General features: G+C 34.6%; 1 long non-coding RNA gene across 1 annotated transcript; it reads right to left on the reverse strand.

The window, feature by feature from the left end:
* Nucleotides 1-8591: 8591 nt before the first annotated feature.
* Nucleotides 8592-93926, reverse strand: LOC150094491 (uncharacterized). Its single transcript, XR_016550255.1, has 3 exons — nt 93126-93926; nt 51224-51465; nt 8592-9109 (listed from the first exon to the last, which is right to left on the reverse strand). It is a non-coding gene; the product is annotated as an uncharacterized LOC150094491 (long non-coding RNA).
* Between the last annotated feature and the right edge of the window lie 50253 nt (nt 93927-144179).

The following is a 144179-nucleotide window of genomic DNA, read 5'->3' on the forward strand; positions in this document are numbered from 1 at the left end:
GTAGGCATTTATTTTGGTTCATGATCATTTCATTCCATCCCAATCTGCTAATATCATACAAGATTCTCAAATGTAATTCAGTATTTAAAATGAACTAATACCCAACATACAGCCTAAACTCCCACTGCACTCTTTTAATTATAATAAATAATTTAGTTTTTATTCAGTTCATCTAGAATTTTAATTCGGTAGTTAGGGGGAGGAATCTTCCTTTCACTCCATGAAAAACTTCTGAGGCCGAATTTAAAAAATTTTATATTGATATATAAAATTTTTATATTTCAATAGCCCGTAATAATTTATTACTTTCAGGACTATTACCCTTAGAATTTTCAGACCGAATGCTGATTATATGATTATTTAAAGAAATGAATTATAATATAAACATGCATCAACACCATTATTAATACCATGAAGGTGTGTAAAATTATTGATAATATTTATATCCTCTTCTATATTGATTGAAAAGAAGTCATCGGACACCCCATGGGCAAGGTTCATCGTGTCATGTCACGCGTTTATACCCGGTATAAATTGGAAGAAAATGATGCTTTACTTGCAGTCATGTCCGGGTGACATAACTTGCAAGAAGGGAACTGACGCAGTTTGAAAGAGGCGTTGTGATATGATGCCATGTTATAAACCTATTTTTCGGCAAATTGTTGACAAATACTCGGTTCACAATATACATGGAAATGTATATTGTGAACCGAGGCTCACAGTATACATTTCCATGGTGGGAGCGCAACACGTCTTCAGTGATGCTGACAGCGTGTACAGTGGGACGTGGAAGCTTGGAAAACTATGTTATGGAGCGAAGAATCACGCTGATCCTCCACCGAGCATATGGACAGGTGTGGCGGTTGGCCGGTGAATGCCTCTTACCATAGTGTTTAATCCCAACTAGGAAATTCGGACCAGTGCGATGTATGGTGTTTCGTGGTTTGGCTTCGGGCTGCTGTTCGTGGTGATACAAAGATACAAACAATGACCTCCAAGGGGGGGGGGATATCTGAACATTCTGGACAATGCAATGCTTCCTACTTTGTTACGTTTCTACAGAACTGACCATTGCCCCTTTCAGCCAGACAATACCGTGTCATCAGGGTGCTGCTGTAAATGCGTTGTTTGTGAATATGAATGTCACCACACTTGACTGACCTCCACAGATCCCTGATTTCAATCCTATTAAACATCTCTGTGATGAACTGGAGCTTAGGGTGAGGCCAAGGAACGTCCACTCTACACCAGTCCCGGCCTCCTTACATGCTTACAGGAAGAATGGTCCAAAATTCCCTTTGATCGCTATATCACATGTGTGTAAAGTATTCCCCCATAGGATTGCTGCAATCATCGCAGCGAAAGGAGTTCCTACATCTTATTAAAGTGGGCGCCAAGACTGTTTGCTCCTCACCCTATGGTATCCTTTGACGTCTTTCACAACAGTTTAATTCTTAATGTTTCTGCATTAAGGCCTTAGCATCTAAGTCAGTCCCATTTCTAGATGAGAATTATTTCATTCAACAGACTGATCGAATGTAATTTTGCCCTTTTGTTTTTCGCTTAAAACGTCTTAGAGCATATTTTAATGCATATGATTTTGTAATCATTTTGCATAATTAATCGGAGGTCTAAAGTGGCTTGAAAAAAGTCGATGTTTGTTGTCTATAGCAGTGTTTCAGAACTATGTAAAATGTATATAAAATGCAAATAATAAAAATAAGTATATATAATAAATAACGGAAAAACTCACGTAGAAATACGTGATTTATTATTTATTTATTATATATAGTTATGTCTACTCACGGTTTACCTCTTTTAAAACTTAATAAAAATAAGAATAAATAATTAAAAATGCTATTACTCGCCTATGGCACTATGTACAATATGTTTACAACCTTTAATGAGTGGGACACGTACAAATATTGAATTAAAATATATTAGAGTAAATATTCAAATATGACAATAATAAAGATAGACGAATGAAGTTGTGCTTAACAGACTTTGAGTCGACATGCATGTTCTTAGAACAATATTCCTTTGTGGGGGCCTTTTGGAGAGTCTTCATCTGGAGGAGCTGAAATCAAATATTTTTCATGCGGGTAAATTTTCTGCAGTGTATCACAAAATTAGCAAATGCATACAATTTAAAATTATCTCGAACATATTTCACTGCCAAAGCAATCGGAGAAAGCAAATCCATAACTAAAAATACTAAAAAATTAACAGAGCCACATTACAAAAATCTATGCTGACACTTCAAAATATTGTTTAAAAATGACTACCTGACATGAATCTGCAGTCTTGCTACCATCTGGATCTCTGTCAAAGGACAATTTTTGTAAGCCAGACAACCACAGAGAACAGAGGTATTGAATGCGAGACAGTGACGGATAGTGATTGACCGTCACGAAATCGAATCACATAATGATGATAAATATTAGACGGGCCTGCGTGATATACGCGACTTGAAGAATTGCGTTTAGCGCAGTTTGGACCGAGCTTCCTTACGTGTTTTACCATTGTGTTGGGTGATGTATGGGCAGATGGAGAGTAACGTTCGACCCAAATTGTAAAACTAAAAATTAAGGGACGCGATTTTCTTTAGAAATAGTTCCATATACCCCTGAGGAAATGCGAGCCAATAAGTTAAGATGGATACCTAATGTCCTCTCCAGTTTTATGGAAAGATCAGACTGTGCTATCTTTAAAATAGCATCTGCAGATTGAATTGTACCACCTGCTTTTGGTCGAATTTCGAGTAGCCATTATCATTATCTGTTTCTTCCACTACAATATATGTGCGCAATTCTTCCGTAACTTCCACGTCTTGATGAATAACAAACATTATTATAATAAATTATAATATTATATTATTATAATTAAGAATTGTAATAACACTGATGCTACTTTTTTATTCAAAACACCCATTAAAATGAATCTATAGCTTTAAAATACTATTTCACATATGAACTCATCATTCTTTCTCTTCTCGTTTCTATGCTGCAGTTCTTAAGAACAATCTTCGTGTTTATTTCAGAAATATTAGGTACAACGCAAATCAATCTCCCCAACATTGAATCCATCAAGGTACTGAAATATCCCATGCTTATAATGTCTTCATTTACGAGGTTGTTTTAATGGAACTGGACATAATTTGCTGCATACATTCTGAAATCAGTGTCGAAACACTGCCTTCTAAGTACTGGAGTTCTGTATTTTAGATGCTAATTGTTTATTCACCAAGCATATGTTGTAAGTGCTTAATATCAGAAATTATTTAAGAAAGGATAAAAAAATGACGCAGTTTCAGTGATGTAGAAATTCTCAGCAGTTAGTACGAAATAAGCAAAACAAGCAGGTCACTAGCTTTAAAAAATTGCTTCAGAATATTAAATCAGTTCTGTGAGGCGGATTATTATTTTTTCTTCCGGGACACACGCCTCTTTTAGGACGGTTAAGCCGATTATTGTTAGAATACATCAATGCTCTAAAAAAGGCATTTCTCTACTCCTCAGAAGACAACAGTAACTTCGGCGTTTAAGTTCATCCACGTTGAATTATGAAATCGATAAAAAAAAAAAAACGAAATTGTACAGCGTGGTTGCTCTGAGTGAATAATCTGAAGAGATAAATCTTGAAAAAATAGCAGATTATCTTGGCTGAAAATCACGATTAACTGGGTTTGAAGATGATTTGTGAAGGACTGTAATGGGCCTAAGAAAGAAGTAATAATAAGGAAAATAGAATTTTGCATCATACATGACCAGGCCGCTTAAAGTAAGATAAACTGACACCATGCTGTAACATAACCAGCCAAGTTATCTTTTTAATGTAAGTGAAAAATATGAAGAAAAAACTGAAATAAAAAATGTAGTTTGCTTCTCACCATATCAAACCCAAATTAAAGTAGTGAGTTTCAGTTGTTTTATATATACATTGATTTATATATACAGTATTTTAATATATATATATATGTGTATATATATGTAAATTAATTTTTCTTAAAAACGTAGGGTGCTGATGTTGTAAGAATAGAGCAAAGTTGTGCGCACTAGTTTAGAAAAAAGGTGGAGGGGGCACCTCTTGTCTGTAGTGATTGTGGAAACTATACAAAATCAGTGATGTTTAGTGAGAATAACACAAAGCCATACTTTCTATGCATAATAATTTTGGTTGCTGTCTATTGAAAAACGATAATCCTAGAAATGTTCTTTTAACTAATCTCATAAAATAAAATATTGGACATGATCAGATCAATGAAATAGTAATAACAGCTGAGTGACATTGTATATTATCGGAATGAATATTGTGCTGTAATCAGTTATTCGCGAGTCATTACAGCTTTTCCGATGACTATCACATTTTGGACATGTTGCTTGCCAAAGTTCAGTCGATTTCAACAGAGCGAGCCCTTTGATTGGAAAAATCGGATGTGGTCGAAACCCGTGTATGCTCCAAAGAACGTTTATCAGGAATTTCAAAGATAAGAGCGATTTTCGCCCCAGCAAGGAGGATAACAGACACACTTATCTACAGACATAGAATACTATCAGACAAGAAAGGCAGCGGGAAACCACTTTGTTTTAGAATAATTCCCTTTTAATTTAGCATTGCCATCCCACGAAGCATTAGGCTGAAAGACAATACACATATTTTGGTGACATTTTCATGTTTCCTCTTTCGTAGCCTAATTGTCCTCATGTTAATAAGAGCCATTAGTCTACGAAACAGGATTTTTTTTGACAATCCTGCTGATGAAAGGAAAATCATAAACCCTTTACGTGTTTTCTATCACGAGTATGCAAATTATTACATAATCCGCGAAGTCTTGGCCAGAAATTAATACTCTGTCTGTGGTGAGTTTTTTGTTCTTCAGTACACATTCACAACTAGCTATGCTACAGCGGGATCCTTGCCCACATCTGATGGTAGGAGAACGGAGACACAGTCTCCTCATCCACCCAAGTCGGTTGAATTAGATAATAATTTAATAGCACTATTGCGGACATTGTTAATACTAATTATTAACAGAAATCAATTTATTCCTTTATTGATTTCCATTAATTTTAATGATGACCAGTATATATATTGATAAGATTCATTAAAGATTATTAATATGCGCTTATCACTGCTGAACATGTTTTTATTGTTTTGCTACGTGTACTTTTTATATATAAAAGAAAGTGGAATAGGTTTTTAATTAAGAGTATCAGGGGCGCTTATCCACATGTGCATATACTGGACCAAAAAAAGGTTAGGCATTCTTTGATTCGCCTATTGCTAATTGGGTTTTATCTTCAGTTATTGAGTTTGTCCATTTCAAGTTGATTATCATTCACATGCTGTGATGGAAAAATTGGCATCAACCGTTAGATCTAGTGATTACAGAGAAGCACTATGTTCATGAATTAAACACTAGTGTTTGTTTTTACTTCCTTGGATGATTGGTTTTATCTTACCAAAACAGATCTTGCCAATCTACACATCAAACTTCATTTACCTTTTTATTTCTGTAAATTGACTAACTACCAGTTTGCTAGAGCAGCTGCAATTCTCTGTCTTCATACAAAACCAGTTTGTGAGAATTCAATAGAAATGCTACTACAGTAATTGTGTTATATCGACTGCGACAACTTTTAAAGTTTTAATGCTTTACATCGTATTCGCCTCTCTTTACTTATTACATTATGCAGGGCTGGGTATATAAATATATGATGCAAGATTGTTTTTGACAGAATGCAATACATCATTTATAGTGTTTCTTGTTAATGAAAAGATAATACTTTATTCTTTATGTCATCTCCACACATTATCCTTCCTAGTAATAAAGTTGCGGTAAAGGAGGATGCTTTACTTAAAGCGTAATTGTAGTCTGCACAGTATTGAAGTTATTGCTATTTCGGAAGTTTCCTAGACATTATTATGATCTTAGAACAAGTAGATATGTAATTCTTATTTAAAGCATTCTTCATTTAATTATTATTGTTCTGGGAGTAACTGGCGCTTTGGTGACTTCCCAAACAGTCCTCCAGATACACAAGTACAGAATAAGTGATCTATCTCTCTACAGACTATTTTGCTGCATCTGCTCCAGAGTACTTACTCATCGTTGCAGAGCAAAAAATCACAACTTGAATTATCATTCATTGAGAGAGAGAGAGAGAGAGAGAATGAATTTGTTTACAGAATAGCTAATCGAATTCACACACACACACACACACACACACACACACACACACACACACACACACACACACACACCTTTTCTCTGAACATGATAAATGCATTTCTTCTGCGAGAAGAAATCCTTCTTATTTCTTCTCCCCTCCTAAAGTGTCATAAGATAAATGGTAATTAGTAATCAGTTGTGTGCAGAGAAATAAAACTTGAACTCTCAACAAAATGGTCCACTCTCGTGACTGCAAAGGGATAATTTTCTTCGATCGAATACCAAGCATCGCCCGTAGGGTTGTGTGTTTCTTGTAGGCAGCAGCTAATGACAGGCACTTGTACACGTGGAAAGGTTGAACAGCGGTCATTAATAAGCAACATTTGATGACTTGGGGTAGGCAAAATTTATTTGTTCTTTGTCATTTAGTTAAGTTAGGATGATTTAAAAGGATTGGAAAAGGAAAATAAAGAACTGAAATTCCACACAATAGCGTTGAAGTAATTGATAGCTCGGCCTTCCATTACTTGCAGGGGAAAAGTGAATTAATTCTGGTTATTGAAGCACATTTCAGTTTGCCATCTTACTTTACGAATATTAATAACGGAGCAGTGAACCAATCGCTACAAACTCAGTTGTCTCACTAAGAAATTTTAATGATAGGAAGTGTTAATAATAATGAAACTCGATGCGCCGAAGACATTCATGACAAGAAAATACTCGAAATATTTTAATCTGAATCTTTGTTCTTCAGTTTATTTCTATTTCGATTTGTTATCATTAAACCCTAACCAACCATGACGTCTATAGACGTTCAGCAAAATCTGGATACGATTCTGTAACACCTATTTAATAACATAGATAAGAAGTGCAATTTGTTCTCATTATTTCATCCACCATGAACGGTAGAGAGGTTAATATTACTAAGTGATCATCCTCCTTGTACCGCTGATTTTCTTGAAGTTCTGAATGTGCTTTCCAAGACTTGCATAATTATATATTCTCGTTGCTTTTATAAATATAAATTAGTGACTGCACTAATAAGGATCGAATTTCAATTACATTTCTTTCGTGTTTTCTGTTTTGATTCCGGTAAGCAGTTTATAATCTGTCATTTTCTCGCTTGCTTTTAAATTTCTTATCTAAATTGCAAGCAGGAATAACTTATGAGCTGCTACGCTTTCATTTCATTTGCTTTAACGAAGATTGTCAGACTATCTCACGTGAAAATTAATATTGCATATAAGCAGTTGCAATTTGAATTACTAATGCGGTTTCTGCATGCTTTCTTCGTAAACGTGGCCGAGTGGTTTTCGAGTGTCATCTCTTCAACGAGACAGACTGCAGATTCGAATTCCGTCGTAGGAAAGAATACAGGATTGCCTTTAGGTGGGAGATGAATTTCGTAGCCGATGTGAGACTACTGCTCCGCTTACTGGAAGCCTGTGGTTCGAAAAAAAAGTTCCATATGTGAATTCTTTGCGAGCTCTTATTCTTTTTGTTTACTTTTTTATTTTTCAAAAAAAATTTTTTTTTTTTTTGAAACATATTAAGCGACAAACTCGTTCGGTAACCTAACAGACATTAATCTATTCGGCAGTGTGTAGATTATTTGGAATTATTGTTTCAACTTCTCTATAAAGAATGTGCCCAAGTTTGAAAATAAAATAACCGCATGCGCTATCTTTACCCTTCTCCATTCTGGTAGCCAATGGTATAGTAAAACCAGTAGCCAATCAAATGTTTTATAAAAGATTATAAAAGATTTCATTGTTATTATATTTTGGTAGTTAAAAAATGTTTTTCTTATGTAAGATAAATCTCATACTTTTTGATTGGAATTTGTACGCAAGCTGTATTAATAAAAGTTTTTGTGTGAAATACGTTTTTTTTTTATTTTTTTTTTTTATTTATTTTATTTTATTTTATTTTTGCTGGACGATGCGAGCTCTTTGTTAAAATTTCCATAGTTCACCACTGATTATAACCTGCAAGGTACTGATACTAATTTACTACCGGTTTATAAACCTTAAGTGGGTGGGACTCGCATTAGAGACTGTCAAAAAAAAAAAAAAAAGCTTTGACCGTTCGTTTCATTTCCTTTTATCGTGTTTTAGAATATATCGCATAGCATTTTTCTTCGCCTAATAATTGTCGTCATTTATTCAGGAATTGCAATAAACTAGTGGTGTCCATTCGTGTATTAACAAAATTAAATTGCAGTTTAAACAAGCAATAGAAATGCGATACAGAATTCAAAGCAGGCAATATATAAATGATTTTTTTATTTGAAACATAATCAAGAATTTATCACTGTCTAATGATGACTTGTGACTGGACAGCTTTTTAAATTCTTAAATTTCTAAATTTTTAAATCAGCCATTATTCAGAGGTGGCCCTTTACGACAGACGGCGGAAACTTTCCGAACGAAATGTTTGACAGCGCGTTGATAGTGAGTGAGGTTCGAAAGTTGTTCATTTATCACAGTCTACAGGGTTAGCACTATACACATAAGAAAGTTGTCCTGGAAAAAGGCATAGAGTGAAATATGACTGAGACCGGACGATGTCATGACTGGATTTATTCACCAAGTGACGAATCAAATTCAAAATCTGAAAGTTTTTACCGCAGGAGAACGTATACTTGTGAAAAAAAAGCCAAGCCGGCATAAAGCATTATCAGTGAGGTGGTAGGTAACAGACCTGATCGTCCATCTGTCAAATTAGCCACGATACAACTAATAATGCAATAAAGCATTAAAATAATTTTTATCGTAGCAACAGATTAAACATTGATTATTAAAAAGCTAGGGCTTGAAACAAGAAAAAAGGATTCCTCATTATAGATAATTTGTTTCTTTTCCAGTCAGTTCCTAGAGTGGGGCATCCATTCTGTCCATTTCTTCATATCCACTAACATCTTCTCGTCTTCTTGTCCTAAATGAGAAATTAATTATCATTAAATAATCAGAACTCAATGAGGAAAATATTTAATTTTATTTTTCAAGGATTGTCCTTAAGTTTAGCCTGATTAAGTGGTATAAATATTGGCGTTTTATTTATAGAATAGACTGTTCCTGAACTGATGGATAGCAAGGAGGTTTCAATTGCCCAGGAAGATTTTCTTAACGCGCTAGTGAAAGTATTCCATGGAGAGAACAAAGTTTACTTTTGATATTCAACTTTGTTCTCGTTCAACACCTAAGAACTTAATAGTTATTGGGTTTATTATAATCAACCATCCAAAACAACCGGTTTATAACCTGCTGTATTTGTTGAAGACTGAGATTAATTCATGCATCTATTACTATACAACAAATGCTACGATAACTATGTCAATTTGTATAGTAATGGCACAATAAACGATGGTACTGCTGGTTTTTTGAATTATACGATGTCGATTTTGCTTTCGTTTGGCATAATTTAGATACAAATTGCTTAGTTAATGTCTTGCTAAATTTTAGAAATATTTCTTCAAGATTCGTCTGTTAGAAGTTGTTTTGTCATATTGTAAAACAGACTGATAACAAAACGCTAACTGATCACTTTGTATTGTTGCGAAATTGAATTGCATCGCTAGAAAAGCACCGGATAAATATATGGAGTCCGAACAGTTTCTCGAGCAAGATAATATATTTGGTTTAAAGACATTTAAAACAGATCTAGTTGTAAGAATTTTGGAAGTTAATCCGTATGTGTTATAAAAACATTTAGAAAAATAGTTTGGAAAAGTGATTACAGAGTCCACCAATACGCTATCGGTTGGTTCTGCAATAGAATTGGATTCAGTAATAGAAACGTTGATTGTTAACAAGAAGTTTTACTTCCGCTTGTTATGTTAGTTAAACGTTCCTTCTTAAACTGGTTTTTCTAGCTCTGTTTGAGGGAAGAATAATGGATAGTTTTCTACTAAAACTCATCTCTGCCATGAAGTGAAGAATTTATCCACGGAGAAAAAACATTCTTTTCTATCAATAGATTTCGCTTACATCTTCTAAAGTTGAAAGGCTGCATTTTTCGTATCGGCTAGGTCACCTAAGAGTCACGTGTTTTGCAGAGAGATGGTTGCAATGAGAAACGGCGCATATGGTTTTTTCAATCGAATATTTAACCTGCCACCTCCTGGATAACAACATAAATCTTTTTGTCATCGTTTTCGTTACTCGAGAAGCTGACAACAGTAAAAGTTTGATAACCTGCTTAACTCCGAGTAAATATGATAAGTAATTGGTGAAAATCTTTTTTTTTTTTTTTTAAATCGAAATGATTTGTGTCACCTTCTTCTAATCAGGTCAGCCATAATTTCATTGCAGTCGCTATACTTCGAACTTGATCAGATGTAATGCGAAGTTCTCCATATAAACGTTTCTTCGAGTAGGTTCACTGCAGTTTGTAAACCAGATACATAAATCTAGTTCAGTTTCATTTCATATTCGCTAAAATTTCATAATCCTATTTGATATTCTATTGCTCTTTTCTGTAGTTTTACAATGTCGGTATACCAGTTATCCCCAGAGAATGAAGCGTATATGGTAATGCCAGCCAATTCTAAACGAAGGAAGTTTCATCCTGACTACAACTCATCTATAATGTCTTGTTGACAAAAAGTCGAAGCCATCTATGATAGTGGGCTCTTAAAATGTAATTTGCTTGCATTTCCGTTTGTCGTATGATCACAAAATGTTCCTGCATCTCCAGATGGACTCAATGAAATATCAAGTGTAAAAAGTAGAATTTTTTCTTCTTTTGCCAGTCTAGCCTGTTCAAGAGTAAGCGCCGTGTTTTCTTTTTAGTTTACTATTTGATCCTTTCGTCATCATGAATTACTTCTTGTGAATAGCGTGGTATTACGACTGTCTTGGTGAACGATATTTCTAATTCGATGAGAAGCCTTTATTTTCTAGATCGTAACTGAACGAATGAAAGACAAGAAGATCTGTAAACTAAATTTAATTTCCTGAAAATCTCTAGCTTATTTCAAACATGGATTCCAAATATTTTCCTCTAGTTATCTTCACATAAACTGAATGATCTTGATTAAAAGATCCGTTAAAGGATACACAATCCCCGATTGTTTAGGAGAAAGTGAACTGCTATATTTTTCTTATATATTCTCACTCCGAAATGGAAAATAGGTATTGGTGTGTGGCAATGTAAAACCGATATCCGTGCGTCTCCAGCAAATAAAACCATACTCCCATCCCATCACTTATTTTTTTCGTGTTAGGCTCGAAAGGAAGTTTCATGTTCTTCTGGCCGGATTGCCAGGTTGATGAACTAAAACTCGAGTTTCTGGGAGACAAAACCCTTCCACTGCCGTTATGACACAGACTAACTCGCTTTCATTTGAAAAGCCTTGATGAAGGCTCTTCGCGTTCTAGAAGGGACTCGAACCCATGTCTTTCCAACCAAAGGGATTTTTCAATATTGATTTTACAGTGGTAGAATTCTTTCTCTTGCTTTGTTGTGTTCCCTCAAAACCTGACACTAAGTGTTCAAAGCGTTGATTACTTTGATCTGCAAGGTCATCTTTGCTTCGTTCTTTCTTTTTAACCCTGGTTATTAATCATATCTCTGCACTTTTGTTTCTTCTTTACCTATTATTTTTCCTTTTTTGTTTCATCTTTCCCCCTTGATTAGTAATATAATAGTGTTTTAATTTGTACTGTTATTTCCCTTGCGTATTCATATTTTTAAGTGTATTCCGGTCATGGAAGGTTGTGTATCCCATTAGTGTCATGGACTGGTTACGGTTTAAATAATTTAGAAACTCTGTTTTGGAGACCAAACACAGACCTTTTCAGTTCTACACTTTGATCTTAGCCAAAAGTTCTTAGTCACTGATAAGCAAACTGATGGCCTCATACTAAGCGATGAAGTCCATTTATCACTTAAAGACATTGACAAGCGTCTATGCCCTAAGTGAGATTCAAACTCGCCGCCTATTGGTTGGAAAGTACGGAAGCACCACCACTGAAATAACTTAATTGCCCTCGTTTCTCACACACAATTAACCTTTAAGTTTATAACCAACTCGAAGTGGCGATAAAGGGCAGTGATCTGAAACAATGTAAGAACGTGCCGTTCTTACGTTGCTTTCTAGCAAAACCAAGCTTGACACTATTATTAGCAGGGATAAATAAGGAACGGAATAAACTTTCTTTAGGATCAGTTATCTATATCTATATACACCGGTGTCCAAACCATAAGGAAAGAAGAACATTTTACCTCTAAATAAAAATTAGAAAAAACTTCATGACTATAGCCAAATGTGGAAACAAATTTATTGCCAGCATCATAACAATCTATATTACATAAAATGTGTTATCAATTTCTTAAAAATTAAATTGCAATATGTTTTTGGCAAAAGTTACAAATTTCCTAAGGACTAATTAAGGAATTTATATACGAGGTGGATAATTTAATTCCCGGAATGCACCTGTAAAACATTTACATTCGGAACTATACATTAGTGGCTACTGTCGCCATCGAAGTAGTGCAATTATACACGAGTTTAGACGGTGTCCCCATTTTTGGAAACGCCCTGAAACTCTTTTTCCTGAACTCTCGAGTTCCTTTATCACATAATGCTGGATGTCAGCGATGTCAGAAAATCTTCGTCCTTTTAACGGGGTCTTTAATTTTGGAAATAGCCACAAATCACAGGGACCAAGTAGGGTGAATAAGCAGGATATTCGATTTTTTGACCAAGAACTTTCTCACGATGAGCGCACTACGGCTTGGTGCATTGTCGGGATTGATGATCCACTTTCCAGACCACAATTCAGTTCTTTTTCTCTGAACAGAATCTCGTAATCTTTTCAGCACATCTAAATAGCATTGTTGGTTGATGTTTGTCCCTGTTCAGTGAATTCATAGTGGACTATCCCCTTGTGACCAAAGAAACACACCAGTATGGTCTTGAACTGTGAACATGGTATGCGTGCTTTTTTCGACTTGGGGAACTCGGGGTTTTCCACTGCATGCTCTGGCGTTTTGTTTCGAGATCGTACTGGAAGCACCAGGTTTCGTCACCCATCATTACTCTCGGAAACATGTGCTTATTTGCAGGAAGATCAGTCGCAACTTGAACCCGCTGCCGCTTCTGTGCGTCCGTGAAGAACCGAGGCACAAACTTCGCAGGAATCTTTCGCATACTGAATTCTTCAGTTAAAATTACCCTGACTGTTTTTCGATTCATTTGCAATTCATCCACCATTAATCGATCACTTAATCGTCTCTCAGACTGTACCAAATCTCGCACTCTGTTCACATCTGAATCTGTCATTTCTGTTTTTTGCTGCCCACTTCTGGGGTCGTCGTTCACATCTCGCTCACCTTTGAATCACTTATGCCACTCAGAGACAGTTGACTTTTTCAGAACATCCATGCCATATGTCACTTTCAATATGTCCAAAGTTTTACTAGCGGTTTTGTCGATTTTCACCCAAAATTTGATGTTAACACGCCGCTCCAAATTTCGATCACACATTTTTAAGCCCACATTTACACGCAGATCTCTATTGTTTTTGCAATAACCAACTAGCAAATGGCTATCGTCTTGAGGCTTACGCAAGCATTAGTTAAAAGATGTAAAAATACGTGTACTTACGTGACTCTAACCAGATCACCACACAAGCGACGCTACGCGGCCGTTCCGGGAATTAAATTGCCACACCTCGTATAGTGCTTACAGAAAACTATGCCGAGAGATATTTCGGTATCGATATGTCCAACCAGAACTGCGATGCAGCTCTCACAACGTTGTGCCATGCAAAAATTCCTGCAGCCGTAAGTGATGCAGGAGTTTTTGAGGCAAACTGGCCCACTCCTCCTTCAGAGCAAGGATAAGAGCTTTGTTTTTTGGAGGGAAAGTTTAAGCAACAATGGGTCTCCCTATTGCGTACAAAACGTGTTCTATGGAACTGGGATCTGGTGAGTGCGCTGACCACTCGATTCGATTTATATCCTCGGTCTCCAGAAATATATCCACTGCTCGTGTACCCTGTAGTGTAGCATTGTCATCCATAAAAATGAATTCTTCGCCTACAGCACCAAGGAAAACAATCGAACATGACGTTGAAGAACTTCGTTGCAATATCGTTAACCAGTTGTAGTCCCTTTTTCCAGCACTTGTAGCGCGGTGCGTCCATTTAGCATAATGCCTTCTCTCACCCTGGCTCCAGCACCGCCATACGAATCCCTTTCGAGAACATTCTCGCGATGATAAGCAGTACCACTTTCCCGCAAGATCAAGTGCCGTCTGGAATCGGAGGAAAGACTAAAACGACTCTCATCTGTAAAGAGTACATTTTTATGGATACAACGCCACTGCAAACGTGCACTATGATGAACTGTGGATAAATTAGGACGCAGACTACAAGACGTCGGGTGTATAGGCCTACTTGTCGCAGACGTCTTGCCACAGTTTGACGAGATGTCCGTGTACTTGCAAACTGACATGCTGTCATATGTCGATTAGGTTTTCTGTTGAAATCAAACACCTGTCTTGATGTTCCGTGGTAGAGTGAGGACAATCTGTTGGCAAACGTCTGAAGATATTCCATTGGTTTGAAACGCTGCACAGAACCGAACCCGGATACAACCCTATCTGAGATGCCAAACTCTCTGCCAATATCAGTAATTCTGCGGTCCTCTTCAATCTTTCCCATAATTCTTTCACGTCTGAAATTATCTTGATGTCTTAGAGACATTAGAAGACATCCAAGTTTGCAACTTCATTTCTTTACGAAAAGAGAGCTTTGTTCAACCACGCTTATCGCAGCCTTTTGCCTTTTATCCTATTGAGTGCTATTCGAAAATTTGAATGCGTTCCCGCTCGCTACTCGAAATCGTCAGTTATACAAATTACCACAAGCTGATTCGTCTGAATTTGCGGTTGTAATCTTCACAAATAGCGTTCATCATTAGGTTTTGGACGCCTGTGTATTACAGAAATACTCACTGTATTTCAAATGAATAGTCCATGTAAAAGTAGTTCATTTACGTCTGCTAAAATGATATACAAATGACACCGATGTCTATTTGCTTGTTAACATTTCTTCTAAAGTTTTACTGTTATTCTTTTTCGTCTTTTCAAACAGCCAAGATGTCTGTTAACCTTGGAACAGTTCAGTTCGTTTTAAAATCTCGATGGGATATCTCCCTTTCTTTCTCTCCAGTTCAGATTAATCTCTTCTCTGTTTGTGTATAATTAAAGCTGTCAATGTGGCAGAAATCATGGGATCTCACAACTATCTACGTTCAGAACCTTTAGTGAAAAGACGAGCGCCCTCTTGCAGAAAACAATCGATAAATCATGCATCTCGGAGTAGGAATGTGATTTGCAAGGCTTGAATTCTCTAGTAATTGAGAGAAGAGATGGCTCTCCTTCTAAATTATGTAGAGTTTACTATTCACATGTGTTATTCATTGACTGCAAAGAAAAATGGTTCGTATTACGAAAGTGTGATGAGTAAGAATAAATTAATTAATGATATTTTCATACTCTTTTTGCCTCATATTTGTAAGAATTAGCTGGACATTTTATGTCTTCATAAAAGGAGACAAACTATTTCTAACAATAAAAAAGTTAGTTTCTATACGTAATCATTTCAGCAAAGGTCTCAAATAATTTCATTAATCATCATAGGACTTAAAAGGGATGAAGATATTAGAGATAAAAGTGACAATGGAAGGAATATAAGCTAATATTAAAAGGATCTGAGACAACAAAAAAGTTCCTTAGTGTTGTGATAAGAAATTGATTTTCTAATAAAAATGTCATCCGCTTCATGCACTCTGAAACTGGAAGTTAATATATTTAACATATTGACATATTTTGCTGGAAGAGAAAGCTAACCAAGTAGATTTAAGTTTCGAATTAACTTAGAGACAAATATAGACACGGAATATTAGTACGAAGCTGTAGTTTTTACTGCTCATAGGTGTTACTTTTTAACCTCTTTTCATTTAAAAATATTCTATTCGTCTTATTTGAATATTGAATAAAATAGATTATTATTTTGCCTTTTACTGTATGAGTTTAAAGAAACAATTATAAAGACAGGAGTACAGAGTATTTATAACAATTATCACAGAACATGAAACAAAGACAACTTGCTGTTAACAAAATGGAGTTATTTATTTAAACTGGAAAATAAATTCCGTTATTTAAATTATGGAATTCGTAATGGAAATAAAACTCCGAGAAATGTTGGTGACGTCATCGTGATTCAGTTAAATCCATAAATCCAGTTTAGTCAGCAAAATTACATTTTAATTCTTTTTAGACAACAAGGACGACCATTGCTCACTACTGTTATTTGTTTATTATTTTATTAAATATTTTTGGTAAGTTCCACCGACGATTTGCTGTTGCATTCTGTTCTGCAATATTCATGGATAAACAGTGGAACTAATGCGTGTTTAATTTGTGTTTTTATCTATATTGAAATTTCGATAAAAATACCAATTCTGTACGCTATTTTTGATATCTTTAATAAAACGAAACTGTACACATATGTTGCTCATATCCAGGTAAAACAGTGATCAGGATTCTCCAAGAATGACGCCTTAAATGCAACACACGATCATAGCAATCAATGCATTTAGTTGTTGTTCTTCTTGTGCCTTTCCCATGAATTTGCATTCGGCTTTTACATGATGCGACTTTTTTAATCGATCCCAAGCGACTTGTCGCAGAGTCTGACGTTGGTGGGAGAATGTCTGTTGATGTGTGTGTGTGTGTGAGTGTGTTCACGGGGCCGGTTTACCTGCCTTGAGGGATGAAAAAGCGGAGATAAACCTTCCACCCTCCCGTATGGGACCGCTTAACTCACCTTTAGTTCTAAAGCAGTGGTTCCCAATCTTTTTCGACTTCCATACTCATTTTAAATCCACTTCTATAAATTGTACCCCTTGTTTTTAAAATAGCAGTTTTTAAATACTGACACTCTTGTTCAGTGCCTATCGTAATGTAAAATTAGTGGAAATGAATTGGGAAAGGAAAATTACTACACTGTAAGGCTACAGATGTACGCGTTGCACCGGTGGGGAACCGATGGTCCAAAGAGGCCAGATAAAGGTTCCTCACATCTTGGATGGGAATCGAACTCAGGTCTTTCCTACCAAAGCGCTTCGTCTATACCTACTGAGTTACGAAAGCTCTCAATCAATGCATTCAGTCTGCTCCAGAAATTCTCTGAGCATATTTGACCCATTCATAACAACAAAGAAAATAATACATGCTTTGTAGCATCTCCCGGAGCGCAGCTTGAGAAGTAAATTGTGCATCATCTCGATTCTCACTATTTGTAAAATGCCCGAACTGTTAATTATAATTATGTGAATGTTTGACAATATCAGGAAAAGAGAAGGAGGAAAGTGAAGATGAACAGTATTCATGAATGAGCTATGAAAATTAGAAATTTGATACTGAAAGAAAATCGAATGCTATCGGATTAGGGAATTGAACATGAAGAAGTTGACAGTTGACGAATGAAAAAAAAAAGTTAAGCAGATACTAATATAGGCACGCAGTGCATGTTTTTATTGTATTAAAAAATGTACACATTCCTTGACCTTTTCGTTTTTAAATTATAAATAATGACCGATTTTTCGGATTACATTAAGTTAAATTAAATTAAATAAGTCATTATCCAATGTGTGTGTGTTGTGTTGTGTTATGTTAATCTCTGATAACATGATTAGATAATCGCTGTGTGTGTGTGTGTGTGTGTGTGTGTGTGTGTGTGTGTGTGTGTGTGTGTGTGTGTGTGTGTGTGTGTGTGTGTGTGTGTGTCTGTGTTATGATCCGTCGAGTCGTTTCCGACTACTGGCGACTCCACGAACATACACTCTCCATTCCGATCTCTCCCTGACCATGTCTCCAAGGGCACTTCAGTTGTTTCTTTAACTCCATCCACCCTTCTATTTCTCGGTCTTCCTCTTCTCCTGCTTCCATCAACTTTAGCAAGCATCATCATCTTCCCCAGACTGTCATTTGCTCGCATAATTTGTCAAGGGAGCAATCTATCTTTATTCTGTCTATCACTGGTTTATTGGCTTGCTTTGAAGTCCATGGTATTCTTAGTAAGCGTCTCCAAACCCATAATTCAAATGCATCTATCTTCCTTCTTTCACTCTTTCTCAGGGCCCAACATTCACATCCATACAGCACCACAAAGAATACCATTGCGTTCAGATAATTGCTGTACATATAGTAAATTCCGTATATCCTCCTTTAGATTAGGCGTGTGATTAATGCGATTTCCTCTTATATAGATAGATGAAGCTTGACTGTCTTCAGACAAACTCCTTCGTTTCTCTCCAGTTATTTTGTTGAGCGTTGTCTTTGGATAAGACTTACTTAATTTATAATTAAAGTGTGATTCGTTAGATGCTGTACCAATTTGAAACTTGCCCGATGCGTTACATGATTTCTGTTTTTTGTGGTGATCTCATCCACTGAATTTGGTGACTTCTCTTGTGGAATTGTACGAGCAAAAACACATCAGTTCTGTGTAGGTCATGTGTTAATTATGCCTAGGAAACAGTCCTTTCAAATAACCTTGGAAATGAGCAAGTTGCATCAGTCGAGAAAATACACCACAGAGAATTGCGCAGTAAATTCGAAACTTGAAAATACCACAATTTCATTACAATTGGATCCATGCTTTCAGTCTGTTGGTGGAGTTAGGTGGAAAGGAGATCAGTGATATTCATGAACTATCTACCAGAATCAAGGTCTAAATGTATTTTAAGGGTCACAAGGATAAATAATGTAGGTGTTAAATGGATGAATGAAGAGATTAAATATGTGATACAGAGGAAAAAGGCATTATGAAGCTAGCATAAGAGGAGGGGTAAAAATCAATTCCATGAGGATAACAAAGAGCAGACAGGGATGTTGACTTGGTTGGTAGGGTGTATGTGAGGAAGCAATATCCCAGAAGAGGAAGGTCACTAGCTGTGTGCCTCAGGAGGTCTGTTTTAGAGCCATTGATTCTGCCCCCCCCCCCCCCCCAGAGTGGTACTGCTACTGACTCCGTTGAAAAGAAACGGTTGCAAAAAAAAAATCTTCCCAACACCTCGCTGATAGAAATCCGAAGGAACTTTTAGCAACTCCCAAGGAGCTTATTCACCGGATGTAAACATTCCGCCATAAAAAATTAAGGCAGAGTTGGGCGTAAATTATTCCCACTTCAGTGCAACATTTACCTTATTGGTTTTCGTTCTTTAAATTTAATTAACTGATTTTGCCCTGCTTAAAAGCAATACTGAATCTCAGATTACAGCCGATATTAAACGATCAAATAATTACGTTTAATGCTCCTAAGACGATTGTTTTTTTTTTCGATAATACATCACTTGAGAACGAAGAATATTTATTTTGTTGGTACGTTGTTAATTGATCAAGATGTCAATTAAGACCTGATATGTGTTCGGTGATTTTAGAAGTGTTTGCTCCAGACGACCTGTCCTTTTCAAAACATACTAACAAAAGCCAATTTACTTTTTGCATTTGAGAGTAGGGAAGTGTAACAATCTGCCTTCTTAACTCTCTCTCTCTCTCGGTAGAATATCACTCTCAAGTGTTTTTATTCATTATTGTAATGCTTTTATTTTTCAAGAGCTCTTCTCCATTTTCCCAAGCTAATTATAATCTTACTTCTACTATTAATCTTTTGTATACTACAGCGTGTGGGACACTTGGGAGTGTCCTTTGACCGAGCGTGTATTTTGTGGATCATAATAATTCATTGTCGTATCATATACTGCTCAAAACAATTAGGGGATATTCCTGTTAAAATTATTTCACACTAAAATGTATAATTTGTTAAATTTGTAATAAATATCGATTATTTAAACAATATCTCATCAATTATGCCCTATCCATAAATAAGAAATATTTATTCATGTATAAAGTACCCAATAGTTATAATTATTTGCAGAAATGTATAATTATTCGACAGATACTAAAATATCCCTTAATTGTTTTGAGCAGTGTAAGATACCGGCCATTGCCCGGGACAGAAATTATGCCTTTCTTTCAGACAAAATGAATGAATTCTGTCCATTCAAGAAAAATTCGAAAATAAACTTTATGAATCTTTGCTGTCCTCCTTACAGCTTTGCGAATCAGGCATTCATCGGCCTGGTGTTTTTACAGGAACGCACAATTCGTGAAAAATATCAAGAACTCTGGTCGCACACGGTCATTCTTCTATTACTAAATGCATATCACGCTACTCACGTGAATGTAATGCGGCCCCGTTAAATCAGAACAGAAAACACCAAGAGGAAGTTTTGAAATAAACTCTTTTCGACGTGTAAAGCTTGTTTTATCACGTGCTTAAAAAAAAAAACTAGGTAACTGGTGGGATTTCCCACAGATCTTCCAAATATGCACAAAATAGTTTTCATACATTCTGAGGCTGTCGTTTAAAGCAGTGGTTCTCAAACTGTGGGGCGCGACCGCCAGGGGGGGGAAGCGGGAAGTTTGAAAGGGGGGCGCGACATACTTTCCTACAAATAAAAATTAAAACTGTCCTAAATCAGTTTTAAAAATAACAACAAATAAAAATACAGAAAGAAAAACTATTGATTATACAGGTTTTAATTTTCATGAATTTTAGAATAACTAATAATTATTTTCTTCACTCGCACTTTTAATATTGTTTCATTTCAATACATATTTTGATTAATTGCAAGTGTTAAAGCTAATTTTTATTGTAGGCCTAATATTATGATACTTTTTTGTCAAAAACTGTTAAATAATATGTAGAAAACACAAAATAAACTGAATAAAACGTCAAACTTAGTATGACTTCTGTTTTGATAAATAAAACCGGCCTGGGGGGGTGGGACGCTGACAGTGTTTTCTCTTGTGAGGTGGGGCTCAGAGGTAAAAGGTTTGAGAACCACTGGTTTAAAGCATTTACTTTGTCTGCATTATACATAGTTAAAAATTACTTGAAGTGATCAGTCATTAGAATTATTACTAACAATGTCGTAATGCTAATAGGTATCGATTATATTGAATACGTCTGGACAAGTTGTTTGTACTCCTTGAAGATCGCATTCAGCTTAGAAAATTTGAGGAAATACATTTTTAAATTAAAGTCTTATTTTGATAGCGACTTCATTAACTTTAATACTCAAACTTCTTTCTTATTAAAAATGAATAGGATTTTTTAACCCTTAGAATAAAATTCCAGAAAATGGAAAATAATTACTTGCTTGTGCCTGGTGCTTAGAAAAATAGACGATTAGAGCAAATATTGGATTGAAACTAAGGATTTCTTTCCAATCCAAAAATTAATTTTGGACTAATTTTTTTTTTAATTCTTTTTTTTTTTTTTTAAACAGGAAGTATTCCCAACATGATACGGTATTCAGCAATGAAAGAGAGCTTTTACAGTCGTACTCTTCACCCTTAAGCGGAGAAGGTATGAGAACGCGGTAAACTTAAGTGAATCAAAATAAGTACAAGATTTAGACTTAAACTGTAATTCAGTTGACATGTGATATCGTTAGTGAAACTCTCAGTGACTGGAAGATGTGCGCAATACAGAAACTGATTTGTGCGAGTTGCCATCAATAAATTGGGATCTTTCTCTCCCCAATATGAGACTTGATCTGTTAACATGCCGTTTGAACGTAATACATGTCATATGTATGCTGTCAACTGATGATCTTATTATTATTATTATTATTATTGTTCCGGGCAACTCCAAGGAGTCGACAGACTCATCGAGGGAGGCCCTAACACCATGTCAAGAACAACTATTCGACATTCACACAGTATCTATCATACCTTGCCTTGAACTCATTCACGGACGTAGCACCGACAACAGACTCTGGAAGCTTATTCCACTCATTCACTACTCTCCAAGTAAAAAACCTAGCTCTAACACCCTTGTCAACCACGCTCTTGCCCAGCTTCCATTCATGGCCCCTAGTCCTCCCACCACCAGTCATATTTTCAAAAATATCTTCTGGATCAATCTTATAGAAACCCTTCAGTAATTTGAATGTCTCAATCATATCACCCCTCCTTCGCCTATCGACCAATTTCTGCAACCCACAAATCTTCAACCTATTCTCATAAGGTTCATTCACAGACCTGCTATCATCTTGGTCACTCGTCTCTGGATCCTCTCCACTTCCTCCCCATCACGAAGAAATCCTGGTGCCCATAACTGGGCACAGTAGTCCAGATGGGGTCTTATCAAGGTCCGATACAGAGGAATAATGACTTGTTTGTCTCTGCATGTTAAAGTATTTTTCAGAAGCCAAGTGATTTGGTGAGCTGTTTTAGTCACTTTTGCAATGTGCCCCCTAAACTTCAATTCCCTATCCACCAACACTCCCAAATCTCTGGCCTCATCAATCTCCTGGAGTACGGTTCCACCAATGCGATATACTGCTGCTATTCTTTTCATCCCAAAGTGCATAACCTTACACTTTGGCACATTAAATTGACATCCATTTTTCCTAGCCCAGTCCTCCAAACTATCCAAATCATCCTGTAAAATTTTGACATCCTGTGCACTCATAATTGCTCTACCCAACTTTGCATCATCAGCAAACAAGTGAACACTTCCTCTCAAATCTCCTTTCCTATATCATTGATGAACAAATTGAAAAGCAGTGGTCCAAGAACAGAGCCCTGTGGCACTCCACTAGTCACAAGCTGTCTTTTAAACTTCACTCCTGAATAAACCACTCTCTGGTATCTCTCCTTCAACCACCCTCCTATCCATCTCACCAACCCTATATCTATCCCCATCTACTCCAGTTTACTGATTAGGGTTCTATGTGGTATCCTATCAAAAGCCTTGGCAAGGTCCAGTAGTATTACTTTAAACCCATTACCCATATCCAGTTCAGCCGTCACTGTGTTATAAAACGTGAGCAAGTTACTGAGGCATGATCTACCCTTCACAAAACCATGTTGTCCCCCATACAATATCCCATTTTCATCTATCCAATCCTGTATTCTTTTCTTGACTAATTTCTCTAAGACCTTGATAATGTTTCCTGATATGCTAATCGGTCGGTAATTATAACAGCAGTCTTAGAACCACCTTTATGCAGTGGAACTATTTTCCCCTCTTTCCACCTCCTCGGGACTAACCCAGACCCGAGACTCAAATTAAACAAAATGGTCAAGGGTACTGACAATTCTTTAGCTGCTTCTCGTACAACACGAGCTGGTATACCATCCAATCCCACAGATGTATTGACATTGAGGTTATGCAATAGACTACTCACCTCCACTTCATTCACCACAGTTCCCGTATAATCTACTGGTACATTCGTTTCTGCAATGTCACCACCTAGATGATATATTCTTGCAAAGTGCTCACTCAGTAACTCAAATATATCAACTGATTCAGTTACCTCCCTACCATCGGCATTCTTTAAAATCATTCTGCCATGTACATTTTTCCTTTTACTTGCTACATATCTAAAAAACTGTTTAGGATTCTCTTTAGCCTGCATGGCCAATGTTCTTTCGTAATCCTTTTTTGATTTTCTTACCACACTCGTTACCCTTCTGGCCTGCGCTTTATACCGTTCGTGTGCCTGCCGGTCACCTTTCTCCTTAAATTCCCTCCATAGTTGTTTCTTTTTTTGCACCTCAAGCTTAATGGTGTTATTCATCCATTTAACCCCTAGTTGATTTATTATTCGGACTCTAGGTATACAGTCAGCCATTGCTTCATGCAAACACTTCTTAACTGCCTACCATGTACTATCAACTTCTAGTCCTTGCAGTTGTACATGCCATGGCACTGAACCAATCAAACTCCTAAGCTTGTCATACTTTCCAGCCCGATAATTCCACATGTACCCATTTACATATTAATTGTAAATTCCACACTTTTAGCCACCTCCCAAGTCAAGACCCTATGATCACTCTCACCGATTGGTGGCAATGTGGTCATATTTGTTACAGCCAAATCCTCAGATGTAATTACTAGGTCAAGCACTCTCTGACCCCTAGTATTTTCCATTACATGCTGTCACAGATAGTTATCCCTTAATAACCGCATAAAATCCAATTCCTTCCTCCCATGTGTCCTCTCCTCACTCCAATCAATGCGACCATAGTTGAAATCTCCCATAATAAGCATCCTCCTGCCACTCATTTCTTCTATTTGCTTGTGCATACTGTCACCACCATCTTTTCCATCACCTGGTCTATAGCAGCACCCAATTGTATATTTAGTTCTGCTAGCCACAATCTCACACCAGATGGCCTCAAATATGCTCTTTTCTCTATCCTGCAATTCAACTTCTATTCTCCTTGATTGCAGCTCATCAGCTATCATCAACAATACTCCTCCCCCATTTTATTCTCCCTGTCATTCCTGAACACACTATACCCATCACATTCAATCCCACTAGCTATATCATCTACAGTCAGCCATGTTTCACTAATACCAATAACCTGTGGTCTGGAAGTGCCAACCATGGCCAAAAACTCTTCCTTCTTGTTCCTAATATAGACGTAATAAGACGTAATCTTATTACGTCTCCTTTCTGAATTAAGAAAATATAGGTTCGAGGCCCATTGTGGACTGTTACCTGTCTACGTCTTTTCATCCTAAGCTGAGTTAGCCACTTTCAAGCAAGGTGCGCTATAAGAAACTGGAGTTTCTGAAGGGCAGAGCGCTTGCAAATTAGAAGGATTCTCACCAATAATTCTGAACATCATCAAACTGTTTAATTGTCTTCTGTGATTAGATGGTGAATGATCCTGTGCTACTAATAGAGATTAAAAGAATGATTTAATACTAATAGAGGTTTGTGACAACCATCTTCTATAAGAAACCCCCTCTCCTTATATTTTATTATATAAGGAGAGAGGTATATTATATAAGTCGACAATATGTAATTAATTATGGAGGACACAGTATCATCTGCCTGCTTTGAGAAGGTTTTTTTTTTGATAAATTCAGAAGATAATTTATGAATATTGTGGTAAAATAGTACTAATTTAATTTTTATTACATCATTGCGGGAATTGAGTTGTTTTAGATATTCGAAGGGGGGAAAAACAACAGAAGATAGTGTTGACTTTTTGAGAATTTTAGTAACCTAAAATGATTAGATAAATTGTTTAGATTTTTTAACCAAGATAAACTCCTTTGATCACAAAATAAACTTCACCTTGGAACTTGAAAAGGATAAACAATTGTTCATTTCTAGATATGTTAATTAAAAAACAAATGGATGGACATATCATCCTTGCGGTTTATCGTAAAGCAACGTCGATATTTGCACTTCGCATCTTCCCACCACATTTCTCAAAAACTGAGCATCGTACGCATGCTCAAAAATAGAGCTACTCGCATCACAACAGAAAAAAAAGATAAATTATGTTATATCAGTGGCGTAGCGAGGGGTGGAAGGGTATGGTCCTCCCCGGGCGGCAGTTTTCACGTGAGACAATTGTATTTTTCGACGATTCTTTTATTTATGTTAACTTAGTAATTTTTATTACTTAATTAATAATTAGTTTTTAATAATACTTACAACTAAAACAAACATAATCATAATGTCTTAATTTATTTCCCTATACGTCGTTTTGACTTTTTGTAGTATTTTTGGTGTGTATTGAGAGTGGCGGCAAACTCAGGAATCTCCCCGGGCGGCAAAAGCTCTAGCTATGCCACTGTATTATATATCAAAAACCCCGATAGACAACGGTTATCCAAAAAATATGATCCAAAAAATACTTTTTTGCGACCCCCACAACAATCTGAAGAAACACATTACAAATTCTCCATTGCAATTCCTTATGCTGGAACAGTTTCAAAAAGGATTGCTACGCTCCTCAAACCATATGAAATACGAATTGGAAAGATAGAACCACTAGCATTAACACTGAACTAATTTATTTGCATTTTTAAAAGACAGAGAAATATAGAGCTTCCGAACGGTAGCAACAAAAAAGTATAATGCAGTTTTTTTATAATTGCAAATAATTTGCAAATTATTTGCAATTATAATTGCAAATTAATTGCAAATAACATCATACTCAAGCTACTGAATATATACTACAACACGAATCAGAGATAGCCAGATTTATTACGTAAAAGCAAGATTTGCGGTAAACAGAACGGATGTACTATAGATTTCTGAAATTGTCATGTATGGGATTGATATGAACATATTAACTAACAGTGGTTTTCTTTCCTTAGAAATCAAACATTCGCAATGTACCAAAAAAAAAAATAATAATAATATAATATAAAGCTCTGGTATACTGTAGTAGTCGTTTCTAATCAGTTCACGAAACGCACTTTACACGATTCGTTAAAACATTAATCGAAAATAAATAACGAGTTCGAACTAACAGGTTCCTCTACTTTATCTAGAATACATACTTCTAAGCATCAACAGACACGAGAAAATAATTATTAAGCCTGAAATGCATAACTTTTGATTATATGCAATTTCACAACAAACACGGAGATGTACTTGACTGGATTGTACTGTGTCGAAAAAGGAAAAGGTGCACAAAGGAGACGTTGGACCATCAAAATAAATGTTGCAGTCAATCGGTTGTTAATGTGGAAAATACTCATTTGCATGCAGCGGCGAACTGTAAATTAATTTCAGTGTCAGTTTTCCGCTTATCCCTAAGTATAATGAAACGTATCGTATTGTACTGCATGCTTATGGAAAAGGAGAATTGAAGTAAATAAGTTGAAATTTCCTTAAGGCCCATTTCAAAGACGCATTACTTTACACAGTAATGGGTCATTCACAGAAATCCGCTAATGTGTTGTCTCGATGGAAAACAATTTACGAAAGTTATTTCTGCTTTCCTTAAAAGCAATTTCTTTAAGTAGCTCGTTAAATGTGCGGTTTCGAAAATTTTCTTCGCTTATGATGGACGAGAATTTGAATGACGACTTGCAAATGTTTAAAGCAAATGAAATTTGAACCACTTCCTTCAGAATGGTTCGCATCACGACAAAGAAAAAGGCAAAAGCTAAATTGTGATTATTGTAAAAATAAAATAAATCAAAGCGTTCAAAGATCAAAATCTTAAATAAATTTCCATTTTCTTTTTTGGATGATTAATTCCCTCAACCTTTTATTAGTCGAACATTTAATTTTATTACTACAACAGACTTAATATTAACGCAAGTGACTGATGAGATCACTGAGCCATAACGAAGCAGAACGTCAAGTATCTAGTTTATTGATGGCAGCCTAGAATAGAAAATATCCATTAGGATGAAATGTTAAGTTCAGTCAAGTTGTCCACATCAGGGAACTGAAATTGTTGAATTATCCTCTCGCGTTACATCACGTGTGTCATCACTCACATTGACAACCACTGTAGTAGACTGCTGTGCTTCAACACAGGAACATCCTCTCCAGCGTACACATTTTGCGGAATAATATTAATTTAATGATTCCTCACACAGATCAGACAACATTACCGTAATAGACTACTTGCAACTAAGAAGGATAGCTATGAAGTAACTATTGATATCATAATATTGACACATTTTATTATTAATGAGATTCTTCCGTGGTGGAGAAATGCTTAATGATAATAAATTAAGTTTCAAAATCAAATTAAATGTAACCAAATAATGTCTATTGTCATTGCATGAGTTTATTCTAAGACTTTTAGACACAAAACATTGATCAGTCATCCCCATTATTTGGATGAAGTAAGGTAGGTTAAGTCGTCATAACATGGCAATATGTAGATAAAAGCTCAAGCTCATATTCGAATGATTAAATGTATTAATTTAATGAATGAATTAATTAATTTGAATACATTTAAATTGATTAATTACCGAAATAGTTATTTCTGAGTGCAACATACCGTGAATTTCTTCTACAATCAAAATAATTTTTGTTGTTATAGTTGATATACTCAAAATAGTTTGTTTTACTTTTTCCATTCATTATATTTTTGACTGCAGTAATAACTGCTTCGTTTGTTTACTGCGCATAAAAATAATTATCCAGATTCTGAATCATTGAGGTTGAGTCCATCAGCACCTTACAGTACATTTTTCACTGATATTTCTGCTATCATAATGGTTGTAAAGGGCAAAAAATTACATTATGGAGGTAACAGGAATTTGATCACTCGAACCTCAAAACTCCAATGCTTTTTCTTCTCAACAAAAGACTTGAATAAATATTATTTATCCAAGTATTTAAATAAATTGCCAACGCATCCCTGAAGCAACTGGAAGCTACCTTCCTTTTTTGTGACACGCCAGATCTTATATTTTTTTTTATAACCTATCTTTAGCAAGTTTTTATTTGCTCAATTTCTTGTGCACGCACCATTAAGACTGCATGCAATGCATTTTGTCATATACTGTGCGTGAAACACTTATGATTTTTATGACGTATTTCCGATGACGTCATGCTATTACCCAATATGTTATTTTCGGAATTAGCATGACGGGGGAAAGATATATGTTTCTGAGTGCTGGGTTTGAAATTGAAATCGAGCACACGTAATAAAATACTGTGAACTACACGAGCAATTGTGACATTATTATAAGGCCTGATTTACTTTGTGGGCATTAAAGCGGTTTATAATTACACTCACGGACACAAAAGGTCTTAAATAACGAAGTCGAAGTTTCGTCATTCACCTTAATGAAAGGATTTTGAAGCGTGAATGTGAAAAAAAAAAACTTGAACTACTTTATTTATTATCAACAGAATAGTTCTTAAGTAATATGCTATAAAAGATGCATCCTGATCTTTAGAAGGTCTTAATAGAGTTGATGGAATAAATGTAACCAAATTGCCGCATTTTCGTACCCGTTATTCGACTGAGCAGTAAGCAAAGCGATGACGAACGGAAGTGGACCTCCTTGCAGAATTGAGTCAAGCTCTGCAAGACCATTGCGTGAATGTGCTTTTAAAGCAAAGAGCCACAAGGAAAGAAGATCGTTGCATCTAGACATTGAGAGATAACCGATCTTTTTGTGACAAGCATCGCACAAAAATCCCAACATTCCTCTGTGTTTGAGTTCCCCTGAACTAAAAGAGCCGGAAAGAAAAATGTTCAGACGGTGTGCTGTTTGCAGAGCTTTTCACTTGAGACATTGTGGGATAATGCATTAAGTTGCCATTTTTAAGGATGATCCATTGACAGAAGGAGGGGAGATAGCAGGAGAGATATTATTTTTAAATTATTATAATTGATAAGGGTCATTTGTTTACATCAATTCCAAAAAAGCATCTTTGAACAAGAAATTATTAATTCTGGATTCATGAGGTCCTCGTATTCTTGATTTTTCATATGTACATGTCCAGTTCATTTTTTATTAAGTTTTCTGTGGAAATATAGCACCGCGCTTAACATGCAATGAGTTGAAACGGAGTGGAGTACTGGCATTATGGACAATACAAATAAAAACGCTAACCTTATTTGTTGGCCCTATAAATATTGCATTTTTTGTTGATCTGATATAATTTTCTTTCAAGTTATCGATTAAATTTCAAATTTCATACATCAGATATTACTTTAACAACAGAGTGTAAAAATATTTGTCCATGTTTCCTTAAAATTGCAACGTTTAAAATACTTTTAAGTGTGCCGTACACAATAGGGGAATGTATGCAAACATGAGAAACAGTGTGCAGGCGAAATACATTCTTCACTTGAGATTGCGCCTTGATATCGTCCGAGGAATATGCTTTATAAACGCGAAGATGGAAAATCCATCTATCAAGCTGACAGATCCTCTTTATATACAAACTAATATTTTTTTTTTCTCTCACGCATCAGACGTGTAAGCGTCATGAAGATGAATCAAGTTCATATCTAAGGCTGTAAAAAGACTATTTCATCAAAACATGAAAATAGGCGCACTCTCTTCAATTTCCACTTTATTCAGAATAAACTTTGTTTATGTATGATGAGCGCCATCCTATTGTGACGTTACTGTTAAGTAATACGTTATCTCAAAATGCATTTCTCTTAAGTGGATACACGGAGATGTTACGTGCAATATAATGTTTAAGCTGTTTTATTTTTATCTGTCTACAAAAGGTATCGCACCACAACAATATTAACTTTGGATTTAAATAATATAAAAAATTAATGCGAAGAAGAAAATGAATGTAACATCACAGAAATTTAGAGATGAGGACTGTTATGCAGGTTGTAGAATTGTTAACTGGAACTCTACGAATTAATCTTCATATCAAAATAATTAGCAAGAAAAGGATTAGAATAAAAGAAAGAAAAATTGCAGAAAAATGAATTTACTGTGACCAAGGTGCAGAACACTCCTTGCTGTACTTGGTATCAAACTATAATTGAGGCGATGTATGCGGCATAACATCATGACTATGTTTATAACTGTTTATCACATGACATGTGATTGAGTCCCCACACAGGAGAGATTTCAGATGCCATGGCGCATTAGTCCCCTGCATGGTATAAGTTTGTAGAGAGAGAGAGAGAGTGGCATTATATGAACAGCTGGTAGAGTGGGTGATAATTATCACTGAATATTTTAGGATGACAGCTGTTCATGAGAGTAGGAATAGATCAAATGAAATAAAAGTGGAAGAAGCATGATTCTTGGGTTAGCAGTTCATCTCAAAATCAGCTGCGTTTCATGAAAATTGGGAGAACATGATGGTTTCCGATTCACTTATAATAACACAAAATATATATATACAGTATGTATATAGAAAAGGCATGTAACGGAAACAGATCGTCTGTGAGACATGTCCTATTACTTCTGTACATGCATAAACACATGATACGCAGCATAAAACAAGTAAGTTACTAGAACACTTACATGCTATACGTTTAAAATGCAAATCAACATTATCTCATGATGTAATCTCTCGATCATTTTTAATGCTTAAGTCGAAAATTTTATTTATTCAATATGTAGAAATATAAAATATTTCTTTATTTGTTCCTACGAATTACAGAAGGGCTCTGTCAGAGTACTAACAATATTCCACAACACACACTAAGAAAATGAACATGGGTAGAGATGGTTACAGATGCATTTTGTATCAGTAGTGTTCCTTGGAAAGCATACTGATTGCGAGTGGAGTATGCTTATGAGTCAAAAATGGTTATGGCTTAAATTTTTAATGTAAATTCCATCCACAGAAAGTGGTCAGCATATCGTTCATTAGTACTGTGGAAGGCTACCCTTAAAAGTAAATGCTATAATAACCTTTCCACTGTTATTATCAGTGGGACTATTTCCAGAGACACAGTTTGGCAAATGTATCAGAGCTCCACTCAGACTGGATGGAAATAATCAAATCTAATTAAATTATTAATATTTCGAAGTATTCGAAATGATATTATTAAATCTCTGCGGAAGACATGGATTCGAACGTAATTTTCAACACAGATAGAATGTATTTTAGTTAATTTCACTGACATTTTCACAGAATGATGATAAGCGATTGCCCTTCAGTGCTGTAATTTCTGTTGTTAAACCATTTTTAAAAATAGATTCAGAAATTCGTTGATGATTTTTTTTTTCATTTTCATTTTATTTTTGGCAAGCAATGCGAAATTATTATTATTGCACCTTGGCTCGAAAAAGTTGAAAGAAATTTGTGTTTAGGATCTGTTAAAATTTGGCAAAATTAGGAACAAGAAAACTATGTCTAAAGTAACAGAAATTGATCTAATTACAATTGTAATTAGATCAACTTACATGAATTTAATGACGTAATTACATCAACCATGTGATAATACAAATGTCAGATACAAGAATGTGATTGAAAAAACACACCTTGTTGATTATTGACCATAATTCCCTGACTTGATTTATTAAAATATTAACACCCTTTGGGACCTTCATTTCTGTTGCTTTATTTAAATATATGAAAGAAATGGAGTAAACCTGAGATATTAAACAAATTCCCAATTTTCCAGAGATTTGTTAACATACATTAATTTTTGTTTATTTACAAGGTTCACGCTAGTTATCATATTCAATTTTTGAAGAAGATTAATCTAAGCTTATTTACTCCTCAACATGGAATTATTTATTAGTTTCAGAACTGGAAAACGTAAGATGAGAGAGATACAGCTATATCATTACCGTAATAATTTACGTGAAAAATAATTACGTATTTATTTATAAATGAATTATTTATGCTACTCATCTCCTGCATTTTCTTAGGTTTTTTTTTTTTTTTTTTTAATTTTGACTAGCAAGAAATTGACTGTTGTTACCTTCTAGAGCTTTAGTATCGTGTTGCTGAACTTTTCTCTTAAAGTGTTTCCTTATGCATGTTCTTTTTTATTTTATTTTATTTTTATTCCGCAGATTGCTTTAAAACACGGATGAAAGTTTTCATGTCAATAAATATTTAAGTTAGGCGTTTTCAGGGAAAATCATACTTTTGCAGTTTACTCCGTATTTGAGATCAAAATCGCAACTACCATACCTGATACATTAGTAATTCATTTCTTAAAGCACCATTTCGTTTTTCATTAGGAAGAGAATACGCACGTGTTTACTGCCGGTTACCTATTTATTTTTATTTTTATTTGCTATCTGGATAATTAAAATTTTGATTAAATACTCTGTGAAATCGCTATAAAGATAATATGTTATTACATTGGTAATCGTGCTATCGTTCACATATGTCTTTAGAATATTCATTTTAAACAACAAAAAATTATCAACTGGACAACATATGCACGGTGAATAGCAAATAGAATTGTCACCATCACTGTCATCAATCTTCCAGCCTCCCACAAAGCTGAGACCAGTGACGAATTCTCCATGCTTGCTATGGAGAATGCTGCGCAAGCTTATTAATTGAGAAAAAAAGTAATATTTATTTGTTAATAATTGCATGTATTTATAAGCATTCCATTTATTCTTTTATTTTTGTAGACAAGACGTTTTAAGCATGCGCGGCAATAATTGAGCTTTGCGTTGTGTATCGAAGGCCGACGCTAGTCAAGCTACCTTGGCTTGCTCGGTTGTGGGAGCATCCAGGTCCTCGCTTCAGCACTGTGATTTCATGCGCTCGCATAGCCATTTCCGCTCCCTCCACCTCATCTGACTATGTGTTTGCTTAAACACGGACCATACGCAGTCAAAGTAGCCCGAGCCAGTGAGCTTCAGCCAGCCTTTACAAGTGTGCGTGTTGCTTGGGAAAATTAACTTACAACCAACTTTTTATGACGATGTTATTGACCAGTTCATAAAGAACCATAGGGAAGAATTTGTATTCAAGTAGCTAAATTGAACAAGATAGAATATCATTTGTAAAATAAATGTTGTATTTGTATGATTAAATGTACATAAATTTCTAAATACTATACATAGTTTTAAATGGTCAGTAATTCATTATTCCGCTAATCAGACTTCAATCACACCTCTCACTCCCTGAATGATAACAAGCGCAAGCGTGAATTTCAAGACCAGCATTCGCCCCTGGCTGAGACCATTAACTAACTTCAGGTTGTTTGGTGTCCATTTCACTCTTTGCACTAGGATATCCACATATTATTCGATTGCTTAAAAAAATGAGTAACAATAAGTTATTGAAGTTATAAGTGTACACCTCTTCAGTTGTGATTTTTAATTTAAAAATATAAATAAAATAAGTGTGGTTGAGTTATAGATTTTTGATGGGCAACAGCAGCGTGTCAAATACAGATTATTCACATCCGAAAGGATACCGTTATATCCTTTCGGATCAGACTTTAGTTATATTAACTGGGATTATTAAAATATTCATAAGGATATTTTCACAGATACGAGACACTTCGACATTTCTGTGCATGTCAGAAGAAGGAGAATCCATTCCGATAATATGATAATCAATCCGTCTCTTGTGGGATGAGTTGTTTATTATTACACGTCGTAAAATGAGCTTTTCTTTTATGAACATTGGAGTTTTTAAAGTGGTAACTTCAGATATCCCTTGGTTAACGCGGTTTTGCTTAACACGGGATAATTGCGACAATCCCTTGATATTCGCAGCAAGAGGTTTTAATTAACGCGCCTTTAAATGTTCCAAAATTCTACCAAATACGACATCTTCGCTACAACCCATGGACATGGACGTCACTGCAACTTTCAAAACCTGTTTTCTTAAAAAGACATTCTCAAAGGGAGTAGAAACAACAACGGGAGAAAACGCGATTACACTCCAAGAATTTTGGGAAAATCTTAGCATTAAACATGCAGTTCAAAACATTCATGACGCTTGGTAGCAAGTGTCTTCTAGCTGCATGAGAGCTGTTTGTAAAAACCTTCTGCCAGAATGGCAATGACTTAGGTTGGTTTTCAAAATTCTATGAACAACGTGGTTGAAGAAATCGTTATAATTGGTGAAGACCTCGGTTTTGATGGTGTGGATGCAGAAGATGTTAAAGAATTATTTTATTCAAATTGAAAAGATTTCAGTGACAACAATCTTCTTGAAATTGAACAACAATGAACAATGAACAACAATGAATGTGAAGATGAGGTTCCAAACAGTCAAAGAACTGGATGGAACATTTCGCAGTTTAGAATCGCTTAAGTATTCTATAACTGTTGTTTACCTCTGCTAGTTGGCTGATATGTTTGCTGACACGATTGATATTCCAATTCATTCTTAATCAACCTCCTAGTCAGGATTCTACCGTTTTATTCTCCGCCACCGTTATATCCACGTTCCCACTCTTTAGAGAACACATAATTAGTCAATGAACTTAGGTACCGAGACGGGCCTAAGTAATAGATATGGATCCAGATGTTAATCGAAGAATGCTTATTTGCAGAGGTCTAGAGAGTCATTTTGCTCGTAGAATTTATGCTGATAGGAAAAAAAATAAAACTGTTCAAATGACTCTTGATAACTTTTTGTTTTTTAAAAAATTTCAGTAACTAATGTAGGTTCAGCCACTTATTAAGCTTTGCATTCATTTTTTATCTTTCCTAAAAGAGTACCATATAAAACAATTATTAATACAGTAATCGATCATGGATGAATTGTAATTTTTTCCATTGATTATTATATTTGATTAACGCGGTTTTGATATACGCGGTAGCATCGAGGGATTAATTAATCACGTTAGTCAATGGATACCTGTATTTTGCTTGTATAACAGTTGTAAAATTTTACGTATAAAGCATGTGATTTTGCGTGTTGGTGACCAATTCGTACATCAGCGTATTTCTTTTCCCCCTTCATCATGAATTGACTCTTCTTCGCAAGTTGCCTGACTAGGCTCTCGTTTATGTGGTTGGATAGTAGATGTAATTTTGTTTGGTTTATTTTTCTTTAGTTTTAGTTTCCTTGCTCTCCTACGTTCGTTATTTTAAACATTTCTGTTATGTCACCGGATGGCAATTGTCTCCTTGTCTGCTTTTCTATTAAATTATTCCGAGGGCATGCAAACTATCATCTTAATAGGTTCAGTAGCATTAAGATAGGTATTACATTTTTTTAATCATGGAACGTATATTTTCAGTTTGCACTTCTAGTAAGTTATTCATTTTTACTTTGTTCAATTTGGAGTATTTACTGCAGAATTTAATTCACTTCCCATTTAACTTTGTAAATATGTTGTTTCAGTTTCAGTCATTAGTTCTGCTGGACCAATTTTAAATGATATCACATCAAGTCCAATCCAGGCTTCTCATCCCACTCTAGTATTTTCTGATGCTATGCTATGATATTTCTCATCAGATTGCTAACAATTTGATCAGATTGTGATTACGTTCTAATCTTTCAATATCCGTTGCATGAAAACATTCAGTTGCATTAAACCTTCCAATAAAAACAGGCAGGTATAATTGTGGACAATAATTCTTTGGTTTGATTTTTACGTTATTTGTTGTCAAACCCAGAATATTTGCGACCCTAACTACTTGCTTTTCGCAATTTCTTCGTTTCTGTGTTATTTATTTTCTGATGCTATGTACATTAGCATCTAAGTCCACAAAGTAATTGTATTATGTCTTAAATTTCCGTATTTCTGATTTTGCAGGAAGAAAATCTCTGCCAACCTCGTTTGTGGCTTGCTAACACACATTCAGCTAAAGAAGCACTGAAAATTTTGTATGCGTCCTAGATGAGTCATTTAGCATTAACATAAATGAAGTTTTGTATTTCTAACAGAAGTGGTATTAACAGCAAATATAAATTAATATAACCAGACAGGTAATTGTTAGAAATGCTTTTAATATAACAAACTCATTTTTATTAGTGGTCGCATCATTTTAGAAAATGGTAAATTGCCCTTTTTCTGCTTTGTACAACCGCGAAGTAAGAAGAAAGTTAAATATCTGTTTAATTTGAATTGAAACATTCACCAAGAAACACGGCGGAGAGAGAGAGAAAGAGAGAAACTGCATGAAATATACATGCTACTGTGTTCGAATCATGTGACTAAAGTTGTCATTCTGACTGTCACAGTGCGAGCATTCCGTGATAGACACCCACACCGGTAAGGAGACATGTTCCACAGTTTCGAAAACGCTTCCCTGGTAAACGGTTTCAGAATACTCTGTTGTCAGTGAACTGGATGAGGATGTCAGCGTGTGTTGGGGGGGGGGGGGGAATACCTCTTGAATGAAGCAGAGATGACACATATCCACAGACTCCCTGAAATTAATGTGTTTCGTCCATTCGCTTTCGGATGTTTCATAAAATAAACAGCTACTATATCCATTTACTATTGAATAGATCGCTCGTAAATAATGAAAGGTCATCACTCTTTTGCACGGCAGTGCAATCGGTTATCTGTCTCCTTCTGTAAGTGTCATGGTTCTGCCAAATTATTTCGCTGATCGTCCCGAGAGAAAGAAAAGGAGAGAGCCAGCAGATCATCGTTAAATCTGCGACTGGCGTAATGGTACACCGCACACTGATTTGGTGGAACGATGTCTGCATCCAGAATGAATAATAAGGAGCAGGGTGAAATAGCCCATTACTTTTACGCTCCAGATGACCGTAATGGAACGTGCAGACACACGAGGGGGCAATGCTTGAATCGATGCTCTCGACAAGTGTGTTTATCGAGTTACTAACACGAAGATTTCTTGACTTGGGATGTTATTTTTGCTTTGAATATTTCCTTACAAATGTGTCTCTTGCCCAAAACCCATATTTTGGACAGAATTTATCTTCTTTATTTATTACAAACCCCTCTAGATTAATTTTTGAAATTTACAATGTAGGTTGGCAGTAGAAATATAGAAATGAGATAGCAGAAAAGCCCGTTTTAATTAAACATCGAAAAAAAAATCTCTTTATTTTTGTCTGAAAAAAAAACATCCAAAAACTTTCTGATGTAAGCTATTTGTTTATTTCACATTTCGAATAAACAATCTGTTTGATATTTCAATTAAAAAACTTCGTAGTACGCATGTGCGATGTGCTTCCACTTTCCTTACGTTTTGTCAACTAAAATGTTTGAAAGAAATACACTGATATTGAACAATTTTTTCTGTTCTTTGTTTTCTTAACTAGAAGTCCTTTCGAACTGACATTTTCTTGGAATTTTAAAATACCATATTTGAATTTGATATCCTAATGATTTTTTTATTTCTTTACACGAGGCTACGTAAATTGCTCATTTAGTGTCATGGGTGAATTAAACGAGATAATCTTGAATTCAAACTTTGAGACCGAATTGGAAATTTCAAAAACCACGTGAGACGTGAGTGCTGGTCTCAAACCAGATGATGAAAATCACCTACCACTTTAAAGACATCGACAATCATGCACGTTCCAACGACATTCGTATTCATAGCTTGTAGGTTGGACAGCGGAAATGCTATTCAATCAGACAACCCGATTCGCAAATTTATTACACAAACCAAAATGTGCGAGTTACATATCAATAGGATTAGGATTAGAGAACTTCTCCAATTTTTTGTTTTCTCTATTTGCTCTGTTCTTGAGTTCTGCTTAAGGTGTCAATGGTTCTACCATCTGGCTCAATAACAGTGGGCTCTAGTGCTATATTCATCGAAGATGTTTGCTAACACGCCATCTAAATATGCTAAGAAAAACCTAAATTCAATCTTGAATAAATTTATATGCTTTGCTTTTGAAGACGAAAAAGTGCAAACACATGTTTATAACCAAAGGATTGGTGAATAAGGCAACCGTAATGAAATATAGATCGAACATTTTAATCGATAGATAGACATGTATTTGGTTCATTAATTAAATAAAGAATGTTTGTTTCATGATACGAAGAGAAGACTGTCTCAGAGATTCAATGAGTGTGGACGCCCATGCAAATTGATGCTTTTTGACTGCCATATATGACTGAATGGAATAAATGATCCAACTTTCAGAGAAAAATTGCTGAATGTATGAGGACTTTAGACAGCATTCCTGCTGCTCTGATAAGTCTAGTAAGCAAGAAAAGGACTCATTTATTATTACCAGTAATTCTCATTATACAAGTGGAAGCTGGCGATAAGATAAGAAAATGCGTAAATATGCAACGTAATGTTTAGATAGAAACAAAGAGGATTAAAGAACTAAATGATTCCATTCAGCTACAGCAGAGTAAGGAGAAAAAATCGAAAGAGCAATAGCAGGAATTACAGCGATAAGATCCAACATAGAATGTGACTCTCTAGACTACTAAAAAACTAACATAAAAGGAAACAAATAAGGACCTTAAAAAGACGGCGTGATTTCGGCTGAGGAACACAAGATCTAATCACATGAAAGGAGGATAACGATAAAATACTTATAAATTAATTTGATTTATAATTATTACTAAATTAACATAACTGACAATGTGACATTCTTCTGATTTAACATGAAAGGCCGATTATATCACAGTAATTAAATAGTTCTGAGGAATGGTTTTGGTAAATTTTACTTAATGGGTATGAACTCCTAATGAGGAAACTGGTGAAGCTCTCAATGAGATTTGTATTAATGTTGACTAAGAAGAAGTATCTAAAATTTCACCTTTTAGTTTTTATTTTGCATTAATAAAAAGGTGCAATTGCATTAAAATAATCATCATATTTTATATATACGATATTCGTATTCTGTCAAATAATCTCCGTGTTTTTTAGCCTTTTATATTCCTTTTATAACCAGTCTAAAATAATTAAAATGAATAGCATTATACGTATAAATTAAAAAGAACACACATAGAAAACAGACTCAATAATTCTGTTGATGAATCTTTGCTCATTATGTGAAGTAACATTTCAGAGAATAATGCAATTCCTGAGACTATAGTTTAGTTGCGTGGCTGAAGCCCCAACTGGATTTTATGAACAAATATTACGAAATTCATGAATCATTCATCACTCATATTTTCTGACTAGGAGAATATTTTCCCGATGTATGTGTAAATATAGAGTAACAGTATTAATGAGCATAAACTTAGTTTCTGTCTTTTTCCTATCCCTTTCTTTCAACGGTAATTGCTGATGAGGAAGTGATGTTCCAAGAGATTCGAAAATAATAGTTTTATGGTTAGAAATCGGCTGTTACTGTTGAATTCCGAAAACGAATTCGCTGCTTGTGCTGTTTTATTGATCGCAACGTTTTCAACTTATGGGAACAGAATGTCATGCTTGTGTTTGTTTTTTTCTTAGTAATCTCTGTTGATAAAAAATACAATAAGACAGAAACGAAAACTTCCTGCTGAAAGAACATCAAACATTGCCAAAACGAGAGACGTTGCAGGTCAACGCTAACCGAGTGTGACGACAGAAACGAATATAAAATCTTAACTAGAATAGGAAAAAAAGTACACCAATTCCAGATAGTTGAGTTGTTTAGGCAGTTATCCAAGTCATTTGAAGAAGACATAAGGGTATTTTCCAATTGACTAGAAAGGCAATTGGAAGCTTGAAGATTATTATTATGTTGCTTCAGTCGCTAGTTTCCTAATGTTTGCTATAATCGCAGAATAACAAAATATTCAATAGCTGACATTTGTGTGGGAATCAATCTTGGAATTAAAGATCCATATTTTAAGCGGTGTATCCACATTGATCATTGTATTTCACAAGCAAATATAAGATGAAGATGCACACTTTAGTCCCCCGACAGACGGTTGCCCTTTTTTATGAGATGGAAACCTTAAACGTTGTGCAAATAACGAATTTGCATATCCAGGCATTCAAAGGTGTGTACATTATCATGTAATGAAACGTTTGCGTTTTCATAAATCTTGAAATAAGATTTGATGCACGGCATTAAGTAGAAAACGGAGAGTAAGGAGATACACATTAGTTCGGCTGCTCTGAAAAGAGAAATTCATACGCTGTCATTTTTCATCACAGGACACCAAGGGAGTACAATGACGCATTGGAAACTTTGCAAACAATTTTGTCTCTAACAAAAAACTGTAAAAAACGATGTTCGCCTTTAGCCACGAACTCCATTTGATAATATTAGCGTGATACTCAGCGGTTATATCACGTGTGAATAGTTTTCATTAAGGAACTGTTAGATTTTGTATTTGAATCCTAAACTATGTGGATTCAAACCAGTAAGAAGAATAACAAAATAGACGATTTCAGATTTGGCTGCAGTTTAGAACTGGCTATTTTGCTGACATTATTTATGTGCTATACTCCCGAGGGGATTTGGCTTCTCAACAGTTACAACAATATTTGGTGAAACTCCAGTGGCAGCCAGCCTTTATGAAGGTTGCCTTTTTTCACTTTTTTTTTACATCTGAATATTCTTTTAGGAGATTTACAAGATTTACGAAAGAGAAGTTAGGGTCGATGCTCAAATAAATGCTCAAAGTCGATTTATCGATTTTACCTACAAACGCTGTAGATGAACAGTTATTTATCACCATGCTTAATTTTCCCACCACATAACTGAATTTAACATTACAGATTTGGCTAGCTGTGTGTCCCAACGATGCTTCTGTTGAATAAAAATTACGAATCAATAACAATCAGCATGGAATAGCAGTTACAACAGGCCGAATTAAGCATTTAATAATTCATGGAATACACATGCGCTCTCTACAGTACATGGTTTCAGATATTGTGGAATCTCTTGATTGTATTTGCAAAAGTTCTCTTCCTGCAATGCAAGCTACAAATCATACGCAATATAAATCGTGAAGGCTGCATAAAATCTTTAACACCATCGCAGTGGTGCTAAAGATGAATTGTAGATGATATAATACAGTAAAAGTCGGATATAACATGTGCCTTTTTTAATTTTTTTTATGTGCAGTATTTTTCTCCTGAAACGAGAGTAGTATTTCACTTTCAGGAGTACCATTGGTGGTTTCAAAAATCCCGTAAATTTTATATGTGGTTTTTAATATCCTTTTACATAAACACGAATGTTCTCAGTCCCTGCTATAGCTTAAGCAGTGAGATTTCACCGTGAACCATGGCCCCTCGTGATATGTCGACAGGGTTTGAGTTTGGACAAGTTAATGCTTTAACCTAAAGTGGATGTTCAGAGTAGCCAAGTTGGGTTTGTAGTTTCACTTAGCCCTGTTGCTCAATGTTAACGACAAAGTTGTTTATTCATGGATCAACTGTTGGCCTGTTATGATCCCTATACTGGCATTAAGAAGTTATCAAACCATTGAGAAGGATAATGCCATTGCTAGACAAAGAAGGGAAAACCTACATAATGCAAATCTTATTTACCCATACTCATGGTGATATCAGAAACGAAGTTAATTGAATCACTATTAACCTCGGCGGAAGGGATGTTTTTCAGATGCCCAGCTGTGAAGTAATAACAAACTTAGTGAGTTTTATTAATCCGGATTGTTGTGCTGTGTGCTCAGATTAAAAAGATTATTTATTGACGGTAAAGGACTGTCACGAAGTATATGCAGATGACAGTAAATGTATTAGAATGCTTTAATATACTTCTGCTTGCCCTCTCTGCTTTCTAGAAGATAATGCAAACTGTGTGTTCACTTTCAAAGATTATAGCTATACAATACATGTGCATGATTATATTGTGATATTCAAAGGTTAAATGTATACAAATAATTTCCTCACTGCGATTTATCCCATTGATCAACGTTCGTATTGAACGTTAAGTTAAAACAATGGAACAAGCAAGAGTGTATTTGCTATTATGTATAATTAACTAATTTTGCTAATGATTTAACATGACTTATGCAATTTTAATTTTTTGTATTTTGTGATATGATTTCTCCACTGCCCTGTGCCCTTCGAAAAAAATCACCAGTGATATGGAAGCAGGGAACAGTCAAGAACACTTAATTTTTGTTACCATCAAGCGCTTGTGTATTCCTTTGTGAAGCACAGAACTATTTCACTTGAATGTGAACGGAAAAAACTTCGAATGACAACTTTTATATAAAAAAAACTCAAGAAGCACAAAATGAAGAAATGATAACAGAAATATTAGGAAGAAAGTACAAATAATATAACATTAAAATTAAGAATGTTATGGATCCATTCATATTCTATAGCCAGATAAAGAAAAATAAATAAAGTTTCAAAATGTACGAGGATAACTCCTGATAATATAACATTCGGTTTCCTTGGTCTACACAACTTAAGACACGAGCTCTTTAAAGCAGTAAACAGCTCGTGTCTGAGTTTCTGATACAGGACTAGCAATTTTGTGTCAGAAATTTACTTATCGAGTGAACTCTCGGTGGATGGAAAATCAATTACTAAAGTTTGCCTCATAAGCGCTCTCGTATATTTAGCAACATTTAAGTTTCTTTACATATTGAAATACAGGTAGATCCATAATATTCTCCATTTAATATCTACTTTGGTCAAATTGAAGCATCTCGGCTCTATTCTTCTTCTTCTTCTTTGGTGCATCAATCCGAAGATTGGTAAATATAGCAGCACGTCACAACATCCTGTCTCGTGACTTCCTTTTTATCTCTTCATAACTCTTAGCGCCAGTTAGCATCATTATGTTATTTATATATGAAATTCTTGGTCTACCTCGTGGCCTCTTTCCTTCTACAGTCCCTCCATGATTTCTGTAAAGAGTCGCCCATGCATCAAATGGTGTCCAATTAGACTTTTTCTTCTCTTATTGATCAGTTTTATTAATGACCGCTCTTCATGAACTATATTCAGAACTTCTTCATTACTTTTCTTTTCTGTTCAACTAATTTTCATAATCTTTCTCCAGCACGAAATTTCAAATGCCTCCAACTTTTTCATGTCTTGTTTTGTTAGAGTCCAGGCCTCACAACCATATAATGCAATGCTCCATATGTATGTTTTCACTAGCTTTTTTGAACTGGATGCTAAGTCTTTTACTGGTAAAAATGTTTCTTCTGATATAGAATGCTTTTTTGGCTAGGATTATTCGTGCTTTAATATATAATTGGTTTCTTCCATCTTCTGTGATAAGACCTACAATATATTTAAAAGAGGATACCTGTTGTAGTAGGTTATTTTATATTTCCAGGTTTATTTTCATTGGATTTGCTTTACTTGTAATTAGTAATTCTTTTCTTATAATTAATTTTTAGTTGTACTGTGTGAAGATTTCTTCCATCTTTGTTAGTGTGGCTTTCGTTTGTTTTCGTTATTAGCTATAACTGCTATATCATCCGCAAACCGTAGCCAGTTAGTATCAATTCCATTTAACTTAATTCCTGTTTCTATTAGTTCTTTCAGTTTATTTATTGCATCTTCAGTGTACAGATTAAACAATATGGATGAAAGAGAGGAGCACCCCTGTCATACACCTCTACGTATTTTTGCTATTGCGGTTTTTGTTGTATTGATGACTGCTTCTATTAGGGATTCTTGGTGCTTATAAAGATTAAATATGATCCTTCTATTTCTCTAATCTACCTTTATTGCTTTTAGGAGGTGAAATATTTGATTCCAGTCAATACTATCGAAGGCTTTCTCCAAGTCAAGAAAAGCTATCAGAGTATTTTGATTCTTCTCCAATCTTCTTTCAATAACTGTTCTTAGAGCTAGGAATTGCTTCTCTTGTCCCCTGCTGTTTCCTGAATAATAATAATATTATTATTAATTATGTGACACCTCCAGGAGGACACCCACTCTATAACTCTCCATCTCCATCACTCACTCAATCAACGAACTGCAACTACCTTCATATCATACGTTATTAATTCATAAGACATTCAAAACAAGGGGAAAACACTGAAAATATAATAAAATGAAATTAAGGTAAAATACAAAAGATGAAAATTACTGAAGTGAATTCAAGAATCAAATGATGCTAGAGACTACAGAAATGTATTTAATGCAGATAATTTAGTTATAAATCTGAACAGCAATTTTTTTTTCTTTTGAATTCAAAGATTGCCGTCGAAATCTGCAGCTGAAAATCCTTCCCATCGACAGAATGTTGGGAATACTTAATACATTAAAGTTCACAACATTAAATTTAAAGTTATTTTTTATATAAAAAACAGTGAACGACTCTAGCAAACCTGAAATGAGCAGCTATGAGATTATACGTGGTTGGAATAACGGCTTAGGTTATAATATTATGAGGCCACCACGGGCGTATATTCAGGGTGTGCTAGGTGTGGGGTGCACACGCATGGAATAGCAATATCACCTATATTATATATTTGCACTTATTCCTGTTATTCACTTCCCTAATTGTTTTTTTGCTTCGCGTGATGCCTGAAATTAAATGCTAATGCTTCATGAAGAGGACATTTTTTGCCTGGTAAACAATGCATCACGTTAATAGCCTGGGTGTGCGGTCACAAATACGGACACCTTTGAGCCTTTCGAATAGGCTTAAAGATGGTGCAGCGGGTCAAATTCGTAGCGTTTTAGTGGTTTTAAACCACCTAGAAGGCGAGGCAGGGGGGGTGCACTGAGACAATATCACTCAAATCTGTAGCGATTGGTTATTGTGTCAAACTACCAATTAAATGTTGTGATTTGTCATGAGTTGCTGTTTTTGTTTTCTGAATTTCATCAGTTTTGCTCACTGATCTACAGTCATAAAAATATTTACATACTTAAAATTCCTCATTAGAAGGACTCAACCAGTCCTAAGGGATGGTGGAGGAAAAATGGGAGGGAACCCCCACACGACAACGACAACAACAACAACATCTGTTTTGCTTGCGTGAAGTGTGAACTGTCGTGCTTCTTAGAACCCCGATGTTTACAAATTTTTAATATATAATTTTCTATAAATAATTTATAACTTTTTGCCCATATTTTCAATGGGAAACAGTGCTGACGATCTACTGGATGTCCCGATTTCTGCCAGAGCTTTCGCGAATTGTATGACTATGATTATAGTCGGAGGTTGGAACTTTGTGTATAAATAAGTCAAACGAATTAGTTCTACCTTTCTGTATTTAAAAATTGTATCGAAATTCAAATTATCCGTGTCTCAGTCTACTATTTGCAAATGGTAATCTAATCTCACCAGGAAGCATAAACCCTTTGCACTTCTCACATAAACGGCGCGCGTGTAGCATAACTATTGTATATTTGACGTTTATGATTTCCATACTTAAAATTACGTGTATGGTAATTGATAAATTCAAGTATTCAAAGTTATCCTACAGCTAATTGCATTGGACCAACCAATAAAGTTGAGCATTGATGCGCTATGCATATGCACTCTTAACTCATACATCAATATAAATGCAATCATACTGTCAGACTGACGTGAATTTTGTAGCGCGGGTTGCACAAGCCACACAATAGCATACCCAACTGACATGGGCACGTTACTCCACCGTAGGCTACCATATATTGCATCTATTCATTAAATGTGCTCTTCAGCAGGTCTGTTTGTTTTACTAGATGAAATACTGTCACCAAAGTAAAAAGTCGGCTCACTCACGTTCGGTTTTGATCCAGGTTCTTTCCAACCGTATGCTCGCGAATGCCTATATGACATAGTTATAAGAAAGAACATGCTATTACCTCTTATTCTCAAGCCTGAAAAGGACGTCAGCAACTCGTATGCTTTATAACCTTCTCTGCAGTGAAACAAGATATTCCCGTACTGTCTGTAAAGGAATAACAATTAAGCCGCACTTCAAGCTGCATACCAGCATTTCTGAAAATGCAGTCCATGGCTTAATTCAACGAGTAGAATAAAATTTAATGTACTGCTAATAAATATACATTTCAGAGAAAATACGAACTGTCTTCAGTAACAGTAGGTGGGGATGCGATTCTAGAAGTAACGGCTTATGTAGCGGAGAAAAAAACTCGCTGCAGTAAAGCTGAAGCGAAGAGAAGGCGCGATGCGATGGGATTCAGTTTATTACGTTGCCCAAGTAGGTAAGGTCTTAAAGAAAGTACCGAAAAGCCTCCAGAGAATGTGCTGATAGATGCGATAAACCAAGGAAGCGTGCGATTTAGGAGAAGGGTACAGAGGTTGTCTAGAAAATCAAGTAAACCCTTGAAGTAGAGCAATATCACCATTACTCCTTTAGCAGGAAAAAGATTTAAGTAAAGATCTCAAATATCTCAACGGATACCTGATAAAGGAATCTTTGTTTTGCGACATTCGGCTCGACTACGCTGCCGTCTTAATTTTTCTTCTCTTTTTGCCCTAAGATCCTCTTAGAAGTATCTTGTTTCAAACGGGATTAACACATTGAGTAATGAATGATATTGATTGCTTTAGTAATACAAAACATTAGAAAAAATATTTTTGGACTGGCAAGTTTTAATATAAGAAAAGAAAAGAAAATAATTGGATCAGGATTATGAGATGAACAAAGTGAAAATGACAGAATCGATCTTAGACTGCTCTAATATAACAGTTTTCATTCAGAGATTTCGTATTTCTTTCTAGGGTGCAGACATTTCAGTGATGGGAAGAAAAGAGAGAGGAAAGGAGGAACTAATCCCTTGCCGTCCCCCAAAAAAGCATTCGAAGCAATTACTATTACACGAGGGATAAATGACATAATTACATTACCAAAGTAAGAAAGGATCACAACATTGAAGTAAATGCAAACAATGAGCATTTCTCAAACTGCAGTACCCAAGAGTGCTGGAACTTGAAAAATACAGTTAAAGATAATTAACCGGTTTATAATTCTTTATTTATCGTAATTATTTATGCATTATTACAATAGAAAAGCTAAATGACGTGAAACAAAGATTAGCTTATTCATTACCTGTTATTTAAAAGAGTAACGCACACACGCATGTAGAGAGGGATTTGATTGGCATTCATATAACGATGGGAAACGAACCCACAGCCTTTCGATATAGAAGTTTACCTACCACTTCAGCGAGTTTCTGGAACTTGATGTGAAAAATAATATAACTTGTTCTCAACGAAGCAAACTCGCTTAAAAGTGGGAAGTTAACTCTCCTCTTTCGATAAATTTTCCAATAGTTTCGATGTTGCCCAAGAGATCTCTGAATAGATTCTTAAAAAAGAACAGCATCACAGTTTATTTGCAGCTTTATTTTTATTGTGGCAATCGTTCATAAGATCGATGTCATTTTCATATGCATGTCCTGACCTGCATGAGAAGATAACGCGTATCTTTCCTTATCCGATTCATTGCGAATCTCGTAAATAGAATGAAAGATAAATACATTCCATGTGTCTCTGTGTGAAAACTACTCTCAGAAATTTCATTCAATGAGTGATTTGAATTTCTTCTGCTTGGCAGTGATCAAGCTCACGTGAATGCATCTTACAGATAGGGGCTGCTCCATGGAAATCGCACAGATTTTATCTGTTTACATTGGGCTGTCTTGATAGCAATAAAGAATTTCTACGCAAAAAGCAAGGTATATTTTTGAATAGAAACCTGACCATCTTGTTCTCTTGATTCCCGTAATGATTCCATTGCCCTCTTCTGTAAACACTGACAAAAGAATTGAGTACCTATCTTGTAATTCCAGACGTCACTGGGAGCTACAGATAGAAAAAAGCAGCATCTTGTCAGCCTGCTCTAACATGCTGTCCTAATGAATAAAACATGAGCCTCTTCATCTGTCAGACAGATGATTCTTTCTTTTCTAGCTTCACGAGTCTCTTGGAAATGAAGGAACGTATTCTGCAAAGATGGCAACCGAAAATCTTGAAAGGAAACACACACCTAAGCTTTGAATTATGCTAAGCATCGCCCAGCACTGTTCATTTCTTCAAAAGAGGACTCACGCTGCTTGTATAATGTGTGTATACGTGTCTTCAGTGCTTGAACCTCTTAAAAGTATGCATTTACAATGAGAGAATGCTTGTGGAAATAGGAGATTATGCTTGCACTGATCGCAACATGATAAAGATTTAACGTAGCTCCTTTGCAGTAAACAGTTTCATAAATACGTTCGAAAATTCAAGTTTTGTGAATGAATCAAAAGTACGTCTAGGTCTTTACTAAGGATGAATGATAAAGTCGGATAATGACTAGATTTTCTCGAATGCATTAAATGTATACATGTTTGTCACTCCACCCACGAAATGTTGTAGACGTAGGGTTCATTAGTACCGTGGGCGGACACACGTTTTTTATCATCTTAATTTTTTTGCTTTTTTTATTTATTTTATTTATTAATGTCATTGTCTAATGATGTTTTAAAAATTGTTAGAATTATTGTCGCATAAAATGATACATTAATGCTTAAAACTAAAAAGCTGCTTAGTATAGCATTCTTCATCACTGTAGTGTTGGTGGGTTATCGGAGTTAAAGTTGTTCATAGTTTCAACTTGGGGCGTCTTAAGTAGTTAACGGAAAATCTCAATGGAAATTGTTGGCTCGTTGGATTGAAACATTAAAAGAATGTGAGTTGATGGGGAATGTAATTTGATTAGTAGAGACCTTCTAGAGACCAAGCGATATATTTTCAAGTCACTTAAGGCTTACGCAAAATAGTGAGCCTGGAGCTTCTTGAAAAATGCTGAAGGATCACTCGGCCAAATGCTTAATAAATATAACTGGAAACCCTTCTGGCCAGTCCCTGGGGGCTGGGGGGGGGTGTCCCCTTCCGGACAGAATGTGATGGCAGCAGTTGAGAATATTTTTTCTTATTTCATTGCGATAAACTGATGCAGGTTATTTGTCAGCAGCGTTTGACCCAACGTGTTGTGAAGTGGTTTGCCATCTTTAATATTCCTGTTAGACGAGCAGCAATGGTCATCATTCTATTCTAGAGTCTTACCTTCAACAAGTCTTTTCAAAAACAGTGAGTTCGATGCGGCGTTGCACAGTTTGGGAACTACTGTTATTGACATTACTTCAGGTCATGCATGTTACTGTATGAAGCCTTTATTTGAGACGAGTGATGGACTTGCTGACTAGTTTAATAGCGTCATTTTTACCCAACTGAGTCTCTGCTGATTCTGTCAAAAGACGATCTGTCTAAGAAATAAAATAGTAATTTAGCAAACACATGTCTCTGGAAAATGTTGTCTCTATAAATATACACAGTACTGTAGTTCCTGTAGCTAATATAGGAACTTCCTGGTGAGGTTTTGTAGGATTACTCAGTACTCTTAGGCTAATTTCTCGCATGAGCCGAGCATCATGAAAAGCTTTCGTCCATTCACATTTTTTTTATTTGAGTGTATTTAGGTTTAAAAACAACTAAAAGTAACCAGTTAAAAGTCAGTGGAGAAGGACGGAGTAGAACAAAAGCCACTTTCTCGAATTCAATAACTGTGTGTGTGTTTTTCGTATTCCATGTACAAAATCAGAACATGCCTTTAGTGTGTAATCTTCTTCATGTCTGAATGAAAGAACTGAGTCTGAGTCGGATAAAGTTTGACAATTAAGGCAGAAGAAAAGAAAAAGTGCTCACGAATTTCTTTTGATAGAGGGGGGGGGGGATTTCTTAGACCAGAAAACTGAAAACCAGTACTGTGTATATTTATAGAGAGAGAACATTTTCCAGAGACATGTGTTTGCTAAATTACTATTTTATTTCTTAGACAGATCGTCTTTTGACAGAATCAGCAGAGATTCAGTTGGGTAAAAATGACGCTATTAAACTAGTCAGCCAGTCCATCACTCGTCTCAAATAAAGGCTTCATACATTTTTCTCAAGGAGACCACTGCCCTATTGAAACATGCTAAGAATGCCATGCCATAATACGAAAAGCATTTCCTGTATTAATTCATCTCTAGAGTTATTCTTCACACTTGTGAAGACGTTGGTCGAAGAGATCTTGACATCGTTAGAAACTGACAAAGAAACAGTTCATTGTCGAACCACTTCCAGTCAGCTTCGGATGATGCAGACGCTTCTTTTAATATTGAAATTATACTGCCCTTAGAAATGAGGATTCATGATACCTCTAGTATTTCTAAGCAGAGTAGGGTGCACGATAAGCAATGTTTGTTTCCCCCACCTCATGCTAGGCAGAAGCGCGTATTTTGTCTTTCTAATCTAATTTACATAATGGTTGCCACAAATTATCTTAACTGAAATTTTACTTACGGTAACTGTGCAATGTCAGCTCAATTTAAGGACTGATTATGAGAAGTTTATTTAATTTTAGGTCACATTATCCATTTACAAACATGGAGTATCGGAGTCTTGATTAAAGTAAATGTCAACACTTGTATTAAAAACATATCTGCGCAATGTGCTATTGAAAACGCTTTTGATAAAGCATGTGTTAAAGTTTTACGTAACAATGGCATGGAAGGTTAATTAATAATTGCAAATGAAACATTCGCACCAAAAATCGATTTCTCACTGGATATTATTAGAAAATTTGACTTTTTATATTGGAGAGATCCTTTCTTTTCAACAAAAAGAGAGCGGCAAACTCTTCTCTTTTTTATGGCACAGAAAAAGTCTTATATTAATGTTTTCGCCCTTAAGAGAACGGTGGTGGCATTATTTCTTAATTTTAAATTGGATAACTTCATTAGAAAATAAATTCTAGCAGCTGCGATAGGCTGTTTTTAATTGGATTGTGGAAAATTGGATCTGTTGATAATCGCCTTAATGAAGTCTTAATTTTTATGTTGCAAGTTAATTTTCGCGATTAAGTGGCTTAAATTATTAAATTTCCCGAACTTGTACTTAAGTAAAAACGTGTCTAATTAAAGGGAAGGAATTTAAGTATCGTAGACACTGATCAATCTTAGTTAGCTCTAAATCTGTGTTACTTACAGGAACGTGGACGTGTGATTTCCAGCTTAGCAGAAAATGGATTTCTACTCGCCTTTGGTTGCCCTGCTTTTCAAAAGGAAGGAGAGGCGGTTTTCGTGATATATTTCTAAAGGTTTAGTACTCCACTTCTTTCAATCAACGTACTGCAAAGCAAACAACCATTAAGAATACTAACAACTGGGAACAGTACTGTAACAAGCTCATTTCGAGTCCGAGCAAGGGGAGCAAAAGTGCTTCTGCTTCTGTAAGAGAGCGAGAGAGTAAAAAAAAAAAAAATTCAGAATTAAGATCCAGGAAAGTGCGTACAGTTGTATAGCAATGTTTTTTAAGCTAATTGTATACACAATATATTATTATATTTAATTTTTGCTTATTATATAATTTGTTGTAATTTATTACTGCCCTTCAATTACAAATTCTCTTCCCACATCTCTATATAATTCAAAAGCGTTAAGTATTGGTTGTAATTTTGCAGCAATGCAATCACTGCCATTTACCGTGTACGATGTGGTCATATTATAACAAACACGAACTTCACAGAACCCATAAACTTGCATTTTTTAAAATATATTTTATGGTCTCTCTTATGAAGTAAATACCGTAAGCGAATTCAACACTGTGTTACATAACGCATTTATGTAAAATATAAGAAATGAAGAAATATAAGAACTCATGAAGTATTAGTTTTCGAGATACGCCTTGATGCTATTGTTGCTAATTTATTGCTACAGATTCCGCAATTTGCACTCATTTCGAATGTTTTTTTAATTCTGACACAGTTAATTGCAGCTTGTATTTCGCTCCAGGTTACAAAATCCCATCAAGTTTGAAACAAAACAAAAATCCAGAAACGACATTGTGAATATAAGCTACTATCTTTCTTATACCAGAGAATGACTTCTTGTTTACCATAATTGGAATTTCATAGCTGTTTCAATCAGCCTAATACAGTATTTACAACGAACACTGTCAAATAAATGAAGCACTTGATCACCGATAGGCGGATGGATAATTTCCTAATAAGAAAATGCTCATCAAGCTGCTCAGTGTTCTGAATGATGATTACAACTACAAGAGAAATGTCGAACAACCGTCGGTAACAAAGACTTGGAATAGCGGTTGATGAAGCTTGAGTTTTTTTTTTTTTTTTTTGTTGTTGTTGTTGTTATGCTAAGAAGTAAAATAGCTGGTGGAAAAAGAATTGGGTGAAGCTAAAATGTAATCTTTAAACGCATACGAAAACTCCATAACTGATGCAGCACACTGCATTGTTCATTGGTATTACGCACCGGATTTACGATTTCAAGGAATTTGAACTATTTGATGGAAATACTCAAGCCAAAATGGTTGTTATTTTGTGGCACAGCTACCTGATGACATGGCAAGCAATACAAAAGGATAATTCAATGTCTTAGTTAAAATAGGTAAAAAAGAAAGGACTTATTTTATCAATCTCACACACGAGAGATGTCTAAAGACCTATAACACTACAGCTATGTTGAGTAAATATTGTAAATACGGAGGAGATCATTGTGCCAGGCGAAGAAAAAGAGAGCAGCTTCTAAATATAATTTTTAGCAGTATAAGCGTATGGCTTACATATTATTATTATTTACGATAGTAGTAGTAAACGGTGATACGATAGACTCCTAGCTCAGTTGATTTCCATAATACAACGGCCGAGATAGCCACATGGGAATGAAATCTTATGAAACCGATATATTACTATTAGTTGTAATGCATATTTATCTGTAAATTGCATGTGTTCGCTAGGTCAGTTTTCCTGTCGCGGTACGAAAAATTCGAGTTTACGGGAAGGTAAACTGTTGCACCTCCGTATCGGAACGCCTAATTCAGCTGGGTTGAGAAACCCTCATCAAGGTTCTTTGTGTCGGAAACAACATTTTTTTCCAACTAACGGTTAAACTACGGAGGCCTTCCTTTTGCTTACGCCGTCAACTTGAAAGTTAATACGATACTACTAAGTTTAAAATCACTCTGTCAATTTGCATTGCACGTGAATTCCAAGCGCTGAGAGGAAATGCATATTTAAAATGCATTTCACAACTACCGCAGTTGGAATAGAACAGAAGAAATCAGTGTTTATCAGTGTTTATTGCATAAACACATCTCAAAGTGCGCTGGAGACCAATTTTATTTCATGGCCTTTTCAATGGTTCGATTAGCTGGTTGTTTAACGTGATGATAAACCTGAGAGAGGCTGTAAAAGTCCTGCAAATTTATGAGGTGGATGTTACTGCTGAATTACACTGAGTCAAACTGCTAACTCGATTTCTTTACTGCTTCTAAATCGAGTTTTATTGCAAACATACTTGTTTTCAAAGCTGCTGCAAACATACTTGTTGTCAAAGCAGCTGCTCCTTTCTCTATGTAAAAGACCTTGAAGCAGAACAACGAAGCGTATCTCGTTGTGCGCCGTTTCGAATGGTTAGGAGGTTCCGTCTGTCTGATGTTTCAAGCAAGTAATCGTACTGAAGAGACTCTTGTCGTGCAAACAAAGTGTCTGTCAGTTAGATAAATGGACTGTTTCTTGCGATATGAAAAAGTAGATTCACCCATTTCGGATCCCCGCATATCTAAGGCTACTCCTAATAGCAAATGGGAGTTGCCGTAGTGTTTCATCGAAATAAGGTAATGTTACGGGGGAGTTTTACTGAGCTGTTTACTGAGTTTTACTATAAATTTCTGGCTCAATTATCTATTGATCCTTCTAGAACATCGTACCAACTAAACCTCTCTATAAAATGTAGTGTTATAAAGAGGTTAAATTAAGTGTGGAAACACGTAAAAAATTCATTCATCCAGTTTGTAAAAGTTTGACGCTGAAAAGTTCGTCAATAATCTGCTCTGTTACTTATTATATATTATAATATATTTATGTTCTTGTATACATATAACGTCTATGTTGACTTTTTCTGCTCCTCTAAGTAGCTCAAAAATTTTTTCCAGTTTTCTTGAGTATCCGTACGTTATATGTTGAGAAGATGAGATTAGATTTCCATAATTTGATTTGATCACACTTTCTTGTACATTTATTCAACCAAAACTTCCTGGCATACCAAGGCTTTAATCCTTGGTATGTGTGCATAGTAACTATATTAGCAGTTGAGGCACAAGTCTGTGTGGAAGTAGCTGATATTATCTCGTGTTCTTTCGTAATCATTTAATAACCACATATTGGGTGATTGGCCCTAATATGTTTTACCAGTCACGTTAGCCTACTGGGAATTTACACAGGGTCTCTAGGGGCACCACGAGGAGTGTGACTTGGATCTTTACTTTCATATATATATAAGGGCATGTGAAAACGTCAAACAGTTTTGACGTTTTCACATTTAGGCAATGAGAAGAGTAATGATCTTTCGACTGACTGAAGTCCCCCCCCCACCTTATCGTTTGAATAGCTTTACTTGCTTGACTAAGTACTAAATAAAAATAGACACTTTTATATTCTTCGAGCGATATCACATCCATATGCAGACACGTATGTTCTCTTCCCAACGGACAACGACCTTCTTTTCCTGTAGTGCTTAAAGAAATGAGTTATTAATGTATCAGGTATGAAAGTTGCCATTTTGAAATCAAAGTTATTTATGTATTTAATTATTTTTATTTTTTTTTAAAGCATAAAAGAGCAAATCTGTTAATTTTCTGAATAAGAATTATAAAGAATTTGTCACATTACATTTGAATTATTTCTTTTAATATCATGCTTCTGTGTACTTCTTTCAACCTTTTTCACCTACGAAACAGTTTTATATCATTACTGAAAAAAATCAAATAATCCTTGTTACAGAATATCTCCGAATGTCAGAAACAGTGACAACGTGAAGAGACGTAATCTCATAGTGAAGCTGTTCGATAGTCCACAAAAAAAAAAGAAAAAAATTGGCATTGGCGAATTTGAAAGAGACTTTTATATCTTGTTTCAGTTGAATTGAGCTCTCTTTGTGTGCAGTTTTACAGCCATCTCTCGAGTCAGTTGGTACTGTTCCAGAGAAAGATATCTGGAGAAAGAATGTGACCCGAAGTAGCTTTGTTAAAATGAAGTGGTTTATACCTTAAAATATGAAAAGGATGAAGCAACATAAAATCACATAACTCTAAAGAATTTTAAATAATTAGAGGAAAACAATAATTCAACAGTTGAAAAAAGCCACAATTAATCTGGCAGTGATTAAAGCTAAAGAGCTTAGTCCCTTTCCTTTTCTGTGAGTTGCATTTCTGAATGAGGAACATTATTTTATTTTATGTTTTGCATCGAAGTGAAGATATGATAATACAGTAGAGTTTCTGTTGGAAATTCAATATTTAGTGTTTGAGACTTTTGTGTTAGTTTCGATGCCTTTGAGTTAATATGAAGCAGAACCCTTTTCCCTTTTGAAACTGAAAGAAAAATTAAGTTAGAAACGGGCATGATAAATCTTTCTATTTCCGTTTATTTGGAAAATAAGAGCTCTCATTCGATCTGGCTGAATTAAAGATGCGTTTAAAATTAGAATGTACAGGAAGTTATTTCAGAATGATTTTGAATATCAGGATGCACTTTTGACATTCGATTCCATTTTAAATTACGAATCAAATTACTTTTGACATTTCACATTAAATATTAAATTTAATATTAAACTGACATATTATTCTTTGAATATTAAACAGACTTAGCTTAAAACCATCAACATCGAAAAAAATGCTTAAAGACATGTTGGCTTAATCGACTCTGTTTTCGTTAAATTGACAATCTGTACGAATCAGGCATGCAAATTGGTAGGCATAAGACATTCAGTATTATACTGAACTGCCCTTTGGAATAAGAAGAGAAATCCCTTCTCGAAAATTTGCTGTGTGACTTAACTGCTCATGTTTTGGCTGGCCGCATGTTTTTCAGATGTGGAAGAAACTGGAGGTATTTACAGAAGTACACCTTCAGGTAGAAAGAAATGAACAGCTGATGATTCGCAAAATTATTATCTTTAACTGGAGTTATTGTAACCCTTCAAATGAAAGCCGTGTATAAGAACGTTGTTATATGTTTGTAAACTATGCGTGCTCTCAGAATGAGAATATCTCTTCTGTAAGGGAAAAAACTTAGTATTTCAAGGGAAGTGGCGGGAATTCTTCCTCCTCCATTTGATATAATCTAACTCGCAGTTGATTTCGACTAAGCTGAAAGTACTCGCCTTTCATAGGGTCCAACTGGGATATTTTACCCATTCGGATTATGAAAGGCGAACCATAGATTTGTGTTCCTAATAGCATAAGCGCTGGTTGTAAGTAGCAGTGAAATGCCAAAGCGACCCCTATACCACAGTTACTGTAAGTAACACAATATGAAATACTGTTTTCAATTTCAACCTCGCAGACCTCAGTTTATATTATGCTTCTATAATATGTTTTTATTATGTTAAAATATTGGAGTTTAGTCTGTCAAACAAAATTTATTTCATAAAGCAATTTGGCTGTACTTAAAGAATGGTTAGTTGTATCAATTCGGACAGCGGCTTCCTTGCTTTATCATACACCCCACATAGATTCGGATTTTCTAGCCTCCAGTGAAGGTGAATGGAATTTTACTCTTGCAAAAGCAAATAAATCGCCGATATGGTTACCTGACCAGGTTATCTGAGAAGATATATACTTATCCAAAATGTTGTGACGATGTGCTAAATAACACGCGATTTTAATTCATTGATGACTAATAATTTCATCTTAACACCCTAATATAGTTCCACAATTCAGGACATTACCAATAAATAACATTATCACAATGCTTATTCAATAATCCTCCGCGTTGTATTTCTCTTGCAGTGAAACACTTGATAATATTGACTAAATTGTTCTGCAATGAGAATTTGAACCTTCTTATTGCTCAGACCTACATTTCATGTCCATCGGACATCCTCCGCACTAATTTAAAATCGCTCATGCTGCATATTTTAAGCCCGATGGATCGTTTCTACTTCGTATTACTTTGTAATATGAGAGAATTTCCGCTTATGGGCTGCAGATAGCAGTTCACATAATGGAAATCACTTTGTGGGAGCAAAGTCTTGCAAACGTTTATTTATTTATGAGGTAACAGTGAATAGCCAATTGTAATCCTGAATATTGCCTTCGGAGTTTTTCCGATAACGAATAATTCATTGATTTATGACATGCTTTACTATATATTTTCATTCCATTTTTTCTTACTGAAAAAAACATTTGGTACCTTTCAAAAAAGAGCTGTCAAAAATAGCAAAAAAACGAATAATCCGATTGGTATTGATGCAGAGTGAAAAAAAAAAAAAAATTTACTCCTTCAAAAAAAAAAAAAAAAAAAAAAACACTTTTGAAAATAACTCTGTCAGATCTTGTTTGTCATAAGAATTTCTTTCCTGCGAGACCAGCTGAGCAAAATTCTGTGGAAATCGTGGGGATTAGAGTATGCACGCGTCTTCTCTAACCGTATTTCTTTCAACAGCGTTCTGCATGTAACCGCTTGTCGCGGTCGTTCCACCCTCTTCTTCTTCACATGCCGATTAGAGAAAAAAAAATAAAATCCGCGCACAAACAAGCGTGCAGCAAACAATCCCCCTTATTTATATGACGTCAGAAAGAAAGCTGAAACCGAACACACTAAGACAAATGGGAAGAAGTAGGAAGCGATTCGTATTTTGCGTGCTTCGCATTCACTGAATGGCGGAAGCAGCGAAGGGTATACGGATGGCCTGTCGAGAGCAGTGCTGCGCCGACAGGTTGGAACCGAAAGAGTAAGTCAATAGCAAAGCATCATGCATACACACATACGTACACCAACTGACGGTCTCGTAGCGATGGGTTTGCCTTGCACTACACACACACACACACACAGAAATAAGTGATTTGCCTTGCTCTTCCTCTCTGACACATTGCACTGTTAGGCTCGCTGCCTCAATGACTACTTCGAAAACACTACAAACTAAGTCTGTTTCTGTTACTCAGATAGTGGCTGAATTTCGAATGGGGAGAAGTTTTTATTTGCATTACAAACGTAGTATTTTATCTCTGCGTAATGAAGACAAAAATTTAGCTTCAAGCTCGATGCCTGAAGCTTCCATATCGATTACGGAATCGATTTTCAGTTGTGGGAGAATTATTAATGATTTACTTTTCATCTATGGATCTTCTTCTACGCAAAGAAAGTTCGACATTTATTTTTTCAGTTCTTAAAATATGGACACCCGTTCGAAGTTGCAGTAGAAAAGGGCATTTAGATTCACAGGATGGATTTTCTTTAATAAATGGTAGCATAAAGCATCACATTCAGTCACTTCAACTGCTTATATTAACGTAGAATTCTGTTCTTGATTTATTAGTTTTCCACATGTTCACAGCTTCATAGTTTTATGTTCACAGTTGTTACTCATATATGTGTTGGAGAGGTGGCCAGGAGATAGCTCTTACTTCCCCCCTCCAAGGAAATCGTGAAAAGGGGAGGGGTGAGCAAAAGGAAGAAGAATAAATTGTCGATATTATTTATTTTCAAGACAGGAATAATGAAACTAGTATGAGAACCGTGCTCGAAATAATAAAATTTCTGGTATTTTTAAAGCCACTTACTGAGGAAGAAGTTTTTCCTTCTTCCTAAATGAGTGAAACTTATTTAGAAGAAGAAGAAGAATTTACTTAAACCAGAACATCAGGTGCCAACCATCTAATGTTCTGGTTTTCTCAGGATTACCTCTCGCTATTTTTGTGCCAGTTGTAAGACGGCTGGCACTTTGTTGCCGAGTGAAATTATATGATGTTGTCATTTAATGCTTTTCATTTCAACATCAGTCGGAAGGATTGATTTTTAGTAAAGTTACAGGTAGCAATCCCCAAAGCTAATTTATACCTCCGCAAAAAAAAAAAAAAAAAAAAAAAAAAATGCAGTTTGAATAATCATCAGAATTTTCTGAAGGCTTTCTTAGCCAAGCAAAATGTCAGTTCCTCATTTAAAGAAAATAAAAAATAAAAAAACACGCAAGAATAAAGTCCAGGTGCTTAAGGTACACGCAAGATGCATTTGTTGAGAGACATCACAGGACCACAATAAAGAAAAAGGGAAGATAAACAACATTAGACACACAGGAAAAGAAAGAGTGGGGAATATCTACTGTTTGACATTAGTTGAAATGTAACAGCATCATTAGGAAATGTGTGTGTAAGTGGATTATCTCTTACTATTGTTATAAGGTGGATTTAATGTGGGGGGAAAACACCGAAAAGTTCGAGATCGGTACATGAAACCCATGAAGAAATTTTCAAGGTGATTTGAACCTAGATCCTTCAGCTTTATAAGCGCGCTCCGCCAATACAACATTACCGAGGCTCCTTGTTTAATGTCCTTCTTGTGGTATTTATAGTCATGTTGCATTGCGTACTCCTACATTAAAATGATGCCGTTTCGTATCACCAGGTGTCACTTCCTTAACGCTGTATCATCCAATACTGAAACATCTGCTAGGCCAGGGGTTCCCAACCCTATGCCCGCGGGCACCATGGCGCTCGTCGACCAATTTGTGTGTGCCCGCCGCTGTTCAACCGTGTGCCGTATAGTTTGAAATAATCACGCAACAATTCATGGCATGCGTTAATGACACATGACGAGTATTAAACATACAATATAAAGTAGAGGCGCATTCGAAGTTGTTCATTCCAGTTTAAGAACTGGAATATCATCATATTCTCCTAATTATGAAGCACTGGCCAATGAAATGCAATGCCAAAGATCACACTAACTTACATATATATATATTTAAATTTTTATATAATGTAAACATTTAAGTAATAAAACATTTGATTATAATGTAAACTTTGTATGTATTCATTTAACAAACGAATTCAAAAAATTTGCTTGAAAAAATAGATGGTGCCCGTCGCCCTATCGGTATTTTAGAATGTGCTCTAGGAAACAAAATTGTTGGGAACCCCTGTGCTAGGCAATTATTTGTAGTCAGGAAATGATCACTGCTGTTATGATTTAAGAAAATTAAAGTGCTTAAAAAATAATAACACTTGCATTTGAGAATTACTACAGAGATGACGAGTCGGCAACAATTCAATACATGAAATGTTTAGAATGAATAAGAAAGAAATGCTGACTTAAAACGACTAATGTGTATCATTCACGCTTTCAGCAAAATGTTAATCGTTAAACTATCAAATTATTGCGGAGTATGGTGTTGAGTGATCGGTACTGTTAGCACTAATTGCATTCTCTAAATCATAGGTTGCCAAACTTTTTCGGGCTACCGCCCACTTTGCAAGACATAAATTTTGTAACGCCCCCCATTATAACAGTTTGAATAAAACCATATTTCAAATATTTGAGACTGAATAAAACCATATTTCAAATACTCAATACTGTACTGTCGACATTTCTTCTTATATTCAGACATGATGAATTAATAAAATTTGCAAAAATATTCACAAAATAAAAGATTTAATTTACACTTTGTATGACTCCGCTTATCTATCACACTTTCGACTGATGATTGTTGGCAAAGCACACAAAAAATAATTAAACTTATTCCTAAATCACTAGTATTTATAGATTTGAAATCTAGCCCGAATCGACTTGCATGCATTGACTTGTTTGCGATACCATCGTACTCGTGCTTTGAACAATTCACTGCAAGCACCCATATTCCTGTCAAAACATGCTGAATTGAGTGAATTACCTGCGTAATAGTTGACCGACATACTACTAGTTAAGACTCGTCTGCTGCGTGGATAGACTAAAGCCTGTATGGCACGAACAATTTTTACAATAGCAAAAAATGAATAAACTCTTTAAGTATATAAAAAATAGAAGTTAAAATATCCTGTATGACACGTTCAATCGTTCAATTTTCTCATTGACATAGAAAATTGACATCTATTTCTATCTGACATGGTAAATTTTCAAATGATTAAATAATTGAAATAGAAAATTGATAAAAAAAAAAAATTGATCGTGTAAGACGAGCATAAGATGAATTAAAATTCAATATTTAAATTTTAAATGATTATCTAATCGCAAAATCACGAAAATAATTAATTTTTAAATATATATTATAAATTTCTTCTAGAAAGAGCCACCGACCCCTAGACCGCCTGAAGGCCCCCCCCAAATGCTTCTGATCCCACCATAACCCCCCCCCCCCCATAAGGCTTCAGCGCCTACTGGGGGCGGTACTGCCCACTTTGGGAACCTAGCAAGAAAATTTGCCTACAAAGTTATCCAGAGTCGGACATGACTGAATGGTTAATAAAAAGAAAATAGTTGTCAACTTTCAGTACTGTGACACGAGCTAAGAATTTTCTTAAATTATTTCTATCTCTTGGTCATTTTTTAATAGTCAGGAACGGTTGACGCTATTAATTATAGAATAATGGAAGAGTTAATTCCCTGAAGTTCATCAGAAATAAATATTCCGTAAAGATGCAATGGATAACCATAAACATATTCGAGAAATATGAGGAAGATTTTGCGAAGATGCTTATAATGTCTTTCTCCTCTTTATCCCTAGAACAAAACTTTTTTTTTCAGGGAATAATTAAACTTTGCCATAATAGTCAAGTTTAAATAATAAGCGGTACACATTATAACGAACACTGCTCATCGTTGAAAGCCAACTGAAATAGGCTCTTAAGAAGAGTTATCAGTTTGCAAATAGTGTTCACTACCTAAATTAATACGAGAAAATCAGGCCAATACAATTTTGTTTTTTGAATAAATTCATGTTTTTCATCATCGATGCTAAAGCTCTGTGATGCATCGTCAACATAATAATAGGTTTGTTTCCGGCAATTATTTGCATGTTTTTATACCTTTAAATCATATCTTATAATGAAATTCATATATCAGAATTAAAGGCCCTCCGCTTTTTTCTTTCTAAGAATTGAAATCAAAAGGCTTTTTTCTATCTTATACTAATTGTTAAAGAAACATAGTAAGAATATTCTCATAAGGATTATCAGGAAAAAAAGCATTTAAGTTAAACTCTTAATTTATTAAAATTTACTGTAGCATCACAGCTAGATTGTATGATTTTGGCAATTAATTCGGCATCTATTTTTATTCCTTATTTTGATTGATGCACTTCACCGGAAATGGGAAAAAATTGCAGCACTAGAAAAAAGAGAGATTTGTGGGGTGACAGAAAAACATGCAGAAATAGCGAAATAAATATTAACATTAAACAGCTGAAAAACTAGAGAAAGTCTATCAGCAGTAGCTAAAATCTTGTATGGAGACCGTGTTGATAATCTGATTGTATAACAACGCGAATTCAACGTTAGTAAAATAGAGCTAAACATAATACATTTGCAGTGGTATAGTTAGTAATCGATTAAAAAAACCGTGTTCCACGGAACAGAAAGCAAACTTTATACTTGCATTGAAGATCATAACTTCAGGTTTTTAGTTGTTGATTTCGTTTAAAAATCGTCATCAAAGAATTTGCGATGGATGGCAGTGGCTCAGTGGATAAACCTCCCCGTTATCTAAATCCTTTCTTCTTCCCACACTTCAGTGGTTTCAAAATCTAAAGCATGATTTCTATTAAAATTTTCAATCCCTTTTCTTTCAAACTCTTCAACCAAACCAACTGGAAGAAGACAACCAACACTCTTCAGTAAAAGGACCTGCCTTCATACTTTCTGTGCGTAATAATTAATCTTCAGATGTTAAACTTTTGAGATTTCCATAAAGGAGAAGCCATGCAGACCTCGAAATGTGTGTTTTAGCCGGAACAATTAAGTTAGTTGTACTTTGTCGAGTATTTCATTAAGATCTAATTATAATGCACAGTGACAGACACACAGACACACAAAAACTGCATTCTCCCCTTGCTCATCCCCCCCCCCCCGAAATCGTGGCATAACTATTGATCCTGTAATTCTAATTTCGGAGTAATTTTGCCTTTTAAGAATCGTCCAGCAGTGAACTTATCTGTAGATATAATTACACGACATTCACAGGGAGGAATCTTTTTTTAGCCTTCATTGCACAACATTCCTACGGATTTCACAGTAGAATTTGACATAGAAAGATACACTCCAAACACTCTTGGAAACTAACGACATCTGCTTCTATTGAAACAGCTTTAACTGTTTGCCAAGTGAAGCCGAAGGATTTGGTTTGGCTCATTTCATCGCAGTGATCGATTAGTGTCATCGAATAGATTGTTACTTTTTTGACATCTATAACAAGCCCATAAATATTTTCTTCTTTATTTATTATCAGATTATCTTTGATGACCGAAGCCGCAGGGATGCTTATGTTTAGAGGCATAGAAAGTGAAGGGTTCAGCAATTGTTATTTTTCTCTTCTAGTTGAAATTGTTTATGATTTTAGGATGTGCATCACTTTACTTAAGAATACTACTTGTCTTCATCGGAAGAATAAATGTAGCAATCATAACTGCAGAAATGTGCATCGTATTTGGAGAGACTATTACAGGCAATCATCGCGATTGGGTTGTGAGAAGTATTTTTAAGTTGGAAAGTATTGTGTCAGCTACTTGTGGATCCTAACATTTAACCTCTTCAATGCTCAGCATTTTCCCATGGAAAGTAACAGTCTGTGCAGATCTTCAAACAATGGGTAATTTCCTAAATATTCTCCAATGTTAGCCATAGAGCGAGTACCCTCATTTAACGGCGCAGCCCATTGTTTTCTGTCGCATCTAAAAAAAGAAACTTCGTTCTGACGAGGCTGTTGACTAATATGAGGCAGATGTCAAAGCAAAGAGAAAGTAATGACGTGTTTCCAAGGGTCTTCCTACTGATTAAATATTGAAATGTCCAGGAACGTTGCAGTGATGCGCACTAAGTGATTACATATTCCAAAATATTCTAAACGGCACAAGGAATCGAATAGGCGCCGTGCCTCTATTGACACTCTACTCGGAAGCCGTTTATTTCTTTTAAGGTATTTCATGATAACTCTGCTTCTACTCAACCTTAATTTAAATTGTTCTCGATAAATTACCCTCGCACTGTAGATGTGATTCGAAACTATCTTTTGTTGTTAGTCCCATCTCGTCTTTCTGTTTGCTATGGAATTGTTAGCAGAGTTTGATCGTTACCACAATGGATTCAAATGTTATCTTAACTAATAATCATAAAAAAATTATTACAAATAAATTAATGGAAGAAATAATTTATTGTTACTTAAAGTTGAATAAAGACGTCACTGTTACTCAGCATAAACTATAAATTAGCTAACCAGTATCACAATATCAAGCTCTTTTTGTCATGTTGCTACTACAAAGTATAAAAGAGTAGTACTGACATAAACGATATATAATTATTTATTCTACTACAGTAAGCAAGATGAGCACAGAATTCTCTGTACTTCTGATTAGTCACATAAGGAACTTTGTAAATTGGGAATTTACAATTAAACGAAATAAGTTCCTCCTATCCACTGCCGACTGTTGCATGACAAATGCATGGGAGAAGAATGACTTTTCATCTTAAACATTAGGGAATTTTAATCCCAGGTATCAAAAAGAAAGACATCGAGTCACGACTGCAGTCTCGCTACAAACAATTGCGAGAAACAATAAATCTATCGATGCGCCAAACTGTGCACAACATTCTGAAAATCCAACGCAGTGAGTTAACGATGGACGTAACCAATAGAACCTGCATGCTGGTGACATTTTGTGTAATGTTGAATTATTTACTTCGGTAAGTGACATCCATTGATGCCACTTACCGAAGCCAGAGTCTTCTATGCATTCCCAATCGGGCGATTAACAATGCAACTTTATTAAAGGAAGTGTCCTGTTAGCACCCCAGCGATTCGTTTTCATTCTTTATCCTGTTCAGATGACTATGGCCATCGCAATGCTTGTCCTCTATGATGATATCTCACAAAATCAATCATCTCCTGTTATGTATTTTTGCTTTTCAGTTAGTAAAGTACAAGGTTTTTGGGAACAGCACCTTACAATGTGTTTCGGTGGTTTTATTACAAGTTATTGAATCATATTGCTGCTTCTTCGTTATCAATACATGAATCGTTATACTTGTAAATAAAGATGAATTTCTTTTTCACATTATCTTTTCATTTTTTAAGTCTAGTGTTATAGTAATACGTATAACATTACAGTGTTTTGTATCATATAAGACAATATTGATGTAGGTATACTGACAGACATAATTAAAATTCATCTTGTAAACAGACAACGTGCACTTGCGGTAACGATAAATACAGTACAGTACTGTAAATGTATTTGACTTCCTTATGATTTTCTTTAATAACATTTTCCTTTCTCTAGATACTTTATTGTAAGAATATAGTATTTAATACCTACATATGTGTACAGTACAGGTTAGCATAGAGGCAGCTTGACTCACAGCGCGGCTTAATAAGGGCGCTATTTAATAAGGGGCGATATTTAATTGTTTGCCTCAGGGCGCGATCAATCTTGCGACTGCCCTGTTGTCACAACAGTACACGAATTCCTTCTCGATCTCTTGCTAAGCAAATCAGGCTAGTAAAGCGTGTATTACGCTAGAGAGAACACATTTATTATTTCATATTCATGAAGTTTTACAGATAGAAGGCATCATGCCAAGATGATACTGGCACACTGCCTCGAAGGAGAACTTTCGAAACTATGGGCGATATAAAAAACATAAATTTTAGAGATATACTATTCCGCCTCCATCAGTTATAACCAGACAAATATTGTTCATTTTGATGTTATCTGCTTTGTGGCTTCCACAGCAGGACTCCATAGTAAAATAGAAAATGAAAAAAAGAAACGATAGTTCAACAGAAAGCGTCTGCATGGTTGAAACTCGAGGGTGACTTATTCTGCCTATTCTAGGAAAGAAAATGGCAAAACGCAATTAATTGTAGCACGTTTTAATTATTTTCTTTTAAATTCTACGACAAGCTTTAAAAGATATGGGAAACAGAAACAATGACTAACTAACTAACTATATATATATATATATATATATATATATATAATAACAAAGGGAATAAATTAAACAATGGGATTTATCAGCCATTCTCGATGCATTGGTGAAGAGAAGGCCTCCCAGAAATCCTCTTCACTCCCATGTTTGGTTTTTAATACCTTCGTATTAAAAACCAAACTGGACTTTAATACCTTCGTCCCGTTCTTTTTGTGCTCATGTAGTTCTTCTGCCATCTCTAGAATTTCATTTCTGTTCACTTTTAAGTAAGTGCTTACCAATAGCCTATCGTTCGTCTATTAAATTATTAGTATTAGACAAAATAATAATAGAGATATTAATGTTGACATTAATATCTAATTAATAGAGACATTATTATATTAATAGATTAAATAATGCCTCTACCTGCTTTGTGAGATACCCCCTATCCTTTTTTTTCTGTCTTGGTGGTTGATACCAATAATTGATCTTTTCATATTTTGGACAAAGTCAGTATTTCACTTTCATATTTCCTTACGAAGAATGCGTCTATCTGTGTATGCTTATTTTATAGCTTCATTTTATAATAAAGCGAAATATATTCTTCCAATGGTGCTGTGAGTAGTATGCGTTATTCTCAATAGATATTAAATTAAATATATTCTTCCAATGGTGCTGTGAGTAGTATGCGTTATTCTCAATAGATATTAAATATTCGGAAATTTGTTCATGATCAGTATGGCTTTAACCACTTGAGTTAACAGATGGAAAATACCCCTATTATCCTTCTCATAAATGTACAGTACTATTCGTTCGAATAGTTTAGGATTCCTATCCGGATATGAGAAAAATCAGCAGTATTAATTTGTATAATAAATATATGTAAAATACTGTTCTAAAAAGTTTTAACTAGTTAACTTTTTATTTATTTATTTTGTTCTTTTAAGGCTACATTTACAACACGATTACGTAAATGCGAATAAATACAGCCGTCAAGAGACTCTTGATCCTGTGTCGCTATTTGGTATCAATTGGTCAGTTTCCGGATACACTTTGCACCAGAGAGTTGGCTAAATGACAAAATCGTAGCCCTCGCAATGCAGCAATAAATCGATTTTCTAAACAAACCTGCTGCAGAGACACATCAGGGGAACAGTGATACTTTACCCAACGTAGGGAATGCATCGACACGAACTGAATCCATCTTTGAACAGCTTATATTTGTTACGGAAATAATATTTGTTAAGCGTGTTATTGACAAAAAATGCATGAGTACTTTACTTACGCCAAATGGAAGATAAAGTGTGTAGGAAGAGAGAAAGAAAGAAAATGTGGCACGCTTAAATGCCCGCATAAAGATTAGACTGAACCGTGGGCACATTCAATAGGTTACATAATCATGAAGCCTACCCTACAGATCAGTAGAAACTCGGGCTTGTGAAGAGAATAGACAGACGAAAATGAAACGATAATGTACAATTACCGTCAACTGAATATCATCAAGTTAGCCTCCACCATTAATTCCCTAAAAAGGCTTCAACAGTAAGCAAATCACATTGCGCGTGTGTAGAAGGCACTCGCTACATATTATCATCGCACTGCTTAAATTGTTCATTAAGATCTATCATTTGCATGATTGCTTTGTGCATAATATCTTACTACACTCGGAAATAGTTTGGATTTTTATTTCGAAATGTCAGGAATATTTTGTGAACTGGTGTGTGTTACACCATTATCATTCAAATTTACCATTATTCGTGAAGTTCAATTTAGTTCTTCACGAATAAAATTAGTTCTGTATCAATATGACTTCGTAGAGATATTTAAAAATGGACTTAAAAACGAGTATATTGTTAAATATATATATATATATATACTCACACACAGTAGCACACTCAGGATTTAATCTTGGGTGGGGGGGGGGGCGAGTTGAATAGACGATTTGAGAATACAAACTACGCATCGCATACGACCTATGACTGAGCATCTGCAATGATCGCCAGTTCATAAGTAGTATAGAAATAGAAGACACGACACAACATAAATCAAAAAAAAAAAAAAAAAAAAAAAAAAGAATTTTAATTACGAAACGATTTTTGGAAAATGTTCTAATATTTTTTTTTGTTTGTTTGTTTTTCTTTGTGGGGGCCAAGGGCCTTCCCCCCCTCTGGGTACGCCACTGCTCACACACATATACAAATTTGTAGGAAACCAATAAATCATTTTCAAATACGCCACTGCAAGAATGAATTGCTTATAAATGTGAATGAGAGATGTTTAGCTTGGTATTTTAATTTTCATATTAAAAGACACGATAATGAGAAAATACAATCACCATCTCAAATGCAGACTGTCAGGTTAGTCTCTTCTATCTAGTTTTACTAGAAAAGACTGAAGAGACTTCAGTCAAACGCGTGCAAATCAGAAAACTCCCCTCTGTATAAATGTCTCAAAGCCATCTTATTTCATAAAGAGCAGACTATTTGGAAGTTTTTTTTTTCACTTGGTTAGACTATAATAAATTTAGTTTAATCCTATAGGATTAAACTAAATTTATCAAGCTATTTATTTGCTTAAGCCATTCCCGCTGCCTGTGTAAACGAAACGGCAATAAAAGGTGCTTCGGAGCAAGGAGTGATGTTAAACGCCTCGGTAATAATAACACCATAATATCTTCCTTTATATGCCACACGCCTTACGAGTCTTGAATAATCAATTCTCTTAATTCGGCCTTAACCACTTTCTGCTAGCGAATACACTGACTAAACGATGTTATGTGCAGCATTGATAAAAAGTTGTTGCCACTTATTCTATCTGGTACCTTGGTTTATTCTTGGACTTCCTTGATGTGCATATATATCTACTATCTTCGGTTAACCCCACGTACATAAGCGAACAATATTCTGAGTAGTAACTGTCAAAGATATTTAAATTCTTCGTGTATATTCACTTTACGAGCGACGCCACAGTCTGCGAATCCACCACACCCAGAAGTCACTAGAATTAGGGGTGGGAATTATCTCTTTTTATTCTTCATAAAATAAGCTTCAGTGATTACAAAAATCACATAAAATATGTAATGTGATTTGCACATTTTAATCACATTACACAATGTGATTTCCACAATATTCTAAACTGTGGAGCCAGCTTTGTATTGTAGCCATTTTTTTAGTAAGGCATGTTGAAACCTCAGTCGGTCTTCTGTAGTTAGCTTCTACACCAACACGAAAGCATATTTTATGTTTTGATTTTTCTTTCAGATGAGATTTTATTTAATTTTTTTCGATACAAAAATCGAACTTGTATAGTGAATTTTAAACAATACTGTACTTTAGTGAGATTACTGCAGTTTCTATGTAACGTGCTTTGAAGCATGAGCAGTTATGGGAATCACGAAAACAAAGGATGGAAACATATTGAAGCTTTCGAGCAATGAAGAATCAGATGAAGGTGCTGTACTGAATTATTACCGTGAATACCAATAAAAAGAGTTGTTAATTAATGATATGATTTTGGAATTCGATGAGTGATGGTCTTTCATTTTTTTTAATCCATTGCTTTAACTTAGAGCTTAGTTTTATAGTATCCGATTTTAAATTCGGCATTTTCACTTCTAGTTGTACTACATACCCTAAAGTTATGAGATTTCCAGGTAAAAGAGAAATAAAGTTAGAATTTGAAATACATTTAATCACTTCAACCTATCATTGGTGAATGCAAGTTTTTGATGTTCGAGTAATTTTGAACAAATGAGTTACGTGCTTTGTCAGGTGATAGCTCTTATATGAAACACATCAGTAATTCAGTATGCACACAATTCTAAAATTGATGTCAACCCAGTTCTTCCAGCGATGTGCTGTGATTTCGTCATCCAGAGATCATGCTTAGTTCGTAGTACGACGGCGTTATGAGTTTCGCGTGTCGTTGTTTCAATCACGCATAAATACATAGTTAGCGAAATCACTAAGTAGGTGCAGCTTTGCGTGCGTGTGAGAATTGCGTCTGACCACTGCAGAGAGAATGGCTGTTCCCTCTGCAGTGGTCAGTTAAACAGTCTATTAAACAGTAATTATCCCTAACTTCTGACTGTTTAACTGGGGAATCATGCGTGATTCGATTTAATGCAAACACTAAATAATCTCATTTTAAGTGATGACATATCTTTACAATGCCAATAACTGCGCCAGAAATAACATTGAGTGTTTGCATTAAATTTTCTCAAAACAGTGTAGAACATTTGTCTAAAACTTGTATAAGAAACAACAGCTACAGCAAACATGATTTTTCGAAGCGCTTAAAGTCTAAATACAGGTAAGCATGACAATGAAAATGAGTCAGAAGGGACCTCGTCTAATCTGCGTAATTAGTCGAAATTCCTTTTTTACTCTATTTTTTCGGTATTTGTGACAACTTGTCGCTTGAATTGTATAGCGAACGTGTTCAGAGTGATTTGTAGATTTCGAGTAAGTTATATTGGATTGAGTCGAATAAGCATAATAATCGCTTATGACATATTGCAAAATGCATGCAGTGGAACTTCATTTTATGCAAAGTAAGTTTATATTTCTAGCATGTTCACGGAATACCTGTGAGCTGTTACATCACAAAATGTCTTCGCAGAAGTTGACTGTTGTGGGTATGTTCCTTAGACGTGACAGAATTATACCAATGAGTCAAGTAGACGGTCTATTATTGCAGAGAGAAAGGTATGTGTATATATATATATACATACAGACATCAAGGGATGAATACAAGTTACCTTTGACTTCTACAATTACGGTGCTCAAAGAGGTTACCATTAGCATCCAGACACTTATTATTACGACGGACTACTGCTTAGGCAACGTTGGCCAAAGTGTCCAGTGGGATTGCTGTGCATGCCGTTTCAATTTCTTTCCGAAGGGCCACCAGTGTAGCTGGTTTTCTACGATACACTACATCCTTTAGAGTGCCTCATAGGTAGAAGTCCAAAGGTGTTAAATCAGGAGAACGTGTGGGGGAGGAACTCAACTGCACCTCTTCGTCCTATCCATTGTCCCGGCAAACTCTCATCGAGGTAGGCTTACGTCTCGGTGGTAGTGTGGTGGTGCGCCATCTTGTTGTAAGAAAAATTGATCATTCCCATCAAGTGCATGAATGGCAGCTAAAATGGATGTGTGGCATGTCTAGGTACACTTGACCAGTAACAGGACCTTCAAAGCAGAATGGTCCTATTAAACCCCTAGATGACAATCCACACCAGACATTGAGCCTGGTAAATTGACTGCCTTTTCCACATGAACGCCCGGATTTAAGACACTTGTCTTCACGTTTACAGACATTCTTTTAAAGAAAATTTATAAGAGCTGCGTAAACTCTGTCCTAAGGTTTAACTACAGTCAAATTTACCTTCCTTAGCACGACCTCTCCAACTGCAATACAAGTAAAATAAATTCCCACCAGATGTTACAACGCAGTATGCCACTGGCTTTTAATTCAGTAATGGTGGAGAGAAACATTTCAACTCAGACGTAAACACGGTGTCATTTTCTTACTGCTGTATAATAAACACTGACAAGAAAGCTGAATCGCTTTGCACGTTGGAAGAGGAGTCGTGAGTTGCTTCATTACGAGACGAGGGATCTCTTCAGCAGAACCCAAAGAAGTGTAACTGAATTTACTCGTGCCCAACAGGCCCCGTTCTCTGTAATCTCCTTGCGAGCGGATGATAAATATCCGACTTGTAATCGACTTTTTCCGTCTACCTCTGTGTGGCAATTCTTAGTCTCAGAAAATCTTGCTATAAGACTAGACGTAACGTGGAAAAGAAGGCAAGCAAGAAAAATAGTAAATTGGCCTACCTTGGCATAACATATCGCTCTATAAGTGTATTAGCATTGGCAGCATTCCGGTGGGGAGAGAAAAAACCTTGTGCTCACATCACTTATCCCAATGTCATTATCTTTCTTTCTTTAAAGCCCTCTCCATTGATGTTAGTTTAAAACGAGATCCTGCCTGGACCGTTTTATTTCGCCATCATTCAGACTGAAATCGATAGTGACTTGCTAGAGAAGGCCAAGGCTGGGTGAAATGAAATCTTCTTTCTTATTCTGTCGGGAGAGAGAGAGAGAGAGAGTGAAACTTTGATGGATGCCGAGAAACTACACCGTGTTGCCCAACTCCAAATGTTTCGTTGATGTTTTGTATTTCAGCACAACTTTATTTTGTTGTGGTATCATTTCTCATTCAAAACTCATCTATCATTTCAAAACAAAAACAAAATATCTTACAAAACGTCTTTACAATTTACTGTGAATTTCTCGTTCTCGAAGGATGTGTAGAGTGGATGCAAGTTGCATCCACTCTACACATCCTTCGGCTATTTCAAAAGTACTTATTGAGTGCGTGGGGAGGGGGAGTTGACTTGAATATTCCAAATAATGTGATCATATTATCCATGAATTATTGACGTCACAATTTTCAGACATATTACTTATGTCTGAAGAAACAGCTAGTGATATCAGAAAGCTGTGCTGTATTAACGTGGAACCTACAGCATTCTCATGAATATATGGCTTGGACCAGCGTGTAACATTTAAGGAGAATGAATAAAGCTGGTTGTTTCACAACGCTTTCGCATTTCGTCTTTAAACGCATTATAATTTTTATTCATCCTCATCATGCGTATCAAGGATTTAGGCCTGGCATGGCCTGTTCCGTCCTTAGAAGTCATCATTTAAGAGGACGTCCTGGTTTTCTTTTTCCTAATTAATGTTGATCACAATGGGGTAAAACAAAGACTTTTTTGGAATTTAAGGGCTTATTGTGGGTGCCCGTCTGGCTGAAGCCACGATTTTGAAAATATGTCATAAAAAATAAGTATGCTGTATTACATGTAATTTTTTGGATACCACCATTCACGTAAGTTGTAAACTCTACATATATTAATAACCCATAGGCTAATTTGGAAACTTTGGTCCGCTGACAATAAGTGTGACACCATCAATAAGCCACTTGATGGTGTCACGCCAGAAGGTGAAAATAATTAGGATAAATGACGAAAATTTGAGCGCATATTGTTATAATATGCATAAATACACTACTAAGCATTAGAAGCGTGCTTTCTGTGCTCATTTCCTGTTATACTATCCCCCCCCCCCATGACGAAACATGCAGTATCGGTCGCGAAAATATCTCGATGAAAACGTTTTCCACCCATCACTGACATATCCGAACGAATCCTGGATAAAGTTCATTATCAGTATGTGGGATCTAAATTTTAGAAATATTAGGCATTTCATTTTCATCTTAATTCTGGATGAGTGTTTTATCGTTTTCTTTTTATTATTGTGTAAGTAGATAGAAAAATGTTCTTCATCAAAACAAACTTAATACATGAAAGTGGCAACACCAAATCTGCAGGCAGGTATATTGCAACAATACAAAGAAACTGCCCGTATTCAAAAAAGCAACGTGTTCTTCAAATCTTTACAGATATTTTCAGACATGTGGGATCTTGGCCATACTATTGCATGTTTCGTTGATGGCAACATCAGGCGAAGGAACAAATTGGAATATGTTTCTTGATGAATGGGATGACTTCAAGTTTAATTCTGAAGAATCAGCGAATAGTTGCTCTTCATAAAAGAGCATGTAAGATGTTGTTATAGTAACACAGTGCCAAAATACGTAAGAACAAAAAATCATTGTCTTCGATATACTGCAATGTTTTGCACTATGCTTGATTTAAATGAATTCCACGTTTGGAACCAGAAACTAAGCAACCCAAGTAGTAGGGGAGGCACTTCTGACAAAATGCTTCCGGTGGGCGTGGCTTCCTGACGTCATGAGTTTGGAATGTTTGTAATTTCCCTGTGGGCATATGTGTCAATGGCTTCAGTTGTGTTTTGGTTCGCGTATGGCATTATGGGTGATGATAGAGATAAGGATTCGTGTTGTGATTGGTGGGACACTTCTGACAAAATGCTTCCGGTGGGCGTGGCTTCCTGACGTCATTGTGAGTGACGTCATGAGTTTGGAATGTTTGGAATTTCCCTGTGGGCATATGTGTCAATGGCTTCAGTTCTTGTGTTTTGGTTCGCGTATGGAATTATGGGTGATGGTAGAGATAAGGAATCATGTCGTGGGTGGGTGTTGTTTTCACATGTAGATAAGTGACGTCATTTGTTATTTGTAAATAAATGTCGTCATTTGTTATTTGTAAATAAATGTCGTCATTTGTTATTTGTAAATAAGTGACATTGTTTTGAATGGAAAGGATGATATTAGTGGATAAGAAATCGTGTCGTGATTGGTGGGACACTTTAAACAAGATCAAGATAAGATAAGGAATCGTGACATGAATGTTTGTTGTTGTCAGATGAATATCAGTGACGTCATTTGTTAGTTGTAAATAAGTGACATTGTTGTTTTGAATGGAAAGGATGATATTAGTGTATAAGAAATCGTGTCGGGATTGGTGGGACACTTTAAACAAGTTCAAGATCAAGATAAGATAAGGAATCGTGACGCGAATGTTTGTTGTTGTTATTGATTTTGGAATTTCGCTGGGGCCCTTGTCTGTCAGAAATATCATGTGATGTTTATGGTTCGTTTATTGCGTTGTGGGTGGTATTTAGAGATGAGAATCGTGACGTTATGTGTTTGGAAATTCACAGTTTCGAGGGTTTTCTGAATAATTTAATTATATGCTATGTCACTCAAACATAGTTTTTTTTTTCTTCTATAGATGGTTGTACTAATTTTCCAATACATTTTGAGGTATTTTTTTCTTGTTAAACGGTTGGATTATTAGAGTAAGTCGTGATGGCGGCAGTCTTTCGAGCTTTTCTGAATAATTAATTATATACTTAAAATACCTGTCCTTAAACACACACAAACACACATACACATTAGACATAAAAAATCGCTAATGTATATCCATGTTGATACTCTAATATATATCCTATGATTATTCTTATGGGAAAAAAAACAAAAAACTATTCAGTATTAGAATTACGCTTACCAAAAAACATACGAGCAGTTATGTTTAAGTTAAAAAAGTACTTATAGCTTTCGAGATGATCTTCTAAATACGAATATTCCAAAATAGTTGAATTTTATATCCACAACACAACACAAACACAAAAACCACAAAGAATGAAATTTCTGTAAATACTGTAACCTGAACTAGTTACTTCGTCCTTTAGATTACAGACCGTAGATGCTGTGGTTTCGTCATTTGCAATATCCCCCAGCGAGCGGTTTTCTTCAAAGGGGATGACATGAGTCACATCCGTAAATTGGGGTATTGTTCAAAAGGTAGCATTTCCTCAAATTTGGATATTTCTCAAATACATATGACTAAGGGATTAGTATCCATACGTTTGAATGACACATATTCTAAAATTATTCATTCTTCGTTACTATCAGAATTCAGTGGTGTAGTAAATTAATGCTTCCATCTAATTTTAATTTAGAGTACTATCCGATTGATTGTCTGTATTAATTCTTTCCCACTGTTGCCCAAGCTTGGTGGGAAAGTCTATGCGCCGTTTTGTTTAGGTTAAGTGTTATTTCCGGTTTCGAATTCCGATTGTTGTTAGAGTATGGAATTCTGACAAGTGAAATTATTATTATTATTTATTATTTTTTTTTTTCAAATTGAATGGTTATTTTCTGTATTTTACTTTTAAAGGTCATTTTCTAACAGAATAACTGAGCAGAATTAATAAATATATAAAGTATATGTGAATTTATTTTCCAACACTGCATATTTCTCAGTAAGTCTTATCTTTAAGGTATCTATCTTATCCAGTCGCCTTTTGTTGTACGTAGGTGAGAAATCGTGTGTTTTGTTTCGAACTCTTGGTTTCCGTTGGGAAATTACCAATATAACTATTAATTTTACCTTCGATTCCTTGTGCTCTTAACCTATTTCTGTAAGTAGAATTTATTTGTGAATTATTTTCCCACACTGTTAATTTTCATTAACCTTGTTTGTAGATAACGAACAAATAAGACTTTTAATTCAATGAATCAAAAAAAAAAAAATTCTCTGGTTACTTTGTGGCATGAAATTTCGCAAGGAAAAAAAAAATGTCATCTTAAATTTGTATAACACATATACGACACCCAATTGTTCATTTAAATTTACACATTTTATTGAACGAAATATTATTTACAAATTGTATTTACTGAATCTAACAATACAGAAAATAAATAAATTGAAAAATACATCAAAGGTTCTTCCATGGTTGTGGAATTGCCATCGTATGGTTTTGACAATGTGACTCTCATCTGAAAGTTAATTTTTCATTTGGCGTTCGTTGGGAATTTATTACTGTAGTAAAATTAAGGGTTGCGTATTTATTTCTTTGAATCCAATACGTATACTTCAGAGAATTATTAAAAGCACAGAATCTTTCGTTATGTTTCCAAAAGCATTTAAAAGTACACATTATGTTTTCACGTTTTCGGCATCCAATTTCATTTAAATCAAGAACAGGCCTCCCTATTAACTTCGTTAATGTTTTTGATTTTTCTCTTCCTTTGGCAAGTAATATATGATATTTGCATGTTGATTCTATCATCCAATCTCTTAGTTTGTCCAAAGCTAGTGAACCAATTTCCCACTTCAGCTGATGGTTATATTTTATTAACCAAGAATTCTGTTTTATAACTCTTTGAGGTAATTCTTTACAACTGCAAGGTGATTTTGTCACTGCATATCTTACACTAATTCCATCAGAAATACAAATTTCTTTAGGAAATAAATTTGAACTCTTATTCAACAAAAATTGTACATCAATTATCCCAATGATAACTGAAAATTCGTATTTTTCACCCACTGTCGATTTTTCATAATCGTTTTCCTTCATTCTTCTTCTTCGATTACTTCATATGGCACCACAAATAAATAGTTATTTATTATTATTTCACTGATTATTAGCTCTGATCGTATACTTTATGGTAACATTCGTTTACAAAATTCTAAACAATTAGAACTTTTCACAAAGAAACTTTCAAAGAATTTGTGGCTCACCCATTATTTTTGCATTACCAAACATAAATCACAAAACAGCAGCTGCAGTGGATGAACGATTACCTTAAGTCCAAAGTCACTCGACTCTATGGTATTTTCTTATAGTACTGTTTACACTTACCATCCCCTACCCTGACTGTTCCTTCAAAAATGAACCTTTTGTGCAGATGACTCAACGACATGTTTTCACATGCTGTTGGATATACTGTTGGAGTATTTTTTTCTTACTTTGTGTAGGGAAAGGTAAAATTTGTATATGTGTTATCTGTAGAGTACAAACATTTTCTCTATGCCAAACTTTAAAGAAGTGTTAAAGTCATGTTTTGTTGGTTTAATTAGGTGCTTCTCTCTCTCTCTCTCTCTCTCTCTCTCTCTCTCTCTGTAAAATAACCAAATTCTAACAATTCGGATTTTCGATTATGTGAACGATTTGTTTTCAGATAACTCAAATAATATTAATAGGTAGCATTAGACAATTTCTAAAATAATCAACACATGGATAATATTCGTTTTCAACACTTTTTTTTTCCTGTCCTGGCATTAATTTCACAGTTGTGATTTTTTTTAAAATAATTAAACAGAATTGCATTAATATATAAAGTTGTGGATTTAAATGTCAAGATCTAATCAGAATAACTGAGTAAAAATTCACTGTGGAAAAACACAACAACAAAAACACACATCTTTGTTCATTTAAGTTTACAAATGCACATTTTATTTTGCTGAAATACTATTTACAAGTATATTCAATGAGAAAAATTCGAAAAACATGTAATTACCTAAAAATATTTCACAATATTTAGTTTAGACTCTTAACATTTTCCAAAGAGTTCAATGAATAAAATTTTTGTTACTCACTGTTTCTTGGTTACATTACATCAAAATAGCTGGTCACGCAAAAGAATTTTTAAATCAGATACCATGGTAACCACACTTCCATACGTTTGATATTGTGTCAGTCTGGAAATGACACCATGCCTCACTAAACATTCTGTATATTCTTTTGTCAGCAAATATACACAAACAGTTTTTGTAAAATGTTCGTAAATGTCTCAAAATAAAGAATCTTTATCGAATTGGATAAAATCTTGAAAGTCTAATTTTACCATTAATGAATTTAAATGTTGGGCGATAATTTTTCCCATTATACGAACAGATGGTAATTCAGTTTCCAAAAATAGTAAATGATTATCAATGTCGTACATTTTTGGTGAATATCTCTCAGCTTCTTCACAACTAATAGAAAAAACCTTACTTCCATCAGCTCCTGTATCATCAAGTATTAGTTCCCCATCTTGGCATTTCAGAATATAACACTCACCAAGGTCCATTTCGTAGTCAACTCTTCTTTGCAAGTAGCTGAGGATATCAGACCACTTCCTGCGTAATTTTTCCCAAGTGGTCCTGGATAAATACATCACAATGTACGTGTCTTCTAAAATAATAATCGGTTTCCATCCTTTTAGAGCTAGGTGAAGAGTTTTGTCTCGTGCTATTTTCCTGAAGAAAGAAAATTTCAATGACTTTTGTGCCTCACCCATTATTTTACTTTACTTTACTTTCCTGGATACCAATCACCACAACACAATACGATAACGTCACAGGATGAACGAATTGTCGTAACTGCAAAGAGACTTGACTCGTTTATTTTTCCTTATAGTACTGTTTACATGACCCTTAACCCTGACCGTTCCTTCCAAAATAAAACTTTTGCGCAGATGATTCACGGACATGTTTCTACATGGTGTTGGATAAACCATGACGACAATGACGGATGTGTGTCACCCTGGGAAAATTCCAAGATATCTTATCTCAAAAACATCACCCACAATTCCATAGCCAAACAAAACATGACAACAATGTCGTTATGTGTTTGGATATTTCTGGGGAACATATGTCTCTCATTCTGTGATATCACAGAGGGTGACAGATGTCTTCCCTGCAATGCTCCCCCCACCTAACCCCATCACCCTAGTCTCTCACCATCCCCTCTCCTCCAGAAGATGTCTGCTCAGCCTAGTGGAGATGAGTGAGCTCATCGTTTGCGGATATCTTTTAGTGATGTCACCTCCAATTGATACTGATAACTTTTTTTTTTTTTTTGGGAAAAAAAAATTTAAAAAACGCGTTTTTTATGATAACTTTTCAGAAAAAAAATGTGTTTTTTAAATTTTTTTTTTTAAATGGAATTGTGGGTGATGTTTTTGAGATAAGATATCTTGGAATTTTCCCAGGGTGACACACATCTGTCATTTTTGAAGGAACGGTCAAGGTAGGGGATGGTAAGTGTAAACTGTACTATAAGAAAATACCAGAGTCGAGTGACTTTGGACTTAAGGTAATCGTTCATCCACTGCAGCTGCTGTTTTGTGATTTGTGTTTGGTAATGCAAAAATAATGGGTGAGCCACAAATTCTTTGAAAGTTTCTTTGTGAAAAGTTCTAATTGTTTAGAATTTTGTAAACGAATGTTACCATAAAGTATATGATCAGAGCTAATAATCAGTGAAATAATAATAAATAACTTTATTTGTGGTGCCATATGAAGATTGAAGAAGAATGAAGGAAAACGATTATGAAAAATCGACAGTGGGTGAAAAATACGAATTTTCAGTTATCATTGGGATAATTGATGTACAATTTTTGTTGAATAAGAGTTCAAATTTATTTCCTAAAGAAATTTGTATTTCTGATGGAATTAGTGTAAGATATGCAGTGACAAAATCACCTTGTAGTTGTAAAGAATTACCTGAAAGAGTTAAAAAACAGAATTCTTGGTTAATAAAATATAACCATCAGCTGAAGTGGCAAATTGGTTCACTAGCTTTGGACAACTAAGAGATTGGATGATAGAATCAACATGCAAATATCATATATTACTTGCCAAAGGAAGAGAAAAATCAAAAACATTAACGAAGTTAATAGGGAGGCCTGTTCTTGATTTAAATGAAATTGGATGCCCAAAACGTGAAAACATAACGTGTACTTTTAAATGCTTTTGGAAACATAACGAAAGATTCTGTGCTTTTAATAATTCTCTGAAGTATACGTATTGGATTCAAAGAAATAAATACACAACCCTTAATTTTACTACAGTAATAAATTTCCAACGAACGCCAAACGAAAAATTAACTTTCAGATGAGAGTCACATTGTCAAAACCATACGATGGCAATTCCACAACCATGGAAGAACCTTTGATGTATTTTTCAATTTATTTATTTTCAGTATTGTTAGATTCAGTAAATACAATTTGTAAATAATATTTCGTTCAATAAAATGTGTAAATTTAAATGAACAATTGGGTGTCGTATATGTGTTATACAAATTTAAGAAGGAAGATGACATTTTTTTTTCCTTGATAAATTTCATGCCACAAAGTAACCAGAGAATTTTTATTTTTTTTGATTCATTGAATTAAAAGTCTTATTTGTTCGTTATCTACAAACAAGGTTAATGAAAATTAACAGTGTGGGAAAATAATTCACAAATAAATTCTACTTACAGAAATAGGTTAAGAGCACAAGGAATCGAAGGTAAAATTAATAGTTATATTGGTAATTTCCCAACGGAAACCAAGAGTTCGAAACAAAACACACGATTTCTCACCTACGTACAACAAAAGGCGACTGAATAAGATAGATACCTTAAAGATAAGACTTACTGAGAAATATACAGTGTTGGAACATAAATTCACATATACTTTGTATATTTATTAATTCTGCTCAGTTATTCTGTTAGAATATGACCTGTAAAAGTAAAATACAGAAAATAACGAATCAATTTGAAAAAAAAAATAATAATTTCACTTGTCAGAATTCCATACTCTAATAGCAATATCAGAATACGAAACCGGAAATAACACTTACCCTAAACAAAACGGCGCATAGACTTTCCCACCAAGCTTGGGCAACTTTAAGATAAGACGTAATGAGAAATATTCAGTGTTGGAAAATAAATTCACATAGACTTTATATATTTATTAATTCTGCTCAGTTATTCTGCTAGAAAATGACCTTTAAAAGTAAAATACAGAAAATAACCATTCAATTTGAAAAAAAAAAAATAAAGAATAGTAATAATTTCACTTGTCAGAATTCCATACTCTAACAACAATCGGAATTCGAAACCGGAAATAACACTTACTAAACAAAACGGCGCATAGACTTTCCCACCGAGCTTGGGCAACAGTGGGAAAGAATTAATACAGACAACCAATCGGATAGTACTCTAAATTAAAATTAAATGTAAGCATTAATTTGCTACACCAATAAATTCCGATGGTAACGAAGAATGAATAATTTTAGAATATGTGTCATTCAAACATGTGGATACTAATCCCTTACTCATATGTATTTGAGAAATATCCAAACTTGAGGAAATGCTACCTTTTGAACAATACCCCAATTTACAGATGTGACTCATGTCATCCCCTTTGAAGAAAACCTCTCGCTGGGGGATATATCGCAAATGACGAAACCACAGCATCTACGGTCTGTAATCTAAAGGACGAAGTAACTAGTTCAGGTTACAGTATTTACAGAAATTTCATTCTTTGTGGTTTTTGTGTTTGTGTTGTGTTGTGGATATAAAATTCAACTATTTTGGAATATTTTGTATTTAGAAGAGTCATCTGGAAAGCTGTAAGTACTTTTTTAACTTAAACATAACAACTGCTCGTATGTTTTTTGGTAAGCGTAATTCTAATACTGAATAGTTTTTTTTTTCCCATAAGAATAATCATAGGATATATATTAGAGTATCAACATGGATACATTAGCGATTTTTTATGTCTAATGTGTATGTGTGTTTAAGGACAGGTATTTTAAGTATATAATTAATTATTCAGATAAGCTCGAAAGACTGCCGCCATCACGACTTACTCTAAGAATCCCACCATTTAACAGGAAAGAAATACCTCAAAATGTATTGGAAAATTAGTACAACCATCTATAGAAGAAAAAAAAACACTGTATGTTTGAGTGACATAGCATATAATTAAATTATTCAGAAAACCACGAAACTGTGAATTTCCAAACACATAACATCACGATTCTTATCTTTAAATACCACCCACAAGGCAATAAACGAACCAAAAACATCACGTGATATTTCTGACAGACAAGGGCCCCAGCGAAATTCCAAAATCAATAACAACAACAAACATTCGCGTCACGATTCCTTATATTATCTTGATCTTGATCTTGTTTAAAGTGTCCCACCAATCACGACACGATTTCTTATTCACTAATATCATCCTTTCCATTCAAAACAACAACGTCACTTATTTACAAATAACAAATGACGTCACTTATCTTCATGGGAAAACAACACACACCCACGACACGATTCCTTATCTCTACCATCACCCATAATTCCATACGCGAACCAAAACACAAGAACTGAAGCCATTGACACATATGCCCACAGGGAAATTCCAAACATTCCACACCCATGAAGCCACGCACACCGGAAGCATTTTGTCAGAAGTGTCTTACCAATCACAACATGAATCCTTATCTCTATCATCACCCATAATGCCATACGCGAACCAAAACAACAACTGAAGCCATTGACACATATGCCCACAGGGAAATTCCAAACATTCCAAACTCATGACGTCACTCACAATGACGTCAGGAAACCACTCCCACCGGAAGCATTTTGTCAGAAGTGCCTCCCCTACTACTAACCCAGCTTGCTGGTTTGGGAAATTGAAGTGTCATGCTAAATCTTTTAATACCTAGTAATTAGCTGAAAGGGAAGTTTATCGATATCGCAAGAATAGTCGTTCAAATCGGCACCCGAGAGGTTTTTTAAACAAATTTTCTGTATCTTCAATGTCATTCATCTAGTAATCCCACGACTTAGAAGGACACCGTCTCGATATTTGTGTAATTGCATTTCGATGTTAAGGACGTGTAAATATAAATTTTAAGCAAACATTGATGTTCCTTGCCATCGTAACACAAAGTGATTTAATGGTTCACGTCACTGAACTGCGAAAGATTAATCTTTAAAAAAAAAAAAACGTATATCGATATACGTTATACAGCATGTGTGTGTGTGTGTGTGTGTGTGTGTGTGTGTGTGTGTGTGTGTGTGTGTGTGTGTGTGTGTGTGTAATCCAAGTTTTAAGTTGTTTGGTTGGGAAACTGGCCAAGTAAAAACTAAGCAACTTTTGTAATAGGTATATATTTCTCCTTTGTGGAATAGTAACAAACTAGTCTAGATGATTTAAGACTTATCTGAATAAGATATCTTAAATTATGCAAGCCTAATATTATGATGAAATTAAATGAGATTTATATGTGAAGTAATGAAATGACTGTTTCATAATAATCGACGAGTAGCATCTTCATTCTCGCTACTTTTTATTCATACTAGGGCTTCATGTTATTAGCAAAATCGACAGACGAAAAAAAAATGAATTAATTTATTGAAACTTAATAATATTTTGCTGGTTTTCCAACTGGCATCTTTGGAGCACAGATAATAACTGTGACAAGCACCAGTCTCTCAACTAAAGCATTGGAAACAAATTAATGTAACTGAATACAGAAAACAAAACTAAATCACAACAAGGCACCCTCTCTGGGCCGGACAACTATAAAGTTCATTTGAATAAGTCAGAATGGCTATTTTCCAGTCATTCTGGAAAATTGTGGCAAATTAATACAAGTATATTTGTTGAGGTTTGGGGAGGTGCTGCTGATTCCAAAAATAGTCTTTCAGATTTATAGCCATGTCCTAATCCTGTGTGACGGAGTATCCAGGGCATGATCTGCAGTCCACACCATACAGATGATCGTGGGTGTAATTTTTGTGTAACATCATGGCGGCTGTAAACTGATCTAGTCTGTGCTTGATGTACCTCGAATATAGGGGTGTCAAACGGGCGGCTTGCAAAGCAATTTCGGCCACCGACGCCTCAAGGAAAGATTTAAAAAAAAAGATGATTGCTTTTGATAATAAAACAGAAATACCGTATTTACTCGAATATAACTCGCCCTCGCATATGACTCACACCCCTGTACCCTGATTTTACTTTATGAAAAAAGAAATTAAAAAGTTTAGAATGTACTGTACATCGCACACGAAAATAAAGTTTAACCACTTTCACGTCGGAACAATAACTCGCTCCCCACGGTAAACAACATGCCTATCCCAACTGCAGTTAGAGACAACTGGTATAAAACTAATGAATCACATGTCCCCTCCCCATATTAACCATGCTGTTTGGACTTAAGCAAAACCACATGTTTCACCGGCAAACACAGTATCTAACTAAAATCTATTATTTTTAGTTGTGTGTGAGTGCACCACTACCTCGAACACAAAGCTGCAATAAAATTCGTAAACGTGTTAAAACAAGACATATAGAGTGAATGTTGTTAAGACATTTCAGATATGAAATTTGGTTGAAGAGAATTAGCGTTTCAGCTCAAAAATGTCGGCTTGGCTTTGTGTTTTGGTAATGCCATCTTTTGTTAATACCGCACCAATCATATCCATATCTTCATAGCTGTTCTATTCTATCTCTATTTGCCTACCATTGCTGCCTATTTCACGTTCTGCTTTCACTCCTCAGACATTCGTGAAGGGTGTTCATTACGTATCTAAAATCTTGTAAATTACTTGTAATTTTTACTTGGAATAATGGGAAAGAAGATGACACTATTTGGAGAGATGACTTTGACAATGCACACAAAGAAACCGCTCTGGAGGCTGGAAGTAGCTATAATGAAGAGGAGATGCTTGGTAAGTCATCCCCATTTTTAGTTTTTTTTTCTGAAAACTAAAGTTTTCAGAAAAAAAGAGGAAAAAATGCAAGTTATATTCGAGTAAATACGGTATCGATTTATTCGTTTTCATATGACGCTTATAGTTACAATATAGATGCAACAACCTGCTATAATATAATTGCAGTAATAAAAATTTATATCTCAATTTCAATGTTAGATCCAATCCTAATCAATCGTAAACTATATAGTTACAATATGGATGCAACAGTCTGTAAATATAGTTTACGATCCGATTCAAATCAGTCGTAAACTATATTTATGCTTTCATTGTTAATTTACAGTGCTGCTGGTAGCGTACTGAAAAAGTTGACTTCTATTGGCTACCAGCTCTGTTCATGATACGCAGCATACGCACTCATGAGAATTCAGCTATGAGTATAATTGCCTGCTACAGTCAATCAATGATCTTTGAAGTCAGTGCGCCGAACATGATTCAACGACAATTTAGCAGTGAGTGAACCCCTTTTATTATTATTTATTTTTATTTGCTATAGTATCGTTCACTGGTCTACAGTTTTGTGCGGTTTTGTTCAAACATTTTTATAAAAATTGTTAATATTAATACTATATTTATTCACCTAGGCAATGTCGCTTTCCAAGCCAACAAGAAAAAGAAAAATTGCTGATAAGAGGAGAAAATTTCAAGAAAAATGGGAATTAAATTACTTCTGCACTGAAACAAAGGAGACAAAATTGTGTGCATTATTTGTAAAGAAACAATTAGTGTCACCAAAGAATATAATATACAACTGCAATACGATAAAATTCACAAACAACAATATTTGCGCTTTCAGGGTAAACTGAAAGAAGAAAAATTAACAAGTATGAAGTATTCTTCAAGTATTCAAGTATTTTCAAAAATTATGGAAGATAAAGAATCAGCAGTGAGATCCAGTTATGAAATCAGCTATTTATTTGCGAAACATTCCAAACCTTTTATTGACGGTTCCTTGGTTAAGGAATGTATGATAAAAGCAGCAGAAAACGTATATCACAAAAATGTGCAAGTATTTCGCGATATTTCTTTGTCCAAAAATACTGGGATCGAAAGAATAACCTAAATGGCAGATAATCTGCGTGACCAGTTGAAAGAAATATCCGCAAATGTACAGTGCTTTTCAATTGCACTTGACGAAAGTTTGGATATTCATGACATGGCTCAAGTTGCTTTCTTTCTTCTCACTTCTGACGACAGTAGTATACCAGCCACTAGTGACCAGATCAAGATAAGAAATCGTGACGTGATTGGTTGTTCATTTGATGACGTCATTGTATGTGATGTCATGAGTTTGTAATGTTTCGAATTTCCCTGGGGGCATATGTGTCAGTGACGTCGGTTCTTGTGTTGTGGTTTGACGTGGCTCAAGTTGCTTTCTTTCTTCTCACTTCTGACGACAGTAGTATACCAGCCACTAGTGACCAGATCAAGATAAGAAATCGTGACGTGATTGGTTGTTCATTTGATGACGTCATTGTATGTGATGTCATGAGTTTGTAATGTTTCGAATTTCCCTGGGGGCATATGTGTCAGTGACGTCGGTTCTTGTGTTGTGGTTTGCATATGGAATTATGGGTGATAGTAGAGATAAGGATTCATGTCATGATTTGTGGGACGCTTCTGACCAGATCAATATCAAGATAAGATAAGGAATCGTGTGGTGGGTGTCTGTTGTTTTCAGATGTAAATAAGTGACGTTATTGTTTTGAATGGAAAGGAAGATATATTAGTGGATATGGAATCGTGTCGTGATCGGTGGGACACTTCTGACCAGATCAAGATAAGATAAGGAATCGTGACATGGATGTGTTATCAGATGAATATAAGTGATGTTATTTGTTGGTTGTAAATAAGTGACTTAATTGTTAGTTCTAAATAAGTGACGATATTGTTTTGAATGGAAAAAGAAAATATTAGTGGAATAAGCATTCGTGTCGTGATTGGTGGGATACTATGAATCAAATAGGGATAGGGTGAAAGGGGAAGCGATGTTAGTGTCCTCGATGTGTGTTGTTATGAGTTGTAGATAAGTAAATGATTTGCGTATGGTACTATGGGTAATGGATACTGATAAGATAAAGTTCGGAAATGTTTGCAATTTCTCTGGGGCTCCTCATCTGTCAGGGACATCACATGGTGTGTTGGGTTCGCTTAAAAAATTGTGGGTGATATTTAGAGATTAGGAATCGTGACGTTTTTTCTTTGGAAATTTCTAGGGACCATATGTCCCTCTGTAATATCACATGGTGTTTTGGTTTACCTATGGAATTGTGGGTGATGTTTTTGAGATAATATTTCTTTGAATTTTCCCAGGGTGACACACATTCATCATTGTCATCAAGTTTTCTGTTTCATTGTCTATAGATAGGTAGGTGTACTAATTTTCCAATACAGGTGGGGTATTTCTTTCCTGTTAAAGGGTGGGAATTCTTAGAGTAGAGTCGTGATGGCAGCAGTGATTAGGCTTTTCTGAATAATTTAATTATATGCTGGTGTCCAAACACACACACACACACACACACATAATTAGACATGAAAAGTCGCTAATGTATCCATGTTGATACTCTAATATGTACCCTATGATTATTCTTATGAAAAAAAAACTATTCAGTATTAGAATTACGCTTACCAAAACATATGAGCAGTGATTATTGATTTTACAATTATAAATTGTTATGTTTAAGTTAAAAAAAAAAACTAACTTACATTTCTTTCCAGAATGGGAACAATTTGGTACTATCTAGCTTTTCTGAATATTCGAAATTTTTGATTTATAACATATATTCACAGCACAGAACACAAACACAAGTCTGAAAATGCAGTTGACTTTTTCATTATAGGTTACTGGGGCTAATATATTCACAGCACAAAAACACACAAAAGTTGAAAGATATTTCTGTAAATAACCAGAAAGGCTATTTGACTGCTTAATTTAGATTATTATCCGATTGGTTCTCTGTATTAATTCTTTCCCACAGTTACTCGTGTTATTCCCAAGCTTGGTGGGAAAGTCTATGCACAGTTTTGTTTAGGGTAAGTGTTATTTCCGGTTTCGAATTCAGAGTGCTATTAGAGTATGCAATTCTGACAAGTGAAATGTTTTTTTTTTTTCAAATTGATTGGTTATTTTTCTAATTTACTTTTAAAATTCATTTTAACTACATATTCTAACAGAATAACTGGGAAAAAAAATAAATAAAATATATGTGAATTTATTTTCCAACATTGTAGATTTCTCATTAAGTCTTATCTTAAAGATATCTCTCTTACCCGATCACAAATGTTGTAAGTAGGTGAGAAATTGTGTGTTTGGGTTGGAACTCTTTAGAAGTTTTAGATGTAAGTTAGTTTTGTTTCAAAATCATTTAAAAGAGAATATTCTAAATTACTTTCCTATGTGTGAACAGTTGAACAATAAGAATCAAAGTTTTACCTTTTCTTAATATTATCCCAAACTAGAAAATATTAAAGAAGAATTTGATAGGCGATTTAAAGATTTCAAGGAGCAAGATGAATTTTTTTCACTTTTTACGAATCCTTTTTCCTTTAATTTCGAAAAAGCTCCTTTTGTATTCAAGTGGAACTTATTGATTTCCAAAATGATTCCATTCTAAAAGCGAAATACCAAGAAGTTGGTGTTCCAAAAATATACAGTTATTTAAGTCAAAAATATCCGGAAATAAAAAAGTTTGTAGCAAATATTCTGTTATTTTGGACGCACCTATTTATGTGAACAATTATTCTCATGTATGAAAGGTAACAAAACAGCCCACAGATCAAGACAAACGACCTCCACACAGTTAATTAATCAAGAATTCTGTTCTTTAACTTTTTCAGGTAATTCTTTCCAGCTGCATGGTGGTTTTGTCAATTCATATCTTATAATAATTCCATCAGAAATACATATTTCTTTAGGAAATAAAGTTGAGTGTTCATCAAAAAGAAATTGAGTATCTATAATACTAGTCATTTCGGAATTTTTATATTTTTTACCTCTATATGTATCGTTCTCTTTTTTCTTCATCCATATTACATTTACTTCTTTTGGCATCACAAATAAATATTTATTTATTATTGTTATTTCAACTAAATTTACTTCTAGTAGTATAGTTTATGTTAATTTCTCTGTTACAAAAGTTCCAAACATTTAGAATTTGGACTATAGTATTATCTTTATGGGAGGGTAAAAGTTAACCGTGTCTTAACCTGCTCATATCCTCTCTTTTGATCTTTATTTGGCAGCCGTCTGTGGTGGTAATGACATCCACTTACTAAATTAGCTTTTTATCAGTTCTTCTTTTCAAGTAGATGGTCGAATTGCTTACAGTCCAGTAGGTCCCATGGTTTGGAATTTGATCTCATCTGAGCAGTGAGAACTATGATTATTGGATATCATATGTTCTCATTATTGGTTTTCCATTGGCTATGATTCTTTATATATACACAGTTACAGGTTTTGGAGCATTCTTGTTATTTACTAATAGTTTGGGATTTCAGTAAGCATTCAGAAGTTAGCTTTTGCAAAACGATGAGCCAAAACGTTAATGCTTTGTTTTTTGTATCGATGAACCATAGCAATGGTCATTTGAAAATATTAATTTAAGTTTAACTTTTTTTATCATATATACCCAAATCAGGGAATATTTGTTTAATGCAGTTACTTTAGATTTGAAATTTCAAATGACCATTGCTCATATGCTATTGTAAGCGCACTTCAAATTCTAATACTGAATACTTTTCACAAGATTAATCATAGGGTACATTAGCGATTTTCAGCATGGACTACATTAGCGAATTTTAATGTCAAAGTTAATAATATATGGTAATAAGGTAGTTTTTGCAATGGAAATAAAACAACATGTTCATGAAAATATTTCCAACTGTTTTTTGTTAACTGAAATGTCCATAAGTCATATTTTTGCTTGTTAGGGTGAGGGAAATGGAAGGGATGAATAGTAAAAAATTTATTGCAGAACGGATCGTGTAGTGTAGAATATTGTAAAAAACACCTGGTGATGAGTAACATTTATTTTATAAAAGAGATCTCCAAAATCTAGAATGTAATTTTTTTTAAAATTAGGGATCATCTAATTCAGTATGTTGATGCCAATGGGATTGCCTACAATCAACCCCCCCCCCTAATTGTAGAAGTAGATTTGAGAGAAACAGTGGAAGAAGAGAATGAACAACCCACAGCCCGTGGTGGTGTTTGTAATTGTGTTACCTTCAGTGGTGTGGCAGGAGAGCAGGGACCCCCTACAAACTTTACATCCACATTCTGGATGTGAAACTATTGTCTCTTCTTCTAGTATTGATGCCTCCCTGTATGGGTATTCTTATACAGTTTTGGTGGGTCGGTCACTATTCACTTGCAAATACCAAATTGAGTACTAAATAAGATTTCGTGACCTCAAACTCCTCCCACTGGTGTCAATTTCGAGATTTACGTAATGAGATCATCCATCGTTTATTAAACTTGGGAAATTTTTCTCCTGTTCAGTTGAGTGTCAGTGTCTCCAATTTAGAGAGCAACATAAATTTAACATTTATGTTACTCTCTGAATCAACCATCCTAAAGGTAATTGATGCATTTCATGCCATCACCCAATTGAAACGTGACTTGCTATTGGCAAATGATCGTACAATAGATTTTGTTCTTATTAATATTAGTAACAAAGGTAGTGGAAGAACCAATGTGATATGCAGAACACTGCATAGCCTGGATGAATTTCTGAAAATTAAAAAAGCTATTGTGGAAGTTACGAACAAAGACAATGGCCTGAGAACTTGTTCTGGGTGTTTCTTCATATACTGATGATGCCAAAACATATGGACAGGTGTGGTTGGATCTTAAAAAGATACAAATAAGGAGGGCTTTAACTCTCCACAAAATTGCAGAAGTTCAGCTCAGGGTATGCAGTGTTCAAGAGGCAGCTCTCTTTCAGAGGCTTTTGATTCTGGAATACCAAATCGTATTTTTTCAGCAGATTCTGGTTTTTCTGTGGTGTTTCGGGCACCAAATGTAAATAAACAGTTCTGTCTTTTATACCGCAATTTTTATTATGATTTTGTGCATAGTGTGCCACCTCTGTTTGGGGGTATCTATTATTGCCCCAGTTGCTTTGAACATTCAAACACTCTATAAAATTGCAAATGCATAGATGTATAATCATATGCATCTGCTGTTAGATAAACGCCAGTTATAGTGTGCACGACCTTCTTTTGTGCAAGTCATGTAATAGAATTTTCTATGGCAACGAATGTTTGAAATTTCACCAAAGAATAATATTTGTCCAAAACTCCATCATTGCAGGCATTGTTTGGCTACTTTCTCTACAGATAAAAGCCACATCTGTCCAGCTGAAAATTACTGCCGACACTGCAAGAATGAACACCCTAAACAGCAATGTTATGTGCTCAAACCGGAGGTCACAAATAAGCAAGTTTCTATGATTTATTTTGACACAGAAACTATTGCTAAAAATCATTATCATGTTCCAGTAATGTGTATAGTCAATTTTGGTAGCCTCGACCAAGAGTTCTGGAGTGGAAAGTGTGTGGGTGAGTTTCTAGATGAGAAACTCACCCACAGTCAAGAATATCATGAAGTGGTGCCAAGATGATAGGATCCTTCGGACTATCAAACGAAAATACAAAAATCTCGTGTGATAACTGCACACAATTTTCGTGGTTTTGATGGGTATTTTTTTTTGGAAAATCTTTTTGCAAAAAATTTCCAGCCCCATCTAGTGTTTGATGGATCGTAAATACTTGCTATGTATTATGACCCATTAAACATCATATTTCTTGATAGTTTTTCATACCTTAGGTGTACATCTAAGGAAACTACCAACCATGTTTGATCTATCAGAACTTCATAAGGGTTTCTTTCCTCATAAGTTCCATACATGTTATTTGCTGGATTATCATATAGCCCTCCCCAAAATATCATATTTTCAGCTGGAATTTGTGAACAAAGAAACTCTTACAGAGTTCGAGAATTGATATGAAAATCGGTTAGACATTGAATGTTTGAAAACGGAACTGCTGGCTTATATGAAGGATGACGTGTGTGTTTTGTAATTTTAGGATTAATTTTTCCTTTTTAAGACATTTATTAACAGTGACGGTTCGTGGCTTGAAATCGAGGGAGTGCTGCAACTTTCGAAAAATATACATACACACACTGTAAGTACAGTGTATACGTGTTTGAATAAAATATCAAAATTATGGTAAAAATTAAAAAAAAATTAAACATGAAAAATTATTGTTTATTATCAATAAAATTATATAGTTTAATATAATTCAAAATTACTTAAAAATAAAATCCATTTTTCCTTTAGTTTTAATTAAAAGGAATGGATTTACAATTTTTGGACATTACAATTAAATCCTTTAATTGTAATGTCCAAAGAGACAGAGTAAACATAATTAGCCCTACGAACACTAGTACTGGTGCAAACTTCATATAAAGAATGGTGGAACTGTGCGACGGACAGTGCCGCATTACGCTAATAGCTCGCATCTCACTATGACGTGCATATGCTGCGCACATAGCAATATGACACTGTGGTAAACATAGTGCTGCTAGCATCTTTCGCCCTCCTAAGTGCTACAAGGTTGATTTTTATTATTTTTTATACAAAATAAGAGAATTGTATAGGATTGTTGATGATAAAATTAAATATTGCAAGCAAATATAAATAAATTAATAAATATATTTATATGGGCGAGAAATACTGGGAGTTCTGCAGTGCCTATGCACGAACCGTCCCCTGCTTGTCATAATTTGTCGCCAAGCTAAGTTGATCCTAAAATTTTGGAAAAATTCTACTTGTAGTTCTGGATGACATTTCCCAAATTGAGAATGAGGTTAAATCAGAACAAAGCTTTAAAAGTATAATTTCTTATGTTTTATTCATGAATTTGTCAAAAATCTGTCACAACTCATCAATAATTATTTCGCTAATAATGACTTCTTATGTCTCGAAAACTACCTTCTCACTCGAGAATCATAAATTGGCGGCAGTCAGTGGTTTTCATTATGTATATTAGAAAAATTTGCTGTTAAAATATCTGAATGTCACCCACACACATTCTAAAGTATGAAACGCAACCTGAAAGTTTCAGAATTTGACTTTGATAATCCTCACCTTAAATGTATTCTAGTCGGCCTCTTTGTTTGCAGCTTGCTGAATAGGGCGATCTTGTTTGAGACTGCATCGCCAGTCAAATTAGTATTCTTACCAAACCTACAGGGGATAAAGGAAATCACTGTCTGATGTTTCAATAAGTTTCATATCATTAAATTCCAAACTATATTTAAAAAAATGTACAAAAACGTTATTTATTCATTTATATTGCCAAGAATTATAAATAGTTGAGTAAATCTATTGTTATCTCTTCAGTGAACGTAAAAAAATGCTGCGTTGTTCACTGTTGAAAATATTCTTCATACTAAGATTTCTCTCTCTCTCTCTCTCTCTGCTCCCCAAACTATTTTGGATGTTTATATTTTGCACAAGTAAAGATGCCATCGATCACAGCATTTCTAACACTTTGCTTCTGATTTATTATATTATATACAGAACCGTTCATCTAGAAGAGCCATCTTTGATAAGTATCCCCTTTCACTTTTTCCAACATACTACTTGAAAAATTCTTTAATCCTGTGTTATCAAATAACGTCGCAGCATACTTTTTTTCTGTTAGTAAGAAATTCCAATCTCTCGAAATTCCTTGCTTGTGACGCATCCTTAAACAGGAACATACACTTGAGTTTGAATGTATTTATTTTTGTAATGTCTGTAGTATTTTTTTGTAATTCAATCAAAATAATGTGCTTAAAGGTTATTGGCTTTGTAGTGCTACAACGATATAAATGTAAAACTTTCCTTTAACTTTATTAGAAGTAGTTCTGCTCTGTTCATGTAAGTAGTTTTTGCTCTTTGAATAACGAGAGTTCACAACACCAAGGAAAGATATCTATAAAAACGCTCGTTGTAGATAAATTTCTGTTCTCCAATAGCGAAAGAACGAAGATATCCATTACGGAGAATGACTTCTACATTAATTGAATTGAATTAATGGTTTTGCCCTTTTTATTTATTCATCCCTGCATCATTAGTCCAGGGATGAATAAATAAAAAGAGCAAAACCGGCCTAGGTGACAAAATTGTCAGCGTATCCGCTCTCCAAGTAACTAACAGGCTGCGGGTTCAAATCATGCCAACGATACGAATGCTTGATTGTGTGTGTGTGTGTGTGTGTGTGTGTGTGTGTGAGAGAGAGAGAGAGAGAGCAAGTGAGTGAGTGAGTGAGTGAGTGAGAGAGAGAGAGAGAGAGATGAATTTCATCTCCCAGAGAGAAATTGCAGACTCGCTTATTGAGGGCATGAAGTGGACTGCAAAAAAAAAGTTCCAAGTTTGGTCTCTAGAGCAAGATTTTCGAACTATCCAAAAAGTAAAGTAAAAAATATCATATTAATAAAAAAGAAAAAACGTTAGCCCACCCAGCGCTCAAAACCTTTAATAGTGAGAGTCACATTAAAAAATAAAAATAAACATTTTTAAATTGTTGAAAGTATAGCTAAATTCGGGAAAGACGACACACAATTAACAGAAGTAAATAATATTAGTGGGCTGTAGATAATTGAATTATATGGGATAGTCTCCTGAGCCAAACTCAGAGTATTATTTCTTGTACTTTGTCGAAATAAATTCAATCGTATAATTTGCACCAAAAAAAAAAAAAAAGTGTGGAGGAGGGAACGGCTTTAAAGAATCTTAAACATAAACTTTCCCGATTATAGACACCATACTATATTTTTTTACGTTGAAACTTTATTAAAACACACACACACACACACACACACACACACACACACACACACACACACATACATACATATATATATATTAGGATAACCAAGTAATTTTATAAACGTGGTTATTTTAACTCCTAATCCCAAGTATGCAAACAATTAAGTTTGCGCCTGAAACAAAGTTTAAATCAGGGCAACTAATTGTAAAGGTGGGTAAAACTCTGATCACTATTCTTGGTATTTTCCCATTATGTAAAGCACATCTCACTAGAAGATACATACTGCAATGCATTATGGATGGGGTCACTACCCAGACAGGTTTCAACCTTTTTTGCAATGCATTATGGATAGTGACCCCACCCATAATGCATTGCAGTATGTATCTTCTAGTGAGATGTGCTTTACATTATGGGAAAATACTAAGAATAGTGATCAGAGTTTTACCCACCTTTACAATTAGTTGCCCTGGTGATGTAACATCTTTAGACTTAAACTTTGTTTCAGGCGCAAACTTAATTGTTTGCATACTTGGGATTAGGAGTTAAAATAACCAAGTTTATAAAATATATATATATATATATATATATATATATATATATATATATCATCTGGCAGTTAAACAAAATGCCAAAGTGGAAGTGTTGCACGCCACAGACCTTGCTGGGATCAAATTGCTACAAATAAGAGAAGAGAAATACTTTTTTAAAGTAATATTTAGCTACTCAAATCCCCCAAGACTGATTGATTTTCCCTTTTCAGTCGTTTCCGGCCGTAGGTGACTTTTGTAGGCATCGCCCACAATGTATTCCTGGTGAGATTTTTTACAGAGTAGTTCACAATTGCCCCCCCCCACACACACACATTTTATCCTGGCTCAGAACCGTCATATGGCTGGGAAGTATTCATCACTGTAGTACATCTGCGTTCAGGGGGCTGGATTGCCTGTTATGCGGGAGGATAAACTCCACAGAAACTGGGGAGAAAACCCCTGCTGTCCACGGCCAAGACCAGCTAACTTGGCAATGTCTGAGAAAGATCCTTAAGCTCCTCACGTCGGAGACGGGCATCAAACTCAGGACATTCCTTTCCAGGAATATGGTTGCGAAGAGCATAGCCACTAGGCTAAACGCGCCGACAGTCCCCCAAGTAATACTTTAATTTTGGCAGTATAAATTAATTGAAATCGTCGTATGAAAATCAAAATAAATATGGTCTGGAAGATGGCTAACCAATAAACACAGAAACCTGCTTAGGAAGAATTCCGAATGTATCACACGACAAAATATATTTCACTTGAATTTTGGTTCCTAGTTCACCGCCCGAATTGATGAAATTTGACCTGAGTAAGAAGAAATTCTTGACTTTTAATTGCTGTGTTCCCTGTTTATAAGCATTTTTTTTTTATTTTTTTTGGTTTTGAGTCTTAGTCTTATGTCATAACCAATGCTTTTCAGGTAGGGAAGAATTAAAATATGTGGTGAACTTTTTTTTAGATAAGACAGGTATTGAAACTGCATTGTTTCATGGCATCTGTTGCATGATCATGGATATCCAGGAGATTCATTATTAGTACTCAGACATCAGGCTTGTAGGACTACTGCGCAAGATTTAGTTGGATCAGTAGCAGCATCCCACCAAAGATATCATTATTTCTGTTTATTAAGAAAAAAAAAAAAAAAAAAACAGTGGTTAGAAGTACGAGCCAAAAGAAATTCATTCGAAGTTCATATAAGTTTATGGGCACTCTTCTCGTTCATTTTCGACAATTAAGAAATGGGCTGCCGAGTTTAAAAGTGGCCGTACCAGCCTTGAAGTTGATCCACGTAAAAGACGTCCAACAAGTGTAACAACACCAGAAATCATTGATGAAGTGAACGATATGGTATTGGATGACCGGCGAGTCAAAGTGCGTGAAATTGCCGAGACTATAGCATTTCAAAAGAACGTGTAGGATATATTTTACATGAAGAATTGCAAATGGAAACATTTTGAGCAAGATGGGTGTTGCGCTTGCTCACAGCTGATCAAAAACGCACTCGCATGAAAATCTCTGAACAGTATTTGTAGTTTTAACAAGAATAAAACTGATTTTATGTGTCGATTTATCACTATGCATGAGAGCTGGATTCACTATAACACACCAGAATTCAAACAGCAATCAAAACAGTGGACAAAAGCCGGTTGTTCAGCACCAAAGAAGACAAAGTCTGTTCTATCAGCAGGAAAAGTCATTGGTGTTTTGGGATGCTAAAGGCATTTTCTTTATTAGTTATCTTGAAAAGGGTAAAACAATAACCGGGGAATATTATTCCGATCTTTTAACCAGACTAGACGAAAAACTTCGTGAGAACCCGGTTTGAATAAAAAACATCTTTCATCAGGACAATGCACCTGCCCACAAAGATGTTTTGGAAATGGGAAAATTAAGTGATCTGCACTATAAATTGTTGGACCACCACCCTATTTCCAAGATTTGGCTCCCTCTGACCTCTATCTCGTCCCCAAACTAAAACTCCTCCTCGCCGGTCATCATTTTTCTTCGAATCAAGAGGTGATTGCAGCTGTAGAGGGGTATTTTGCAGATCTTACTGAGAACCACTACAGGGACGGGATAATGGCGATGGAGCATCGCTGGAATAAATGGGAGATTATGTTGAAAAAAAAAAATTTGAAATCATAAATTCGTTTTTTCATTGTTAGGCCAAGAACATTTCAGACCACCCTGGTATATAAGCGTGCCTAAGAACGAAACATACATTTCGGTATAATTTTAATATTTTTCCGAAATTACACTACTCAACTCTTATTAAACCTCAGGTGGATCTACCAATTTTAGTACAGACTCCAAATCAAGATTGCGACAGTGAATCTTCATTAAAGTTCAAATTTTATATACTGTAAATCCTGTCCTAAGGTCCTTATGATTAATGCATAGCTTTTGATCGTCAAAAGCTATGCAGACACTGACACTATTCAAACACTGAGAAGACAAGAGACTGGCTGCAGTTTAGAAACTGCTACTCGGCGTACAGTAATAAAACAGTGTCAACAATTTTTAAAGATGTTATTAAAGTATTCGCTCCTAAACTGCAGCAATCTCCTGCTAACTATATGACCTACTATTTTATTTTTTTTTAATGTTAGCTAATTGCAATATAATCTATCCATTGGCAAAAGGCATTTGGCAAAAGCTCCTTTATGCCTTTTGCCAAATACATTTAAAAATGGACTTCCTTGTAATTAAAGAAAAGTAGTAAGAAGAAGCAGAAAACTGAAATAGGATAGGAAGTATTAACGGGGAAAAAAAAGTAGAAAAAGTACAGTATAATGAATTGTGATGTGTATACGGTATGCTTCTTGAGCTTTTGCATCCGTTCCATGGAAATTCAACCAAAATGTTAATTAGTTTATCAATCGACATTTTTCGGGAAAATACTCACCCAACTAAAAGGAATGCATCAAATAATTCATCTAAAAAAAAAACATTCAGAGGTCGTTTACAATGAATTCCTTTTCGTAACATACCAAAACACTTACCTTTGCAAGAAAATAATTACTTCGAATCGAAAAGCGCATCATCATTTTTTGTAATTTTATTTTTATGAACCATCTCATTATTTGTTCTTATAATACAAAGTAAAGAAATGTAATAGGTTATCCACTCGGACAGTCCCTCTCATACTCATTGCTCACAAAGTCGAGTTTTATACACAGCTCTTTCCTTCTTGCCATCCGTCACGTGTGATATAATTTTAATGCTCCTTAATTGGTTAACCATACCGAAAAGGTTTAATCTGCTGAAACCGCGAGTGACCATGTCTTTCAAGATAAACGGATAATAAATAATCCAATTTTTGTTTTTTTTCGATGATTGAAACTCTGCTCATTCATTGTATTGATAGACAAAATAAAGCAAAGCACATTCTACACTTATTGGTTCGTCCAAGTTGAGTCAAACTTTCACAATACCGTTAGGGGGCTCTTCTTAGGAAAATGCACTTAAGATACCCAAAGATATCTCAAAGAATTTTTCAACTTTTAGGCAGAAACAGAGCGAAATAATTACATAATTTAATAAATTGGTCCCCCTCTGACGACGGGGGAAATGTTGAGTGGAATTGGTTGACTCAAAGAATTGTATATTATTAAAGGACCTTCGTGTTAAATTTGGTGAGATCATCATACGCTGCAATGAATCTTTTTGAAAAAGTCTTTTCCGAGGAATCCAATCATCGGTAGAGTTTAGATCGACGAAGTAATAGATGTTTTACATCTTGTAGATATAAAACCTTATATACAAACCATCGGTTAAGTTTGCAGAGAATCGTAAGCCAATTATATATTTTATCCTTCTTAGCTACTGGACTAGAAATTATTTGATGCTATTCCTTTCAAATGAAGAGCGTCGATGAGAAGATCCATTGCGCAGAATACGAAGCAAATCGAAAAATTGAATGATTATCACAGTTTTGACGATGTGGAAAGTTTGTAGTGTGCTCGACATACTTCGCTGTTTTTAGCATTTACTATTTATACTAGTAGAAAACGAGTTAAATTATTAACATATCAATTATAACAATGTGGATGTTTTTAACATGACTTGGTCCTTAGAATATTTTTGTCTCATCCGCTATCACTTTAAATGCATTTGTTATCTTAATCTTAAAAAAAAAAAAATATTGCCGCCGCAAGTAATTTGATAGAGGCAAGCTGATCAAGTTGAATTCACTAAACAGATGGGATGGTTTTAAGAATTTTTCAAAAAAAAACCGCTCTTACCGTACTAAACGAAGATTTAAAAAAAAAAAACACTTCACGGCTCTGACAATTTTCAAATGATTTTGTTCGAGCATTTTTGCCCTTTTTACTTCAGCATCAGCTTTTCTTTTTATCTGCGCTTTTCTAACAGTCAAGTATTTACAAGACCACATCCTGATATGACAGACAAAACCTACGACGTTTTCACACTTCAGTCTCGATGTACGGAGAGGTGCAGAAAATCGCCAGACTCGAGAATCAAAATGAAGATTGAACGAGATGCATCCCTGAAGATCAAAAGTTAAAAACCGTGAAGATAAGTAATGGGATTTCCCTCCGTTCCAAAAAATCGTTAACATGGCGTCTCCTACGTTCGCGCTAAAACTGACAAATCGCAGTAAGTAAAGAAATTCCTGCTATGTAGTTCTTTTTTTCTCGAAATAGCAGATGAGACAAGAGCCAAGTCATCGTCGGATCGAACGCTGGTACCTTTTATTAAGCATATTAAGCATAGGTCGTTTTCGTCCCGTGTCAAGTCGGCGAATGAGACATTTCGTTAGGCCCTCCGATGACCCTTAAACTACCGCCGTTCATCACTGTCCTGACACGGGGGTGATTGAAAAAGTGATGGATGCTTCGTGCATCGGGTTTGTAGAGAGATATCGGTCGGGGTTTCCTTTGGGCTTCCCTAGATTGAGAAAGGAGATATGTGAATTCGAAACTGAATTAAGATGGGGAGGGAGAGTTGGGGGGGGGATACCGAATTGCTGAATGCAATCGGTGTCTTGCGTCGTACCCACAGGATCATAGAATGCATTTTAACGATAAATGATAGGTAGATGCAAAAAATAAATGCTTATAACTCGAAGATAGGTAAGTTTTTTTCATATAAGTCGGAATATTCCCTAAAGACGTCTACTAAGTCAAGAGAATTACAATAAAAGTTCAAATTGCAAAAGGTTGACTTTGAAGTGGAGTTGTTTCTTCAATTGACGCTCGTGGTTTTGTTTCATGTGTGTAATGAGAGGGAAGTTTTGAACTGGTCATGATATTTTTGAATTAGAACCTTCGGTGAATTAAAGTGAAGTCCAACAGCATTCACTCTGAATCTTATTGGCAAAAGCTGTGGATCTTAGCACATATAAATGCTGTAAGGAGAATCAATTATTTGACTGATTCCCTTTGCATGTAGTCTTAGTACTTAGAGGTTGGTTGAAATATTTCTGCCTTTACGAAAATAACACAATTCATGCGGTAATTTGCAATTAATTTTAGTAACTGAGATTTCTTGACAGTCATGAAAATGATGCAAAACATTCAGTTCACTACAGGATTAATATAAGTAATCTTCTCATCTCTTCTTCTTCAACCTTTTGGTTCTGTCCACTGATGGACGAAGGTCTACCCCACGATTTTCCAGACCATTCATTTCTGCAATACGTAAACTATGGGTGATGTAGATGAGATTTTTTACGGCATGAAATATAATCCACTGAACTCCATGTAATTACGCCAAAATCGTGAAGTAGAGAAATATTTAAAGACAATTTAAAACATCTTTACTGGATAGTGAGGAACGGATAAGCTTGAAGCGAGTTTATTTTGGGAAAATTAAAAATTCTGATAATTTAGCGCAACTTTGTTGCCTTCACTCTTCCGTGCGATGCAGAATTGAAGACAATTCAATCGAGTTAAGGCTATTTATTATAAGGCCTTATCATTTCTTTCGTTGCTGTAGTCAGGGCAGGTAATTTTCCATTTACTTAATAGAATCTCTGTTCCGTTAAGGTTAATGGGAAGAGAGCGATGCTAGAAATGTGAATATTCCGAGCGAAATAACTAAGCGACTTTTGTTAGTAGTCACAACGTGGAAGCAAGAATTTCCATTACTGGAAACTATCTCGATTTCGGAAGCCATCAAACATTTATGGGAACATTTAATGAAATATTTTCAGATACATTTCACCCAGAATACTTTTGCATCCTCCTCCCTCCCGTCTTTTTTGTATAATCTTTATGAGACTTCGCAGCACTTGCATATTACACACATATAACATACCTGTTTGAGAGCTGTATAAAATCAGCGTTTTAATACCATTTGTGTTTGGCATATCAACTGAACCAATTCATATTGTGCAATATTAGTATTTTAAACCGCTATCATAATCTCGGTTCGGTGGCCGAATGAGAGCACACTCGTTCCATAGCCAATACGCTGTGAATTCAGATCCTAAGGTGGAAATGAATATTTGTTAGTTTTCAGATGATGATAGATACTCTTAATCGTTAGTTATAGAGCAGCCATTTTTTTTTTATTTGACACCTGAAGTGATAAAAAGAAAGTGCGTTTGGTGTCTAGAACGCAGATGGCAATTAATCTAATCTCTACTGATGACGCCATCTATCGATGATATCATTTGCTTGGGTTCGATTCTTAGCACAAACCCATTTACAAAGGTTTTTCGAGTGAAAGTGAGTTATCCGGTCTGTATACAAGAATGAAATATTATTTTTTGTATTACTGAACACAAGTTTCGTTGATATCCCAACGAGACTGCAATGGAATTGGCGAACAAAAATAAAATTATCAGATTTCTCCAAATAACGCTTTATTTCGTTTACTAGAACAAATGAGGAGGAAAGAAAATTGACTTTTTAAAGCCCTGCGCCTCTTTCTTTATTTTTATTTTAAATCTATTAGTGCAGGCTAATTTTGTCCGAATTGAGTGGACGTTGTATTTCCGTGATAAATATTCCTAGGGGAAGTTGTTTTTAAATTCAAAATGTTTGATACTTTATCATATTTATTTATTTATTTTGATTCATTCCCATGTGTTCTATCATAGTCTTATTCAAATGGATTTGGCTAAGAACCATAATACAAAGCCAAACCCAAAATAGTCACTCCCAATTAGACTATACTAGCGAGAACTGTTTTCAAAATGTTTTATGAACAATCATAATCAAAAGCAATCTCACTTCTTTAATAACTGTTCGTTATTCTTGTTATTCTTGGCAACTTCGGAGAGGATCCAGACAACAGATTTAGGTCAACAGCGAATGGGACTTTTGAATTTCTTGTTTTGACATTTATTTGATTAAGAGAATATATTTGAATTTAAATGTAATTTAATTAAATATAATGTAAGTAAAATTTAATTTTTTTAAAATATATATATATAATTCAAATGTATATAAATGCTAATCACGGGAACGGTGAGATATATTTTCGTTCTTGATTGCCTGATGAGAGTTTAACAGTCATATTTCTGTTTACAAAAATTAGCATGTATTTAAGGTAGTCAAATGGAAAAAAAAATGTTTAACTTGGTTTGAGTGATGTTGCTGCAACAATCAACTCACTACCTAGTCATGCGACAAAACGTTGTCCGAAATAACAAAGTTATAAAATTTTTAACATTTTCGGATACACTTCTTTATTAGTATAGTGTTTATTATGGACTGTGGGAAACTACAAGATAGATAAATAGATCGGAACTCTTAGCGGGTGGCCCGTAAGTTACGAAGGCGTAAAACATTTACTAACTTTTTTATTTATTAATATTTATTCATTTTTTGTTATAATGAAACGCAGAACCGGGAGATTTTTTATTAAGTCTTAAAAACAACATCACATAAATACCTTCCATTTTCGACTTCACAAAGATGGGCCCTGTTTATGGCATATTTCATGTCAGCTGTTAATATTTCCAACTACAGAGCATCGGGAGCCGTAAGATTGGCGAATGTGATGGCCAATTAATTGCAGGTCATCGTGAAATTATTCGCTGGCCAAAAATGTGCAGGGGTGACTGTAAAATTGTTCTCCAAAACAAAATTTAAAAAATATCTCTACGATCTGTATTTCATTATTATTATTATTTCGTGACACCTCCAAGGAGTACAGAGACTCATCGAGGGAAGTCACCTAAGCTATAACTGTCCGTGTCCACCACGTAATCCACCAACTACACCGAAACGCCATCACCATCATCTTCATCTACGCCAACGCAATCTACTGCCCATCACCAACATTAGTATTTTTTTGTCTGTAAATTGTATGTGTTCTGAAGGCAGCCGATTTGTCTGTATGCGGGATGCAAAACCCGAATTTCTTGGAGAATAACTCTGCTACCTTAGGGTGAGATCGGCTAACTCACCTTCAATTAAAAAAAATTAAAAAAAAAAAAAAAAAAAAAAAAACGTGTAAAGATTTCTCCCGTCAGGACGAGAATCGAACTTAGGCCTTTTGAAAGGGCGCAACATATCGTCGTTTTTCGATACGCGCTACGGAGGGATTAAAACGAAACAAAGAAAAGAACAAAAATAATTAAGAAATTAATAAATTAAATGTTTAAACTCCTTCGTAAGTTATGGGCCACCCTGTATTGTGGATTTTGGAAACATCATAAAAACTTAAAATTATTTTAATCGAAATTAAGTATTCCATAAATATTTCATTAGCAAACTTATTATATGAAGTGCTTTTTTTTTGTAAATTTATATTACTTACACTACCGATAATATAACTTTTTTAAAAGTGTATTTTAAAACAAAGTTCATGACTTTATAATAAGGACTACACTACTCAACATTTGGTGTAGTATTTGTTCTTAGTCAAGACAAACGACATTTGATATAAGAGCAGGGGGATGATAGGTCCTGCCCTACATGGTTATTTATATGACAACGTTCAAGGCAAAAATGAAATAATAGGCCAAGAAAATGATATAAGTCCATTTTTCTATTATAATTTACAACGAAGAGTGAGTTTTGTTTCGTGTTATCCAAAATTAATTTATTTAGAAGATTAATATTTCTCGTTACTCCTCGGTTTGTTGCAAGCGCCATGAAAATAAAACCTGAAATTGAATTCATAATTGGTAAAACGGCTTTAACTTTAACGGACACACCCGAAGTGGAATGAAGAGTTAAATGACTTTAAAATATCCTTTATGTCCAAAACAGTCTGATTTGGTACCCCCAAATCACTAGAAAACTGCCAAAATTCAGACTCTCGAGTGACTTGTAAAGATTAGAAAAAGCTTTGAAATTCTCCTTTCACCTCTCATGTTATTGATTTTCATGAGATGACAGTTGCCAGGAAGGAAATGGACAGCCATGGGGAAAGGACGAATCGAATAGTCTCCATCCCCCCGTTCCCTACTTATCATCTGCACGTTCACCTTCAACACTTTTGGAATGAAAGGTGATTGTAACGGGATTCTGAAACATGCGAAAGAATACCTGTTTCGTCATCAATCTGAGGCAGCTGGAGGCGAACTGTGTCCACCACAATCTCGTTTGCCAACAGATGAAATGAAAGTTGGTATCTCCTATTTCTAAGTACAATGCGAAAAATCTTGAATTACTGCAATTATAAAAAAATAATTAGAAAGAAATTTATTTATATTTAAGGTAGAAGCAAAGGTTGATGTTACTCCGTTTTAAACTTCTGCACAAAATACACAAGGACATTAAATCAGTTTTGTTTTATTTTATTTATTTATTTATTCATTCATTTTATTGTAAGTCATCGAACTTTAACAGTTTTAGCAATGATTATCTAGCAAATACGGAAGTGTCTCAGACTTCCATTTCATTCGTGCTAGCAGAATTTTTTTTTAATTCCATGAGTAAGTCGTACCTATTCAAATATTAACATTTAAAAAAACATCGGTTTACAATAATTTTATATTTAAATTAACAATATTGCTTCTTAAGCATGAGGTCACTTTTTTTTGGGTAGTCCTCAGCAGTTCCTTAATGGTTGCTATGGTCGATTTAGGCTAGGCATCTACCTCAATCACAGACGACATTAGATTGCATATGAGTGTGACCAAACACCAAAACGAAATTTTTTCACGTGATTCTTCTGAAATGCATGGTTTGTCCTGAAATTATGACAGATAACGGTAAAAAAAATGGCAGCTCTACAGAAAACACTATTGGTTCAGGTTCCGACGTACGTGTGTTTTGCCGCAATGCAAAAAGGGCATTCCGGGATACCACGAACCGTTAACACAAATTAGAATCACGGGCGCGTGCTGGAGCAGGTGTTACAGCCTGCTAAACGCAGTCAACGCCGAACAACGGTAAAATTTGGGATACCGAGGCGGTCATAACAGAGAATCCTTAAGGAACTGGCTGCCTTTTCGTACGTCATTCAGGTGGGTCAGTATTTAACAGCAACAAATTACGCTGCACGGCGAGAATACTGTGCGCGTGTGCTGGTCAATGTCTATGAAGATCCGCTCTTCCTCCATAATGCCTGGTTCTCGAACGAAGCGCATTTCCATCTAAGCGATCATGTAAACTGACGAACCTACAGATTTCTGGGTTTCTCGTGACCTGAATTTGTCCAAGAGAAACCTCTTCAGAGCGAGGTCTCCACATGGTGTGAGGCTTCTGGAAATGGCATAACCGTGACCTTGAATTGTGAATAATGACATAACCATGACCTTGAAGCGTGCAAAAAAAATTACATTCTCCAGGACATTCCAGTACCCTTCTTCTGATCTCAAATCATTCGATGCCTTCGTTTGGGGTCTGTTGAACGAATGAATTTTCCACCATAACCCGCCTTCAAACCTTGATGAACTAAGGGATAAAATTTCACGATATGTCCAGCAGATATCCCAACCCTTGTTCTCCAAGATGACAGAGAACCTTCGCTTGCGCTACCAAACCTGTCTTGAAAGACAAGGTGTCCATTTCAAGCACGTAATCTACCGTCGTTGATGCTTTATTCGACCAAGAAACCTCCGATAGCTGTGGATGTACATATCATCATGTGTAAACATATTTCTTTGTTAATAAACCCATTTGCTCCATAATATAAATCGTTGTAGTTATTCAGTACTTTTTTTGGCGTCATAAATATAAATAAATGATGTGCAGATGCTTCCTTCATTTTAAGCTAGACAATCAACCCGTATTCGACAAGATTAAGTAAATAAAAAATAAAAGTTTGTGGAAGCAAAGTAATACAACGCACAATTTGCAAAAATACTGGAAATTCCTACTACTAATTTTTCATATTGTTATCATATTCATATTATTATCAATACTTATCATATTAGATTAGAAATCTGAGGGGTTTTTGTGAATTGATTCATCATACTGTGATTGCACTTGCCAGTTATCCAATTATTATTATTACTATTCTTCTGCTGGCATTCGGTTAGGCATGCAGAACTTAAAATTCTGAATTAAAATTTCACTTTTGTTTGCAATCGAAGATGAAAGAAAAGATACAAACACATTAGGAAGCAAATCATATTTATATCAGTTAGTTACTTCCAGAATCTTAAAACTATCATCTAAATTCGCTGTTAATGATGAATAGTTTGCTATTTTCACAGAGAATTGTAGCTTAAAGTTAGCCGTCCAGAAGCTAATTATTGTGCAATAAACGCAGATTAATGAGTTCTTTCCACGTGTCTCGCGCTATAAACGCGAGAAAGTCTCGTTGTGAGTCAGCAGATCTGTGTAAGCTGCATTCATAATAAATGCTGTCTTTAATGATGGCAATGCTGAAGTTTAAAATCATTTTGTTACAATTTCAGAGCAGAGGAATCACCGCTAAAAGCTCGTCTCCTTGAAGTGTCCTTTATCCTCTTGTACGGCACAAAGTCAATCCTTGCAGCTTTCTAAGCTAGTTAAGAATAACATTATTTGAATATCTTTATTTTTTTAGTGATAAATAATACATCATAAGTAAAAAGCTAACTGAATTATGTTCTTCTGTAGTGTTTAATTTAAGATCTCGTTCTTCTGTAGTGTTTAATTTAAGATCTCGTTTTTCTGTAGTGTTTAACATTAAAGTTAGATTTGAACTAGATGACCAGTTATCTTCAGATATCTTTCCCACTGTAGTTAGGACCCAAAATGATCCTCAAGTAATATTTGAACAAACTCGACACTTACTGGTGAGTAAAGGCGAGAAGATTCAGTTTTAAAAGTTTCAGGTACGTCGGTGTATGAAACTCTATCAATACATCAATGACAGAAGACTGCAGGGGATGGGAACGTGAAATTAGTAATTGAAATTCCCGTGAACCATATCAGGCTCATTTGTCGTGCAGGGTTCATTGATGAGAACTCGGTCAGAGTGACTGCTCGGATTTTCTTTGACATCACTTATGTAGCTGATAAGGAATGTTTTTCGAAAGGGCGGTGCACGCAAGATACATCATCGCTGAAATCACCGTCATTGTTTTATTGGGCTCAGTGAGCTGGAATTTTATATTTTCTACAAGAATAAATAGAACGGGGAAATACGCAAACTGAAATAATCGCAGATAGGCGAAATGTTTCTGTTCACAGCAAGGAGAAAATAATAAACGTTTATCCCAATAATGTCGAAGACAATTGGGAAAAAAATAAATAAATAAGGCTTTGGCGTGGAAAGCAACCACCAAAACAATAGTGCTATGTTGTTGAGAAAATACTAGTGATATTAAAGGGCAATAATAAAGGAGAAAACAGCTAGGAAAGCGCATCTCAAGAAATAAAGTTATTAAGTGATAGACATGATACCGTTTAGAAATAATATCAAGAATTTTAAAAACTATTCTTATAAATATGGTATGCAATATATATTTTTCTAGGATTATAAGATACATAGAGCATCTCATCTCATGCTCTCGTTAAGCGGTAGGCTGAATCTCATCTACGTAGGTTGCTGTGTCTCTGTTGAGCAATAAAACATACATGTTTAAGGCAAAAATATCTGTATGAGACTAACTCAACTGGAAAGCTTTCATGAGAGCTCTTTGATGTCCAGACGTGATTCAAACTTAGGACTTTCAGGAAAACAGCCATCATTATAAGCTATGAGTTCTCTTTTTCTCTCTATTTTATTATTAGGATGAAACTTTAATTTTACATTTTATTATGATTTTATTAAATATTGTGAATCCTACTGTTCATATTTCGAGTTGGTAATCATGAACTACTGCTCTGTTTGGTTATGAATGTGTAGATAATTTAATTCGGATCAGCTGAAGATCCAGACTCTCAGTTTTTCAAGGATGATTGAAAAACTTTCTTTAGTTTTTAAGATTTCATGTGTGATTTATTTCCTCAAACTTTGCAAAAAAGTTTTCAACTAATTTCTGATTGAATGGGCGATTCTTTACAAGTGTAAATCCCAGTGGCGGCCGGTGAAAAGTTTAAGTGGGGGTGCTGCTGCATGTACAAAAAAAAAAAAAAAAAAAAAAAAAAAAAAAAAAAAAAAAAAAACACTTTTTGCCTAATCAGTAACGAATTCATTAATAAATAAATTTACATATTAAAAATTGCTTTATTAAAAATATTTCATCCTCACCACGAACAAATACCAATAATAAAAGTTTCGTATCAATAGCAATGACAAGTGCAAACGAATATCGGCGTTAGATTGGAGTGCATTTATTTCGTGTAACGATAATTGAAAAAATATAATTCTTTTCATATTTTCAACAGTGACACTCGTCATAATTCAGCCCTGTATCTATAATAAATAAATAATTATATGTTATTTTAACAAAATAAAATACAAAAAATAGTTCACCACGCACAGGCACCAAGAATAAACGTTTCATATCTCACAGAAATAAGGTGCGTACTGAAAATACACTGCCGTTTGAGCAGTTACAGTTGGGAGTGACATAACCGTGCAATGACAAGCGCAAACTATCGGTTAGATCGCAGTGCATTTGTTTCGTAATCTAAAGCGTTAATCGAACAATTTCAATTATTAAGTATTCAATCAATGTCAAAACATAAGCTGTAACCTTTAACATGTTGTACTGCATTTATATAACATGTAAGCATTATTATTTATAAACACAAACAAATTTTAATTTTTTCATTTTTTCCTTGGGGTGCTGCAATGTCGCATTGCTTATGTACGGACCGCCACTGGTAAATCCGCAACTGGCTGAAACGTTCTCGACAAATTTAAGTAATAAATAATACCACGTTTTTTCGCCTATCAAGTATCGTAGCCTACCGGAACTAACTCCTTCACCTCACTCCATGCCTGCGAGGAATTAGTTTTGTTGGAGCTTCCGTCTTCAGTAGACGGAGTTTTTATCGTTTTCTGTATTTTGAACCTTTCTACAGGTATGATTCAACTTTGCTATCCATGACTATTCCAAATATCCTTAATCCCTCCTGGCTATATATAGGAAAAAATATTTTTAAAAAAATACTTATTTTATGCTAGTTTTCACGTTTCCTTTGGGTCTCAGTTCGTGGCCACGCCAAGCGTAATTTCACAATGGGAATGTTGATACTTTGGAATAGTTTGTATTTCATATGAAATATTTAATGTCGAATAATTGGAATTTCAGCTGGTGTGGAAAACTAGTTTATGTGTGTGAATTTTGCAAACAGTCTTTAGTTATTTTTTCTAACACTAATTTTTGTCAAAATACATATACATCATTTTGGACGAAAAAAGGATTCCATGTTACCCATACTGTTCCATTAACCTCCCTGCCCAAACAGAAATGTTTTTGGAATTCTTTGAATAAAAAGAAATTTTCTCTGGATAAAGTAAATTCGCAAACAGCAAATGAAGCAAAACATTCTGGGATATATTCCAGTACAGAGAGATTAATTTTCCTTTCTGTTTTAGTTTTATCTTGCAAATATAAAACGGTATTCCTTATCACCCAAAGTAATTCTTAATTCGATGAGTTAGTTCAAGTATAGAAAAATTAATTTTTATTAAAACAGACTTAACTACCAATGTTTTTACACATTTTGTATGGCGTATCCTGAATTTAATGCAATATTACAATTTAATACAAATAATAATTTTAAAAAAATAATGTGCTGATATATCTCTGTTAGTGATATAATTTATATTTTAGGTTATTTTAAGCAGTTAAGAGTCTCTGTAACTGAGAGAGTTTCGATGACAGATTTTAGTTGGAAAGGCCTAAGTTCAAATCCTGTTCAGGAAGAGAACAGCCTTTATCCTGGGTTTTCATTTGAATATAAGATAGTCTGCCTAATATCGAAATAGAAAAGTTATTTTCTCCAAAGAACTGTGGTTTTTCAATCCCGCAAAACCGGAGGAACACTATACACAGTATACATAAGGATACTACGAAATAAAAATTAATCACCCTATTCTGTCGAATTTGGTTTCGAACCTGCATGGTATACGATGTATACTATGTAAAATTTAAAAGAGGACAAACATAAAAGCAAACAAGAACACGCCATTGTAGTACTTTATGTTTGCTGAAGTAAATATGAATTTAGGTAATCCGTGGAGTTCATGCCGTTGTCTGTATCTCGGATGGACTTGTGTCTCCTGTTATGGTCAATGAAATTATTATTGACCATAATAATAGTAATAATTTATTATTCTCTGTTATTAGTGTTATTCTACATTAGAGAATGGTAATAATAATTATTATTATCTTTCTACATTTCAGTCACTATCACATGTCTGAAATGGAGAAAGTTGGAATAAAAATACCTTCTAGATCAGTATACGTTTCTAGGACATGGACATGAGAACAGACGACCCTCATGACTGTAGATACTCTGCAATCTCGGCCTGCAAGATATTAGTGAAACTGCAGTGAGGAATTCTGCTTTGTTCTCATTTCAGTAATTAAAGTTTTAATTCAGTTTTCTAATGTATTATCAAATCAGAAAAAGAATTTTAATTCTTGCATTAGTCAAAGCAGCTTACTTAATCAAACTTGTCATTACTTTCTGAATTACGTTATTATCGAGTTTCTGTTTGAAAGTATGGGTTGACAGCTTAGCTTTTCAGTTCTTTGTCACTCTTTAATTAGTATTAAATTTCCTCTTTCACCTGGATAAAAACATTGTCTGAATTTGGAAGCGTCTGGTTCCAAATGGCCTCGTACGAATTTCAGAATTCTTTAATATTCCATTTAAGTTAACAGAACGAACGAACTAGGAGATTAAATTGCGAAAGTGCATTAAAGAGATCAAAGAGAGATTTTGAAACGCGATAGAGACAGAGAGAGAGAGAGAGAGTTCTGGTGACTAATATTTCAGTTATTTGAATGAATAAATGCCGAAAGCTTATCACCTCGATAATGGATGCGTTAATTTTTAAACACTTCGCAGAGAGGTAAGATTCTTCTTGTCGAACGTTTAAATTCAAGACACCTGTGCTACAAGATGAGTTCAACTATAGGTGAAATACTGTATTTCGGTGAATGAATGCAGTTACTCCAATTCAATGGCTTAACTCTATACAGACATATTTTTATGCATAACGTAAACATTTTTGCGAAGTTGTGCGCCTTTATCTTTCTTGTTTCATTGAAATTCGAATATTAAAATTTGTATTTTTGAACTGCGCGTCTGAAAGGATGCCAGTGTAACAAAACACAATGAGATGACACGAAATTGTCCAAAGAAAATGAAATTTTTTTCTTATTTCTCCCAGTGCGTAAGCACTCAGAAATGTATTTGACAAGTATTCGTCGTTTGACTGGGTTTCAACTGTCACGGCTGGTGACAGCATCACACCGAGGTGATCTATAATATTTATTCATGTTTGACAGGGCAGGGAAAACTTATGTCTTAATACGTACACCACATTGAAGGATTTTATTTATTTATTTTTCTTTTTATCTTGAACGCAACATTTCACGAGGGGGACGCTATTTCAAGCGCATTTACTTGAGCGGAATACGGAGATTACACTTTCTTTATCAGCAGAAGTTGATAAGAAAAATGAAATAACTTCGAATTAATGCTCCCTCGATGAAATGAATATTAAAGCACACTGATTCGCTCTGCATTCGTTTTCAGTTGCAAACAAATATCACAGATATTTGTTTACTTTGGCTATCTATGAAATAGAAGCAATGAGATAAATAGCTCGTACTACAAGCTATCTATGCCATTGCTTCTACAAAAAGACCCGCAAAGTAGAAAAAATTAATACAAAATCAGCTTGTTTTGGGGGTTTAACAAATATCATCATCTTCTCACTTAAGAAACTATCACTGACTCTCAACTAATATATTTTGAAATGCATTAAGATATACTCCTTTCCTGTTTAGACGGGTTTTTGCTCGCCCACCAATAGGTTGCGGGTTCGATTTTTATCATGGATGGTCTTGAAAAAATGCAGTAAAAGATACGCTTGAAATGTTCTCAAGGACGTTATCACTATTTACTTGATTTACAACACAGCGCCAATTAATTCTAGAAAAATAAAATGTGGTGATTTTTAAGGAGTACAAATGTTTAGTTTAAGGTGGGATAACCTTGCTTTGAAATCACACTTTTGCTTCAAATTTTAAATTAAAATTTTAAATTTAAGTGACAGAAATTATGCGCAGTTTATTATTACGCAGGAATACTCATTATCGAATCTGTGAACATTAATTACAGAACATTTTTAAGAAAGTCTGTCAAAAAATCGGGAATGATTAATTCATCCGCTGTGTTAATTTATAATCCGCAGTCTACTTGCATCACGTTAATGTTACTGAGTTTGAGACACTCACGCGAACTGTTTCCGAAGTAGGCTGTTAATTTCTATTTATTCTCGGTCGTCATTTGAATTTTTCCATCGTTTATTCAGATTAAGTTGGGTATGAATTTTATGATTTTTTTTTGTTTTTTTTTTTAAACTTAAAATCTTCTTAAACAACTGAGCAATTTACAGAAATACAAACTCATCAGCCACATCCCGATCTCATCGCAGCGGTTTCTCTTTTACTCGGCATCGAATAATAGTTCGCAAAAATTGCATTCGATTTAATAGTTTTTGATAGACAAGTTAAACACGAGAACACATTCAATATTAATTTTTTTTTTTTTTTGGAAGAAATTAAATTTCCTACCAGAGCGTGGCTTACAGTATAATCTCTGAGCAATAGATCAATCATCTCCCACAATTACAAATTAAATAGTTCATACGTAATAAGATTTCAATGTGTTGTTATTAGCATATACCAGTGGTGTTCAACCTTTTTTACCACGCGAGCTACTTTTCTATAAAAAGTTATTCGGCGATCTACTCTCTTATATAGATCACATTCTCCCAACCTGATATCCGATTGCTCACAAATAAACAACTAAAAACTTTATTTGTGTATTTAAAAATTTACTTATCACTTTTAATTATTTTAATACGACAAATATTTTAATACAACAACAAAAAAAAATATTGGAATAAAATATTTATTTCTCTATTTTGGAAAACCAAAGTTAGAAAAAACAACAGATTGATTACAAACACACAAGTTACGGGACATGCTGGTCGATTAAAAAAAAAAAGTTAATGTGAAAATTGGCATTGTTTGGACCTCGCAATATTTTCATAGTCAAGTTGATATGAAGTGGCCAATCGCAGACAATCATCCAAATGATCATTTGTAATTTGGTTTCTTAATTGATTTTTTATGACGGTCATATTTGAAAAAGCGGATTCTAACAAGTATGTCGATCCGAAACACGACAACATTTTTCGCGAGATATAAGTTAATATTGGGAATTTTTCATGTGCCTACTTCCAAATGACTTCATTGTTTATTGATTTTAAATATAAACTATTCTGAATGGTTATTATCTCAAGTTCTACTACAGTTTGGTTTATATCAAACAGCCCACTAATTTTATTTGAAATTTCTGTGATGTTCAAGTTTTCCTGAAATGGATTATTGATAAAAGATTAATAAAAGTAATTCTTTAATAAAAGTAAGTATTGTTGGAAAGTTTTTATTGAACTTAACATGTCAATTAAATTTTATCTCTACCTTGTAACTCTAAATTTAAATTGATTAATTTCGTACATAAATTTACTAAAAATGATAAGTGTAACAATCATCTTTTATCACTCAATTGTGGATAAATATCACCTTTTTCATCAAGATAATTTTTATATTGTTAATTAATACAATAAATCTTTCTAAAAATTGACTTCTGCTAAGCCAGCGAACATTATTGTATACAACAGCAGTTCTCTATCATCATCTGCCTGTAATTTAAATAACCGCCGTTGCAGGGCTTTTCCTCGAACAGAATTTACAATTTTAAATGTAATATCCAAAACTTCTCTTGTGTTTAATCTTTTACAACACAGTCCTTGTTGGTGGATAATACAGTGGTACGTTAAAAATCTGGATATTTTTCATCGTTTATAGATAATGAAATGAAGCCTGATTTTTTACTTCTCATTGCAGGAGCACCATCAGTAGAAATAGACACAAGTTTAAAAAGCGGAAGTTTGTGTTGTTTCACAAATTCATCAAATGCCGAAAAAATGTCTTCTCCCCTAGTCCTTCCCAATAATGGTATAATTTTCAAAATAAGTTCTTTACTTGAATAATCTTGAAATACCATGCGAATATATACCATTAACTGAACAATATCATTGAAGTCGTTTATTCATCAAATTGTAATGAAAACGCAACACACTGGTGAATGTCTTACATTAACCTGGCCTGGAAACTTGTCTCCGGCAATTGGAACTCTTCCTTTCGGCAATTTGAAACCTTGTCTGCGGCCTTGAAGTAGTCTCTCTCTAGCGACGTCTGGAACCGAGAAACTCCTTTTTGGAGTTTCTCTTTCGAGAAACTCCTCTCTGAAGCAATGTGGATCCGGACAGTCTCTCCGACGGCGATTCTGGACCGGGCGGCCTCCTCTGTGACAGCAATTCTGGAACCGGTACCCCTTCTGCTTGCTTCAGTCCCTTTTTATTAGCCCTCCTCTAAGGCCTCGCATGAAGTTTGGCAACCCCCCAAAGAATCGGTATGAGTCTTTCATCTTAAGTTTCAAGTTCGGCACGCCTTTTGTTCTCTTCCTCTTTCTTTTGATTGTAAGTTGCCGGCCATCGGAAAGTTGTTTGAACTCTTTCTGACTGACTTTGGAGATGTTTTCACTTAGAGCCTGTAAGCCTTTCTCAGTACATACAAGTTTCAATAACAATCTTTCTAATGCTGCCATGTACAGCTTCGGCGACAAAAATATTGCCTTTGTTTTTAACCCTCTAGCATATTCTTATTAAAGCAGTATATACAGTTAGCTTCAAAAGAGTTATTTACAAAAACATCTAATACAAACTATACCGAGACAAACAAAGTTTATTTTTTACAATATTCACATGGGACTTAACCTAAGTAAAAATTCGATGTAATGTGCTTTGGAATATTTAAGCTACAATCGAGTTTTTACACTTTGCTTATAATCGTATTCACTCGGCTCGCTGTTTGACTTCCACTGATCCAAATTTATTCATTTACCCGGACTTATAAGAAAATTACTAATTTGACAATTTTAACGAAAAATAAATAAACAATAGCAATACTCTTAATGCGAATTAAAAATAATACAAAATAATGATAAATAAAATATTATGTTTTCAGTTTTAGTTAAATTTGTATGGAGGAATACACAGGAGATCAACAAAAATCGCTCCGCGATCGACGGGTTGAACACCCCTGGCATATACTGTACTAATGCACTGTAAAACTCACAAACTTTCATTGATTTACAACATAAAACCAATTAATTCTAGAAAAATAAATATGATATTATAAAACTTACACCTAAAAAGCAATAAATAATTACAACTAAACGCAATACAAACACTTAAATGATATTTAATTAAGCAAGCACAAAAAATGAAAATACAAAAGAAAATTCAGTGTGCAAACTCTCCTTTCTATTCCCAATTCAAGGGAGTGAAGAATGAGGAATTAGTTTCTAATTTTTTTTAAATTATTGCTCATTTTATTAAAGTATTTGCCTATGTTTAAAAGCCTTATATTTTAGACGGACTCTTGAAATGGGGTTATTTCATCTTGAGAAGATGAAATAACTCCATTTCCTAATACTTTGATCATATTGATTGCGAGTATCTCCTTGTCTTGAGAGATGAGAGATCCGAGTTTCCGGGAGGGAAAACCTCTGCCAGCTCCGTATGATAATCTGCTAATTTATTGGCCAAAATAAATTCCCTTTTCAAGCACGTTTGAAAATAAAGGAATAGGAGTATAAGAAACTTGCTTAGGCGTATTTATTTTTTGCTTTATTTAAGCATCATTTGTGGCATTTTGCAACTTGCCAAGTGAGATGACGTTTCCATAATTAAAAATCTGCAAATTCTTAAAGCAAAATAAATCTGCAAAACAAACAAATAAATGTGAAACCTGCTCTGACTAAATGAATTTATGCCCCACCCTATAAAGTATTTTAAAATGAACTAAATTAGTCCGTTTTTATTTTATAAGATAGGTTGTAGAGTATAACAACCAAATCCATATATTCTACTATTTTCTCAATTTAACTTGCATGAATTCTGTATGCAGTCAGTTACCAGCACACGTGGTAAGTTCTCCTCTGAAAGTAGCAGATATGTCCTTACGTCTAAAGCTGTTACTTCTGTCCTTCATGAAAGACTCAAAGCTGTTGTAGTGACGTCATCATCTACATCAGCGGGTGTAAAATGGGGATGGGCATTTGTGTTCTGACTAGGAGAGAGAGAGAGAGAGAGAGAAAGAGCATTTCTATCCTGTTAGGATTTTAAACCAAAGTTAGTTTACAACGAGTGTTTTCCTTTCCTGTTACTCGAAACTCTTTCTCTCAAAGCAGAAAAACTGTTCAGATAAAACATGTAAGTGAAAGGCCCCAAACAGTCTAATAACCAAATTCATATATTCTTTCCTTTTCTCAATTTAAATTGTATAAATTCTATATTATGGTCCGACACCTGTATAATATGGCATAAATGAATAGACATCTTGCCAATGTGGAGTAAGAGACTTTTCCTAAATATTTGGATACTCATCTAATGATACACATAGCAACATTCTTCCTTTGTAAGTAACCTACTCGTATTTATTTTCTACAAATCACACTTCTATGAAAGATTAAAGGCGCTGTTGTGTGTGTGTGTGTGTGTGTGTGTGTGTGTGTGTGTGTGTGTGTGTGTGTGTGTGTGTGTGTGTGTGTGTGTGTGTGTGTGTGTGTGTGTGTGTGTGTGTGTCATCATATCGGATGTAGAATGAAGATATTCTTTGGATCCTGACAAAGCAAAAAGTGCATTCAATTTAAGTGGTTGACGTTATGAGATGCAAACAGCATGGCAATTCTAACAGCTTCAAGGAATCTGTGTGGTGTGAGAGATTTTGTGTTTAGCTGAACTTGTCAAGCCACGGACAAGTTATGAACAGCCTACATACTTCTTTTTAGGTGCATGTCACAAAAAGCGAATAAATACTTAACGGATTTGTTTTCTCTCGCACATGCTCCGGCATACAGCAACTGTCTGACTGAATTAGGATCTCTGCAAAAAAAAAAAAAGGACCGGAGATTATCTCGATATCTAGTTTAAATTGGACTTGCAAGAGGTACAATGGATGAATAAAATGAACTGAGTTTTAATCCTAGAGATTTCGTTTTTTTTTGTTAATATTTATTACTAGAGATTTCGAAGTATTTCTTGAACGAAATCAGAACATTTTCAGGAACACACAAAAAACTCCAAACATTGTGAAATGTACAGAGCCCATAAATCTTCTTTGGGTGAATGGAATTTAAAAGAATTGGGTAACATTTGCTTCTCCGAACCTCTACTTAAAGTGATTGAATCATTGCACTTTTGGTTTAACATACACTGTTTTTAGTTGCGGAAACAGGCAAAATCTGTTCGAGGCAATACTAAGTTATTCATAGTGTATGACAATAAACTATCTATAGTACACACACACAAACGACAAGATGAGATAATAATTCGACACTAAAAGAGTGCATTTACAGCAGACTTACCTCTTTATGATTTCCTCGAATCATATTTGGTTGTCACTACGAAAAGATATAAAAGACACCTACCAGTTTCACCACAAACTACGTTTGTGGTGAAACTGGTAGGTGTCTGGACAGGGGAGGCACAAAATTCATACAATTTTCCTGATAATAAATAATGGTGCAAAGTTATTTGCATGATCGATTTTATGCAGCTCCCCCTCCCTTTGCGGACACGTGCATCAGTAATGATCCTTATTATTACAAAAGTAGAACTCCATCAAGGCGCCTTCCCACTCATTGCAACTCTTCTCAGTTTTTATCTCTTATGGATTCGAAACTAATAAGCACCCATTTGAGACCATTCATGCATGCGCCGAACTAATGAATTCCGTTTTTTTTATTGCTTGAATTAAGTAAGAAACAAACCCTCTTTTATTGTACACATTTGCAAATAAACCTGCGGACGTTGAAGAATGACTAGCTTTTTAAATTAACTAAACAGAAATAAGCGGAGCATCCTCACAAAGTACGAAGCTAACATTCTCAAGATGCCAATTTTCTTATGCTGCTAATGTAGCTAATTATGGCAAATCTGCGAATTGCTTCTTTCTTCGCCAGTTCACAACCAGTGCAAATTAATTACCGATTTTTAATTACGCATTTCAAGAGTTTCATTCCAATAAAAAAATCTTACATGGGATAACGGTAACGTTATGACTGATATCAAGAACACGTACCAAACTACTGCTGTATGCCTGAATGGGACTCACAAAGAAATCTTGCAGAAAAAGAGTAGTAAAAGCTACACATGTAAGGGGAAGAGGGGAAAATTTTGTTAAAAAAAAGACGTCATTTCGAAGTGGATCGCTAACTCCGTAACTAGAAATTTCTTATGAATCTTACAAATTATAATAACAGAAATCATAAAAAATATCCATAATTATTTTAAATGAAGTTAGCAAACACATTTGTCTTGGAAACTGTGCATGCTTGTGAAAATGACTGAGACCTTACTACGATGTAAACCTTCAGCACGGGTTGTCATTGTATTGCACCACTGAACTTAGAGGTGTAAATTCGCTTTTTGTTATTAGTTCTTTTGATACGAACTCTTGGAAAAAATGTAATGTCCTTTAAATAAAGTAGTCAAGGTGACAAGGTTTGTATTTTTGTGTCTCTTTGGTCACTTTTTAAACTTTTGTTTTGTTTTTAAAGCCAAATGTATTGCCTTGCTAGCTGTAAATAATGACGGATGTGTATTTTCCTTTTAGCCTTTACTCTTTTCTTCATTAGTACTCACTGGGAATTTCTAAAAGTCAGTAATGAGGGGTAAGCTTAGATCTCCCCCCCCCCACGTTTGAAATGGATCTACATAACATTTATACTAGTTCTGTCTTAGCGCGACCAAGCAGGCATCTGCTTATCTAATCATTATCGGATTTATTTTCTGTCTAGTTCTCTTAGAAACTAACTTATTATAACATGATGTAGTTAATTACGTCACTTGATCCATTCATAATTCTACGATAAACTTTATATACTCATTTCATCAATTTATATTTACTATGAGTATAAATTATTAAATAATTTACATTCGATACTAGAAATGAGTTGGCTAAACCACCATCATATAATCTCACATACGGTAATTAAACAGATCACGCCATATGAGAACAGGCATTCAATAGAACAGCTTCAATATAACTTTCCTCCAAGGCAATTTTAATGGCAACTTGAACAATGCCTGTATTTTTAATAAGGTTTTATATCTAAGGATACTGCAGACGGATAATTTACACGCTTTTTTTTCCTTCCTTGTGATTTAAAATTTCTGCTTTTGAATAATTTTTGGTCACTCAATTTCACAGTCTGATGCAAACCCTCAAGCCAGCTTTCGAATTTAACAAGAGGCGTATAATATTCCAAGAAACAACACCAGCTGGGACCGAATACGTCAGGCGAATAGTTAACTTGGAATTAGTTCTTCTTCTTCTTCCTAACATGGATTTTAGGCCAGGTGGTCTGTTCCGGTCTCTTGCCATCTCTTTCTTGGTCTTCCGATTCTTCGTTTTCCACTTATTTTATATTTTATATGCTGTTGTCCAATAATTTTATATCGGATATAAAATTATTGGACAAATAACTTTGGTAGTCTGCTGTTGTCCATTCGATTTAAATGTTATATCCATATTTGTTTATACTGTCTTATGTAGTAATTAATTGGTTTTATAATCAGAGATTGTAAAATTTCTTCATTTGTTTTATGGTCCCACTTGGTATATCCAGCTGGTTTTCTGAGAAATTTCATTTCTGCTCTTTGAATTCGTTTTTCATCTTTCTTTTTTATGGTCATGTTTCACTTCCTTATAGTAAACTTGGTTTGACATCTGATTCCAGTGTGTTTTTGTACTGGGGATGGCTTAAATATATTATACATTATGCCATTTACTTTGACAAATTTGATATTTTAGTGTCTGTCTTTTTCTTCTTCGTATGATAAATCACATCCCAAGTATCTGAAAGTATTGTCCTAATATTTTATTCTATCACTATTTTACTTCTTATTGGGTTTTCTGCTTTCAATACCATCATTTTTTTTCTTTAGATGTTGTCATATTATATTGTTTTGAGATATCATTTAATGATCTTTGTAGATCATCTTCTGATGTAGCTAATACTATTTGATCATCTGCAAATAGTAGTGTATCTATCTTCATTTGTGGGGTTATTTGTATACCAAATGGGTTATACTGTTTCCAGATTGTTATACTTTTATTTATATATATATATATATATATATTGAAAAGCAGAGTTGCAAGGGTACATCCTTGTCTTACTCTTCTTGATATATCTTTCCATTCTGAGATGTCTTCTAATTTAACTGCTATTTTATTTCCTGTATAAAACCAGTTTGTTCTTCTAGTAGCTTGTCCTCTATAATAGCTTCTCTTTTAATATTCCTGCATATATTTTATGTCCCGTATTTAGAAGACTAATTCCCCTGTAGTTATTGTAATCTTCTTTATTTCCTTTTTATTTCTTGAATGCATTGTAAAAGTCAGTTCGGTATGTTTAAATCGGTTAATATTTTAAACACTTTTTGTCTACTAAATTTGTCAAAAGGTTTTTTCATAATCAATAAAGGCCACGTGTGTTTCTTTTTGAAATCTCTTCTCTCTTTTATTAATAATTTTAGAGTAAAAATTGGATCTATGCAGGATCAGCCTTTTCGGAAACCAGTTTGTTCTTCTAGTAGCTTGTCCTCTATAATAGCTTCTCTTTTAATATTCCTGCATATATTTTATGTCCCGTATTTAGAAGACTAATTCCCCTGTAGTTATTGTAATCTTCTTTATTTCCTTTTTATAGATTGGGATAACCAGTGTTTTTTCCAAGAGTTGGAGTTTTTCCAGACATCCAAACCATATTAAAAATTTCAGAAATCTTTCATTAAATGTTTCACCTGCGTTTTTGAATAGTTCTACATTTTATATTTATATTGTGTTCTCCTGGTGTTTTCCTATTTATTTATCTTCTTTATTGTATTTTTCAGTTCTAAGATTGTGATATTTTCTGTTAGGTCATTCTTTGTTTTATAAAATTTTATTTCGTTGTTCTCATCTGTCCAGAGATTTTTAAATAGGTCACCCATTTTTCTAAATCTATCGTTTGTATTTTTATTTTTTCTTTTAGTTCTTTATTCATGTATTTTATTACTTTATAGGTTTTGGGTTGTGGCTTAAATATATCATTTTCTAGTTCTGTTTCGAAATTGTCACCCCCCCCCTCTCTCTCTCTCTCTGTTTTTCCTTACTTCTCGTTTTGCAATTGCACTGTTTTCTTTTTTATACTCTACTTCTGCTTCTATTGTTTTGGAATTTAACTATTTCTGGTAACTGCCCTTTTTTGTTTTCTATTTCTTTGTTCCAGTCTCGTAGTCCTCTTTTTCTAATCCATTTACGCTTTATTCCTAAGGTTTCTGTTGCTGCTTTTGGGGAAGTTGAGATTTTCCCATTTCCTCTTCTATGTCACTTGATTCATGTGTGGTTTCTGTTTTTAAGTTTGTGCATTTTTGATATTGTTGTCTAACGAGCATCCTGTAATGAAGAAATTTTGTAGCTTGGTAATAATTTTCAATTTTATGTATTTTTAGCCACTTTGGTTTAAATCGAATTTTGCTGATACCATATAATGATGAGAGTTTAATTCAAAGCCTCGATATGCTCTTACATCTAAATTAACTCCACTAATTTAAAATTCGCGATAACGTAGTCAATTACTGATTTGTATGCTCTTGCTGACTAACTATATTTATATATTTCCTTGTGTTTAAACAGTGAATTCATTATTCTCATATTATTATAAATGACAAAATCGCGCAGTCTGCGACCATTTCGATTACATGTATCTTTGCCAAATTTACCTAGGTTTGTTTTGTATTTTTTGTTTCCTATTCTGGCATTTAAATCTCCTGCTAGTTGTAAATAGTCTGTTTTCTTTGTTTTATGTATGGTATTCTGTAATTCTTTATAAAATATGTTACTGCCTTCTTCTTTCCCCTCTTATGGTGCATATGCACCAGTTATTATTATGTGGCCTCTTAATGTCTTGAGTCTAATTTCTATTAGTCGTTCATTCAAATAGGTGTAATATACAATATTGTTCTTTAGAGATTTATATACAATAATCATTATACTTGCTTTTGCTCTTTCTTCCTTTTTTACTTCACTAGATTTGTATATAATTGATTGTTTCTTTTGTACATTTGTTTTCCTTTGTTTCTGTTACTATACATATCTTTATGTTAACTTGGTTTAGTTGTTTATCAAGTTCTTCTAATTTGTGTGCAATGCTTCTCACAGTCCATGTTGCAATTTTCATCATGTATTGCTTTTTCCAATTTCGTTTACCTTTTCCTGAATTGTGGTCTTTTCCCTGATAGTCTGTCCTGCTTTTCTTTGGATGAGACCTGAATTATATTGAATTTTCCTCTGGTAAGGTTATTAACCTATCGCTGGTAGGGATGCTACCTAACGCCTCTGGAAAGGCAGATCTAACAGCATTTACTCTGTTAGGATGTTAGGGTTATACTGCCCATACTCGTCGTCATGCCTCGTTTGTACTTTTAGAACACGATGGACCACGAGAAGGTGAGGTTGACATTTGAATGGGAGAGGCTATGTATTGTGTTTCACCACCCCTTCCACTCCAGAAGAAAAAGACGTATAATATTCCAAGAAAGAATCATCTGGAACCGAATACGTCAGAGGAATAGTTAACTTGGAATTAGTTCAATGAAACAATTGCATGAAACCTTCCCGCGTAACCTTTTTAACCTTAATAATTGATATAAGGGTATGTATTTTGCGTGTTTTTTTTTATTTTAATTTTCATTTTAATTTAAGTGAATGAACGTTAATAACGATACAGTTCAACCTTTTATGGCGTCTTGAAGCGGATTAGTCTGTCATTTTGTTTTCCCTATCCTCTTTCACACTGTGTATTTCCCCACTGCCTATTTGTTCGTGTATGCGTTTCACAGCTGTACACATTTTCGTGGTTTCCATGCCCATGATACACACAGTTGTCTGTCTACTGCTTCCGTGTTCAACTATAAAACTGACTTTCCCATTTTGTGTCCTGTCGTAAAGTAGCAGTTCGCCACTATGTTAATGTTCATAATTGATAATAACGAAATTATCATCTCCGTACTCTGCAGTTGTTCTTATTATTTTTGATAACGGCCGAAACAAATACGGCTATAAGGCCAGTGTATTATGTCTGTTAATTGTGTGTGTTCCGCTGACCCGTTTGCCTGTTTTGCAGGATGAAAAACCCGAGTTTCCGGGAGAAGGAACCCTCCACCACCGTATGAGACCAGAAACTCACCTTCATTTGAAAAACTCTCAAAAAGGCACTTCGCGTCCTAGTTGGGGGTGGAACGTAGGTCTTCCCAACCAAAGTAATCTTCGAATTCAACTGAGCTATTATCAAACAGAATATCGGAAGAAAAAATGTCTAAACAACTACTGTTTTTCCTCCTGGCTCATTTGTCACCTGTGTTCTTATATTAGTGTTTCTCCTATCCGCTGATTGATAATTCGTTTAAAAATAATTGATATAAAACAACTTGCTTTTTATCTGAATTAAATAATAATTCTAACAAAAAATGAAATAATCATTTAATATTGTGCATATTCATTGGCAGAATAAACTGAAAAGAAATATCATTTCTGAAAATATGGATAGTTGTATAAGGAAAACGATATACTTTTGGGTTTGTGCTTGAAATGTTAGATTAAACTAAACTTCTTTGAGATTATTCTTCTGAATTATCCACCATCTATAAAAGATGGGTGTGTCTACTTACAAAAATCACGTCTATCATTTCAGAATTAGTCTGTATAATTGGCGTATGGAAAGACGCGTTTTTTGTTTCTTATTACGGTTGACCCTTGAACAACATGGGGGGATTACGGTCGCCTACACTCCGCGTTGTTCCATAATCCGCGTATAACTTTTAACTCTCCAAACACTTAACCACTAATAGCCTACTGTTGACAGGAAGCCTTACCGAGATCAACTGTAATAAGAAACACAAAACGTGGCTTTCCATACGCCGATTTATTTTGCATGGTATGTATGTATTATATACTATATTCTTACAATAAAGTAAAGCTAGAGAAAAAAAATGTTATTAAGAAAATCGTATGGAAGAGAAAATACATTTACAGCACTGTACTGTATTTATCGATATCGTAAGTTTACGTCGTCTGTTTACAAAATGAATCGGATGTCTGTCAGTACCTACATCACTATTGTCTTATATGATACAAAATGCTGTAAATGTCATACGTATTACGAACAGCAGAAATAAAAATGAAAAGATAACGTGGAAAAGAAATCATTCATATGTATTTATAGGTATAACGATTCATGCATTGATAAACGAAGCAGCAATACGATTGCTTCGCGGTAGTCTAACCTATACAATAATGAATGAATCGTTATATTTTTTATTTAATGCTAATTAGTTAATTTAAATAATAAATTATTTTATGCAGTTATGATTTAATTCTGCATCTTTACGTTTGTTTACATTTGCCACGTACGTTCTCTGTAAGTGTTTATGTGCGTAAGTTTTGGGAAAATAATAGAATTGTGTATGTTTTATTGTAGTAAGTGATAAAATAGACTAGTATCTACATATATTTTATGAATTTATGACATACTCAACTTTTTCTTAATTTTTTCCATATTTCTAGGTTACGCAGTTTGTCTGCAAGTTTCTCTCAAATTGTCGAAATCTCTAAAAAAAATTTCCGATATATTATTTTATTCACAAAAAAGTCGTGCATAAGGGCCAACTGTATTTTTCATTGTTCTGTGGAAGTCACAATTCTCCCAAAATTCGAAGTCATTACAGATAATAAGATAATGCATATCTACACTGGAACTCCCAGTTGAACAATAAACCCAGAAAAAGATTTTCAAAGGAAAGATAAATCATTTGAACCGTTATTCACCGAAAAGTGCTATTTCACTAGTGTAATACTCGAGCCAGACAAGCTACACACTTTTCGGTTTGTCGTAATCATTACTTTGAGGGGGAACCGTCTAGATCATATCTATCCGTCTACCAGCTTGACGTACTTCGTAGCCACTTTTAAAACGAGTGCTCTCACTTCTTTGATGCCACAGCTGGGGGTCAGGGTAGCGGGAGACTCGGTAATGGAAGAGAGATTTGAAATTGAAAGAAGTCGCCTTAGAAGAGATCGGCTGTGAATGAATGAAATATCTTTAGGAATGAAAGAGAAACAGCGATACGGCTCGTAATCTGAAGTAAGCAAATGAAACTTGACCTTCACGTCTTAGATGAGAGAGGAAGTATGTTTAGAAGTTAAGGTACCTTCAAGTGCAATCTGAAATCAAACTGAAATGTAGTCAGCCATTTGTACATCCGTATTTATTCAAACCGTAGCTTTTATTTAATCCGATATTATTATTCCTACAGTACAGTAATCCCTCGATTAGTGCGCCCCCGATTAGTGCGCCTCTAAAATTCGATTAGTGCATCTATATACTGTACATCTTTTTAAAAAAAAATGTTAGTTACCGATTTAAAACATTTTACAAAGTTATTTTTAACGCCATACTACACTACTTCCATGTACACTATGTTCCAAATTTTTACCGCCAGAATTTATGTTGTCTTCTATAGTACGCCCACAGATTTGAGACCCTTCGACACTTCTACGCATGTCACAAAAAGGAGAATCATTCCAATAATAAGGTAATCAACCCGTCTTCTGGGATGAGTTGTTTATTATTACACGTCGGAAAATCAACTTCTCTTTTATGATCATTGTCGTTTTTAAAGTGGTAACTATTTTGCTTGCATAACAGTTGGGAAATTTTATCTATAAAGCACATGATTTCGGGTGTTCGCGACCAATTCGTACGTCCTTCATTTCTTTCTCCCCTTCAATGATAATCCAAGAGTAAATTAAATTTCATGCTGAAGAACTGAGTGATTCCGACCTTCTAAATTTAGATGCAGAGCTGGAAAATCCTGAAGAATATGAAGAAAATTGAACCGCTGATAGTCAACCAAAAGAGATTTCACAGAAAAAAATTGAAAATATTTTTCGTACAATGGAAGTTTTTAACCAGCAATGCTTAGAGGCTGACCTTGATGAAGAGAGAAGCAGTAAAATTTGCAGAAGTGTAGAAGAGGCAATAGAGCCATACCGTCGGTTGTATGAAAAAAAGAAACAAAATGCCCGCCAAACTACGTTAGCTCAATTCTTTGTTAAGAATAAGAAGAATAAAATTTATATTCTGAATATGTTTTATTGTATTTCAGCTTCATGGTTTTCCTTTAACTAGGCCCTGAGACATACCTTAATTCTTTTATAAAAAAATTAAAGTTCAAACAAGAAATTTGAGGAACGAATTATACTTTTTCCCATAGGTTATTATATTCGATTAGTGCGTTTTCGTTTAATGCGCCTGTTTAAAAGAACGCATTAGGAGCACTAATCGAGGAATTGCTGTATATCTAAATGTGGTCATTCTGTTTGCATGTTTTAATTTACTTAAAGGTAAAGCAAAAATGTGATGCAAAAATGAAGACGGAAGACTGCTGAGATCTATGAACAAAACTTCGTTTCCTAACTCATCTGTGATATCAGGAGACTCATGCGCCTCTCAAGTTCGGAGAGCTTTGGGGTAGTTGATACGTTACTGGTGATTAGCTCTTCGTAGTGTAGTTAAAAGGTTGACAACTGTCCCTTGATTATAAAGATCTGGTTTAATTCATTCTCGAATACAAGGAATCTTTATAAAACGTTTTTAACCAATTATAAGTTATCCCACCTCGTACGCAGGTTTTCCGCCCCTGCAAATTAAGCAAATCTGCTAGAGAATACACCCGTTTAGAGACATAATACATGATCTCATATTTTGTCAGATGTAGAAGACTTGTCTTTCCTTTGTAGAGCAGTTAAATATCCAGTGCTCAGAGCGAGAGTTTTGTTTAGACAAAACTAATAGCTTTCCGAAACCATCGTTTTGCTATTAGTAACCTTGCAAATGGTCATTCTAAGACGATAATCGAAACTATATCTAATCGGATAAACAACTCAAAGAAAAAAGCAGCACTTTTCTTTTGCTTTTGTGTAGTTTGACGCTAGGTCGTAAGATTCACTTTTTCATATTTAAATATGAAAATTGAATTTTAAATGTTAATGTAATGTGTTGAAAGTGACCACCAAATACTTTTTTTTTTCTGGAAATGTTGAGAATTTAGCTTTCCTTAGACTTTGCATAACATGTATGAGTGATCAGTAATATAAGAAAGGATGTCCTTTTTCTTAATTAAAAAGGAAAAAAAAAGATAACGACTTTAGTTAATAAAATGTAAGGTCAGTGAACAGTTGTTGATGGATTTCATTTATTTGAAAAGTATGAAGTGAGGCACTGAGAGATGCTGGATATTGACTCAATTTCCAGCCGAGAAGACACGGAAGAAGAAAACTGCGAAGAAAAATGTGGCAGAAGTTTGGAATACCAATCACTTCTTGCTATTAAGACTATTCATTAGAAGAGTCTTGATAACAAGATAGTAATGCGTCAGTGGTGCAGTCGTCTGAACGTCATGACATTTATTTGTCTTTCGGCTAGAAAACCCGAAGATGTCTCCAATGGAACCCTACTGCGGACCTTTTAAATGAGATTAAGTTAGCTTAGCCAGTATCCTACGGATGTGGCAATGTTTATCATCTCGCAAATCAGCAATAAATGGAATATACCTTTTAACAATAGTACTATGTCTTCCGTAATTTTCTCTAAACCAAATCCTAAATATATTTCAAGATCTGCACATAAAAAAGTAGTTTTATTTTAAATATAAAACATCTTTAAAGTAGCAACTGTAACTCAACATTAAGAGAATGGCTATTTAGAAGATTTTTGACAACAAATGGACATACTTATTTTTCCACAAACAACAACATTCTTTAAAACCTAGTGCTTGTTTAAGAAACACACACACACACACACACACACACACACACATATATATATAATCCGATGAAACATGTTGCGTTTTGAATAAATTTAATTGTTATTCTAGTCTCGGTTATAGTCAGTATATATAAATATGAACATATCCCAGTACCGAGTTAATACTACAAATTAATATTCCATGGATTAAAACCAGATTTAAAATAGCTTGGTATCTATAACATATATTATACCCAAGGTAAAAAACTTTCTATATATATATATATATATGTATATATATATATATATATATATATATATATATATATATATATATATATATATATATATATATATATATATATACATACATACATACATATATATATACATACATACATACATATATATATACATATATATTTACGCACGCACACACAAACACACACACTCAAATATTCATAGCAGAATATGGTTGGCTCATACATATTCGAAAAAAAATTTTAAAATAGGATTTTATTCTTTTTGCAGTGTGTAAATGGGAACTTTATAATAGAAATATTTACTTGCGAGTGTAGAACATTCTGTACATAACGAGCAGCCAACATGAAAGATAATGAGAGTATAAGTAGTTGCCACAGTTGCTAGGAGGTCACTCTAAAGGCTTTTTTGTGACTGAGAAAGTCATCTTTCTTTTCTTTTATTTTGTTTTAAAGTTTTTATATCTCGACTTTAAAACCATTGATTTAGTCACACGTTGTTATATCTGCTAGTTTCGCAGTGGAGATTCCTTAAAACAATACGATTTTTGAGATATGCGTGTTGCTGCTTTGTGACAGTTCCCCATATGATCCCCAAAATAGACGTCATTTTTGAAATCAAAAATTTACCCTCTTAGCTAAGTAGATAGCGTTGAAGCTGCACTCCAACCAACAGACTGTGTTTGAATCGCACCATCCGGTGTGAGGCTACCGTACGTTTAACTGGAAGTACGAAATGATCTCAGAAAATTACGTTTGTTTTCTAGAGCAGTGGTTCCAGATTTTCTAAAACTTAACCAACTCATGAATCCAATGTACACCTTTAATAGGTAAGAATCACAAAACACACAAATTTTGTCATGATATTCAAACTCCACTTCTCATGTTTCGACTTTGAAGGGCCTGTTATTGAAATAGCCGCTAAACTGTTTGCAATATAACACTTTTTATATGCTTTAGGATTGTTAAACCCCTCCGCTAATAACTGCAGGGAGAAACTCATTCCTCTCTCTCTCTCTCTCTCTCTCTCTCTCTCTCTCTCTCTGTACTTACTAACTAACTAACTATACTCCTAACTGACTAACGACAACTATCTACAGTCGTGTGCATTTTCACTGTTTTTAGAGGTTTTTCCAATACTTTTCCTTTCTCCAAATGGAAGAAGAAAAAGTATTTGAGAAGCATTTCTCCTAAATAAACATCGCTAATTAATATCGCTTTGTGGAGTGAAAGTAATGAGTAGACAGTAGAAAGTAATGAGTAGTCGAAGTAGACAAGATGCACTGCTGTATCTAGCTGTTGTTAATGCCATCGCATGCTTCCTTGTGGAGTTGGAATGCCGCTAGGTAATTTACTCCAGTCAAACGAGAGGGGGCAGCGATACTTCTTTACTGCATTTGGTGGAGAAAGTAGAACAGAAATCTCTCGAGGGTAAAAAGGATTCTCACAATTGATGTCATGTGTTGGGGTTAGTGTGATAACTTCGTGGCGCCTGGGGATTATCCATCTTGTTATACTTTCAGGAAGACAATAATCTTTGCTGCATAGATTTTTACTTTCTCTTAAAAACAACTTAAAAGCAGCTCAGTATACTCTCACTTGTTTAATTGGCCAATGAGACACAAGCTAATTGGCACTAACAAGATTAGCAAAAAAATCCACATGAACAATCATGTTAGAAAGTGTTCGGTAAAAGAATAAAAATAAAGGATAGCCTAAGAGAATAAAATAGTTTGTATTATGTTTGTACTACTGGCAACCCAACTTTAGAAAGCTCTGTCTCTTACAAGAGATATTAGAGTGAAATATTAAAGGTTCGAAATCGACCGCTGAGAATTTGAACACAAACATTTCACATAAAGGCATACTTTATGTAAACCATGCTTATGTCTTAAGGCGCGCACCAAGAAGAGAATTATATTAATAAAGGAACGAGAATAAAAATAGTCTGCAGTAAATCAACAGTCTTGTTACTTGGTTCGATTTGTCCGCTAAGAATTCTGAATATTGTAGAGCTTAGCCAACAACAATTCTCGGTCACGGGGGAAATGCTTTGGAATGACTGGTATGGCAACTTCCATAAATGTAAAACCTTTTTTTTTTCTTTCTTTTTGAATATCACGATAACTCCTCATTCATGAAAATGAATAAAATGGACTAGTCGTTCGCTACTCCCCCCCCCCTATCAAGCCTGTTTAAATGGTATCAGTTGCTTGTTTTAATTGTCAGCGCTTTAATGGCTTGCCTGTAGCGTATCATTACAGGCAAATATTAAGTTGACAAAATGAAACTGGCTTACATTTAGCTGGAAAGCTCCGTTTCTTGGTTTAGACAGGTTACTCTAACGAAAACTTGGTTTTTCTTGAATCCTGATCTTTCTAAAGAAGGGGGAAACAGTACTACCTACTGAGATCGGCGGACGGAAAAGAGAATTTGGGCATGTTCCTACTTTGAAATTCATATTATTTTCTTTAACAGAACTTCAGCAAAATTACCTTTAGTATTAAGTAGCAGTTTAAAAAACTAAGAACTAAATTCTAGATTGTTAAGAAATTTTCTGGTGAACCATTTACTGAATTCCCATTTAGTAAATGGAAATTACCCGAATGGGCAGAAAAATAGCTGAGCATGCATGACTTTAGATGTCCTTCAAATAGTTAATGCTGAAGGATTTCAACGCTTCGTTCAAGCCGTTTCGTATCTCAATGCCCTTCGGGCCGATAAAAACAAAGTTGGAGTCCCATGGAGGATGTGTGGAACATTTGTAATGGGAATCATTTGTGTGAGGGTCGTTCTTCCTTCCTCGGAAATTCTAGTTCTCTCTCTTTCTTCCGCCATGGACTGTAACACACGATTTGATAACACGCGCAATTGGTTTCTCAAATAAAACACTTCATGCGTTTGAGAATATTCCACTGGGAATTTGTGTCTGCGCTTCAATTTCTTTAAAATAGAAAATTCCATTTAATCAACTAGAAACGTCTTTAGGACTTCTATGTCAATAAATGACATTTATGTCACTTATTCTCAAACGTCTCAAAACACTACCCAACCTGGACACACTTAAAATTATTTTAATGATTTACTTTATTGATTTATTGTCCCTCTTCCAGATATCTTCATCTTCCACCTTGGAGTTCTGTCCAGGCTTTGTAACTTTCTTTCATCGAAATTCAATTCTATGGTATGATGGGGACGTATAACCCTGTGCACAATCCGCTATGTCTGATAACTGCTTTTCCTCTCTGGTCGACTTTCATATTTTGAGGGAGCAAAACACATCTACCTCTATATTAACACCGGCACGTATACTTTTATTTGAAAATCCCTCATCCGAGACAGGTTTCGAACTGGGCCCTTTCTAGCTAACTGGCATTGTCATTATCTATTAAGCTACGGAGGCTGTTCTTCGAAATATAAGAACTTTTAATATCTCAAGAAGGTCTTTTTATTAAATTAATAAAACTGTTCTCCCCGTTTTTTCACACAGTGAACGACACGTAATAAATATTGCGCATCCAAGAGCTATTTTATGCATAGTTTATCAAATAACGGATGTTTTCCTAAATGATAGATTATACATTTATTTGGGTAAGTTCCAGATCATGGAAAACTTCCTGCATAGATTATTAAAAATGCATGTTAACGGTTTAAAATATATTGATTTACCAACCCTAGCTTTACTTTGAAATAAATTTAAGATATTAATATTTATGAATGCTCCAAAGTTTTTGCCAAGTTTCTGCAACGTATGTTATACTCAAGGTTTGAAAATTAGTTCAGAATAAGAAAACAGACGACCTGCATAGAAACAGAGAACCAATAATGACAAATCGTAGAAATGGTCCATTAATATTTGAAACATACTTTAACTCATACTTAATTAAAATGTGATTCAAGTCAGAGTACTAAGATTTCGTTGAATTTGGTACAATAATAATAGAAATGGTAAAAGTTGATGCTTTATTATGATCAGAGATGAAGTTGGCAGGATTTTTATCTGCATGAGTCGGTTTCTTTTCTTGAAACATAAACAAACCGGCATTTGAGGATCCCACTGATGAGTATGCTATTGATGAATATATCAATGATCATTTTGCATAAGAAATGGAACGTTTTTTTTTTCTTCATTCAGATTATTTAAAGTAATATCTAAATTGATAAATAAAGTTGTATTCGGAAAGAACACAATATGGAGTCGTATCCCGTCTACGTTAATTAGATTACCTCCCATGTCATTATTATGTGGAGTAAAAGTTATGGTCTAGCTCTGGCTATCCTAATCCTGACAAGTTTTTCTACACCACTTTAATACACTCCAACCTCACATCCCAAACACAACCTTCCTTCATTCTTCCTTCATTTTGCGTGCAGAAAATTGTTACAATTCAATAGCGATGATTTTTTTATGTCATAAACCCACAGTACCTTAGGATTATATGGGCAGATAAGATGCTCTCACCAGGGTCACACCGTGGTACTACCTTGAAGTGCCACCTTTACTTTCAGGTGGAGATCCTCATTAAAAAAAAAAAAAAATCTAACTTTCCCTTTTCAACTATGCAATAAATTAAATGAACATTCTTTAATATCAGCCGGAATCGACGATGCCCTTTGGACGAAAAGAGCTGGATTTGAGCCCGATCTCAGACGAAAAGAATCTTTATAAGGACTTTTAAGTTAAAGTTAGTCTCATACAGATTGGCAGGGTTTTTCATCCCGTGAAACAGACAAACGAGCTAGAAGAACATGCAATGGACAGACATAATAATGGAGTGGCCTTATATCATTAGTTGGTTCGTACGTTATAATAATTACTAACCTAGTAATTATTATAACAGAAAGTACACTTGCTGATTAATGTACACTCCAGTTGAACACCCGGTAACGAGTGTACAACCAATAAATATTAATCGGTGATAATTTTATTGATGCTTCCTTGATATACGAATGCATCATATTTTATTTTTTCCTTATTAAGTTTGCCGCTTTGTAATGCATCTGCCAGTCACTGTTTCTTTTATCTTTGCTAGTCTACGAGCCTCCGTAGCTCAGTCAGAATTAAGCGAAGCAATTTGGTCGGAAAGATCTGGGTTCGATTCCAGTCAATGACGTGAGTAATATTTTTCGGGTCTCTTTCGACTAAAGGTGAGTTAATTGCCTCATACGGAGGTAGAGGGTTTTTCTCTGGGTAACTGGGATTTTTCATCCCTCAAAACTGCAGAACCGGGTCCCGTGAACACACACGGATATTGTCATAAAATTACTAAGGAAGATAACGGGAAACCACCTCGCGTCATTATCTCTCTAGTAATCAGCTGCACCCTCTCAAAGAGAGGAAGTCACAGGATTAGTCTCTCTGTGTGTTTTTTTTTTCTTTTCAATATTCACTTTTAAGCCCCTTTATTTCTTTTATAGCTTATCCACAATCATTGTAAAAAAAGAGTATTTTATTATCCTTCATCGCTTGTGCTGTTCTCTTCTTTCTCGTTTCACGTTTAATTTCATTTCATATTAATATATTGAAGTAATTGCGGTTAACTCTAACAGCATATAAGAAAAGATTTTAAAGCGGCAGTTGAATTCTTATTTTAACATTTGTTTTTATTCCGTAAGATGAATTACGGACATTAGTGTATAACACTGTGCGATGTAAACGCGTTTGCAGACATAAAAAATCCATTAGCACTTATGTGTGATAACTTCAGTACGTGATGAACGGTTGCCAAAATAATAATCCTTTAAATCAACTTACGAGGATTCTATAGGGTGATGCAATGTTTGTCCTTTCGTCGAACTTATTTCTTATCCTCTTTGTTATGTTCTCTTTTAATTGGATCCCGTCGGAATCTTGACAAATTTATTTGAAATGGAGCAAAGAAAAACAGAATATTTCTATTGAAAGAAACTTGAAGCATAACATGAATCGAGAAATACGAGAAATTGTACTAAAAAAATCGCTTAAGAATTAATATAAGAATGAAGAATGCATTATTATCGTTAGAACAAAAAAGGATCAAAATCAAATGGGAAAGTTGTTTTCTTTACGGTAACACTTTTCCATTTCATAATCTGCAGCTTTATCGATTATTTCTCTGTTATTCGTGAAAAACTAATTCTGAGAGCAGAATGTAAAATGGAAATCATACATGTTAACCATAAATCAACTCTCATGCAAACTACAAGCAACTACTCATTTGAAAAGCATTGTTTTCTCTTAAATTTCTTTCGCCTTTAAATGCTGTCTTTTGGTTTGTTAACATAATAGCTTTAAAATAAATTCCATCCAGCTCCGATATTTCAAGATATTTCACAGTGGGATTCCACCCACTGTTTTTCAAATTAGAAATGACTTGGTTTACGAATTTCAATTAAAGATATTGCACTGAAACTTGTGAAAATGTTTTGTTTCCAAATATTAAAGAACAGAAGCGATTAAAAGAATTCTATTTAATTGAAATTTAGAACTAACTACAACGTGTTTGTTTATTGCTTCTTACGTATTAAGACAAAGTCATTGTAAGAAATTGGATCCTCTTAAGATGAACTTGCAGACTACAGAGTTAATAAAGAAATAAGAGTTTTATGGTACAAAAAGAAACACCTTAAAGATATTGTATAATGAGCAAAGAAATCAAACTAAATTTTAGATATTAAATCCCAATTACGTAAGTTATATTTCAAAGAGTCTTGAATGGAAATTTTTCAAGTTATTTCAGGCTTCCATTAATCAAGGTGACCGATTCGTGCTGGATGATGAAATCATCTATCATTATTCACAAGCGTCCATGCCAATGTTGGGATTCCAACCCAAGATACATATATTGGATGGAGAGCAAAGATGCTGCCATACACTCAACCAAGCTTCTTTCACGACTGTTGCTCCAGAAGGGAAGTAAACAACCTTTGGTAGTTTATGAGTGTGTTACAAAAATAATTATGCACGGATATCAAGCACCACCCATTAACTTTATAATTTAGGAAACTAAAAAAAAATTGTCAGATATCTGGTTAAACCAACGTAAAACTTTTCCGCAATTTAATGTCTCTACGGTAAAAATATAAGATTTTTCCAAGAAATATTTTTATAATTTTTAAAGCTTCTAATTAAGCCTATTTTAACTGGAATTTATGAAAGAGTCAGTTGTGGTCATCTTGCTCTGTTCATCCTTATTTTAGTCTGTTATGACAAACAATTAATGTTTGCATGTAATTCAACTTCCTTACGACACTAAAAGAAAGGTGCTTAGATTCCATTGCTTTTGTAGAGAAACTTCCGGTGGAGTTGTCTGCGCAGTCTTACTACCAAAACGTAACTCAGGAAATTACAGATTCATTGTTTTCTTACGCAATGTCAAATATGGTTGAAAACACAAATATAATTTCTTTTTAGGTATTATTTACACTATATTTAGATTGTCAGTAATACGTGTGCCTCTTGAATCACGACATACGACTCTAATAATTATTAAATCTGTCAACCTGTTCAGTTTTTCTATAATAATATTTTAGTTCTGAAGCAAAATATGTCTTTGAAATCTTTTCTGTTCAATAAATCCTCCTTTCTTGTCCATAAACTATTCTGTAAGATTTAAAATTCTGGTACTTGCGAATAGAAACACAGATTTTGGAAACGATTTCTTTCTTTTTTTATGGGGGGGGGGTCTGGCTAAATGGTCACATACCGCTTTCGTCAACCATCTGATAAATAAACAGTTTAACACGTTTGAAATTCAGTTGAAGTTAGCAGTAATAGAATAAGCCTATCAATGCATAAAAAATAACCGACGTTTATCAAAGAAAACATTTCAAGAAGCAATTTTCTTCTCAAACCTGAACAAAATAAATCAATATTTAAATTTATATGGAATACGAATAGGCAATCGAATTATTTCCTAAATAGGCAAAAATCAATTGGGTGTCTTCATTTTCTGATCCAAACTGCAAATCTGATTCCAAACTGCAAATCTCTCTTTCCTCTTATTATCCGTTATTTCCTCCTTATTTTCTCCCCCTTCAGTATGCACTTTTCCTCCTACTCTTTTATCTTTACTCTCATTTAAATTCATTCTGTTTCACTCAAAAATTTTAGGTCCATGAAAGCGTTAAAAAAACCATGCATTAAAAAAATAACAGCAATCAGCGTTAAATTACGCAAATGGAGAGCTTAATCAGCTTAAGCCATACACATTTTCCATTTTTCGATACAAATAAACGCTAGAAGCGTTCTGAGCTCCTTGTTTTGCATAATTACAGTTGCTACTCGTGAACATAATTACAGTTGCCTATCATTTCAGGTGCTCTTTGAATTATCAGCTAAACACTGCAATTTCGTAGCATTTTGCTTTCAGCGCTTACTTTTTATGCGTTAAATTAGTATACATTTGCCGTCTTTATTTACTAATTCCATCACTGAGTCTATTCTGTGTTACAGGATATAATTTTATTTCTCTTGGTCTTCTCACATCAGCTATCTTGAACAACTGAAGAGTTTTATAGATATAATTCATCGTAGCAGATTACTTACTTAATCTTTTAAGATTTACTTAAAAGATTAAATAAATAACTTTTTATTTTAATTTACGTTAGGCGAAGCGATTAAAATGTATCATAAAGAGTCATGAGAAGTTAATTCTCTTCAACTTTCTGTTTGTAAAACACCTGAATACTTCAGTCCTTCTCTGCTCACCTAATAAATTCATAATTCTATTAATCAGAAGAAAGTAGGAAATCATCCATTCCTTTGGATTCAGCATAAATGCATGTTCTGTAATTTTATGTCCATAATGCACTAAGATTTAGAAAATATTATTCCTCATAAACCCATTATTCATTTGCGCCATATCATATTTTAATATTCTGAACAAAGACAGGCTATTTTAATAAATTTCATTGCCTAAGTCTCTACTTACAAGGTTTTTTTTATTACACTACACAGTATTGTGATGTGTGTTGTCTGGAAAAAGGAAATTCTATCCCACCATATCACTTCGATACAGAGGATATTTGTAACGTGTTTCAGTAAGAGCCACTTTTGATTAAACACGAATCTCCCACTTCCGTGCGAGACTTGTCTCGCACGGAAGTGGGAGAGTTTTAGTTCATAGAAATTATTGTTTCTTCTTCGCAAATTAAGCCGTCCAAAGATTATATGCAGTTACATCCACATATTTCAGCTTGCATTACTGTTAATAGATTTTATTAGTAGCAAAATAAACTGAAATTAAACAGAAATAGAAAACAAAATTGCTATAGAAAACTCAATAAGAGCACTATACTTATTCTTCTGCTTAATATATTTTACAAAGTTACTGTAGCTTTACGTTCTCATTGTTTTATCTACAGGTCTTATTTTTTTAATCAATATGCACAAAGCTGGTTGTGATTGCTTTAGTGTTACGTGAAGCATTTCAGCTTATAAAGCAGATATTATGAATGTTTTAGCTGAAATGAGCGAAAACGTGTTATTTGAATTTTCTCTTTAATCTGTTTTATTAAATCTAAACTTTTTGGGAGCAAAGCTGACACTTCCGTATAGATTTCGCACTTCTGTTTTCCAGATGACTCGTTTTTTTTCTCTCTCACACATAAATATAGCTTAGATCTTGTATCTTACTCTGTCTGCAATGTAAATGGTAATTATGGTAAAAATCAGTTTATTAAAAAACTCCTTTCAATCTGGCGATAATATCTGAGAAGTTAATTGCTCTCTTCATGTACTGCTTTCTTTATCGTGGAGAATGCATGTAGATTATTTTTAACCAGAATTAGGACCGAAGCAATTAAGGCTCTCGGGACAGTGTGTTATGTTTTTTAATTTGTCATTATGTCTCGCTTGTTCTTTTGAACTTGATGCCCGTTCTTCATTCTGCAACACAGACAAACTGTATCTTCCATTATAGACAGAAGTGGAAGATCTCAAGCCATAGGGATTCGTTAATACCGACTGAGCTCCGAAGGCTCAAGGTTTACATGAACTGATGCTGATATAAGTTGTGTGTCTGTGTGTGTGTGTGTGTGTGTGTGAAATTGCATAATTTAACCCAAATTTTGACAGCTTCTTAATTAATCAAAAATGTTCTTATTCGACCTGTTACTCAGTATTTTCGGGAATAATTAGAAAATCGAGATGTACAGCATTTTATGAACATTTATCATAGAGTTACAACAGAGTTAAGCAAGCAAAAATAAAATAAAAACAATAAAAAACTCCAGTCAATGTGTCGTAAACTTTATTGGAGAACATTCTGAATAAACTAAATGTCTTATTGCACCTTTCTACAGACAGATCTTTCTAAAGCGACAAAATTCATAGAAAAGCATTCGTTGTGTTAAGAAATTGCCACCTTTTTCATACACGAAATGGACTTCTTTTAGTTGTTGCGGTCAAATATATTCTGATTTAAACTGATGTTGGTGGAGTGGATGAACAGTTCAACTACACTAAGTACCAATCGGCAAAACAAGCCAGTTGGTTGCTCTTTAACTCGTACTTCAAATAAAATGGGAATTAAACAGCGAGCTACGCTGTAGGAATTATTTGCTACAGAAATGTTCAGTTTTTCTTTCTTTATTGTTATCTATTACTATTTTAGTGCTTGTTGGATCTTGTCCTTTAAAGGCCATAGTTTTTGATTTTTCTGTTGATATTATCATACCATAATCTTTGGATATCTCATTAAATCTAAAATAGCTTTCTGTAAGTTATCTTCAGAATTTGTAATTATTATTTGGTCGTCGACAAAGAGGAGAGTGTTTAAGTTTACTGTAGGAGAAAGTTTAATTCCTTGATGTAAATTTTTATTCCATTTTATTATTATTTCATTTAAGTAGATATTAAAGAGAGTTGCTGAGAGGGGACATCCCTGCCAGACCCCTTGGTTTATCTCTCTTGTATATGATAGCTCGTGATTTAATCTTATTTGTATTTGATTATTTTCATATATTCTTGTGATAGCTTTTAGGATATTATTTGGTATTTGTCTTTCTTTTAATATGTTAAATAATATGTTTCTTTTAACTTTGTCAAATGCTTCTTCAAAGTCAATAAATGCAATATGTGTTTCTAAATTGTATTCTCTTCTTTTCTCTAGTATTAATTTTAGGCAAAAGGCCGGGTCTATACATGATCATCCTTTTCTAAATCCATTCTGTACTTCTAAAATAAAGTTTTCGGAACATTTCATTAGTTTGCTATTTAAGATTCTGCAATGTATTTTGTAACAGGAATTTAGAATACTTATACCTCTATAATTTTTCTTCTTCTTTGTCTATGATCTCTTATGCTTTTAAGCGTCGAGATTTTGCCAAAGAGATTTTCATGCCGTCCTCTCCAAGGTTTGTTGTTTTGCTTCTTTCCAGTTAATTCTCTTCTTTTCCAATTTTTCTTTAATTTCCTTTTGCCAACCTTTCCTGCGTCTGCCTATGTTTCTTTTTCCTATTTTCTGGCTTTCGTATACAGTTTTTGCTATTCTTCCTTCTTCCATTCGATTGAGATGTCCAAACCATCTCATTTGGGCTTGTGTTATGAATTGATTCAGAGGTGCAACTTGAAGGCTGTCTCTTATGGTTTGATTTCTTATTCGTTCTAGTCTTGTTCTTTGTGCCACTTTCCTGAGATATTTCATTTCAATTGTTTGTAGTTTATTTGTGTTTCCTGTTTAACAACAGGAAACACCAAGACTCACAACTGTATGTTAATGTTGGTAGAAACACTGAACGGTACACTGCCATTTTGGTATTTTGGGTGACTTCTTTTTTATCTAGGAGTGGGCCTTTCATTGCATAGAATAGCTTTGTTCTCACTCTTATCCTGTTGTTAATTTCTGTGTCTAGTCTACCATATTCTTGTATATATGATCCCAAGTATTTAAAGGAGTGGTCTTGTTCCAGTTGGTGATTCTCTATTTTTATTATGTGTTTTTGTTGATTTCTAGATATGATCATTGTTTTAGTTTTATTTATATTTATAGTCATATTCCTTTTCTTTGTTTCTTCATACCAAATGTTGATATTGTACTGCAGATCTTCAGCTGTATTTGCTAGAATCACTACATCATCTGCAAAAGCCATATGTGAAATCTTGGTTTCTTTCAGTTTCCTGTATCCTAAGTGGAACTTTTGTGTTTTTGTTTGGCATGCCTTTAAAATTTCATCCATTACTACGATGAAGAGAAGAGGGCTGAGGATACAGCCTTGCCTCACTCCTACATTTGTTTCAAATTCTTTTGATCTGTTATTACAGGTTCTTACATAATTTCTATTACTTTTGTAGAGGCTTTGTATGGCTGCTATTAAGTTATCTTGTATCTTATTTTTCTTTAATGTTTGCCATATTAAGTGTCTGGGAACTCGGTCAAAGGCGTTTTCAAAATCTATAAAACATGAATGTAGTTCTTTTCCATATTCCAATGTTTTCTCTGATATTTGTCTAAGACTGAAGATGAGATCCTGTGCGCTTCTATTTTTTCGAAAGCCATATTGCATTTCATCCAGTGTGTCCTCTATTTGATTCCTAAGCCTCGCTTCTAAAATGCGGGTATATAATTTCCCTGGAACGCTTAAAAGCGAAATTCCTCTATGGTTTTCACATTTGCGTTGTCTCCTTTCTTAAATATAGGGATTATTATAGCTACTTCCCAGTCATTGGGAATAATTTTCTTTTTCCATACAACATTGAATAGGTGTAAAAGAAATTTTATGGCTTTCGTTCCTAAATTCTTTACCATTTCTGGTGTTATTTGGTCATGGCCTTCTGATTTGACCAGTTTTATTTTATTTATTGCTGCTAACAGTTCATTTGCATGAATTTCTTCACTCTGATCTTCTATTTTGCTTGTGTGTCTTGCTCTTAGAGTTCTATTTTTTCCGTGTCCTGCATCTTCCAACAATTCTTGAAAGTACTGTTTCCATCTTTCCATGATGTCTTCGGAATTTGTGAGTAACTTTCCATCCTTATTTTGATAAACTTTATGGGGCATTCTTTCTCTGACCTCATTCTTCTTAAAACATTATAGAAGAGTTTTTGGTTTCCTTTAAAATTTTGTTCTAAAGTATGTCCGAAGTCTTCCCAGCATTTTCTTTTCTCTGCTTTCACTAAGGTTTTAACTTTATTTCTTTGGTCGTTGTATAGTTCTCTATCAACCTGCAGCTTTGATGTTATATATCTCTTCCATAATTGCTTTTTCTTTTTAATTTCTTCTTTTAGTTCTTCAGTCCACCAGGGTGTTTTATGTTTCTTCTGTTTATTATTTAATGATACACCGCAAATTTCTTTGCTTGTTTCTAGAAGAAGTGTTTTGAATCTGTACCATAGGTTTTCTACATCTTGGTCTTCATATATCTCTTTTTCTACTTCTTTCATCTTCTCTTCTATTTTACTTTTATACTCAATGGCTGTTTCTTCTTTCTTTAGTTTGTAGTTCTTTATCTTAACATTTATTTCCTTGCTACTTTTTCTACATTTTTCAACTTTTATTTTATGGATTGTTTCCAATACTAATAAGTAGTGGTCACTGCCTATTTCAGGACTTCTGTAGACTCTTGCATTTTTTGTATACTTCCAGTACGATCTGCTTATGATGTCGTAGTAGATTATAGATTTTTCGTTTCTATTGGGATCTTCCCTGGTAAACTTATGGATTTCTTTATGCTTGAACATAGTATTCGCTATTACTAAATTATTTGTACGGCAAAGATTTATTATTCTTTCTCCATTATTATTCCGGGTTATTTCTCCTTGTGATCCCAACACTTGTTTAGTTTCTTCATCTACTTGATTCCCTACCCGGCCATTAAGGTCTCCTAGTAGTATGATATGCCCTTGAACTTCTTCAATTGTTTTTTGTACGAATTCGAAGAATTCATCTTTAATTTCTTTATTGGCATTATCGTTTGGGCCATATGCAACAATTACAGTGAATACTTGGTTGTCTGATTTAAAATCTATAGTAATTGTCAACAACCTTTCGTTTATTAGTTGCCATTTAGTAATATATTCTTTGAGATCTGGTTTAATTATGCAAGCTACCCCTTGTTTTCCCCATTCTCTTGGGTTTACCCCTGAATAGAAAAGTATATACCCATCTTTCATTTTCTGGCAACCTTGACCTTTCTTTTTTGTTTCTGTGACTGCTAGCAAATCCAATCTTGATTTTTTAAATTCATCTATTAATTCGTTTTCTTTACCATGTAGACTTTTAACGTTCCATGTTCCGTATCTCATGTACCTTTTTTCTCGCGTTGTCGTTAACCATTTAGGCAGTTCGGCTATCTCTTTGTTATTTCTTTTAATGAGTGAAATTTTAAGGTGTGCAGGAATTAGCCTTCAGCACCCGAGTCTGGTGATGGGGCTGCCACCTTCGAGGCCCCCAGACCGGCCTATGAGGGAGGCGCTATCCTGTTGGTCCGCGGGAGGTATTTTATTTCCCTCGTACCCTTCTTAGTAAACTATGGCGAGCATTCCCCGATCCGCCACCAGGGGGCGCGCCCGATGGGGGTTACAGGTGTCCCCACACGGGTACCTCTATAATTTTAGGGTCATTTCTACTACTTTTTTAAAGATAGGGATCAGTATTGCTTTTTTCCATTCTATTGGGAAGATACCAGTTGAATAAATTTTATTTAAAAATACTAAGAGTCTTTCTTTGTATCTTGTTCCTGCATATTTACAGTATATAGTTCTGAACCTAGCTTATCTTCTCCAGGTGATTTTCCGTTTCTTGTTTCTTTCAGGCTGATTTCTAATTCTTCTTTATTTATTTTCTTTTCCTTTTCGTTAATTGTTTGCCAGTTGTCTTTTTAAAAATATGTGTCTGTCCACAATTCTGTGTAGAAATTTAGAAATTCTTTTAATTTCAATTCGATAATTCAATAATTCGATTCTTAATTTTATTATTGATGTACATATATAAATGATATAAATAGGGTTTCAAATTATTGCACATAGCATTCTGTAAGAAGTCTGATATTGAAATTGTGACCAACTGAAATATTGGCAGTCCTACTTCATCATTCGAGCTTAAAGGACAGTGAGAACGGGAGCATTCCAATTTGATCCGCACTGAGCGTAGATGATCATTTAGGTCGGAGAAGTATGACTTTTAAAACTG

The sequence above is a fragment of the Typopeltis vanoorti genome, chromosome 22 (genome assembly GCF_054136105.1).
Source record: "Typopeltis vanoorti isolate ZY-2024b chromosome 22, IOZ_Tvanoo_1.0, whole genome shotgun sequence".
Lineage (NCBI taxonomy): Eukaryota > Metazoa > Arthropoda > Arachnida > Uropygi > Thelyphonidae > Typopeltis > Typopeltis vanoorti.